At 40.7% G+C, this 143,302-nt stretch overlaps 4 protein-coding genes across 5 annotated transcripts in view; 3 read left to right on the forward strand and 1 right to left on the reverse strand.

Annotated features, from left to right (window-relative positions):
- Positions 1-2,637: 2,637 nt before the first annotated feature.
- Positions 2,638-10,695, reverse strand: HAUS1 (HAUS augmin like complex subunit 1). Of its 2 annotated transcripts, XM_090285102.1 has the most exons (10): positions 10,480-10,695; positions 9,604-9,756; positions 9,446-9,518; positions 8,092-8,227; positions 6,832-6,966; positions 5,616-5,739; positions 5,140-5,205; positions 4,196-4,267; positions 3,924-3,971; positions 2,638-2,975 (listed from the first exon to the last, which is right to left on the reverse strand). In XM_090285102.1, the coding sequence occupies exons 1-10, from the start codon at positions 10,507-10,509 to the stop codon at positions 2,925-2,927; spliced, it is 888 nt and encodes a 295-aa protein (XP_090141228.1). In that variant the 5' UTR covers positions 10,510-10,695; the 3' UTR covers positions 2,638-2,924. The 2 variants fall into 2 exon arrangements, with proteins under 2 accessions (XP_090141228.1, XP_090141229.1); XM_090285103.1 differs by lacking the exon at positions 9,446-9,518 and having other exon boundaries at positions 9,582-9,756; positions 10,480-10,690.
- Positions 10,696-13,133: 2,438 nt separating this feature from the next.
- On the forward strand, positions 13,134-21,176 carry ATP5F1A (ATP synthase F1 subunit alpha). The gene is made up of 12 exons (XM_090285568.1): positions 13,134-13,263; positions 14,817-14,895; positions 15,605-15,774; positions 17,389-17,562; positions 17,650-17,816; positions 18,017-18,165; positions 18,711-18,862; positions 18,971-19,195; positions 19,712-19,819; positions 19,940-20,084; positions 20,662-20,812; positions 20,952-21,176. The coding sequence occupies exons 1-12, from the start codon at positions 13,204-13,206 to the stop codon at positions 21,031-21,033; spliced, it is 1,662 nt and encodes a 553-aa protein (XP_090141694.1). The 5' UTR covers positions 13,134-13,203; the 3' UTR covers positions 21,034-21,176.
- An 8,061-nt stretch (positions 21,177-29,237) lies between these two features.
- Positions 29,238-93,822, forward strand: PSTPIP2 (proline-serine-threonine phosphatase interacting protein 2). Its single transcript, XM_090285569.1, has 15 exons — positions 29,238-29,333; positions 59,188-59,288; positions 66,707-66,784; positions 71,161-71,195; positions 74,314-74,420; positions 79,015-79,077; positions 80,484-80,582; positions 81,159-81,204; positions 82,022-82,101; positions 84,629-84,727; positions 85,473-85,569; positions 85,689-85,770; positions 86,817-86,851; positions 87,913-87,970; positions 91,539-93,822. The coding sequence occupies exons 1-14, from the start codon at positions 29,301-29,303 to the stop codon at positions 87,960-87,962; spliced, it is 1,005 nt and encodes a 334-aa protein (XP_090141695.1). The 5' UTR covers positions 29,238-29,300; the 3' UTR covers positions 87,963-87,970; positions 91,539-93,822.
- Positions 93,823-101,612: 7,790 nt separating this feature from the next.
- Positions 101,613-143,302, forward strand: part of EPG5 (ectopic P-granules 5 autophagy tethering factor) — a 94,110-nt gene continuing 52,420 nt past the window's right edge. Inside the window, exons 1-16 of the mRNA XM_090285570.1 lie at positions 101,613-101,704; positions 113,624-114,568; positions 115,446-115,689; positions 116,557-116,693; positions 117,516-117,623; positions 118,749-118,822; positions 120,938-121,043; positions 121,859-121,973; positions 122,408-122,558; positions 125,731-125,886; positions 127,259-127,416; positions 128,513-128,667; positions 134,164-134,304; positions 135,035-135,199; positions 137,019-137,138; positions 137,740-137,999. Of these exons, the coding sequence (XP_090141696.1) occupies positions 101,642-101,704; positions 113,624-114,568; positions 115,446-115,689; positions 116,557-116,693; positions 117,516-117,623; positions 118,749-118,822; positions 120,938-121,043; positions 121,859-121,973; positions 122,408-122,558; positions 125,731-125,886; positions 127,259-127,416; positions 128,513-128,667; positions 134,164-134,304; positions 135,035-135,199; positions 137,019-137,138; positions 137,740-137,999 (3,098 nt within the window). The 5' untranslated portion in view covers positions 101,613-101,641. The remainder of the gene's footprint in view (positions 101,705-113,623; positions 114,569-115,445; positions 115,690-116,556; positions 116,694-117,515; positions 117,624-118,748; positions 118,823-120,937; positions 121,044-121,858; positions 121,974-122,407; positions 122,559-125,730; positions 125,887-127,258; positions 127,417-128,512; positions 128,668-134,163; positions 134,305-135,034; positions 135,200-137,018; positions 137,139-137,739; positions 138,000-143,302) is intronic.

Below are 143,302 nucleotides of genomic sequence, written 5' to 3' on the forward strand. Positions count from 1 at the left end.
ACTGGCAATTATAGGGCTTAAATAATCACAGTAAAATGATCAAATTCAGGAAGTCTAACATTGATAAAATATTATCTACTCTCTTATGGATTAATTTCCTGTGCTTCTTTGTTAGTCAATGTCTGAAAAATGTGGTTACCTATTTTTTGTTTGTTTTTGTTTAGAGCAAGACAGTCAATCTGATCACTGACTCCACCATGGCCAAAGCAAAAATCCACAAGTTGGATATATGGAATTTTTTAAATTATTGTTCAGTTTTCTAATGTATACTATTATTTCTTTGATTCATAATTACTTAGAATATAGTTCTCAAATTCCAAACAACAATTTTTCAGTTATTTCTTTCTTTCTAATTGTACAATGGTGAGAGAACACACTACGCATGATTTTAGTCCTTATGTAGTAGTTGAGATTTTTTTTCTTTCCTATTTTTTTATTGATTTTCTATTATAGTTGTCCCATCTGTCCCCCATTGCTCTCCCCTACCCCGCCCACCTCCCCCCTTGAGATTTCTTTTACTACCCGCTTTTGGGACAATTTTTGTAAAAGTTCTGAATGTATCTGAAAAGAACTGCATCCTGTGGTTTGGTATAGGATTCTTTTTTTTTTTTTTTAAATCCTCATCTGAGGACATGTTTATTGATTTTGGAGAGAGGGGGTAGGAGAGAGAGAGGGAGAGGGAGAGGGAGAGGGCGAGTAAGTGAGGGAGCCCACTGATGTGAGAGAAAAACATCAGTTGGCTGCCTCCTGTACACTGGAGATCAACCCTTTTTGGTGTATGGGATGATGCTCCAGCAAACAGAGCCACCCGGCCAGGGTGGTATAGGATTTTTTACATGTCCATCAGACCAAGTTTGTTGTGTTGTTTAAATATTCTGTATCCTTGCTGATTTTTTTCCTGCCTGTTCTATCAATTACGGAGAGAAGTATGTATTCTATCCACGACTGTGGGTCCACCTATCCTTACTTTTAAAACATTTCTTCTATGGACAGCATATACTTGGAAGTTTTCTAAAAACTCCAATTGTTGCCTTTTAACTAAAACACCTTCTCACACTTAATATAACTACTGTTGTATGAAATTATGCTGGTCCCAGGTTTATGATTTTTTCATGTTTTTTACTTTTTTTCTTTGCATATTAATTTTAAAAGCTACTTTTATCAATTAGCTACTGCAGATAACAACCAGCCCAAAACTTAAACTAAGCTTCAAAGAAGAATTATTTATTACTTTTCATAATCCTACTGTTGACCCTGTGGGCTTCTAGCCTGAGCTTAATTCTCTTTGAAGTCTGCTTGACGACTCTAAGAAGGCCTCGTTCACATATCTGGCATTAGGCAGCCTGTTTGTTCTTAGGGTGGGGGCAGTACTTGTCTCTGTTCCACTTAGTTTTTCATCCTCCAATAGATCTGCCTAGGGTTCTTCACATGAAAGTCTCAGAATTCCAGAGCAGTAAGACCAGGCAAGTTCTATTGCATAATAAGGTTTTCATTCTCTGCTTTTGTCACATTCACTATTTTATTGACCAAAATAGATCATAGGGCGAAGCCAGATACAAGAGATGGAGACAGAGACTCCACCTCTTGACGGCAGAAGTGGAACAGTCAAGACACAAAGGGTGAGTGCACAGGGGGAGGGGGTGTTGGATTATTATGATTATTACCACAATCAGTCTGAGGCTGCTTGCCAAAAGGCCTGCAATTAAGTCAAGAGACAAGTGACAAACTTGGGAAATATTCATAAGTCAAATCACAAAAAGTCATTTAGCTAATATATAAGGAACTCCTGTAAATTAAGAAAAAGACCAAACTTCAGTACAGAAATGGCTAAAGAATATGAATAGTTTCAAAAAAGGAAGTACAATTTTTTCCTAATTTATTTTTGTATTTTGTATTATATTTAGCTCCACATTTGTGGAAAAGGAGAGGAAGAATAATTTTAAGGTCATTTAAATCTTTAAAAAACTGATTGCTTCCTAATCACATGGTACAAAGTTTTCCAAAGTACAAAAAGGTACACAGTGAAAAAATTTTCTTCTTTCCTGCACCACATTTGTCATATCCATGAAAGATTCTGCCATGTAGAAATTTTTAATATTTCAAAATTTTCAAATATTTCAGTAATGTCATTTACGGTTCCTGGATTTTTGTCATGTATTTCTGACTATGATTATTTAAAAATAGAAACATTAAAACTCCTCTATGCTTTCTTGTACTTTTTAATATTTAAATCTCTGATCTCTTGAAATTATCCTGACATAAGGTCTGAATATGGATTTAGCACCAAGTGTTGAATTATCCATCTCTCTACCACTGATTTTAAAGGCCATCTTTCTCATAAACTAAACTCCTGCATATATTAACATTTGGAGGTAGGCAGGTGAGCTGATCAAAAGCAAACCCCTGGAGAGGAGAGAGTGGGAGAAACACAACTGGAGTTGGAGAACCTTTCCTTTTCACTTACTGACCTAATGAATGACTACATACAACTGTCATAACGTTCACCTACCAACAATATAGAAAACCAACAATTTTAATATGAAAACTATGTATTTGGGCACAAAAATGCAATACATAACAGAAACCACTATCCTATCAATAGCGACATTATCTCATCTAAGAAACACAGAAACTAAGTTATTAAGGAATGCCAAGAGGAAGCAACACTTTTATTTTTTTTGAGAGAGAGAGAAGGGAAGGGAGGGAGGGAGAAAGAGAGAGAAACATCCATCAGTTGCTTTCCATACACACCCTGACTGGGGACTGAACCCGCAACCCAGGCATGTGTCCTGACTGGGTATCGAACAGGAGGCCTTTCAGTTGGTGGGAAAATGCCCAGCCGAGCCACACCAGCCATGGTGAGGAAACAGTTCTTTAAAGTCCTATTTAGTTTACTTTGTAGGAGAAGACATACTTGGCTCTGGTCACAGTTCCATCATTTCTACTTTCTTTGTAAGCTCAGCTTCAATGGTGTCCTAAAGGAAGAAAGAAACACCTGAAATGCTATAAAGGACATAAAACAGGTGCTCTAACTTCTAATGTTATTTAAAATAAGGAAAACAAACAAAAGAAAAATATTAAAACAGAAATATAAAAAAAACATTATAAATATTAAATGTGTTTTTAGACCCTCAAAGATTTTCAGACTCTTGATTCTAACAAACACCTAAAGGGGGGGAAACCCTTTAGGGAGATGAATTAGTTCAATGATACATGAGTAACTTTTTTCTGATCCTTATTCCTTAAACAATGTACTTCCGTAATGCCTCTCAGGTCACCTCTTTTCTATTCTCATTGCCACTGTTCTCATACATGTCATCTGGCCTGAAACAAGCCAACGGGTTCCTGCAATTTTCTTTCTCTCTCCTCCAATCCACCCTATACACCGATTCCAGAATCATTTTTCTGAATTACTGGCCTGATCAAAAAGCATAGCTTTGATCACATTTCTCTTTTGCTTAGAACAAGGAAATACAAAGCCACTTACAGTAGCCCCCTACAGACCTCATCCTCTTGATATTAAAGGCCCTTTACATTATAAAACCAATTGATCTTCAGTCCTGACTATCTTCCACTGAATACTCCTAGGCGGCTGCACCTCATCATTTGCCAAAGTTTGGAAAAATTCTGCATTTTCGGCTCTTGTGCATTGGCCGATTCCTTTTGCCTAGAATATTATGTCTCACACTGCCACCCTTCAATCAAGAAAATGTAAGCAAAAATTTAAAAGACATAAAAGACTGCTATTTATTTTTTTTTATGGAAAAACATGCCAGAAGTATTAAAAGCTGCATGGGAATGATGAGACACAGAGACTTTGGGACGGTGGTTTAGCTTTGAGGAGGAAGAAAGAAGGATGAAGGGAGCTTTAGCTATATCAGCATTCATTTTATTTCTTTTTTAAAGAAAAAAATGGAACTTACTAATTCTCTCTTTGCTTCTTCAATTTTCACCCGAGCAAGAGATGGATTCTTTTAAAGAAAAACAAAACAAGGAAAGGTTATATTGGTTATATTACCTCAATTAGGACTCAAGGGGAAAAAATGTAATGATCCTTTTCAAAAATCAAAAACCTTACAGAGAGGTTGGACTTTAAATCCTTAAGTATGTGCTCACTATATTCATGATCATTTAGTGCCTTTGGGGAAGGCACTAGAAAAGCTATCTTCATTTTTCCATTCATAAAAATAATTACCGGCATTAAATCTAAATAGGACTCCAATTTTTTCTTCAAAGGTATAGTCTGTTGTTTTAGTTCTGCCAGTTTCTGGGGATGAAAAAACACGGAGTCACAGAATAATAGAGATATTCACAATACAACTAAATACTGCCCATTTCTGAAATGAAACACAGGAAAGTAGTAACATTAGAATATTTTAAATAATGTATCAAATAAAGAGCTTCAAAGATAAACAAACTCATTTCTAATATAAATAGTCCTTATAAGATGTTTAAAATAGAAAAGTTATACTCCTATTTATTAAAAATAGGATTTAAGTTTGCTGTCTAAGTACCCTAAATGTGACTAAGAGGAATTGAAATGTAAGGGAAGAATCAGAATCTCAAATACTTATCTATAAATAGTCAACTTTTGATTCTAAAAATCAAAGTACAAAAAAAATAGAGGAAAAAAAAATAAATAAAGCGCCTATTACTCCCTCTTCCCACCAAAACAGATAAAATCCTTTACAACCTAAAAACCCAGAATTGCATTCTACAGGAGTTATGGGGCCTGCATTTTTACTGTACTCTGGAAGAAAAGAAGGAGAAAGATCTAGATGGTTAGCACTTAGTCCCCTCAATAAATTTATTTAATACATAAATCAATAATGTATAACTGACTCCAGCAAAGAGTTTCTAGCATATAGTAATAAAGAAAACCTACTTAAGTCATTCATTAAAGTCATTAATTAAGTTGCTATTTTGCCCCCTCCCCAAAAAAGAAAAACCAAGCAAATGTGAGGATACATACAGCTAAACAAGGAGTAAAGATATAAATACTGGTGAACACAAAGTACAGAGGTAAAGGAACAGAAATCAGGTCAATAGTGACTAAAGCTCTATAAAAAGGAACAAGTGAAAAAGGAGACTGTGCACTAACATTTTAAAGAAAGTTAAATTGGGTTAAAATAAGCTCACCTCGGAAAGTGCTACTAGTGACTGATGAGACAAAGAAGCATCCATGCCTCTGGCTAAAAGTTTCTCCTACAATTACAAAAAGAGGGGGTTTGCAGAAAAAAATTATTTTCAAAGTGATCACCATGAAATATTTTCAACATCTACCCTGTGAAGAGAAGCTACAAATCACAGATAAAAAAACTATACATGCTCTGAAACACTTTTATATTGCATGTCAATCACTTCCAGAGCCACAGCTTGGCCGTAAGATGGGTGCACTGCTTCTTAAGACCCTGAGCTTCGGGCCTAGCTGCCTGAGTTTCAATCTGATCCACTGCTACATACAATAGCTATTTCACACTGGGCAAGTTACCTATCTTCTCTGTAGTTAGTTCCATTGTCTGTAAAAAAGGGAATGGTAATAATGCCTGGTTGTGAAGAGGAAGGTCAAAAAGAAGCATAAAGAGATCTAACTATATTCAATCCTTTATACCTACCTCTGCAGCTCTGATTCCAGATCTGAACTCCTCTGACTTTGCTTTTAGGAAGTCCATGTTCTGAAGACGATGGTCAACTTTGGCCCTTTCTGTAGATAGATGCAATTCTGCCTTCCTGAAATCCCTTCAAATAGTAAAATTGAAAACATTTTCTTCTCCTCAGTGAAATTATTATTAAAAAATTTCTATTACTTTTTGGATTCAACTTTGGATTAGGCAAGAGTAGCTAAAACACTTGCTGGGTTTACTACCAGAAATTTTCTATCCCAGACTAGGTAAAAGGCATTCTTCCAGGTCATCCCCTACTCCACATTGCCATCTGGGATTTTTCTCAAGAAATATGAAATAATTTTAAAATTAATTTATGCCAATTATTCTTGAAGGAAATAAATCTGCTGCTCAAAAAAGTGACTTAATATACCCTAAAGTTAGTCTGAATTATGGAGGTCTCAAAAGGCCTCTCTCCTAAATGTGAGGATATAGTGCCTTCATACAGAGTCAATATTTATTAAATAAATGTACATACTGCTAAATTACTTGTGCATATACATAATTCTGATCCACACCATCTAATTGCAGGAGCAATAGGAACCTAAGAAAGGTCCAGAATATCAAGAGGGATAGCAGAGCACTAGTTAAAAAAAAAAAAAAAAAGGTAACCAAATATAATGTACTTTAAGTTGTATTGTAGTTTATAAGTAAAAAAAAAAGTTGCATACATTTTGAAAATGATAAAACCCAGATTATTTATAAAAAAGACAAAAAAAGTAAGAAATTGTATAAAGTCAAAATTGTATAAAGTCAAAGTTTGTATTCAACCACCGCTTCACCTCCGCCCAAGTCGTGTTCTACTTAAAAAAACATTTTATGGACCGCATTTCTTAGTGTGTTGTTTTAAATCATATCTCTTGATTTAAAAACTAAATATAGCCCTGGCTGGTAAGGCTCAGTGGATTGAGTGCTGGCCTGCGAACCAAAGGGTCGCGGATTTGTATCCCAGTCAGGGCACATGCCTGGGTTGCGGGCCAGGTCCTCAGTTGGAGGTGCACAAGAAGCAACCACACATTGATGTTTCTCTCCGTTTCTTTCTCCTTCCCTTCCCTTCTCTCTAAAATTAAATAAATAAAACCTTTAAAAAATTAATAAAAACTAAATATAATAAAGTCCTATTACTGCCTTTTCATAAAAACTGTCCACTTCCAACTCAATTACTTACTCTTGTAGACGTTTTTCTAATACTAAACTTGCAGTTAAATTTTTTTCAAGTTTTTCCAATTCAAGCTTGATTTCTTCATTTTTGGATTTGGTACGAAAAAGATCAGAGGTCAAATCATTCACTGCAGGGATAAAACTAAAAAAAAGAAAAATCTTGTCACATAAATGGACACCAAGGACAATAATTACAATTATTCCTCATTTCTAACAATGATTTTATCTCTTTATAGATATTTTCATAACCATGCTGTTTCATACCTCTGTGCATTTTGTACATGCTGTTCCCATTGCCTGAAAAGCCCTTCTTCAGCTGACAAATTTCCATTTCTCCTTCAAAATGCAACTGCCCTTTTCTTTGTGCCCTAGCTATAGCTTGCACATTGTTATAGCTGTCACACACTGTGTTTTAGTTTTACATGTCCACCTCCTTATCTGACCATGAGCAGAGACTGTCCTTCATTGCAATTACTATCCTATTCATCTCTGCTTCCTCAGTGCTATGTATATTTGTATACATAGCATATAACCAGTATTTAGTGTTTGCTGAGTTGATTTAAGTCTAGATGTCTGCTGCCATACAACATACATGTTCTTATACCTGAAACACTCCTCTTCAGCATATATGTATAAATTCCAAGCCCTTATATTGGCAATGAAGCAGAAGAGCCATATAGTTCTCTGTAAGTTGTAGCAGTTGTCCTAGCTAAGCTTTGGTCACCAGTGATATACTCATATAGACTTTGGAGTTTTGGTCTGATTCTCAACTCTGTCATTTACAAGCTTGAGGTTGTTTTATGCCCCTCCTGAATTTCAGTTTCCTCTTAAGAGTTGTTGGAAGAATGTCATTGTAAAGGTGAAATGCCTATAACAAAGAATAAAGGTCCTTAACCTACTCTACCCAATAGTGTAGGAATATAACCAAAATTCACTATGCTTGATCAGATGATTTAGCTTACAGCTTTTCTTATTGTATATTTAAGGAAATAATGTAAGTTATACCCAATACTTTTCCAAATATATTTAAGAATCAAGCTTCACAAACCAAATCCTCGAAGAGGAAAACACTAAAATTTAACCAATACCAAGTTTATCTGAATTAATTATACATACTCACTAGCAATAAGGAGTTAAGCATTAAGTTCAGTGTTCTGACAATTATTGTTAACGTCCTAAAAGGAATTACATTGAGAAACAAAAAGTCTTTAGCTCAAGACCTTACAGCATATATGACTATAGAAATTGAAACTGTAAAAAGAATTACCTAGCTAGTGAAGTATTCTTTGTTTCAAGGGCCATTGCACTTTCAACCAAAGCATTCAGATACCTAGACGCAGTGCTAGAGAGATTGGCTGGGGAAATATTCACACTCTCCATGAGAAGGTCTTGAAGATACTTAGCTGAAAAGATATGAGTTCTGTGGTGACTAAGATGTTTGTTTTGTTTCATTTTAATTTTTTAACAACTTAACTGAAATCTTTTACATACCATACAATTCACCCACCTAAAGTGTGTGTGTGTGTATATATATATATATATATATATATATATATATATATGTCCCTGGCTGGTTTGGCTCAGTGGATTGAGCGTCGGCCTGCGAGCTAAGTGTCGCTGGTTCGATCTTCCAGTCAGGGCACATCAGAGAAGGAAAACTCTGACTCCAAAAAACCTCCGCTGCCTTGCGGCATACCTCTTCAGGGGAAAAGCTAAGGGAGTAAACCCCGACAGAAAATCCAGAGCCGGAGTCCCTAAGGCGGTTTGACGTTGTAGTCAACACCGGCAACTCCTGCGGCGCACCTGAAGCCAAGCTGTATTGACTCCGTCTTTCCCTTGGACCCTTCAGCTGCGAAGAGAGGGGGAGTCTGCTGCATGGGCAACAGCAGACCCTCCATATCACCCTGCCCAGGCTCTGTAGCTTCAGCTTCACTGGAGAGGATACTCCAGCGTCATCACAAGATGTCGATTCAACACGGGAGGAGACAGATACCGTGTCACTCCCGAGTCGGACTGCACAGTCATTCTCGGCGGTGCAGATAGACTCTTAAGAAGCTACACCATCGTCTCTCGAGACGGACGGCTGCCTACGACGATATATATAAAACTCAATGGCTTTTAGTATATTCAGAGTGGTACACCCAACAATATAATCAATTTTAGAATATTTTCATCAGCTCAAAAGGAAACCCCACATTCCTCGGTAATCAATAAAATATACTTAAAAAATTATACTGCAGTGAAAAAAAAAAGAATGAAAAGCTTAGAAAAGAGAAGTAATGATTAAATTGCATGACATGGCAATGCAACAAATATCAATGGCAACAGGGCTCTTCTAGATATTTAACTATGAAATTTAATGTATCAAAATTTTGTATGTATTAATAGAAACATTTGCTATTTACAATATCACCTTTAATGTACTAAAGGACAGTCATAAATAACCGTATTTTGAAAAATCCTTAGGTTTTTTTGTTGTTATAGGATAAAAAAGGTCTTAGAAAATAAGATTTTTCTGGACTTAATGCCTCTTTCTGCATACTGTATTTTAGTTAACTATAAAAATAAGTTCATTTTAAAATAAAACGACTTTAAAAGAACTATAAAGAAGCACTCCAAACCGATTGTAGGGGTGGATTCCAGAATCCACACATCGATGTTTTTCTCCCTCTTTCTCTCTCCCTTCCCTGCTCTCTAAAAATAAATAATAAAAATCTTTTTTTTAAAGAAAACCAAAAACTCTGGAATTAATGTCACCTTCTGATTCATATTCACTTGCTTTCTGTTTCAAGTCCTCTGTCACCAGGTGGACATCTCTGTCCCGGATCCTGTTGCGTTCTGAAAGATGATGTAAAATCTCTGTGGTCCGAGGATTCACCTCATATTGTGGAATGGGATGATCTCCAAAAATCTTTTTCAACCACGCAGCAACCTAACGATTAAAAAGCCAAAATTATGTCTTGTTTACTGTAATGGCATAAAGCAAATATTACAAAGATGTGATCAGAAGCAAACGAAATGCTTTCTATGCGTATTCTGACGTCCTACGTCACATTCTAACTTGTCTTAAAGGAGACAGATACCAGATGTCAGGAAATAAGAAATGAGAAAGCACAAGGAACAAAATGACCAGAAAACAACCCATCCTATCCCAAAGCTACAAAAGCAGCATATAAGCTAATAATTTGCAGTACTCGAATAACTTTAAAGATCAATATGCAGGTGCTACAGCATAATTATACGTGCAAACTCTGAAAAGTTGTCCTCAACCCACAAGCCCCAGAGGCTCCTTGAGTTGGGATGTGGAACGTGGAAGCAGGTCAGGTGTGAAAATTCTAGTAGCCAGCAGCAGTGAAACGGCGAGGCTTGGCTGGAAAACAGTTTTGGGTTCAGAAATCTCAGTTCAGTTTCCTGCGAGGGATTTTGTACCACGGGGCTATTCAACTGCTCTTCAAGCCATAGACTCATTAAGGAAGGCCGGGGACCGAAGGGTAAGGCCCTTTACAGGGCAGTCCAAGCATAGGGTGGGTATCGCAGAACATGAACGCGGGACTAAAAGACCAGGGGAGAAGGTAAGTAAACGTGGTACGCGGAGGCGATCCGCCGGCTGCGTGGGTGTCTAGGACACTGCAAATGCCCGCTCGCGTCCCATTACCTGCGCCTCTTTCGCCTCCTGCTCTTCCATAGCGGCGACTCCCGCCACTTTTCCGAGAACCTCCGCGCGGGAGAATTGTCTGGCTTGCTCTGAAGGCCCCGCCCACACGCCGTTGTTCCAGCCCTCCTTGCGTCCCGGGACTTCTGGGAGTTGTAGTTTCTACTAGGACGCCAGGCTTCTGACAGCTCTTAGCCAAGGGCTGCTCCAAGGCTCCAGCATTGCAACCCTCTCCGCGCTCCGTTGTATAATCTACAGGAGAAGAATCGCCTAGAATCAGGCTGTGTTTTCTTTCTTATATTTTTATTTCGCACTTGAATTGCTTGTCTTAAAAAGAAATATCTGAAGCTTGTTTTTTGGATAGCAGATGCTTGTGTTTATTCCACACTGAGTGCATTAGATTAAATTTTTTATTTTACCCTGGCAACGTAAATTGCAGCAACCTTAATCTTATCCATTAGTTTCCACTACCAAAGAGCTAAATGTGTTGGGGACTGTTATAAAATGGTTGACAGCATCCAACTGTTGACACTTGTCACTGTCACTCAGCCATTTTTCCATTATTCCTTGTCTTCCCTAAAATTCTCTCCTTCCTCCATCAGTGTACTTAACACTGTGAGTGGTTCTTTATATTGCTACGGCAGTACAGCATAGTTTTCTGTGTGTTTTCCTATTTTTGTTCATTGTTACAGGAGCCCTGTAAAATAGATGGACATATATTTTACATATTTTCACATGAAAACCACACACACAGATTAAATGACTCGACCCTGTTTAGGTGGTAGAGCTGGACTCTGATGACAGTGTTTTGGGTCCAATTTTGTGTTTCAGTTTTTTCAGGTTATACATTACACACTGCTGTTGCAACCTCCTGTAATGTACTGTCACATTAGGAAAGGTAGACCATGAATTCAACTTTCTGTGATATGTGATTTAATATCAAATTGTGGATCATACTTAGCACCAAATATCTTTCTCTTAAGTCACATGTATTTTTTTTCCATCATAAGGAATCTTTTTATTTAAAAGTGTTGAAGTATTCAAAAAGGTTGCAATTCAGCATCTAGGAAATAAAGGTAATAAATTTGCATCTTGATTTTACAACTGCTCTTAAGGTCGCCTAAATGTATTCTGAAAATCAGACACATTTCTATTGTGTTTACATATTCTGGTTTCTAAATTGACACAGTTGAAGGCCATACTGTGGACTGTGGTACTTTGATTGGGACAATGGTATTCTGTACAGACCCGTCTTGCTGGCCAGCCCATCTTGAGTGCATGATATGTGTGTCTGGTCTTTTGTCCACATCATCTGGTCAGTCAAATGCATACTTAAAATGATTAAACCTTGCCTTTCAAAGGAATTTTATTAACTAGCCAATACCATATTGTATAGCTTTCTGATTATTTTTGTTTAAATTAAGTGTATCTCTGCTTATTAACCAAATTTCAGATAAGTTTGTACAGCTCGTGAGTATGGGGGAGAGGACTTTCTTTTATGCGTTTGTCCACTTTCATTACTACATATTTGACAAAATACCCCTGCACATTTATTTGTACAACCACATTTTTTCTTATCCTATCTACCTATTCCTACCAGATTCCCAGGAAAAGGACTGTCATATTTACTCACTCATGGTTTGCCTTGTACAGGAAGTAGAATATAGAGAAAGGGATTGCTGACCATGCATTTGCAAGCTGTTTTAGCAGATGACCTTTATAAGCTCATATCCTTGCCCCATTAAGATTATGATGTACTGTAAACTAGGATTTGTTGTGAAGCTGAGACACACCTCAGAAACAAGTGAAGTCAACGTTGATAATCTCCACTCTCACAAAATACCAAACATTCCCTCTAAATTCTCTACATATCACAAAAATCTTAGTATCACAAAAATTCTGTGTGTGTGGGAGGGCGTCCCATTGCAATCTTACAATCATCATTTCCGTTTTATGCCAAATGAAAAGCCAAGTTCTTACTGTCATGAAACTAGTTAACTGGTAGAGGAAAACTTGAGCCCTAGTCCAGTCTGGAGTGAGACTACTGACCCTGTATCATTCTTTTCAGTAGGATTGGCATCCACTCTACTCGAACTCCTTGTGCATGTTACAATGTTAAAACAACTTCCTCTAATTCGCAGACAGGATTTTTTTAAAAAGCGATTCTCCAACTTCAGTGCATATTGGTGTGGCTGCTTGTCAAATTCAGATAGACTTAAGAGGGTCTAGCGTGGGGCTGCGACACTTTAACAGCGGTAGCCTCGGACCACACACGACCAGCCCGCCTCACCGCCAAGCCTGCTGTTTGCCCTCAACCGGGGTGTCAACATCACCTGGCACTAGAACAGGGTAACGCCGGCATCACCTCGCATCCGGAATACCGCCAGGAAACTGCTTCATAGCTGGTTCCGCTATCTACTTGGTCGCCCCGGGCGGACACAAGGTCGATTCGAAAGACCAACGTAAATGTGTAACCAATGCCTGGGCGGAAGCTGGCAAGGGTTTAATCACTCATTTTTAAGATTAATTCTAAAAATAAGACTTTAAAAAAAAACAGTAACGACCCCCACCTCCCGCAGAAAACAATTTGCGTCCGGAGGTGAAAGCGGGGGGCGGTACTTCCGGGTCAAATGGGCTGGCTCCCTTGACCTTCCTCGTCGCTCAGCCATTTTGTCCCAGTCAGTCCGGAGGCTGCGGCTGCAGAGGAATCACTAAGGAGCTGCGAAAATGCTGTCTGTGCGCGTCGCCGCGGCCGTGGCCCGGGCCCTCCCTCGGCGAGCCGGGCTGGTGAGCGCGGGGCATCAGCGGGAGGAAGGTGGCCCGGTGGGGACGGCAGTGAGTGAGCATTGCTGCGGCAGCTCGGGAGCTTTTTCTGCAAGGAGGGTGAGGGGCTATGGCGGGTGCCGCCATCTTGCTCTGCTGGCTGCTCCGGCCTGGCCGCACAGGGCAGGCCAGGGCAGGCGGCGGAAGGGCCCGTGTGTTCGCCATCCGTGCGGGATGGTATAGAGTGGTGCAGGAGAGACGGTGACCTTGATGCTGTCCAGAAATGGGGCTTCAAGAGGATTTTCGTCTTCAGTTGAGAGCGGCCCTCGAGGGGCCTTGGGAGAAGGTCAGGGCTTGGGGCGCTGTCCGAAGCCTGTTCCGAAACGGCGAGACCCGGCCCGGCTGATTGTTCGGGACTCCCTCGCTGAAGGTCAGAGCGAGCTGGGGAAGCCTGACATTGTATGAAGGTCAGCGGGTCCCGGCATTCCATCTCTGCCTGGAGGTCGGTTCCGAGGAGAGCAATAAAGGATATTTTCTTAATACTTATGTAGGTAATCTCTTAGTGCTGAATACCGAAACGATTTTGAAAACACCGCACAGGCACAAGTATGCATTTCATGTAGCTGCTACCGTGACAACTGAAGTTGGCTTCTGAGTTGTCTCAGTCTAGCAGAAGACTTTGCTCTGTGGTACTTTGACATATTTTAAGATTTCGTTCTTGAGGAATTGTTAGTGAATTAGAACTCAAGGAGAAGAGATTTGAACGATTTTCATCCAGGTCCGATAGAAGCTTCGAATGGACCACGAACAATCACAGTATTAAAATCTGGAGGAGAAGGAGGAGTCCAGATTGATGCAGGTTTTGTTGAAGGCAGTTAAAAAGAAAGGTTGCACATGCCATGCCTCAGATTCCAGCACTTAACCGTTTTTTGTTTGCTTGATTTTTTAATTCGTCTTTTTACTAGGTAATCTATTGAGATTTGCCTCTTTTAGAAAGCAGTTTCTCTTATTGACAATTTTCACAAACCAAATGAACTATATCTTTAAAGTCGAAATAATAGTACCCGATGCCTGTAAAGGGAAAGAGACTGTTAACCGAAATCGAAATAGTAGTACCTGATGTCTATTAAAGGGAAAGAGACTTTGTTAATTGTTGCATATACTTACAGTGTACCAGAACTTGCATAATAGATTTTCACATATCGAAAGGTGTTTTCTTATCTGCTTAATTGTCTTCCAATTTTAAGCATATTTTGAGTGTAATTAATACTTTAACTGATAACTTGATCAAACTTAAGTGTTCATTCAAGCTTGCCAGTTTTATGAAGGCCTTTTTAAAATTCATATTTAGCCCTGACTGGTGTGGCTCATTGGGTTGGCGTTGTCCCGCAAACTGAGAGAGGTCACCCGTTTGATTCTGGTCAGGGCACATGTCTGGGTTGCAGGCCAGGTCCCCGGTTGGGGGCATGCAAGAGACAACTGATTGATGTTTCTCTCCGTCTTTCTCCCTCCCTTCCCCTCTAAAAATAAAGTAAAAATTTTTTTAAAAAAATCACACAAAAAAATTCTTGCCCTAGGTCTCCAAGAATGCTTTGGGATCATCTTTTGTTGCTGCAAGGAATCTCCATGCCTCTAACACTCATCTTCAGAAGACTGGTAAGTCATTTCTAAGTCTGCGGCACTCTAGCTACCTTATTAAGTGAAAAATAAGTTAAATAGTTGTTAGAAATTTTCCCATTTGTTAATTTTTTTATCACTTTTAGTTACTACAGAATCTCAGATTCTTAAATCATAATGTGCTATTTAGTTCTGTCTTGGTAGGTTTGCTTGTTCTAGTGAAATTAATTAGTTACGTACTTTTCTTTTGATGTTAGTACAGCTTTGTTCTGATCATGTCCCCTTGTGTGGAAACAGAATGTACATGTATAAAGTGGTGGGCACATTTTCTGATCTATGAAAGTTTTCCTCTCCTAAAAATCATTACACAAAGTATGCAGTTTTTACCTTTATGTTCTTCAAAGGCAATAGCTGCTAATCTATGGATTTGCACATTGCGAATTTTATAGGGAAATAGGGAAGTAATCATAGGAACAAAAAGAGTACAAGATAAAATATTTATTTTAAGGATATTGCTTAATTTTACTAGCTGCTTATCTGTTTTACATTTGTAAAGTTTTCTCTTAAATCACTTGGGTTCATTTTCATAGTAATAGGTGTTAAGCTCTTTTGAATAGAACTGTATCGCGTTTTTAAATATTTTTTGATTATTGTGATCACAAAACTATAGTATTTATATTACTGGGGAAATAGGTTTTGAAAACATACTGAGACTAGATTATTTTTGTAATGAAACTGTTCTCAATAGGCACTGCTGAGATGTCCTCTATCCTTGAAGAGCGTATTCTTGGAGCTGATACCTCTGTTGACCTTGAAGAGACTGGGCGTGTTTTAAGTATTGGCGATGGTATTGCCCGTGTACATGGGCTAAGGAATGTTCAAGCAGAAGAAATGGTAGAGTTTTCTTCAGGCTTAAAGGTAAATTATAAAATGGGGTTTGGATGTTTTAGGATTAGTGTCATCATTTATTTAGTAAATCAGAGATTATGTCAGATTTTTTTAAACTTTAAATCTCAATCTGCTTCAGGGTTTTTGTGGTCATTGTCATAGATTGTGAAAATAAATTTAAGTGCTTTTACTCTAGGCACTGCTTTACACATAAATTGTAGTCATTAATTCCTAAATATATAGTTTAGTAAATCTTCACCCAAATTTTAAGTTCAGGTCTGTCCTTTGTAGCTGTTAAGATCATTTTATACAAAAGCATTTGGTAACTTCAACTAAATTCATCTCTGGTGGAAAGTTCAAAGTCATTGACTTTGTATTTCTAGCAAGAGTACACCTATTGATGAGAGGTGAGTTAGGGATGTAGCTATCAGAAGCTCTCTGATGATCCAAGTCCACTTGGCCAGCGGAATGAGAAATACAAGTTGTGGGAGTCACAGGTTCTCTGAGGAAAGCAGAGCCTGATATGTAGATGGACCAACGGCAATAGGATTATTTGCTAAAAGTACACTGGAGAAAAGATGGTCTTGGTCTTCTTGCTAGTATATGGTTATGGAAAAAGCCACTTAATATGAAGACTAATTATAAAGCCAAAAGTTTTATCAATGTTTGTAAAACCTTGGCTAAAAATTTAACTTCAGTGTATGTATCTTATGTGTTTCTGGAAGGTTAGGCTAAAATTGATGAACTTTTGAGCTGCTTTTTTAGCTTTTAAGAATCTTGACCTATATACTGTCCAATAGAACTTTTCTGCGTGCTGTTTAATACAGTAACTGGTATATGTATGAGACTGTTGAGCATGTAAAACATGGCTGGTGGGACTGAGTTTTTAAAATTTTAATTAGTTTAAATTAAAGAAACCACCTGTGGTTAGTGACTATTACATTGAAATCAGATTTAGAATAAAAGATTCGATATCTCCAATGATTCTCTATGATATTCCTCTGTATTTATTCTAAGTACTTCTTCAGATCTTTGATTACTGAACAGACTCAGTTCCTGGAATAGCCCTTTTGTTTTAGTCATGATTTACGGACCTTAAATCTTACCATTTTGAAATACAGTTGTAATGACAACAGGTGACCCAGTACTATTATATCATGAAAGTTTGGTTTTGATTGGGTGGCTTTTAATTTCACTTTCTATTAACAAGTGGAGGTTTTCATTTGATAATTAAACTGTTTATGGAGCTTCTTACAGATGAAAAGATATAAATCAAATATGTCTTAAAATTTCCAGTTGACCTTGATCACTTTATTTCATACTAATCACCTAGCCCAAAAGCCATAGTTAGAGGAAATGCAGTGGCAAAAGCTTAATGTGTTCAGTTTCTTTGCTTCTCTGTTTTTTGAGGATGTGATAAAGAACTTGTTAGGTTTATAATGTTATTCTAAGATTACTTAAGGGATCATATTGCTATTTTAAAAGTCTTAAAGAAGATTGTTTATTGGAAAAATACTTGAGTAAATTAGATGTAAAGGACAATGCTACCTTTTACCCCCTTGCTGTTTCCATATCATGTAGTGTTGGTCTGTGGGGAGAAGAGCCGCTCAAGCTTCCTGGTGTTCAATTGTGTCTTCTGTGTAGGGTATGTCTCTGAACTTGGAACCCGACAATGTTGGTGTTGTCGTGTTTGGAAATGATAAGCTAATTAAAGAAGGAGATATTGTGAAACGAACAGGAGCCATTGTGGATGTCCCTGTTGGCGAGGAGCTGCTGGGTCGTGTAGTAGATGCCCTTGGTAATGCCATTGATGGAAAGGTAGGTTTATTGTTAATTAGACATAGTTGTACTTTCTAACAAGTATCAAAACTGATTGTTCTGAGGTTCCTTTTTATTGTTTAACAGGGTCCAATTGGTTCCAAGACCCGTAGGCGAGTTGGCCTGAAAGCCCCTGGGATCATTCCTCGAATCTCTGTGCGGGAACCAATGCAGACTGGCATTAAGGCTGTGGATAGCTTGGTGCCCATTGGTCGTGGTCAGCGTGAGCTGATCATTGGTGACCGACAGACTGGGTAAAGATCAGTAGTTTGTTAAAAGTTCAAACTAGAATTGGCTGTCAGAAGATTACTTTTTAATGTTGAGATGGTAAATGCTTTGGATACAATGGGGAGAGAAGAATGTGATGTGTGGATTAGTTGTGGTAGTGACATTTTATTGGGAAATTCTTTGAAATATTTATTTAGTAAGATTTATATTTACTCTTTTTTTAAAGTAAAACATCAATTGCTATTGACACAATCATTAACCAGAAGCGTTTCAATGATGGAACTGATGAAAAGAAGAAGCTGTACTGTATCTATGTTGCTATTGGTCAGAAGAGATCCACTGTTGCCCAGTTGGTGAAGAGACTTACAGATGCAGGTATTAAAGAACTTTAGTCCCATTGCTGTTAACCTGCGAGTCCTGTAGCTGCCAGTCTTAGGATGGTGTCTACTTAATGGAGTCTGATTTTAATTATTCCCTAGTTAACTTTCTAAAATAATTGATAAATAAAAGCAATAGGTAAAAATAGCATAAAACAACCATAAATTTTAAGGTTTTATCAATTTCTTAAAATACAAGCAGTTTGATTACTTTTTTTATAATATGCTTACTGATTTTAGGGAGGAAAGAAGGGAGAGAGGGAAAGAAACATTGATGTGAGAGAGAAACATTGATCAATTCCCTCTTAGGTGCCCTGACCAGGGACCAAACCCACAACTCAGGCATGTGCCCTGACTGGGAATAGAACCCGTGATCTTGAGGTTTATGGGATGATGCTCCAGCCAACTGAGCCACGTGGGCCAGGGCTGATTAATCTTAATAGTAAATCACTTAGTAAAAGCATTTAGATCATTTTTATTACAGCAACTTCTAATTTTAAAATCACAGTATTGACAACCTTATAAAATTTATTTTCTTTTCAGATGCCATGAAGTACACTATTGTGGTTTCAGCTACTGCTTCTGACGCTGCCCCACTGCAGTACCTGGCTCCTTATTCTGGCTGTTCTATGGGAGAATATTTTAGGGATAATGGCAAACATGCTTTGATCATCTATGACGACTTATCCAAACAGGTCAAAAGAAATATATTTTTAGTCTCTGTTTGTATGTTTGCACCACAGTGAAAGTTAACAAATATAGATTCTAACAGGTGAATTTCACAACCCTTTTCTGTACTGTAGGCTGTTGCTTATCGTCAGATGTCTTTGCTGCTGCGCCGACCTCCTGGTCGCGAGGCCTATCCTGGTGATGTGTTCTACCTACACTCCCGTCTGCTAGAAAGAGCAGCTAAAATGAATGATTCTTTTGGCGGTGGCTCCTTGACTGCTTTACCAGTCATAGAAACACAAGCTGGTGATGTGTCTGCTTACATTCCAACGAATGTCATTTCCATCACTGATGGACAGGTATTATTTTTATGCTTAATATAAATGGAAAAGCTTAGGATGATTTCAAGGCATTGGTTGAAACTAATGGTTACGAACTGATTTGTTAAAAGCCTTTTATTTTATTATGGAAAATTTCAAATGTACGCAAAAGTAAGGATATTTTAGCAAAATCCCATTTATCTCTCACCCATTTATCAATTCATGGGATAGAGTACTTCATTCATGCTTCATTTATACCCACTATTCTTCTTCCCCTTAGATAATTTGGAACAAATCCCAGAGGTTGTATCACTTCACCTATATATATTTTAATAAGATAGGTTACTTTTTTCCTTGTCATGCACATCTAGTCTTAGCAATGAAATAATGTAGGTTGATTTGGGTTGTGAAAGAGTTGAGGGGCTCTTACATAAGAAATCATTTAGCATTCCTCAGTGTTTTTGGGCTTTAGTTTTTTGGCACAGCGTCTTAATTTTGAAATGTTGATTTGTTTTTTTAAAGTTTGCTAGCCTGTGTATTTTCCTTAAATTATAGATCTTCTTGGAAACAGAATTGTTCTACAAAGGTATTCGCCCTGCCATTAATGTTGGTTTGTCTGTGTCCCGTGTTGGATCTGCTGCCCAAACCAGGGCCATGAAGCAGGTAATTTGCATCACTTTGTTGGGGATGAATATCATTAGGTTAAAATCAAAGTGTATAGTGCTCTGTGTCATTGAATTACGCATTTTTGTATCGTATGAGTTAACCAATTCTGTATTTCAGGTGGCAGGTACCATGAAGCTGGAATTGGCTCAGTATCGTGAGGTTGCTGCTTTTGCTCAGTTTGGTTCTGATCTTGATGCTGCCACTCAGCAACTGTTGAGTCGTGGTGTGCGTCTGACTGAGTTGCTGAAGCAAGGACAGTATTGTGAGTTCTTTTTATTTGGTCAAGTTCCTACTGTGGAAATATCACATAGCTTCCTATACGCTGTAATCTTTCATCAGTGGTACTCCCTTTTGAATGTAAATGATGCCTATTTTATTTAATTAAAGTACAGATCTTATTTAAATGTAAATGCTACAGGCAGTAATGAGCAAAACTTACTAAATATATTCAATACTTTTCTTTGGGGAATTAGGACTTAATAGGTGTTCTTATCCCCCTCCCTCAGCCCGCTATGTGAATGTAGAGTTCGGCAGATTTAAAGGAATGTTAATATGCATTTATGTTACAAGATTTCAGCAATTATACCCAAAACAATGTAAACATTGTTAGATAGTAAACAGTCTTATGGACTACGCCCATGTATCACATTTTGGGGCTTGCAAATATAAGAAAAATACTGTTTCTTAGGGAGGGAAGTGGAATAGAGTTTCTCACTGAGAACATGAGGATAGGTGATATGTAGAGATACGTTAATGGAAGAAAAAGTAAGTTTCTCTGACTTGGGTAACATGGCATTTATTTCAACAACTAATTGGCATTCTTTTGGGTATTTTTTCAGCTCCCATGGCTATTGAAGAACAAGTGGCTGTTATTTATGCTGGTGTACGCGGTTATCTTGATAAACTGGAGCCCAGTAAGATCACAAAGTTTGAGAATGCTTTCTTGTCTCATGTTATCAGCCAACACCAAGCCCTGTTGGGCAATATCAGGTATGAACACAATTGATGGCCTCTTTTTTGTGAGTTTTAAGCTGTAGTCTTGCTAAAATTTTTTTGAATTTTGTAGTTAGCCACATCATTGAATTTTTGTCCATGTCAGAACTGATGATCTGCTTTTATTTCCAAATAGGGCTGATGGAAAGATTTCAGAACAGTCAGATGCAAAGCTGAAAGAGATTGTAACAAACTTCTTGGCTGGATTTGAAGCCTAAACTCCTGTGGATTCACGTGAAGTCCAGTTTGGCTTTGTCATTGTTCCTTCTAGTAATCAGTTCCATTTGTAAAAGGATTCCTCTCATGCTCCAGATGTACAGAATTCACCTTAAAAATAAAGGTTCCATATTGCTTGGTGGTTTTCTGTAGTTTTGAGTGATTATTTAAAAAGAATTGAAGTTACTTGGAGGAACTGGTAAACATGCTTTGCAGTTTATCTTACTTGATTTACAATCTAAGTGGGCTTACTTAGGTAAATCACAGGTAAGTTCTTCGCAAGATTTTAGAGTGCTTTACAATTTATTAAAGAGAAATTCACTAACTGGATAAATATGGTAAAGTCACATTTAATGTTGAAGAGCCTCACCGGTTTCTCTGCATAAAAAAGGATACTGTAAAGAGGAAAAAAATAAGACATTGAAAATTCTCAAGGAAATTTTAAAAATGCTTAAGTGAAGTATGAAAGATTAGGACTAAAACTGAGAAAGCGGATATCAGAATGAGTAGAATTATGAATGCTTGTCACTGTTAACTGTGTCACTTGTTAATGTACTTTTTATAAGCAGCTCTTAATTATGTAATCAGGTTAGTTTTTATGGTTAGTATTTTTGGTCTGTCTTACTGTATTTTCTACTAAGAGTTTTAAAGGTTTGCTTTTGTAATTAAAGAGATTGATCCACGTCATAATTCCAGAGAAATACAACAAAGAAGATGTATGTAGAGGAATTGTGGAGGCTGGCAAGTCCGAATGGACAGGTTGGTAGGTTGGAGACCCAGGGAACAGTTGTGGCTGGAGGCAGAATTCCTTTCTCTTTGGACCTCAGGTTTTTCTATTTAAGATTTCGAGACCCACCCATATTATGGAAAGTAATGTTATACTAAAAGTTTACTGATAATTTTAAGTGTTACCCATGTCTTCAAAATCTGCAGAGCAATATCTAGACTGGTATTTGACAAAAAACCGGGCATCATAGCCTAGCTAAGTTGACGTACAAGATTGACCATCACAATCCAACTGGACTTAGATTTTTGGGTAGAGGTCAGGAATCCTTTTTTTCTTTTCCATATGCATATCCACCTTTTTAGTTCCATTTATTAATGGTTCCCCTCACTCCTACTTAACCTGTTTATTATGACACCTGTGTCCCATTTCATCCTTCCCCTTGTAGTATTGCTAAGCCAGAGCCCAGCCTATCCTATTGCAGCAAGGAATCTAGGGAAACAAATTTTGAGATTTGAATGTAATTTTGTAAATTAATCACTCACAGACTAGTGAAATAGACCTCACAGGTACCAAGGCTGTTCTCACCAAGCATACCTAAATACTCTGACTAGTGGCCTCCTGTGTGCCAGCCAGGTGGCTATCATAAAATGTTTTTTGTATAGTCTATCATTGGGGAATGGTAAATGTCTGAGAAAATTAATATTGATTCAGTAATATGCAGTCCATATTGAAATTTCCTCAGATATTTCAAGTATCTTCTACATTTTTTTAAAACTAGAACTTTGTCTATTTTAAAATTCTTTAGAACATTTGATCTTTTCACTATTTGCCATGACTTAATTTTTTGAGGAGTCAACTAGTCCTTTCGAACATTTTACATTTCGAATTTGATTGGGATCTCAAATCATATCCAGTATTTTGTTACTCAGATTGTTCCAGTTATGTCCGTTGTGGGCTCTTTCAGTTGGCTCCTGTGTTCTTTTGATGCACCCCAGTTCTCTGTGTGTGGGTGTGTTTTCTGAAACTACGAGATGCTCCAGGCTTAACTTATGTGTTTTCCTGATCCAGTCCTAGAAACAGTCCTGGTTAAGAGAGAGAAACATTAATTATTTGTTTTACTTACTTACGTATTCATTGGTTGATTCTTGTACGTGCCCTGACTGGGGATTGAACCTACAGCCTTGGTGTAACATGATGATGCTTTAATCAACTGACCTACCTGGCCAGGGCAATTTCTGTTTTTTTTTACCCCCACAAGTTCTCTATATACTGGATATGTCCTTTGTAAGACAAATCTATCATAAAGTTCCTTTTCTGTGACTTGCCCATTTGCTCTCGTTTGCCTCGTTTTTTAAGTTGAACTGTTGGTAGATTAGTATTTTTTGCCATTTTATCATTCATAGTTTTGATCTTTTTCTTAAGTCCCTTTAATATTTTCACATAATGAGGGTTTAGTGATAATGAGCTCCTTTAGGTTTTTCTTTTTGTCTGGGAAGCTCTGTGCCTTTCAAATTTATATGGTAGCTTTACTGAGTAGAATAGTCTTGGCTGTAGGTCCCTGCTTTTCATGACTTTGAATATTTCTTGCCAATCTCTTCTAGCCTGCAAAGTTTATTTTGAGAAAGATGACAGTCCTATGGGAAATCCCCTATAGGTAGCTTCTTTTCTCGCTGCTTTTAAGATTCTTTATCTTTAACCTTTGGCATTTTAATTATGCTGTGTCTTGGTGTGTTCCTCTTTGCTTCTGTCTTGTTTGGGACTGTTTTCTTCATTGAATTAGGTGAGTTTTCTACCGTTACTTTTTCAAATAGATTTCCAGTTTCTTGCTCTTTCTCTTCTGGCACCCCTATAATGCGAATGTTGAATCACTTGAAGTTGTCCCAGAGGTTGCTTATACTATCCTCATTTTGGGGGGATTCTTTCTTTCATCTTGTTCTGATTGGTTGTTTTTTGCTTCCTTGTTCCATACGATTGATTTGATTCTCAGCTTCGTTCACTCTGCTCTCATTCCCCTGTATATTATTTATTTTGATTAGTGTATCCTTCATTTCTGACTGGATCTTTTTTATGCTGCTTAAGTCCTAAGTTCCTTGAGCATCCTTATAGTTTATCTCCATTTAGTTTAGCTCTTTTTCTGTAGTGTTGATCTGTTCTTTCATTTGGGCCATGTTTCTTTGTCTCCTTATTTTGGCAGCCTCCCGGTGTTTGTTTCTATGTATCAGGCAGAGCTGCTTTGACTCCGTAACTTGGTAGTGTGGCCTAATGTAGGTGTCCTATAGAGTCCAGTGGCAGAACCTCTCCTATCACCCAAGCTGGGTACTTGAGGTGCGCCCTTGTGTGGGCTGAGTATACTTTTCTCTTGTGGTCGAGAACTGGTTGCTGTTGACAGATCAATGGGAGGGATTTACCCAGGCTAGTCAGCTGTAAGGATTGGCTATCACCACTGATCACCAACCTCTGCCCTATGTGGAGGATCAGGTGTGCAGGGGCAGCATGGTGGTGCTCTGATTACATCATCTAGCTGTCCACTGGGTGTTCTGGCCCTGGCGTGGTGCAGGGTGGTGCAGTCCAAGGTCAACCCCCACCTGTGTTCTGCCCGGGGCCACCCTGCCTAAGCGGTAAAGCATTCTGAGATGCCTACTACTCGTGCTGGGCATGAAGGTTCCTACGCAAAGCCAAGCTGTGAATCTAGGCTGGTGCTGCTAGTGCAGGGCCTGGGGCTCACTGAGAGGAGCTGTTGCTTGTTTGAGAGGATTTAGGAAGTTGTGAGGCATGAGCCAAGACCAGTCATTCATATGGAAAAGCAGCTTGGGTGGGCCTGTAAGTTGGGTGGGGCAGAGTCTGGGGATCTCCAAGGTGGGTCAAACAATATTAGCCAGGTTGATGGAGTCTCACATATGGCACCAGCTTGCCAGCTTTTGGGGGGAAGGTTTAGAAAAGGGACACTGGCTTCTCCTGGCCTTGATGCCAGACGTCTTTCAAGCTGCTACCCGGTGCTGGAGCTCAGAGGGAGTGAGTTATGTGTGGGTTCTTTGAGAGGAACTGCTTGGGGCTCCAGCAAGTTCTTCACCAACTCAATCCCTGCTGGTTTTTGCAGCCAGAAATTGTGAGGACTCACCTTCTTCCTGGTTACTGGTACCTTGGCTGGGGGGCTTGGTGGACTGGGACTCCTTGCTACCGAGATCCCTCCCAAATGTTTATCCACCACACGTTGGTGAGGAGCCAGCCTGTTCCACATCTGCGTCCCTCCTACCAGTCTGGATGTGGTTTCTTTCGTTGTCAGACTTCCATTCAACTCGATTACTAATGGTTCTCAGTGATGGTGGTTCTACATTTTAGTTGTAATTTTAATAATGGTTGTGTGAAGAGGCCAGCCATGAATGCTTATTCCGCCATTTGACGGGAGGTTGCCAATCTCTTAATGCCTTTTGATTAAAAAAAATAAAGCCCCCATATATAGTAGGCTGCCTTCTGTGATAGTAGATATACAAACTTTTCCATTTTAAACTATTTTGATCAGAGTTGGTTCTTACCTCGTTTTCACTTTGAATATCCAGATTTTGATGGTACCCACTCAATTCTTGCTTTGATCTATGACAGACCTCTTCACCCACCACACAGCTAATCTTTGGGCAATGAAGTCTCCTCAGTGTTTTTCTTGTATATTCTATTCCTGTCCTGTGCTGACCCTCTGCTCCATTCCTCAGTCTACTCAGCTTCTAACCTTAGTGACAAAATCCAGCCTCTCCACTTTCTGACATTGATTGCCACATTTATTTCTTAAATATTTTCAAAGTTTGGAGAGGGGGAGGGAGGGAGCAAAAGAGGGAGAGAAACATCCATTGGTTGCCTTCTGTCATTTGCACGCACCCCAGTGTGGGTAGAGCACAGTCTGCAGCCCAGGTTTGTGCCGTGACTGGGAATGAACCGGCGACCTTTAGGTTGCAGGACCACATCCAACCCACTGAGCCATGCCGGCCAGGACTGACTGGCATATTTAATAACAGCTTATTCCTGCCCTCTGGTGTTTTCAGACCAAGCCTCTGCTTGGCTAGGTCCTGGTCCTGGGGTCCCATCTGGCTTTAGCTAGTTGGTCAGTACCCCTGCCAGGTTTACCCCTGCTTCCTGGAAGGGACGGATCAGACTATGGGAACTAAAATAATTGGTATTGCTCTTAGGGATCAGAGTTCATTGAATTCTCTGGTTGGCTCCATCATCTAATCTATGAGAGTACATGAGAAAATACCCGTCTTGAGGTGCTTTGCAATCTTCTTGGGGAAGTAAGATATCCAAGAAGACTAGAAATTAGAGAAGAACATAAGGATATGTTATAGTAAGGGCTAGTTTATGTAATGAAGTTGAGAAGTTCTAGAATTATAAGAACTGGGGAGACATAGGGCTGTAGAAGGTGGGGAATGGCGATGAGGTGGGATTTGAGCAGGAGGAAGAATGAATGCATGAGCTAGGATGGGGTGGCAGGACAGGGAAGAGCCAGACTGGCATAGGGTGGGGGTGGAGCAGGAGGCTGGGGAATGAGATGGGAAAGGTCAGGGTAAGGCCAGGCTTAGGAAGGTCTTTTGAAGGACAGAGGCTTTGGGGGCTTAATTCTGATGGGCAATAGGGAAACTTGTTGGCTTTGTGAGGAAAGGAGAAACATGAAGAAAGCCATGTTTTAAGGGTGAAAGATTGTATGAGGTTTGATTGGGAGAGGGCAGGAGGAGGAGGAGGGCTGTAGAGACCAGGTTTTGGAAAGCATAAATGGAAATATCACTTCAGTGGGCATTTGTTATTTTTACTACCCACCACCCATTTATTCTATTTCAGTGATCAGGTGCCCAAATGCCTCTGGGGAAACCACCTCCATCCTCCATTGCTGAGAGTTCAGATGGATACAACTTTTCCGGACAGCAATTTGGCAATATATTTCAAGAACCTGAAAAATGTTTATATTTGACCTGTAATTCCACCATGACAAATTCTAACAAAAACTTATATAAAAGATATTTATCATAGTAATATTTCTAAAAGCATTAGGGAAATCCAAGGAAGTACATCCATTTGATGGGACATTATGCAGAAATTAAAATGATATTGGAAAGTTTGTTTTTAATTATTTGGGGTTTTTAATAAACTCACATGGTACAAATTCAGAGGCTTAAAAGGTCATGAAGTGAAAAGTTGGTCTCCCTTCTACGTCCCTAAGCCCCATCCCCTTCTCGGAGGGGATTTAAATTGTGTGTGTGTCCTTTTCCCTCCTCACCTTCCTCACCCAAATATATTTGATGATTGTTCCATATCAACACACAGGTAGCTTTCTCATTTTTTATGCTTTAGTATGATTTCATTGTCAAGATAGATCACAACATTCTGTGGTAATTATGGATGGACTTTTTAGTTGCTTCAAATCTAGAATAATGATGCTGCTATGGATAACTGCATGTATATTTCACTTTGTATGTGGGAATATATTTGGAGGGTAAATTCTTCAACGTGGAAATGTTGGGTCAAAAGATAGGTGCATGTGAAATTTTGATGACATGGTCAAATTTAACAAGATAATCAATTTTACATGCAAGAGTTGTCAGTTTTGGTCTGCACTGTGCTATCAAACTTTGTTAGAAAAATTCATTTAAGGACTTATGAAATATTTTTAAGTTAAAAAAGCAAAACTCCAAATGTTATGTACAGTGAGAACTTAACCATACAAATGTTTATTGGAAGAGATTATGCCAAAATATTAACAGGATATCTTAAATGTGCAGACTATTAAATTTCATTCCATAATTGCTGTAATATTGTTAATTTAACTTAGTAAAATGCCCCAAATTTGTCATAGACCCTTGAATACAGTGCACATTTTACTTGTCTTTTTACTTAAAACACCTGTCCAGGTGAAGAGCTTAATAAAATGAGAAATGAATATTTTCCAGCAGCTTCGACGAAATTTGCAATTTTCAGTCTTGCCACCAGGGAGCAGAAGAGTGTTAAAATGAGGCCTGAGCCTCGAAAATCAAGCACAATGTACCATGAAAGGTTGTTGAGACTGTCTAAGACTTAAAAATATATATTAAAACTTAGACTCTTGGATTCGCATCAAAAATATTTGTTCCAAAATCTCCAAAACTTCCAGGAGAAGCCTTGGTCCTGTCTTTGGCCCTTCAGCTTCTTTCCTCTCTCCCAGTTTGTACTATTTCTCACCCTTCCCGCTGAGGGTTAGCCTGTCTTCTGGTGCCCTCCATGTCTGCTGCCTCATGACGGCTTCCCCTCCTTCTGACTCAGCTGCTTTCCAAAGAGATGAATGACCAGATTGATGGATGCATGCCTTGAAGTCACCCAGGGCAGAGGCTACCTCTCCATCCTTGTAGTTGTGGGACTGGGGGTGGCATTACCAAGCAGAACATTTTAGCCATCCTCCAAATCATTTAGGCCATTGCTCTTTCACTGTCTGGACTGAGCTAGAATCTGTTCAAGAGGCAAACGCTTGCCTCTCCAGCTTTGGGGTTGTGTGCTCAGTCTTGGTACCCCTGACCTCCAGCCATCCTCTCCTTGATGAGTAGATGCGCCCCAGGAGTGATGTGTATCTTTGGCTCTTCAGAAGGGCAGCGCTTTAACCGAGTTCTCCCTTTAATCCGCTGTGATCTCCGGCTACTCTCATTCAGCCTCTCTGGGCTTCAGTTTTGACTCAGTACTTGGTCCCAGAGCGCCGTGTTACTGCAAAGCAGGGCTGGGTCCGATCTACCCTGGGACTTTTTATGAAGATGTTAACGAGAGCAGAGGAAGAGGAAGGAAGCTTTGGGCTCCTACTGCTGGAGTACGATGGGTGGGGGGGAGGGTCTTGAGAATGAGAAAAGGTTGGGGAGGAGCTGGGCTCCTGGATACCCTGTAAGGACCCCAGAAGGAGCCTAGAATCGGTCGTGGGGTGGGGGGGAGAGTATAAATGACCTTTCCGTGACTTTTAGACTAAAATTTGTCCCAGGGGTTGGCTCATCTTCAGCGGGGCACCTGTGGTCATGAACACGACTCCCCGCGGCGTCCGCACGTCACGCGACCGCTGACACTGCCCCTCTTAATACTTTTCGGGGCTGCCCCTGGGTCCACGCAGCCACCCTCTGATGAAGCGGGTCTCCTCCACTCACCGCACTGCCGAGTCTCGATTTCTCTATCTCGATTGGGTCGAGGGAGGACAGGGCTCGTCGGCAAGAACGGAGCCGAATTCGGACAGGCGACTGGACCAGTTCCTTCCAATCATCGGAGGCTTCCTGAAGAAGAGGCGGCATTTAGCGCTCGCTCGTTGACAGTTGCGCGACGCCGCGGGGCTTTAAATCGGTCTGGGTCAGGGCTTCAGGTGCCTGCCGGGCGGGAGGCGGCACCGAGACGCGGCTGTTGTTACGGGCGTGGTTTAGGACCGTGGGCGGACCTCGCCGTGGGCAGTGAGACTCGGGAGTTGAGCTGCGGGACCGCGGACAGTGACCGCCAGGCCTCCCTGCGCGCACTGGCACTGACGCTGCTCCGCTCTCCTCCGCACCCGCTGAAGCTCCGGCCATGACGGGCACCCTGTTCAAGGGGAACTTCTGGGTAAGTCTGCGGGGCAGGCGGGCTGCCGATCGCCGGGCTCTGGACTAGTCCGGGACGTCGCGCAGGCAGGCGCCCCAGCCCGGCGCCACTCCGGGACTTAGCGCTGGGCCGCGCTCGGGTCCGGCGGCTCAGGGGCAGAATGGGAGGCGGACGCCCGGTTGAGGTTCCCACCCTGCCCCCGCGTCCGCCAAGTCCCCAGGTCAGGTTCCCCGGTCCTCCCCACCCCTCTTTGCCGCCCATGCCCCCTGCAGCGCGTACTACCGCGGAAGGGTGTAGCTGCGTTGGGGTCCCACAGAGTTGGGACATCCACCCCTCGTCTCACAGACGAAACCGATACCCTAAAGGGAGGAGCGACCTGGCTGGGAGAATCGCCGATGGTTCCGGAGACTGCGAGCGGATTTGGGGGAACCTGGGGTCGGGGACCTGGGGTGAGCTTCGCCAGGCTGACAGTAGCAGTCACCCCCAGGGTATGGCCTTTCCAGGTTCACTGAAACGTACAGCCTGTCAGAGCCACGTTAGCTGAGACTTCCCCCTGCAGACTCTAGAGGGGTTCTCTTGCAGAAGCTTTATTCCATCCTGTAGCCCTGTTTCCTGAGCCCCCGCACAGAGGGAGGCCAACTCATGTGAGACTCTATGAGCTGATGGGGGCATCCAAACCCAGTAAGACCAGAAGTAGGAAGCAGCAGGTCTGCCTGCCTCTGCCCTCTGTCCAGTCTTCTCACTCCCCACGTGCCCCTGAAGGGTGTGTACCCCTTCGCTTAGAGGAAATACCCTCATCCCTTTAAGGCAGGAGCAGGAAGTCAGCACACCTCAAACTGACCTTTGGCTGCCAAGTGGCCCCAGCTCCTTAGTTGGGACCCTGCTTGCCCTCCATTTAGCTTCACAGCCCCCTGTCCCCTATCATGGGCTGCTGGGAGGAGAAACCTGGCTCTGTAGCCTCAGGGACAGTTTATTCTCTGTCTTGTGAAGTCCCTTTTCCTAGGGTTTTTGAGGTTCCCTTGGGACACTGCCTACCTGTTGGGGGCAGGGCTACGGCCCCTCATTCACAGAGAGGGTGAATGACCTTGCAGCTGACACTGCCAGGAGGCCTATTCAGGTAGAATATAGGACTTTTGGGTCCCCTGATAAGCATTATGGAAAAAAACAGGGCAGAGAGACCTGCCTCCCTGCCTCCCACCCCCAAAGTGAGACACCCACTTTTCAGATCTTCACCTAGATGTTACCTCTTCAGGAAAACCTTGATAGCACCCAATAGGTTCTGTCTGCTTTTCACCTGGCACACATTCTGGTCCTTCTTAGCATTCATTAGTTTATGGTTTTGAATTTGGGGCCCGCAAACATGTGAGCACCTGTGGACAGGTACTGTGCTGGCTTTCAATGCCGCTGCCCCTGACACAGGCTGACATACCAGGGGTGCTCTGCAAATAGTTGCTGAATGAGCAAAGTGTGTCTGTAAGGCTGACACGGCACGTGAGGGGTAAGAGCTGCAGCCTCCTCCTCAGAGGGCTCCCAGGCCACAGTAAGGCAGCCCCCCAGCTGTTCCTGATACATACTTGCAGGAGTCATTAAGGGAGGGAACAGAAATAAGGTCTGATTGGGACTTTGGCTAGGTAATGGTCTGGGGGAGAGAGTTTCTAGGTTTATACTTTCAGAAGGTATCTGAGATCCTGAGAGGTAGTTTGTAAAGGTTATCTTCCCATCTCTAATTTCCTGTGATGCTTTATGTCAAATAATAAAGACAATAATAGCTAATATTGCTGTACACAGAGTCTGTGGAAAACCTGTTCTAAATGCTTTACCCACGGTACTCATTTAAGCCTCACAACTACCCTGTGGTGGTAGCTAACTTACTATCCCATTTTACAGATGAGGAAACTGAGTGGCAGAGAGGTTAAGCAACATTCTGAAGGTCCTTGGGCTGTTAAATAGTAGAGCAGGACTCCATGGACCAAATGCTTAATGAGTACCTCAAGGAGGGTGGCATGCAGCAAAGTGTCTGTCCCAGCATAGCTGTCCACACATCTGTCTTCCATGGCAGTGCCTGAGGAAGTTGGTGGGTCACCATTGGGCCTTCATGTGAATACAGTATTCCCTCACTTATCGTGGGTATTATGTTTTAGACACACCCCCCCCCCCCCGCGACAGGTGAAAATCCGCGAAGTAGGAACCTTATATTTATTTTAGTATTTATATGTGTTTTAAAGCTTTATAATCCCTTCCCACACACTTATAAACCATTCCCAGTCCCTTATTAACCTTTCCCAGTCCCTTATTAACCTTTTCCACACTTTTATAAACACTACTTATGTTCTTAAACACATTCTACACTCTTAAACCTACGTAACTTTAACAACATACGTATACAGTACTGCAAAATCCAGCGGTATAGCGAAAAATCCACGATACATAATTAAATACAATACTTTTAAAAATCCCGCAATACAGTGAGGCCACGATAAGTGAACCATGGTACAGAGAGGGATTGCTGTATAGCTTTCTCCTCCAGCTCCAACCATGAGCTCCTGGAGGGGTGTCACCATCAGCTGGGCCCTCAGCACCTGCCATACTGCCTCGCACTGGATGCTCATGGGTCAGGCAGATGGGAGAGTCAGCCAGGACTTGGGAAGAGATGGGCAGAAGGGAAACTGTTGGGGACCTCAGGGGCTGCCTCTGAGGCTTTCACACTCTCAGCGGGTACAGAGGCAAGGCTGTTGAGAGTACCGAGGGGCTGGCAATAACCTTCACGAGAGGGCTGTGATTGGGTAAGGTGGGAAAATTTGAACACGTAAGTCAGTATCAGCTGACTGAATTTAATTCATATTCATTAAATGCCTTCTCTGTATAAGGCACTCTAATGGAGAGGGCACTGGCAGGATAAGACCACCACCTTGGTTAGAAGGTAACTTCTCATGAGGAAACGAGGCTTTGTCCTTGAATCCCTGGCCTCCAGATGTGGAGGAGGAAGGGGTAGGGAGTAGGGAGAGGCCAAGAGGGGCCAAGGAAGCTGGGCCTGGAGTGGAAGGGGTCTGTCTGTTCCAGGGTGGAGGCCATAGGGAGGGGGAGAGACGAGACGGGTGGGATGAGCCGCAGAGGGTGGAAGAAGTCAAAGCCACAGGACAGGGCTGCCAGTTGCACGTGAGCAGTAGGGAACAGGAAAGGAGGGCTCGTGTAAGATGAATTTGAGAATGAGTTGCGGGCCCCAGAAATAAGGAAGTTAGGAGGAGGAACTGGTTTGTGGAGAGAGGAGAAGGAGGTGGAGGAGGAGGAGGCAGATGCGATATGAACAGTACCTAACCACAGGGCCAGGGCCAAAGCCCACAGCATCCTGAAGCCCCCACTCCCCAAGCCCTCGGCCCCCAGCACCGTGCCAGGGTTGCTGGGTTTGGGGAAGTCTTGGAGAGGATGAGCTGGGGAGGGGACAGCGTGCCAGGTGGCAGGGTTTGGAAGTAGTTCGGTGTTCAAACAACCAGCTCAAACATGTCAGTGAGTACTTTCTGCTGACTGGTAGTCAACATTTTAGGTTTGAGGGGTTTGTGACGACAGCTCCAGCCCCTTGGAAATGGGGTCCAGGCGAGTGAGTGCACGGAATTGCATGGAGTACAGCAGTGTCATCAGTTACGGCTGAGTCTCTCGGGTGGACTGGCCAGGTTCAAGTCCCAGATCTGCCCTTTACTAGCTGGGCACCTTAGGCAGTCACTTCAAACCACCCTCCTACCGCGAGCCTTAGTTTTCCCGTGTATGAAAAATGGGGATAATAATAGTGTCTACCGTTGCGAGGACGGAATTAGAGATTAGTACAGAGGCTGGCGCATAATGAGCACTTGTGGTTGTCAGCTATTCTCAGAACTGAGGTGACAATTCAAGGAAGTGGAAGACAGTCCCTCAACTGAGGAGAAAGAATGAAGATGTAAGAAATCCCCAAAGAAGGATTCTTTGTGAATGCCGGTGTTTAGGCCGGAGAGGCGCAAAGGAAGAGAGGCAGAGACATAGGGCTACACCAGGAAAGAGCCATCACAGGCCCAGGAGAGGGACATTCCCCTGGCAGTTGAGAGGCCAATGGTCAAATTAAGTAGATGTTCTCAAAAAGGTATGAGTCAGCACATACTTCATAAACAATTTTATTCAAATATTCCATGGAAATGTTTTATGTAAAGGAAGCTTTTGGTGGACCTGTCTGAGAAGGAGAATATTGTGTTCTTTCAAACGGGAATTGTCCCCATCTGAGTTTGCGTGACAGGAAGCACTGCCGTGTGTTGTTTCTCTCCCTACGCGTATACCTTCTTCGTGGCAGTGTGGTTCTGCGGTGCTTATAATTTGTCCCGGTTAATAAGGAAGGTATCTTGTTAGAATAAGACAGACAGTGACCATGGCTTTGCTTTGCAGAGCTCCAGGGAAGTGGAAGTAGAGGAAAAATTACTGTCTTTGGCACGATCAGACACAAGTGTCTTTCAGATGTGGACATGCACAGGGCCCTGGAGAGCCTGCTCCTGAACAGTTAGATGTCCTCCCATCCCAGGAGAGTCCTGCGCTACTCACTTGTGTTTGAGGTCCAGCCTGTCCCTGTATGTCTCTAGATTTTATTTTGACCCAGCCTTACTCATCATGTTCAAGGCTCTCAGTTCAGACCAGCCTCCTAGCCCCGGTGCCAGCACTCTCCCCGCACCCCTGCAGCGGCAGAGAGCTTTGGGGGGATGTGGGGCTAGCTGAGCTTGCTCCACGCTCCAGGGCTGTTCCTCTGCTCCAAACCTTTGACCAGTTTGGAATCTTGTCATTCTGGGGCCTTACCAGAGCTTAAGCTGGTTCTGAATCTGGCTTTGCTCCTTAACTTTCCTCTATACAGAGTGGGAGCCTCCATTAAAATAAATAAATAAACAAAGAAGAAAACAGGTTATCATATAGACCCCTCAGGCTGACCGTATGTGCTATTTTATACAATGTTTAGGGTGTTGCTTTAATTTTTTAAAAATGTTCTTTCTTGGAAACTGGTTCTCTAGAAACACACCACGAAAGCTATTTTCTATTATCTGGCCTAGTGACAAAATGAAAGGTAAAGTCATTGATCATTGCCCTTCTCCAATTTATGCTTCTTAGGACAGCCAGTAGGATATATCTTTAAAATAATTACCAAAATCTTTTTTTCTTGTTTTATCTTCTTAAAAATTTAATAAGAAAGGCATAGGCACTATCTTTTAAGGAAAATAAATTCTTATTGAGATACATGAAATAAAATCTGAACAAGTACATAGACATAAAGGGTTTTGGCTGGGAAGAATTAACAAACTTATTAAAAATTAGATAATGCAAGCATGGGCTCTAAAAATCCAAACAGTTCCAAAAGGTTTACCATGAAGAACAATGCAGTCACTATTTATGTTTCCACAGCATGTAAAGATTATTAATTTCAAAACTAAGTAGCATACAGGGTGGGGGTAAAAGTAGGCTTACAGTTATGAGTACGCAAAACCGAGCTGGTTCTTTTATTATTATTTATTTTTTATTGTATTGTTTTCCATAGAAACAACCGTAAACCTACTTTTGTTCCATCTGTATTATGATTAGATACTCATTCTCCTTTTTCCTGTACTTTCTAATTGCTCTTGGGGTGAGGGTATTATTCACCTTTATCAGAGAGTTTGTTAATTTTTTTCCTTGGGGAAGAGAGTTTATTCACAGATTGGACTTACATAGTGAATGCAGAGCTCAGAGTTTGGTGTCTTAGATACCCATTATGGAAAGGCCTGAAAGTATATGTAATACATGCATAGATAAACACATATAGTTAAAATACATTCTAAAGTAAAAAAGGTTTAATGTGTGCAAAACTTGGTGTTTATAGATGCATGTTGCTATGTGGATTTTTCTGGTAAAAGCATCAATAGATTTCATCAGACAGTCAAAGCAAAATATTGGTTATATCCAAGTACATACACTATCCAAAGCATCTCTATGTGTACCTAATGGATAAATTTGCAATTATTATCTTTTAAAGATTTTATTTATATATTTTTAGAGAGAGGGGAATGGGGGGAGACAGAGAGGGAGAGAAACATTTATAGGTTGCCTCTCACACGCCCCCAACTGGGGACCTGGCCAGCAACCCAAGCATGTGCCCCGACCCAAGCATGTGTCCCGACTAGGAATCGAACTGGCAACCTTTCAGTTCTCAGGCCAGCGCTCCATCCACTGAGCCACACAGAGCTGCAGTTAATTTTTAATATTCTTTTATAAAAAAGAATTTATTTATAGATAAGGGAAAGGAGGGAGAAAGAGAGGGAGAAAACCACTGGTGTTCAAGAGAAATATTGATTGGTTGCCTCCCGCACACCCCCAACCTGGGACCTGGCCTGAAACCCAGGCATGTGCTCTGACTGGAAATTGAACCTGTGACCTTTCAATTTGCGAGATGATGCCCAACCAACTGAGCCACACCAGCCAGGGCTAAATGTAACCAGAACATCCATTTGTGTACATATTTTGTTATAACATTTAAATTTCAGTATTAATGAAAAACTCATCTTGAGTAGGAAATGGCTGACATTTTTCTTTCCTTACCTGTACTAGAAATCTCCAGCTTTAACAAAAAAGGAGCTTTAAATAAGAGGAGCTGTTGGTTAACTTCATAGAATGCCACTGTAATTTTAAAAAATACCAAGCTATTAAAAATTTCCAACTAAATAAATGAGGGTGCTTTAAGTTAAGATATTGTGGTCATGAATTTAAAAACTTAACGTATTATGAAAATCCATGAAGACTGCAGAACCTTGTGAGCTTGCTCCAGAAGTTAGGCAAGCAGGTATTTCAGACTCCCGCGCTCAGCTAGCTGCTGTGAGTCTTACAAACCTCCCGCGAAGCTTTGTAACCTGCCTCAGAGTCATGGGCTTTTGTCTGTGTGAAAAAGTAAGAAAATCAGATTTCCCAAAGACACAGTAGACTGCTGGCTGGTTTGCTTAAACCCACTTTTTGGGTTTTGCTTTATCTTACTTTGGTGCATTTGTGCCTGAAGGTTAGATAAGAGTCAAGTAGGAGATTTCCAAGAAGGAGGTTTGTTCTTCGTGAGAACAGGAAAGCTTTTCTCCAGTTGGGTTCAATGATCCTGTTCTAAATTCTTTGCATCATTTGTACATGTAAGGACAGCACAGGGCAATTATAAACCTCTTTGAACAGATTCCTAACATTTATCACTGTCTATCTTTGGGAAGAATCAGAAAGCCTCAGAGCTCACTGTTCAGATATGGCATTGCTATCAGTAATGTTTACTTAAGTGTTCATTTTAAGTACAGTATTCCCTCAATTATCGTGGGTATTAAGGAATAGACCACCCCTGTGACAGGTGAAAATCCACGAAGTAGGAACCTTACATTTATTTTAGTATTTATATATATTTTAAGGCTTTATAAACCCTTCCCACACACTTATAAAGCATTCCCAGTCCCTTATTAACCTTTCCCATTCCCTTATTAACCTTTTCCACACTTTTATAAACACTACTTATGCTCTTAAACATATTCTACAGTCTTAAACCTATGTAACTTTAACAACATGCATATACAGTACCACAAAATCCCATTATATAGCAAAAAATCCGTAATAATTAAATATAATATTTTTAAAAATCCCGTGATACAGTGAGGCCACGATAAGTGAACCGCGATATAGAGGATATAGAGAGGGACTACTGTAAAGCACTCACTGTGTGTGGGAATCTGTATTTTGGAGGTGCTTGATCTAGCTACAAAGAAAAATTAGAAGTTTATTATAAAATGCTCCTAGAAGTCTTAATTGCGGTTATTATTTTAAAAAACTGTAATGTTAGACAAATATGCATGGAAGTAATTAAGGCACATCATTATTGTAGTTTAATTGTTGTATATCATAAAATACATTTTGTTTTTACTGTGTTTTTACCGAATGATCTATTCCTCATCCCAAGGCCAGTGTGAATAAAATTAGGTTAAATGTGACATGTGGGATTGTAGTCTCTTAGAATTTGTTTTGTCCATTTTATTTTATTGAACAGTGTCTATTTCTTTGGTTGTCCTGTTTGAAGCAAAAGGACAAATAAACCATGGCCAGCAAAAAACTAAACAAATAAACAAAATACCCCCAAATAACAACACCCCCTTCCATATGACCACTGCATTAGCATTGACCAAGTCACACTGGATTGCTTTAGTGGGTTAGAAACCAACTGAAGATTTTGTTTTTCAACAGAAATTATGGCAGCTAGATATTTGTGAAGGTAAAATGAAAGAGTATTCCTCGATATTTAAATGCTATATTTATTTGCTATTCTTTTTTTTAAGGCTGCAATGATATTAAATATTTTTTTTCCAGATAGACTGTTCATTTTTGAAACATATTATCATTTGTTTATGGGGGTAAATTCCAGTTTCAAGTGTTTTCTATAAATTTCCAAGAATGGCACTAAAAATTCTACCTATCCCAATGACATCACTGTTTTTACAACCATTATTTTATTTTTGTCACCTGTCTCTTTGTTGTTATATCCAAGATATCATTTACCAAATACAATGTCGTAAAGTTTTTTTGCCATGTTTTCTTCTGAAGTTTTATTGGTTTAGGTCTTACATTTAGGTTCTGATCCACTTTCAGTTAGTTTTTATATATGATATTAGATAAGGTACCAGTGCGTGAATGCTGCCCGGTATGGGAAATACATGGTTGACCAGGTCAGGACATCAGCCAGCTGTTCCAGGAACCAGCATGTAGCAGGCGACAAGGGAAGAGTGCTGATTTAGGTTAGAATGAACATCAGTTACGATCAGACAGGTACAGATGTTTGCAGAAAGCCCAAGTTTAGCTTGCAAGACAGGCAGCGGTCACATCACGGAACAGTCTCTCCTCCACAGCACCCTTGTCAAAAATCATGTGAGGCTTTATTTCTGGGCTTTCTACTCTGTTCCATTGTTCTGTATGTCTGTCTTTATGCCAGTGCCACACTGTTTTGATTGCTATAGCTTTGCAAGCTTTGGAATCAGGTAGTGTGAGTCCTCTAGTTTGGTTCTTCTTTTGCGAGATTGTTTGGCTCTTCAGGATCCTTTGAGATTCCATATGAATTTTAGGACGAATTTTCTATTTCTGCAAATTATTCACTTTTATCAGAGACATTTTTTTAAAAAAACACTCCAGTATACCAGGTAGTTTTAAAAATCCTCCCCACCCTTGTCCCCCTTTGGACACCCCTTTGTGGAGCCCTCTGCCCCCATCCCAGTCTCCACAGGTTACCTTCCAGGCCTGCCACCCAGCTGTCATCCTGCACTGCCCTTCAGTGCTCTCTTCAGTCGGAGCCACTGTTGTCCAGATCCCATGTCATCTAAAGAGCTTTAAAACCATAAATCAATGATAAAAATATCGCTCACCTGTGTGAATTCCTCCAATGGCCTCCCTTGGAGCCTGAACATCTGACCGTGGCTTACCAGGCTGTGCCTGACCTAGTCTAGCTGGCCTCTCTGCTCTTGCCACTCACCATCTCCTGCTCCCTTACTCAGCTGCAGCACTCCGAAGTCAGTTTCCAAATAATGAATTATAATTATTGTTTCCAACTACCCAATTGGCTTGCCTTTGCTGCCTGTTCCCATGGCATCCTGTGCCCATACGACAGTCTACAGTACTGTAAGTACCTCTCTACCTCCCTCCCATCAGACTGTAAGCTGCATGAGGTGTGCCTGGCCTGACCAGCACTGTGCCTCTTGCAGCTAGCATGGTGCCCGGCATGTAGTCGACACTCAACAAATGGCAAAGTGAACAAATGAAGACGCAGTGAGACCTATATGCAGCAGTGAACGGAGGCTACTCATTCAAGTGAACACAGTCCTTGCCCTCCCTTTAGACTGAAGTGTCATTCCACGGTTGTAAAGAACCTGTTCCCCTATGACTTCATGGCTGGTCATCTTGTAGGTGGGAAAATGACATCATCAAGGTTGGGTTCCAGCTCCACCAGAAGAAGCCCCATACCCAACGGAGGGGCAGGAGGGGCACAGCACCCATGTAAAGAGCAAAACCCATTTACTTTGTGCTCACCATCTGGTGAGAGATCCTGTGTCCAACAGAGAAAATACCACAACTGGTTGAAGAGGGAAATGTTCTTCCCCAGGCGTGGTGGGATCTCAGGCAGTTCAGCGCAGGTATCTGTGAGGTAGAGAGCGCCAGCGCTGTGGTAGCTGCTCTGGGTCATGGAGAGAAGCACACACAACTCACAGTTTAGAGATAATTACCTACTAAAAGAGGTGAATCACATATGCTATTTTAAAATAATAGTTTTTAGTCCTGGCTGGTGTGGTTCAGTGGATAGAGCACCAGCCTGTGAACTGAAAAGTCACTGGTTCAATTCCCAGTCAGGGCACATGCCTGGGTTGCAGGCCAGGTCCCCAGCTGGGGGTGCATGAGAGGCAACTGCTCTGTGTGTCTCTCACACATGGATGTTTTTCTCCTTCTCTTTCTCCCTCCCTTCCCCGCTCTTTAAAAGTAAATAAATAAAATATTTTAAAAAATAATAGTTTTTGATATTAATACAATAAAATTGAGGAAATTTATAATCTATTATTAGTAATTTGGTACTTTCTCCAATTTTTTCCTCTATGCATAGTTGTAATTTAGTGTATTATTTTATATTCCATTGTTTCAATATAATAAATATAAGCATAATATTAATACCATAAGTTTATTTCCTCTGTTGCTGTTTACTTTTCCTAACAATTTTTTAAAAAATAGGGTATGACGTTACTATTCTTTTGCTATGGCATTTATGTAATTTCCAGATTTTTTAAATAATAAATAATGTTGTGATACACATCTTTGTTCATACAGGGTATTTAAAAATTGAGTATCTATTTCTGGAAACTTGTGAAAGTTGTCACTGCCTAGCCGTTTTACGATGTTTCTCCAATAAAATCACACTCTCTTTCCACAATGATAATTTCATCCCTTTTCCACTCTACGCAGCCCTCCCCTGCCCTCCCACATTTTCACTCTGTTTTGATGATCTTGCCTAATACTCTGTTATGAAACCAGTTATCCGCTGGTGAAAACTCATTTACATTCTACATAAATAGAGTTAAGTTTGGCCCCAAGTAACAGAAAAACCCAAAACAACAATGGCCTAGACAAGGACAATGTTTATTCCTCTCTCATGTACACGAAGTCCCCAGCAGATCAGTCCAGGGCTGGCATGACCATCCTTGGTGTCAAGACCCACGCTGCTGTCTGGTTACTCTAACAGTCCCTGGTCCAATGCTTGGCACACAATCAAGTCAAAGTAATAGCAGTTGAATAACTAAAAGTAGCATTCATTAACAGTAGAACATTTAAAAATTTCTAATATATAGAACCAAACTGATTTCCTAAGGGGGAGATATATTCTCTGGGTCCCTAATAATATCTGATACCAATTTCACAGCATTAGCCATTCTAGTTTTTTCCCCTTCTCATTCAATCAGCAAAAATGGGTGCCGTACTGAACTTTCCTTTGTGCTTTTAATGAGGAGGGAGAGTGAACATGTTTATCTTTTTCCCCCCTTTTTATTGAATTTATTGGGGTGACACTGGTTAACAAAATATACATGTTTCAGGTGCACAGTTCTACAAGACATCATCTGTACACTGTATCGTGCGTTCACCACCCCAAGTCAACTCTCCATCCATCGCCATTTATCCGCCCATACACTCCTTACCTCCTCTACCCCTCCAACCACACCCCCTGACAGTCACCATACTGTTGTCCGTGCCCATGAGTTTCTTTCTCCTTTTTTATTTTTTGCTCAATTTCCCCTTCCCACCCCCAACCGCTCAGTCTGCACTGAACACTCAGTTACTATTTTTAGTTTTTTGCACTTGAGTATGGTTTGAGTGTTATTCTATTTTTCATTGTTCTTGTGTCTGAGCCCTTGGGTGTTCTGACATTTGTGGAGCCAGCGATCGGTGTGGACCTCTGGTCAGGAGAAGATTAACCCCTGTCTCAGGGAGCCTACACTCTGGTTACGGGGCAAACACACGGATGACAGTAGCTGGGAATAGGCTGACCTGCTCTCCTCACACTAACAGGTGTGGGTTCACTGGGTGAGTTCTATGTGGGAAAAGTCCCTAAGAAGCACTAAGAAAGCACTGGGCATATGATAAGATGGGGACATCTGTTTCTAGAACACCTTGAGGGGGAGAGTATGGCATGGCAAGGGACTGGCATGAATACTTGAGTAAGCTGCTTAGGGGAGGGGCACCAAGACCCCACCCCACCTGAAGGTCTTGCTTGCGTGGAAATAGCTGATAGCTTGGCTGCTCTCTGAGGGGTGGGTTTAGGTTGACTTTTGAACTTAGTTTTGCTGAGCAGTGGATGCAAGGTGACCTGCCAAGAAAATGGTCACCATGCTCTTTCCTCTCCACTCTTGCCCTGCAGTGCTGTGTGTCTACTCCCATTGGAAGACTACATTTTCTATTTAAAGGACAGCTGCTTGAAGTGACAGGTTCACAAGTGGCCACAAATGTCTGAAAACCCTAAAAATACCAATATCTAAATTCCTTCACTGCTTCAGGCTGAGGTCGCCCAGCCTCCTGGAATCTGCTCTGAGGATATATCCTTTGTTATCAAATGCAGACACTAAGCTTCTTTCATTCCTAGAGATCCAGGTTCTGAACTAGGGGTCCAAAAAGACCTAAGTTCTCCAGAATAAAAAGTATTTACTTCAGCCCTTGGTTAGCACTTCTGCTGAATGGCCATATCTGGACAGCTGACCAGTCCTATGGGCTGTCTGTCCCCATCTCAGGCTTCCTCATCTCCCTGTCCTATGTTAGCACCTACCTGTTTAATCAGGGTTTCCACAAATTCCCTGATCTTAAGAGTGGTTGGCCTTGATTCTGACTAGGCATGGCCCAGGGCCATTGTCTTAGCCAGCAGGTCTTTCCTTGGCTAACCATCTCCCTGGGCAGCATGGGCAGGAGTCTAAGAGGGACCCTGGTCCTCCTCCCAGGTGTCTTCAGCTCTGACTGAAAGGGAGCAGATGTGCTGCCAGTGTGGGCACCTGCCTGTGAGTCACACTGTCCCTTGTGCAGAAACTGAATTGACAGGCGCCAGGGCCAAAGGGCTCAGCCAGGTGCAAGCCCAGGGCCAAAGTCCTGTGGGAAGGGTTTCAGATGGGGAAACTGGAAGCCTGAAAAGACCAGAGGGCCCCAGAGAGGCTGAGTGTACAAGAGGGCAGCCATTCAGACTGAATTGAGATGATCAGGAGAGAACAGGAAGAGGGGAGGGAGAGGCCACCAGCCAAGGGCAGTCGCAGCCCTCCTGGCTCTGGCTGTGTGTCACTTGGAGTCTGCATGCCACTCCACCTCAGACAACATTCAGTGACTTGCCCAAAGCCACACAACTAACTACTCTGGGCTTGAGCTTCCTGTCGTGCAGTGAGGATGATAATGTCTGGGCAGCCCAATTTTAGGCTGTGCCCCAGATGATAAAATTGATTACAGGGTTACAGTTGTGTTAAGGAGGTAGCATTGGCAGTAATGCACTAGTACGTCAGAATCGTAGGTTTCATTGCAGTTAAGTTAATTTAAAAAATGAAGATAATGAACGGAAATGGTGAGGGGAAACCATTGTAAAAATGTTAAGGAATTTTTAGAATGAGAGAAGTAACATATGTGTAACTTTAAAAGTAAAGAATTAAAAGTTTAAAAAAATTAATTGTTAAAGGAAAGTACACATGTTCAGACAGTAGAATAAAAGTAACAGGCCCGGAGGGACATGGACCAACCTGCAGGAAAGGGACCTTGCTACCTGCCTATGCCAAGGCCAAGGTTTTTCTTTAGAGTGCTGCACCAGGCTAGGGGATGAAGATTCAGGTCCAGGAAATACCTCACCCTCTCCTCCAGCTTCCACGTATGCTGGTGACAAGACCATCTTACTCACGGCAACCTCGCCTTACCACCTGGCCTGTAAACAGGGAGAACCACCTGCAGATACAATGGGTTCTTTGTTTTTAATTTTTATTGGTACTTTAAAAAAGCAGAAATATAACACATATGCATTGTAAAATAGAAAAATGATTCAGATGCATATATAGCAAAATATATATATATATATATATATATATATATATATATATACACAAAATATATATACAAAAATATACAAAAGGTCTTCCCTGAACATCTCAAATCCCAACCTCCCCAGGTAAATTATAGAGGAATTTTCTAGAGGATTTTCCATGTGTACCTCATTCTATACACACATACTTGTATAGCTAGCTGGTCCAAATAAGCTGTTGAAGAAGCATTTTATGATCCTGGTAAGGAATAGCAGGTTAGAAAGCCCTCCCTCTTCATAAGTCAGCACTTTTATATTTTTAAAAACATTTATTTATTTTTTAAAAGGCTTTATTTATTTACTTTAGGGAGAGGGGATGGGAGGGAGACAGAGAGGGACAGAAACATTGTTGTGTGAGAGAAACATTGCCCAACTGTGGACCTGGCCTGCAACCCAGGCATGTGCCCTGATTGGGTGACCTTTTGGTTCATAGTCTGGCACTCAATCCACTGAGCCACACCTGCCAGGGCAGCACTTTTGTATTTTTTAAAAAGCATGTAAATGGCAGTTATCTCTGGTTTTCTAGGTCCTAGATGATTTTGATGTTCTTTTGTGCTGAAGCTTTCATTGTAGAAGAATCAGATATTCTGTAAATTAAAAAAAAAATTGTAAGTGCTTCCCTATTATTAATATCTTGCATTAGTATGGTACATTTGTTACAATTGCTGCATCAATATGTATACATTATTATTAGCTGAAGTCTGTACTTTACATTAAAGTTCATTCTTTGCTTTCTGTGCATTTTGACAAATGCATAATGTCATGCACCCATCATTACGGTATCACACAGAACAGTTTCACTGACCTGAAAAATCCCCTATTCATCATTCCTTCCCAGCACCTGACCACTCAGCAGCCACTGACCTCATTTTTTACCACTGAATAATATTCCATAGTATGGATTTACCACAGTTTGTTTATCCATTCACCTATTGAAGGACATTTTGGTTGTTTTCAATTTGTGGCAGTTATGACAAACTGCTACACACAATCATGTGTCAGTTAGTGTGAACATAAATTTTCAACTTAATTTAGTTGAGATTTTGTTTTGATGACTGATATTTACTGATCTAGCTCAGTTGAAATGTCATTTTAACACATTTTACATCCAAGATGCCTGAATATCCTTTGTGCTAAAAATTCATGCAAGATGTTTATTGGCTCAAACTGGGTAAGAAATTAGCAAGTTAGAGAAAGAAACAAGGCAGTGGACTCAGATGAACTTGTACTGGAGAAAAACATCCTATTTCTAAAACTTGCGACATGCGTAAGTCTGAAATTTGAATATGAAAACATTCTCATTCTCAAAAGTTGTGTATAGGAAATACAGAAAATCCAAAATATACTGAACTTGTGGCTGGCTTCAGTGCAATTACAGCGGTGAAACTAAAAATAAACTAAATCTAAAGCTTAACTCAATTTAAATTGAACTTTGAAAAAAACCCATCAAGGACAACAAAAATTGTTAGTTTTATAGAGAGTCAGTAGGAACAAGTAGAAATCAGAGTCCCTGGCCTGGGCTGGTAACTCAGTGGGTTGGAGTGTCATCCCCATACCCCAAGGTTGCGGGATTGATTTGCCCATCAGGGCACACCCAAGAAGCAACCAATGAATGCATAAGTAAGTGGAGTAACACACCAATGTTTTTTTTTTCTCTCTCTCTCTCCCCCTTCCACCTCTGTCTAAAAATCAATAAATAAAAATTAAAAAAAGAAAAAAGAAACAGGAGTCACATATTGCAGAGATCAGAGAAGGCTGAATCACTGAGCCATGGAGAATGAGTAATTTCTGGAATAAAGAAATGGGTTACTTGCTTTTATTCCTCAGAACCAAAGTTAATCAGCCTGATGTGCAAATTTGGAGATTATTGCATTTATTTGAATGTTAGCAGTTAAGTAACACATTTTGCATTTATGTATTTCTATTCATGTTAAGAATATAGTGTGTGTGTGTGTGTGTAAGAGAGAGAGAGAGAGAGAGAGAGAGAGAGAGAGAGAGAAAGAGGGAGAGGGAAAGGGATAGAGACTTGATCATGCTGCAGGTGGATGGGTAAGGTTGAACATTAGCCAACTCTCAGAACAGTGACATCTTCTAAATCTTATCAGGGATAATCATCTTTCATAAAGCCACAATCTCACCATATACAATATAAGTTAATTTCTATTTAGTAAAATGTGAAGATGTTTATAGTTTTATGTACAGTTATGTTATAGGAATCCAAGCAGTTGAAATAGAAGTTGGCACTCGCAAATGTTCTGTGTGCTTCTTTCTAGACTTCTGTCTTTGCAGTTATACACAATGTAGCTATACATTTTCCTTAACAAATATGGGCTCAGTTATTATGGGCTCATCTATGCAATTTTCCTTTTTCTTGTAGGAATATATTGTGAGTATCTTTTTGTGTTACTATGTATAATTCTACTTTATTATAATCTTCAGTTTTCCACTGTATGGTTATCATAATTTATTTAAACAATACTTATTGCTAGATATTTAGGTTGTTTCCAGTTCTTGGTTATTGTTACACTTGTGTGTGTGTCTTCCCAGATTTATGAAGTTATTTATATAGGATAAATTGCTATTATTCAAAGGCTACATATTCAAAATTTTAATGGATATTGACAATTTGCCCTCCAAAAAGTTTGCACCAATATACAGTCCTGTAGTAGAATAATTCTTTGTACTATTTTGCCACATTTCTGTTAAACTAAAATTATTTTTAAGTTAAAAATATTAAAATTCACCATAACAGAAGGCACTCTATAAACAGAGAAAAAAGAAAAATGTCAAATTGAGTAGAAAGAGCAATAATATCTAATCAAGGATTAATGAGCACCTAAAATCAATCGTGTAAAGATGAACAACCAATTTTTTTCAAATAAGTAAGAGATATAAACAAAAAGTACTCTTAAAAAGAAAAACAAGCCCTGACTGGAGTGGCTCAGTTGGTTGGGCATCATCCTGCAAAGTGGAAGTTTGCTGGTTTGATTCCCGGTGAGAGCACCTGTCTGGGTTGCAGGCTTGGTTCCAGTAGGGGTGCAAAAGAGAGGCAACCAACCAATGTTTCTCTCTCACATTGGTGTTTCTCTCCCACTCTCCCTCCCGTCCCCTCGCTCTAAAAATAAATAAAATATTTAAATATATACTCATATATATCTACATATATACACATTCTATACTTCTTACATGTTTATGATTTCCATGTTTAGACATTTAATTACTCAGAGATATTTTAGAGTATGATGTTAGAAAGAGCTCTATATTTAACTTTTGGCAAAATGGAGTCATTGTCGCAATAACAATTATTGAATAAGCCATCTTTTGGTTTCTGATTTCAGATGCTTCCTTTATTATATATTAAATCTCCATATGTACATAAGGTCATCTCTGGAAAGCTGTTTGTATTTTATTTACTTGATTATCAATTATACATGGCAGTGGCATACTTTGCAAAGTTTTTGTTACTTTACACTTTTTTATATGGTAGGTAAGCCCTCACTCATTTATTTTTTAACATGTTATGGGCTATTTTCATTTATCTACTTTTCTAGGTGGGCTTTAGAATGAACTTAAATTTTAAAAAACTTTATTAGGATTTTGACTTTGATTGAAATTATTTTAGCTTCAGAGATTTATTTGGAGACAGTGAGATCTTTCCAACATTGGATTTTTCCATCTTGGACTAGAATGTATCTTTGTATTTTTGGTAATGTTTTATAGTTTTCTTTTAAAGAGGGTTATTAAGAGATTTTTATAGATTTTGTAGACACAGTGAATATAATTTTAAATTCCAAATTACATTTTTTAATGGTTATTGTTGACATTTAAGAAAACATTTGCTTTTAAAATATATTTAATTTTGTTCCCAGGTTTTCACTTGATATCTCTTGTTTCCTAAGTAGATACTTGTATCTTCTAGAAATACTGACAGTTTCTGATATTTTTGCTTCTGTCTGGAGTGAGAAGGTGGGAAAGCTGTTACTACCCTGGAAGTAACAGCTTTACTGGGAAGGGCATTTACAGGGCTTGACAAGTGTTCAGATCTCTTCTTCTTCTCTTTTCTTTCTTTCTTTCTTTCTTTTTCACTGTGGAAGCTTTGCTGGTGCTTAGGGACAGTTCTGGTTCGTGTCCTTGCTAGGAGCCTGCTGCAGGGTGAATCCTTACCAGATGCGGCTTTGGCACAAATGTCACGATCAGCAGCACTGTTTCCACCCTGAGTGGGGCAGGGCACTGGCCAGGTTCCCAGAGTCCTACAGACACCCTCCTGATGACCCCTGCGTGATTGCTTCAGTTTCAGCCCCTGCTGATTTGAGCTTGGGTTTTCTAGGGCTTTGTTGGGAAAGTCTGTGGATTTCTTCTCTGATTTGTGTGAGCTGGAATACTGGCTTCCAACCTCCCTTCATCTAGTCATCTGCTTTTTCTGTTACAGAAATTCCTTTAAATCTCCAGCTTCCTCATTGGGCCCTTCCCTATTTTCTGTTGTTCCTATGGATCATTTGTGATTTTAGTGGGGCCTGGGAACGGATGAGAGAGTGTTTGCATTGCACAGTTACTTTCTCAGGTTTTACTTGCCCTTCACGTATTTTCCGCTGAGTGGAGTTGCTTTGTTAGTTGGCCTGCTGACTGACTTGACAGGAGAGATGTTAGACGTGTGAAAATGTCAAATGTGGATCCTGGTTAGACAGAGCTGCGGTGTCCAAGTGAGGGCTCTAGGCAGTAAGGGGGGTCCTGTGGACTTGTAGAACAAGGCTGGAGTGGGACCTGGGGGACGGGTTTCATTCTTCGTTCCCAATCCACAGCCATTGTAGTGAGTTTGATTTTAGGTTTAAGTGAACATGGCTGAAAACACTGCTGGCAGTTTCCATATCCCTTATGTGGTATCTCTGACACATATCCAGCTGCTTTCTCAGATGACAACATACTTATTTTTGAATAGCTAACAGGCCACATTTATTTCACTGCCTCCAATGAAGAAATTTACATGGTCCAAATGCATACTTTTTTTGCTTTTTTCTTTATGTGGCCTGGTCTTGAAAAATTCAGTTGTGTCTTCCTTAATTCCTTTAGTTTGTGAAGCATTTGACCACCTCAAAGCACATTATCTCATTTGATCTTTCCAGTAATCCCTATTTTACAGTCTGATAATTTAACACTAAGAGAGACTGAGCTCTTATCCTGGGGGTGGCAGAATTGGGACTCAAACCGAAGTCTGGGTTTAAAGCCTGGATGTATCCTATCTTCAGTGGCAGGGAAATGGATTGACAAAAAGCTAGACGTGGTCCTTGTCCTCCAATCAGAGAGGCTGTGTGGTTGAGTGATTTAAGAATACAGATTTTAGTCTGTCTCAGAATACAGATTTTGATTCTCAGTTTTCTGTCCTATAAAATAAAGGTAATAGGTTTGTTATAAGAATTAAACAAGATATTCCTTGTAAAATACTTGGTATGCTGTTTGGAATACAGCAAGTATTCCATGTGTATTAGACCTATTTGTTAGGATCAATTAAGAATAATTAATCCATATTTGCTGATAAGGGGAGATGGATCCATTTGGTTTTACCTCTTTGGATGAAAGAGGTAGGAAAGCAAGTAGGAAAGAAAGATCAAGGGTAAGAGCATAGGGACATAAAATGAAGTCCTTGGTCTTCATCTCAAGTCTATTGTTGCCATATAGCTTTCAATAGATAACAGATATTTGGATATATTGTTAGTTGGGGGTTAAGTTCTTTCACTGTGGTTGGAGGCAGTTATAAGGAGAACTTCTCTTCCTAGTGTCTTATTTTCTCCAGCTGTAAAACATGGAAATCACTCCTGTCTCACTGTGTTTGGGGGAACATGCTGTGGCCCTCTAATGACAAATGCAACGCACTTCTGCATCAGATGCTCAGGGGTCAAACAATTTAGACTTCGTCTAAAATGCAAAATCAGCAGCCTCCTCTCTATTCCAGGGGGGCTCCCTGCTTCCAAAAGGCATCGATGACAATTTGCTTTTTTTTTTTTTTTACTCAGAATTGGAGGCTTTAAGATGAAAAGCAAACCATGCAGAGTCTTTCTTCTCTGCTCTCTTTTCCCTTGCCCTTTCCTAAGTTATTCTGTCACAGCTCCATTCTGCTGTTCTGTAGCTCCATGTGCATGTACCCTGCTTTCTTTTTGTAGCCAGCTACTCCTCTAGGCAGGGACCATGATTGCTCTTTGTCTCTTGTAATTTCTGTGGCAGCATTTCTCAAATGGCATTATAGTCACTTGGGGGGGGGGGCAGTGTGTGCGTGTAAGGTGGACATTTCCCCAGCCCAGCTTCAGACTCAGCTGGTCTGGGGTGAGGTCCAGAGGGTCTCATGTTTATGAATCTGGCACAGGTAGTCCTTGGAGCCCACTCCTGGAGAAATTGTGTGTAGCAGAGATCATGTGGTGTGGCCCTGAGACGCGGCCCAGAACCAGATGTGGGAATGCTCTGCGGCAGCACCTGGAATTCTGATGGAGGCTTTGGAGGCTGTGGGTACACGTTGCTTCCCCTTTGCCTCTCCACCTTCTGCCCAGAGGCCACGTGGTGGAAAAGGGGCCTGGAAACAAGTTCTCAGAGGCCTGGGCAGTAGGGCCTCAAGGGCCCATGTGATTTGACTGAATGAGTGAAACTGGCCTCGGGCATTAGAGTTGGTGGGCAGCTCAGGTAGACTTCTTCCTGCTGTGAACCGATACCCCACCTGCTCTGGACTGCCTGCTGGCGTGCTCATGACAAGACTTTTTATTATTCTTTGGCTCACACATCTGCTAGATGTGGCACAGATGTGCTCACTGCTGGATCTGCCAAGATTTTTGTCTTAAAAAAACTTAAGTGGCTTTATGGCTAGAGTACAAATCCCCTGATTAAAACTTGAATGCTCTTTACCTCTTTATAACTTGAGCATTATTAAGCTTTGCATTCTGGGTCTTTGGCAGGATTGCTGAGTGCCTGGATCTGCTTACCCCTTCTTTTTCATCTGGTGCCTCACCCAGGACTCCAAGACCAGGTCCATTTCCAAGGCTTAGCTTCTCTTATTCCTTCCAGGAACAGCCTCCCTTCCTCTGAATCCTAATCAGCTTTTTTTGTCCTTTAATGTTTTGAGGTCTAATTTATATAGGATGAAATATACAGATCAATGACTTCTAAAACTGCATACACCTGGACAATCCACACCTCTATAGAAAGATCTTGACAGGAATGTGGGTCACAGGAGTGTATGCATTTCCATATTCCAGGAAGTTCCCAAATGTCCACCCTTCCTGACTCAGGCAATCAGTGTCTTTATTTCTTTCACCATAGAAATAAATCCTATAGCTGCTTGCCTGTCCTACAATTTCATATAAATGGGATCATAGAGTAAATACCTTTTGCGGTTAACATCTTTCACTAGCATAATGTTTTTGCAATTTATTCATGTTATTTCATGTTAGTAGTTCTTTCCTTTTTATTGTTGTGTAGTATTCCATTGTATAAATAAACCACAAATTGTTTATCATTCACCAATTGTTAAGCATTTGGATTGTTTCCACTTTTTGGCTATCGTGAATAAAACTCCTATGAGCATTCTTGTACGAGTTATTTTTTTTTGTGTGTGTGTGGACATATATTTTCATTTCACGGGGTAAATGCTTATAAGTAGAACTTTAGGTCATAGAGTATGTGTATATGTAGCTTTTTGAGAAGTCACCATTTTCCAAAATGATTGTACCATTCTTACACTCCCATCAGCAATGCATGAGATTTCTGCTCATTCAACCTCCTTGCCTATGTTCAATATTGACTTTTTAATTTTAGCTGTTCTAGTGGGCATGAAGAAGATATCATTAATTTGAATTTCCCTGTGATGCTGAGCAACATTTCATGAACTTTGTGGCCAAAGGGATATCTTTTAGGAAGTATCTTTTTATGAAGTGTTTATGAAGTTCGAGTATTAAGCCCAGTTTTTATCGGGTTGCTTATACTTTTATTATATTGTTGGATTCTGGGTATAAGTCTTTTGACTGATATATGTATTGTGAATATTTTCTGCCGGCCTGGGGCTTACCATTTAATTTTCTTGTCAATTTCTCTGATGAGCAGAGGTTTTTAATATTGATGAAGTCCAATTTTTCAGTTTCTTTTTCTGTCAGAGTTCATGTTTTTGTGTCCTCTCTAAGAAATACCTCAAGTCTCAAAGGTATTTGTCTATGGATTTCTTTTGAAAACTTTATATTTTAGTTTTATATATATATATATATATATATATATATATATATATATATATATATATTTGAATCTATGATCCATCTCAAATTAACTTTATGTATGGAGTGAGGAATGAATGGAGGCTGTCTTCTTCTAAAGGTTTGTATAGTTGTTCCAGGACCATTTGCTAAAAAGACTGTCATTTCCACATTGAATGGTTTTGACATCTTTGTTGAAAGGCAGTTGATAAGTGAGTTTGTTTTTGGATTCCATTCTGTTCCATTGATCTACTGGTCTATCCTGAGATCAGTACCGTACTATTTTGATTAGTGTAACTTCATAGAACATTTTGAAGTCAGATGGTGTGAATTCTCCAGATTTTTCTTTTTTTAATTTGTTTTGTCTATTCTAGGTTCTTTGTAATTCTACATAAATTTTAGGCTAACTTGAAGTTTTCTATAGACAAGGCTTTTGGGATTTTAATGGGATCATGTTGAATTTATCGATTTGGAGAAAATTGGCATTTTAATATTTACTCCTTTGGTCCACAATCATGGTATAATCTACCTTTATTGAGGTCTTCTTTCATTTCTTTCAACAATGCTTTGTAATTTTCATGAAGAAATCTTGTATAACCTCCTAAGTATTTATTTCTTAATATTTTATATCTTTTATGCTATTGTAAAAGATGTTTCATTTTCTTCCCTCTGGTATGTAGAAATACAATTGATTTTTTTTTTAAATGTGGACTTTGTATCCTGAAACATTGTTAAATTTATTTATTAGTTCTAGTAATTTCTTTTTGTAAATTCCTAGGATTTCCTGTGTACACAATCATGCTCAACGCAAATGAAAGCAGTTTTACTCTTTCCCTTACAAGAAATATATGTGCCCTTTATTTCTGTTCCTTGCCTTATAGCCTTCTTATTAGGAAATAAGTGTTCAGTCTTTCATCATTAAGTAGGTTGTTAATTGTAGGTTTCTTGTAAATACCCTTTGTCAGAGTGAAGACATTGGTAATTTGTGGTTTTTTTCTTTTGTTTTTTGATCAAACTAGATATGGATTTATCAGTTGTATTAAACTTTTCAGAGGACTAACTTTTGGTTTCATGTATATTCTCTATTGTGTGTCCATTTCTATTTCACTGTTTTTCTCTCTTTTATTTCCTTCTGTCTACTTACTATAGATTTAATTTGTTCTTTTTCCAGCTCTGTCAAGTGAAAGCTTAGGTCATTATTTTCTTGTGTGAATCTTAGTCATCTCTTTTTCTCTTTTCTGATGGCCCCGGCTCATTCTCTTTTCTACTTCATTTATTGTGTTTTTTCTCTATACGGTCTTATATACTCTTTTAGTCTATAGTTTTCCTTGTGCATACACATTAGTCTTATGTCCGTGTCTTTTACTGAATCCCTAAATGAATGATAGGGTTCCTGACTGTCTACATTATGCTGGCTTTATAACCTCTTTAGTTCCTTATCTGTAGTTGATATACAATTAACAGATATTTCTCAAACAACATTGAGGTGGAAGCGACTGTGGGTGATGAAAGTTAGGTATAATTCAGATACTCTTTAAGAAGTTAAATAATTAAGAAAAAGATGTTACTAATAACAAAATAATGTATAATAAGAGCCAAATGAGATAACTAGGCATTAAACACTTGAGACGTTCAGAAGGAGAGGAGACTATCAGGTGAATTATTTGAGGAAGACTTCAGAGAGGAAATGGAATTTGAAATGGCTCTGAGACAGGGGTTGGATTTAAGTGAAGAGTAGGAGACTCCATTCCTACTGTTTGGAAAACATGGAAAAGCATGTGCAAAGGTCCTGGGGTAAAAATGTACACTGTTTGGAAGACAGGGAAGAGACCAGTGTGGGAAAGTTGGAGAAGAGACATAAGATATGTGCAGCCCTAGCCACTGTGGCTCAGTTGGTTGGAGCATCATCCCATAGACCAAAAGGTCATGCGTTCAACTCCCAGTCAGTGGACATGCCCAGGTTGTGGGATTGATCCCTGGTCCATGTGCCAGAGTGCATATGACAAGGCAACCAATCGATGTCTCTCTCTCTCTCTCCCCTCCCACCCCCACCTTTCTTTCTCACTCCTTTTCTTCCTCTCTAAAACCAATGAAAAAATGTCCTTGGGAGAGGATTAAAAAAATAAAATAAGTAAATAAAGAAAGAAAGATATAATGCGTGGAGGGCTCTGATTACCTAGTCAAGGGAAATGGGTTTGGCACCCTCACTCCTTTTTACTTTTTATTTTTTATATTTTATTGATTATGCTATTACAGTTGTCCTGATATTCTCCCCTTTGCCCTGCTTCCACCCAGCATCCCCCACTCCCTCAAGCTATCTTCCTACCATTGTTCATGTCCATGGGTCACCTGTATAAGTTCTCTGGGTACTCCATTTCCTATACTCTACTTAACATCCCATGGCTATCCTGTAACTCCTATTTGTACTTCTTAATCCCCTCACTTCTTCACCCATTCCCTCACACCCCCTCCCATCTGGCAGCGATCAGAACTCTCTCCATATCCATGATTCTGTCTCTGTTCTTGTTTGCTTAGTTTGCTTTTTAGATTCAATTGTTGATAGGTATGTGTTTATTGCCATTTTACTGTTCATAGTTTTGTTCTTTTTCTTAACATCTCATATAGTAATGGTTTGGTGATGATGAACTCCTTTAGTTTTTTCTTGTCTGGGAAGCTCTTTATCTTCCCTTTGATTCTAAATTATAGCTTTGCTAGGTAGGGCAATCTTGGCTGTAGTTCCCTTCTTTTCATGATTTTGAATATTTTTTGCCAGTCCCTTCTACCCTGAAAAGTTTCTTTTGAAAAATAAACTGACAGTCTTATTAGAACTCCCATTTAGGTAACTAACTTATTTTCTTTTGCTGCTTTTAAGATTCTCTCTTTATCTTTAAACTTTGGTATTTTAATTATGATGTGTCTTGGAGTGGGCCTCTTTGCATCCATGTTGTTTGGGACTCTCTGTGTTTCCTGGATTTGCATGACTATTTCCTTCACCAAATTAGGGAAGTTTTCTTTCATTATTTTTTCAAATAGATTTCTAATTTCTTGCTTTTTCTCTTCTCCTTCTGACACCCTTATGATGCAAATGTTGGATGTCTTAAAGTTGTTCCAGAGGCTGTTTATACTTTTCTCACTTTTTTGGGTTCTTTTTTCTTGTCCTGATTGGTTGTTGTTTGCTTCCTTCTTTTTCATGTCATTGAGTTGATTCTTGGCTTCATCCACTCTACTGTAATTTCCCTGCAAATTGTTCCTTATTTCAATTTGTGTATCCTTCGTTTCTGACTGGGTCTTTTTTATGCCATTGAGATCCTCACTAAGTTCCCTGAGCATCCTTATAACCAGTGTTTTGAACTCTGCATCTGATAAATTGCTTATCTCCATTTAGTGTAGCTCTTTTTCTGGAGTCTTGATCTGTTCTTTCATTTGGGCCATGTTTCTTTGTCTCTTTGTTTTGGCAGCCTCCCTGTGTTTGTTTCTATGTGTTAGGTAGAGCTGATGTGACACCATGTCTTGGTAGTGTGGCCTAGTGTAGTAGGTGCCCTGTAGGGTTCAGTAGCACAGCCTCCACTATAACCCAAGCTGGGTACTCAGAATGCACCCTTCGTGTGGGAAGAGTACACCCTCCTCTTGTAGTTGAGCCTTGGTTGCTGTTGGCAGATCAATGGGAGGGATTTACCCAGGCTAGTCAGCTGTAAGGATTGGCTGTGACCACTGATCACCAACCTTCGCCCTCCATGGAGGATCAGCTAAGCAGGGCAGCATGGTGGTGCTCCAATGTGGTCTGTAGCTGTCCACTGGGTGTTCTGGCCCTGGGGTTTCCAGGGTGGTTCATGCCAAGGTCAGCCTGCCCCTGTGTTTTGCCCAGGACCACCCGGCTTGAGCTATAACGCAATCTGAGATGACTGCTACTTGTGCTGGGTTTGGAGATTCCCAGGCAAAGCCAAGCTGTGAATCAAGGCTGACTGTTGCTAGTGGCGAGCCTGGGGCTCACTAAGGTCAGCTGTTGCTTGTTTGAGAGGATTTAGGAAGTTGGGAAGCATGATGCAAGACCAGGTATTCATATGGAAAAGCAGCTTGGGTGAACCCATAAGCTGGGTGAGGCAGAGTCTCTGGGGATCTTCAAGGCAGGTCAAACAATTTTACCCAGGATGATTTAGTCTCAAATATGCCACCAGCTTGCCAGCGCTATGGGGAGAGGGTTTAGAAAAAGGACAATGGTTGGTAATGATTTGTCTAACCTCCTGGTTGTCTAGTATTACTGATCTTAGAGAGGTATTTGTTGTTTTGATTTTTTTTCTTTTTTTTTTCAGTATCATAGCTTGTTGCTGCTTATAGTGTGCCTCTTAAGTAGATCTGCAATTAAGTGTATTCCTAAGCCCCCTACGATATGGTCTAATGCTAAAATACATGCTCAACAGCAAAATGAGCACTTCCGTATGAAACTGATCTCATAGAAATAAGATAGTTTAAACTAGCAGTGGGTAAACGATGAGGAACTCAAATGTTGGAAAAAGTTTAATGTCGGGTAATAGCTAATAAGCTTAGTAATCAATGTATATAAAAAGCTGTTGTTTCAGGAACTGAAGGAATGACCCACCCTGACTCCAGGAGACCATAAGCAGTTCTACTTTTGTGCCTCAGGAGGCCTGCAAGCCATCAAGATGGTATCTGAGCCACTGTACTCCAGGGTGAGAGACCACCGCCCAGGGCACAGATGAGAGAATGCTGCAGCTTTTATCTGATTAACATTTTCCCTGAATTCCAACCCTGTTACCTACACTTCTTTTCACCTTTAAAAAGGGTCCGTTTAAAATAGAATTTAGGATGGCCTGTTAGGGTACAAACCCGCTGTCTTTTCAGATCACCAACCATCTGAATAAAGCACCCATAAAGATTCAAAAAGAAAAAGAAGAAAAAAAAAAAAGAAAAAGGACAATGGCTTCTGCTTGCCTTGATACTAGACACTTCGGTTCTTCCCTGTATGCCCCTGGTGCCTTTAAAGATGCTACCTCAGTGCTGGATCTCAGAGGGAGTGAGTCTGAGTAGGTGATTCCATGTGTGGGTTCTTTAAGAGGAACTGCTTGGGGCTCCAGCAGTTCTTCCACCAACTCAATCCCACTGGTTTTTGCAGCCAGAAGTTGTGGGTACTTACCTTCTTCCTGGTACTCGTACCTTCATCTGGGGGCCTGGTGTGCGGCTGGGACTTCTTGCTCCCAAGATATCTCTCCCAAATTTTTACCTACCACATGTGGGTGAGGGACCAGCCCATTCCATCTTGTGCCCCTCCTACCAGTCAGGATGAATGTTGTTTCTTTAATTTCATAGTTGTCAGACTTCTATTCAACTCAATTTCTGTTCCAGCTGACGGTTACTCTATATTTTGGTTGTAATTTTGATATGGTTGTGCGAAGAGGTGAGCCATGCCTGCCTATGCCTCCATTTTGACTGGCAGTGGCACACCCACTTCTGATGGCAGATCTGTGATGCTATCTTGGAGCTCACATAGTATTCTTTTATACTTGGCCTGTGTTCTCTGAGTAATATAGACAGGGATTTCCAAGCCAGGTCCTCCACAGCTTTGAACTTGGACTTGGGAACTCTTTGTTTTCTCTTGGGGATTTCCTTTCTTGATTGCCTCTGTAAGCCAGTCAGTTCTCTGAAGCCACAATTCTGGCTTTTCTTAAGGTTGGTGGCTAGTTCGTTTGCAGAATACCCTGGTCTAGTTCTACTCCCCCTGTCTAACTTAAAGAGTCCACACACCCTTCAGTTAAAAAAAAAAGAAACCAACTTTTCCAAATGAATAAAACCCAAGTGTCATTCTCTGGGAAGATTAAAGCACTTCTGTCTACAAATCAACATTGATATTGACTCTTTGTACCTATTCATTCACTCAGGAGTCTGTCTTCATTGTTCTCTTCAAGTGCATGGGAACACAATAGGCATTCTCATCCTATAGAATTTTATTGTAGTTAAGCTGGATTTTTGGGGGTAGGATGTGCATGTGCAGGAGTGGTCCAAGATGCCGAAGAAGCCACAGGCACTTTGTAGTAACGCCGGGACAGCAGGCTACTTGGATGGGGGACCCCAAACAGCAAATTCAGAAGCTGGGCACTCTGAGAGCCCAGAGGAGAGAGAACTGGGGCTACTCAGAAGGTTTCCAGGCAACGTGGAAATGGAGGGGCTGGATTTGGATTCAGGAGGGGATAATGTGAGCATCATCTTAGAGTTACTACTGTGCACTGCATTTCAGGGGGCAGCAAGAAGCCTACCGGGCCAAGATGGAAGAGTGGGTGTATGAAGGGGGTGGATGGAGAAATGAAGCTTTGGTGCACGTCATATTTTAGGCCTCCAAGGCCTAAATCTATGCTCAAACAACAGCCAGGACCCATGGAATTAAATGTCTTTCTACCTTAGGTTTATCTATATGTCCACGTGTAAAATTTGTTATAACATTCTGTTTGTTAAAATGTAGTGTGAGTTACGGCCAGTTTTATTTCCAAACACCAAGTTGAAATCAACCTCAGACCTTGGTCCTGCTGGGTCTCTTTGGGACCCATGTGCTCAGCCAGGCCATGCCAAGGGGCAGCAAATGGAAGAGAGGAATTCTGCTTCTGCCTATCCAGGGCTGGGTAGAGAGGCATCTTCACATGTCCCTCATCCACACCTCAAGGCAGAGTTGCACGTCTCTCAGCTAACTGGGTACTGGGAAGGGATGGTCTGCCTTGGCTAGGCTTGGGGGTGGGGGAGCTCAAGGTCTCTGGACTCACCAGAGGCAGCCTAATCAACCTCCCCGAGTGACTGAAGTCTGAATCAAGCAACCTGTTGTAAGCATTTGGGGGTAGAAACCAGGAGGCCAGTTTACTTCATAGGGGACACTTAGGTGGATATCCTTTACAGTTCCCGATTCGTTGGTTTGGGGAGCTGAGGGGACTTTGAGTTTTAAAATGTACTGCATCTAGGCCTGGGCAGCTTCCTCCAACCTCAGAGCACTAGTAGAATAAAATAGGAATAAACTGCTCATTTTACATTAAAAAACAAACACACAAAAAACCCCTCCTTTCCCCTAAATTGGGGCCGGTGACCATGTGGAGCATGCTGGCTGCTGGGCTCCTCTCCATGCTTCCCAGTGGGAGGCCAGACTCTGTCTCTCCCTCCTGGGCCTGGCTCCTGGCTCAGAGCTGCTGGCCCTTTGCAGCAATGCCCGTGAGACTCACACAGGGCTTACTGACTAGGAGAAGAGAAGTTCGGGTCAGGCTCTCCTGCACCCTGTCCTGACCCTGAGCTGTCAGCTTTTGCATCCATGTCCCTCTCAGTCCTCTTTCACTTCCTTCCTGTTTTGTGGCCCTTCGGTTTCATAATTTTAGAAACTCTTCCAGAGTTACATGCATTCTTACTTCTTCTATTTTGTTCATTTTGATCGCCTATGTCGTGGAGGCAGCGTGTTTCAGGAACTTCCAACTGTGGGAGTCCCCGTCTCTTCAGGCCTCCGGGCTTCCTTCTGCACTGTCCCTGGTCTGACATAGTGCTGTTTCTTTTTCGTCAGAGTCCAGACATCCTCAGCACCATTGGCTACGACAACATCATCCAACATCTGAATAATGGCCGCAAGAACTGCAAGGAGTTCGAAGACTTTTTAAAGGAAAGGTACAAGCTGTCTCATCTCTGAAGACAGAGGGGAGGATAAAATGCTTCCACAGAAACAAGGAACAATTCACTACTTGTTTTTAGTGGTTCACAAGACCCTCAGCTGTAGGTTACAGAATGTTCCCCAAGACGCAGATATCTCTGTCCTAAAGTTCTTAGAGACCAGTTGGAGAGATAAGATTTATGAAAGAAACAGCAAGCAAAATATAATAGAACATTCAGTTGTGTGACATGGATGACACTGAGAGACCTCCTGGAGAGAGGGATTGTGGAGGACTGGCAAAAAAAAAAAAAAGAGAGAGAGAGAGAGAGAGAGAGAGTGTGTGTGTGTGTGTGTGAGAGAGAGAGAGAGTGAGCTTCATGGAGGAGGAGATCCTTGAGCATTTGATAGCTGGAGAGGACTCAGATATCTTGGGGGGGTGGAGGGAAAGCTTGGAAATAAGAATGGGCGTGACCCATGTGAGTGGGAGGCAGAGCATGATTCAGGGAGCACTGGGGGTCAGGGAGCAGTGACAAAGATGTGGGGACAGGTCAGGGCCCTCCAGATGGCAGTGGGGTTTTGTGGTGGTGGGGGGACTGGCATGCTTTAGAGGATTTTCTTTCCTTCTTTTTTTCTTTTTAATGGATAAGATTTTCTTTTTAAATTTCAGTTTTAAATGGAGTGGTTTAATTTTACAGAAATCTCACTCATCTGGAACACTCCTTTGTGATTCTGGATGAGGGAGTGCCTTAGGGGAAATTTTGGCCTAAGATCCAGGTTGTTGCCAGGCTCCAAACTAATTAACTGCTTGTGTTTGTCAGGCAGTGAGTCAGAGAGTCATAACCTGGAGGTGCAGACATCAAAGTGTCTTCGATCAAGTCTCTTTATTTTCTACTCAAGAGACCATTAGGCAACATTGAGCTCACACTGATCCCATCCTCGGATGGTGAGGCCTCTCTCTGTGAACTGATTCAAAGGTCCCAGGGCAGCTGGACCACTGCCCCACTGTGCATCTCAGGAGGGGCGGACGGAGAGGAGTCTGTCCACTGGCAGAATCCATTAATTTGTTCACTGTGCCTCCTTTGAGGGAACAACCTCCCTCTTCTACCCAAGCTGGTTGTCTGTGGGGGCACCAAATTACAGTTTTCCTTTCTCATGACAGACCCTGGAGGTGGGTTTTCTTCCTTCTTCAACAGAGCTGACAAAGGAGCAAGCAATCGAGTCCCACAACTGTGCGGGAGATAGAGACTACAGAACTCTCCTTGCTTTTATGTTCCTGCTCCAGTTAGGGCTTTTATCCATTTCCCCCCGGGAAGGAAGTAGCCTTGCCATACATCCATAAAGGAGGTTTTGGCTAATGTCTAAAGCTCCTGCTGCCCAGGCTGGCCTGTCCCAGAGTCCCCTGGGATGGTGGTGTAAATCAGTGGTGTCCACATTTTAAGAAATGTAACCCTCAGTAAGAAATACATGTTACACTGCCACCCAGTATACACATACAGAAGACAAAAGTTTAAGAAAACATTACTACCCTATGACTTTAGTCAATTCTATTTAATTAAAAATTGCTGGTCCTAAGCTATTGACTTCCCTAATAGGTCATGACCCCCGCATTGAAAAACACAAGTCAACATAGAACCCAAAAGATCTCACTTTTAAAATGTTTCACAAAAATATATGGGAAAGGCCCTGGATGGTGTGGCTTAGTTGGTTGGAGCATTATCCCATAGTTCAAAAGATCATGGGTTTGATTACTGGTCAGGGCACAAGCCTCGGTTGTGGGTTTGGTCCTCGGTTAGGGTGCATATGAGAAGCAACTGATTGGTGTTTCTCTCCCTCTCTTCCTCCCTCCCTTTCCTCTCTCTAAAATCAATAAGCATGTCCTCAGTTGAAGATAAAAATATATATGTATATATGTACGAGAAAGAGGGAGAAATATATGCAAATTAAAAATGACTAAATATTTATACTGTATTTCTAGTATATGGTCATTTTTCTCCAGGAGTTTCATAGCAAAAGAAACCAGTCCCGTGTGCTCTGATTTTGAGGAAGAATCTGCTCGCATCAGGTCTGCGGGTCAGATATGTATGTATGCCCTGAGTGTGGGGATTTGAGATCCCTGAGCAAGTGGCCTGCCTGGTCTTTGGCTTCCTTTCCTGGTGGTGCACTTACTAGAAGGCAGCTGCTGTCACTGGGAAGAGAGCATGTGCTCCTCCCGCTACGTCCTGTTCAGGGATTGTTTGTGTGAAGAAGTGCAGTCCTTTCAGGTCCTGGGGTCTGCTGAGTCTGGGCCAAGGTCTGATGTTGCTGAAATGTGCTCCTTGGCTCTTTGATCATTATTTTACTGAGCTGCCATAAATTTCATGTGGAGCCCTGGCATATTCATATGGACTAGAGGCAAAACAGACACAAACACAGGGGTAAAGGTAACAGCAGTCTGTCACATGTATTATCTATTATTTTGAGTTCATAAAGTGTGAAACATGTTTATAAGCATGTTTTTATGATATCTGGCTAAACACGTCCTATATCCTGGTCTTGCGACACCCTCACCCCTCTTGCTAAAGTGTCCAAGTCCTGCCCTGGCCTCTCTGGAATTCCTGGCAGTTCAACCTTGGCTATACTCAGATGGATGGCAGTCAGTCCACTTACACTCGTTTGGGGGCAGACAGGATGATCACCTAACTGCAAGGTGTAGTGTCAGATGCTGCTCCCAAATGGGAAAGAATGCTGCCCTTCTTGCATCTGCATGGCTGATCCCTGAACCATGTAAGAGTATGTGCTCTGTACCTGATCTGTCCCCAGTGAGTCCTAGATGACTTATTGTAACACAACAAGTAACAAAACAGAATTACCAACAATCCATCAGTAAGCTGTAAATTTGCAGCTGGAAAGGCATAATGGTGACATAGATGATGAGAAGCAGGCCAACATCTGAGTGGCTCCATAATAACAGCCACACATGGAGCATTCACTTTGTGCTGCGCTGGCAGATTGGTCTCAGCATCTCTGTGACCGTAACCTTGAAGTTTACACATCTCTTTGAAATATTCTCCTTTGACATACATCAACTGCAAGAGGCATTTTTATTTCCATTGTCTTTGCATGGAAGTGTACTTTTAAAAATGAGGTTGATAAGTAACTTACTGTGGAAACGTAGAAAGTGACAGAATCCAGAACAGCTCCAGAGGCATCAAAGACCCCATGTTTAGGACTCATCAACTCTGGGCAGAAGAGCAGGTGACTTTCTGGGAAGGTGGGCTTATTCTTTGCACAGAGACCTTCTCCAGCTACTTTCTTTTTGTTCCATACACTCTCACTCATTACACCGCTCTCCTTTCCAGCCAGACAGGTTTATTAGTGAGCACACTTTAGATGTCTCTGCCTCTATGTCTTCCCTCCATTACTTCCCACCTGGGATGTCCTCCTTTGTCCTCTATGCTTAAGTAAATTCTCCCCTACCTTCAAAGTCCAGGTCAAATTTTCTCCTTTTTTTTTTCTTTAAAGGAAGTATTCTGCATAGCACTCCAGTCTGAGGTCTTTCACTGGTTAACAATTACAAAGAACCTGTCTTATCAGTGGTCGCCCAAACCTACTGAGCTCCTGATATGAATAGGAAATAAGAAATAGAAAACCGAGGATAATTACACTGCAGAGAGTAATTAGGGGTGACTAAGTGAGATTACATTAATAGCTGCCATTTATTGAAGATGTACTAGATACAAGCAAGCTATCATGTATTTTGCATATATCAGGTCGTTTAATCCTCATAATAACCCTGTATGGCAAGTTTTATCATCCTTATTTTACAGCTGAAAAAACTGAGGTTCAGAGAGGTTATGTAACTTACCTCAGGTCAGACACATAATAAGGAATAGATCTGGTTTCAAACTTAGGAAAGTTGGCCCCTGGTGACCACTTCAGCATGCCTAGTACAGTACCTGACACACAGTAAGTGGTGGGTAAACGGTACTCATTACTAATATTGTTATATTAATGCTAGAAGGTAGGTAGGGCATACATCATGAGCTCCATTTTACAGAGGAGAAATCTGAGGTTTAATGGGGGTTTAAATGAATTGCCCAAGATTACAAAAGAAGTTAAGTAGTGGAGCCAAGACTTCTATTAAAGCCAGATCTGATGGTTTTTTCACTTTACTTAATGGTCTCTGAAGGTGGCTGGGTATATTTTCTGAAAGGGGGTTTCTCCAGTAACTTGGTGGCCAGGTGAGCACTCTTAATTGTGTATTGCAACACAGTCCTGAGTAGAGACGAGGAAACGTGTTTCGGGAACCCCGTGATGCATGGACTTCTGCACCACTGGTAGGGTTAGCAGCTGCACCTATGGACTGGGGGACTCCCCAGCCACAGTGCCTTAGGACTCTGCTCTTCCTATGAACTCCTGTACATCCCATGGTTCCTTTCTAGGGAGAGGTCAACCTGCCCTGGTTACAGCTCTTGTTCTGGGATGCTCACTATTTCTCAGGTTGAGCTTAAGAAGGACAGATAGCCAGTGTGGGAATGACAGAGTCCCTTAGATAATAGTACCCTGGGGTCAAGTTACAGTCAAGCCATAATTTACTGTATGAGTTTCTAGGGCTGCCATAACAAATTGCCATGAACTGAAAATGAACTCTCTCATAGTTCTGGAGGCCCGAAGTCCCAAATCAGGATGTCTGTAGGACCGTGCTCTCTGGAAGAAGGCTCAAGGAGAGAATCTGTCCCATGTCTTTTTCTCAGTTTCTAGTGTTGCTGGCAATCCTTGGCATTCTGTGGTTTGCAGCTGTTCACTCCCATCCCTTCTTCTGTCCTCATATGGCATTCTTCTCCTGTGTCTTCATATCTTCTTATATGGACACCAGTCAAACTGGTTTAAGCATCTATAATACTCAAGTGTAAACTCAACTAATTACATCTGCAGTGACCCAATTTTTAAATAAAGTCATATTCTGAGATACTGGGGGTCAGGACTTCCACTTTCTTTTTTTTTTTTTTTTTGCAGGGGAAGGGGGATACAATTCAATTCATAACATGTACCCAGTGGAAGGGACTGGAAGCTGAGACCTACAAGGAAAGTAGAGTACTAGGAGGAGAGCCCAGATGCTGGGTCTTCTAATCCTGGCTTCCCAGTGGCCAGTGGTGCTATTCATTGAGAGCTTAGACCTTGCTTGGTGTCAGGTTCCTCCTCTGTAAAATGAAGGGGTTGAATTAGATGTTGTGTAAGGTCCCCTCTGGATCTAACAATGTGGTTCCTCTCAAGGAATTTGTAATTTGATCAAGGTGCTGTGATTGGCATGCACAGTAAAAATGAGCACAAATATCTAAGTGTCAGGTTTTATAACAACAGGATTTCATCTTACTCACTGTCCGTGACTTTGGGGCCTGGAGCACTGGGTTGAGGATCATCCTGAGGCTACTTTCAGGCTTGATGGAAAAGGCCAGATCTGATAACATTTGCTGTAGGTCATTGAAGGGGAAATGACACATGGATTTTTCCTGGTCTAGGAATCTGAATAGGGCAGGGATAAAAATGAACCAGAGTTTTCGCAGAGGGCTTTGTGAGAAAGAGTAAGCAGTTAAGTGCTCAGAGGAGGAGTATTATTCCCTCCTCTGTTTCTTCTACTATTTTGTATATTTTTATTATGACCCTCGTTACATGGTAGTAAACTAAAGTATTGGTTTATATCTTTCTCTCTGCTACATGGAGCTCCTCGCAACAGGTCTCATGTTCAGTCCTCTCTGTTGCCTGGCACATAGTAGATGTTTAATAAATGACAGACTGATGAACAGATAACAGGAAACCTTTGGATAGATGGTAGAAAGAATGATGTAGCTAAAGGCTTACCTATTTCAGAGTGATTTTTGCAAAGTACTAGTGATTTCCTTCATTGGCTACAGGCCCCTGGGACTCTACTGCTTCCTATTTGCTAGAGTAACAGCCTCCCAATCTCACTGTTGTTCCACTGACATAATGAGGATGAGGCTGTAGTTTCACCTCCATAAATTTTTTCTTTCTCCAAAGAGCACACCATTGTTCTTGCTGGAAATCATTTCTTGTCAGATTTTAGGACTTTCCGTAGGGATCAGATGCTGCCTGTGGTGTGTTCATGTTCTGGATGCCTTAATGTTAGAAGAAAGCAATTTAATACCTTCTTTTCCTAGAAACCACAAAAGATTATGGAGGATTCTTAATGGATATAATTCTGAAAGGATAAAATACACGCATATTTTAAATATACACATATATACTTTTAAAATGAAAATGGCCCTATCTTTTCACATGTAAAAGTATTAAACGTTCTTTGTAGAGTGTTATACATTTTTATATAGTTGCAGTAGTCTCCCCTTATCAGCAGTTTGACTTTCTGCGGTTTCAGTTATCCATGGTCAACCACAGTCTGAAAATATTAAATGGATAATTCCAGAAATAAACAATTTATAAGTTTTAAATTCACACTGTTCTGAACAGAGAGATGAAATCTCACACCATCCTGCTCTGTCCCACCCGGGATGTGAATCCTTCCTTTGTCCAGCTATCCACACTGTACATACTCCCTGCCTGTTAGTCACTTAGTAGCCATCTTGGCTATCAGATTGACTGTCAGGTTATCACAACGCTTGTGTTCAAGTCACCCTTATTTTACGTCATAATGGCCCCAAAGCACAAGAATAGTGAAGCTGGCAATTCAGACATGCCAAAGAGAGGCTGTAAAGTGCTTCCTTTAAGCGAAAAGGTGCACATGTATAGAAGAAAAACAGTATATATGTATAGGGTTTGGTACTCTCTGTGGTTTCAGGCATCCACTGGGGGTCTTGGACACAACATGGAGATGGTGACAAAGGACAATGGGGAGAGGGAGAAGAGAGGACCAGAGGGTATGTTTAGGACTTTACCAGACTCATGCCACACGAAATAACAATCAGTTGTTTTTGTAGACATGCTGACTGCAGAGTTTATATTCCAAAATTCCCATCATCAGTACAATTAGTTGTATATCTGAGTTGACTGTAAATAAGGAACTCTACAGGATGGTGAAATGGTACTCTCAGAGGAGATGGGATGAGGAAGAGTGGGTCTCAGGAGTGCATTTGATGGGAGTATCTCTTACTCCACTAAAAAGCCATATAAATAATTTGGACCATAGTTTTGAAATTTTAATCTGTAATGTACTAGCCTGCACTGGTCAAGGGGGCCATGCCTGGTTTTGCTGTAATGTTTATACTAGGGACCACTAGCTAGAGAAGACCACCTTAGAGATAAAGGCTACTGGACTTTTTACAATTCTTCCGTGTTATATAGAGGGAGTTTTGTATTTTAGGGGGTGGTATTATATCTGAGCTACTCTTAAAGGTGCAGTTTTGCCTTTAAAGGGAGTGCCATGTGTCTTAATGAAGAGTCAGCCCTCAGAAGGACTTATAAGCCTCTCTTCTGTTCCTCTTAGGGCATCAATTGAAGAGAAATATGGCAAAGATCTGCTCACCCTCACAAGGAAGAAACCATGTGGACAGTCTGAGATCAAGTAGGTACCACATTTATTTTTGGTTTCCAGGTCAGCTTATACTGCTAGGGACCCTTGTCACTTCAGCAGACAAAGCTGGCCAGGAGGGTAGAGTATCTTGGAACAGAAACAATTTTTAATGGTTTTGTTTTTCTCATTTCCAGTTGTGAAAAATATGGAAAAATCGAAAGAAGGTTAAAATGATGAACTATGAAGCTAACAACCCATTATTAATATTTTCTAAGTTTTCCTTGAAGTCCTTTTCTATGTATATACTTTGTCAGAGGTGGGATTACATTATATATAATTTTATACTAGAAATTAAATCGAGAGGCTTATACTCACATACGCCCATATACACCTACGTAGTTAGTGACAGCTACAAGGGACTGTCTTTGCACCATTTTATAGTTCTCATCGCCAGTGTGAGATTCTGTGCCACAATTGTTTATTCTCCCATCATTCCTGGCTTCATGGGCAGGCAGTCATGCAGGAACCCATACTTAGAAAGGCTTCATAGTTGGCTTAATGCTCTTTGCTGTCACCATTTTGAAATTCTTCATAATTTATAAACAAGGGGTCCCATGTTTTCATTTTGCAGTGGACCTCCCAAATTATGTAGCTGGTCCTACACATATGGAAATTTCTAGATTTCTCCTCCAAAACCAGCATGTTGGGTAGCAGGGGAGGGGGGCAAATGGAGGGTAGTGTGTGTGGGTTGATCAGGAGAACTAGCTCAGACAGAACTTTGCAGCCCTCTGCAGAACCAGTCACATTACATACTGACCTGCTTCTTGCTTTCGCTCTGCTATGGGCAGCTGCACAGAGGTCTGTGTCCTCTCAGAGGTCTGCATGGGGTAGACAAGATAGTGTCCTTCCTCTTCTTTTTTCTTCTAAAACACATGCATGCATCCACTCCCAACTTCAAAGTGCTAGATTATTGAAAAGGATGAAAACATTGGGAGACAGTTAAAATATTAATAGTTATATAAGCCTAAAGATGTGTTACCCTCAGACATAGGACATTAGTACAAGGAGAATTTGGTTTTTGACCTATTGATTACATTTTATTTTTGATGTTGTAAATGAAACATTTAAAAACCCCAAAGAGTAAAAGGACAAACATAAGGAACCCATCACCTAGATTTCATAATTATCCACATTCGCCATGTTTTCTTAATATAACTTTGTGACTTTAAATTTAAACCTGGAATCAGCTATTTCTCAAAGTATTTTGAGTTCCTTTTAAGTGATTAATCAATTGTGTTTAGAGATGAAACTTCAAATTCTAGCATTGGTCGTTGTCACAGAGGTGTCCCTGTTTCTAGGTTCTTTTAGGGGACAGACTTTAAAAACATGAGTGTATATTGCTATTTCTAAGTCTAATTTCACTTTACAGGGTTTTACTTAACTTCCTTAATTTTATATTTATTTCCTCTTAAACAGAAATATCTTGGTTCTGAGCATATTAGCATAATTATTTGCTTTATATGACAATATATATCAAAAAATTTCAAAATAATATCAATATTGCTACTAACAATAAAACTTGAGAATAAAGTTTAACATTTCTTTACAGTTTCTTTTGCTCTTAGGTTATATTTCATTAAGAATACTGTGTCCTAAAGTTAAAGTATTTTCTCTGTGTGACTATATAATCAATTTTGTATTTGTTAAGTTCATTTGTTTTAAATTTTAGAGATTCTTTTCTTTTTCCTGTCTGATTCAGTTTTATTTTTGAATATGTAAAACATTCACATGTTCATGGGTCAAAGGTGCATAGACTTAGACAAGTCGCACTATTATTCCATCAGGGTTTAGAGTCCTTCAAGGGAGATTAGTGGGTCAGCTGAACCTCCCACACCCCAAAAAACCACGTTTATTTATAAAATAAATATGCTGTTTAGAAAAATACCCAAAAACTTTGAGGTGATGTGATAGGTAATAGCCACATTCTCTCGTATAATACTTCTTGGAAAAGATCTTTAGCAGAAAGAGTCTGATCCAAAATGGTATTTCTTATATTCTTACACATTTGACTTGTAACCGAGTAAATTCATAGAGAGACTCTGGCATCGTTCTCTTCTGCTCCATGATAAAAGCCAGTTAGTTTCCTTTCTAAGAGCATACACCTCAGAGCGGAACACATAACAGGATATGAGACTTGGAGACTGTGTTGCCAAGGTTGAAGTGAAAGGCCACTTAGGTGACTTTTGATGTTTTTGTCACCTGCAGGATGGTCTTTAGGAAGGTGCCCTACACAAGTGAGTGACTCTGCTTCTCCATGGGCTAGGTAGGGTTTGTTGCCTAATTGGTCACCCTGAGGGACTCTGGCCTCTGATGGGCCTTGTTAGGGTTTAAGGCCAAAGTGCTTATTAAGAGGGTGGCAGACTAATTTCTTTTTGCACAGTAATGAAGAACACCAGGGAGACAAGGAGATGACGTTGCCAGGCCACCACCCGCAAAGTTAGGATTCCATCCCCTGATTGTCATCATGTCCCAAACATGAAATAGCAAGTGATGACATGAGACAGTAAAGCTAATGACAAAGTAAAGGGACACTGGGACTGCCCTTTTAGTCAATTAGTTACTTAGAATGGAAGAAAAGCTCTGGCTGGTGTGGCTCAGTGGATTGAGTGCCAGCCTGTGAACCAAAGTGTCACTGGTTCAATTCCCAGTCTGGGCAGATGCCTGGGTTGCAGGCCAGGTCCCAGTTGGGGGCACGCAAGAGGCAACCCCACATTGATGTTTCTCTCCTCTTTCTCCCTCCCTTCCCCTCCCTCTAAAAATAAATAAATAAAATCTTAAAAAAAAAAAAAAAAAGAATGGAAGAAGAATTTTAGACCCTGAATGGACTATCTGTAAGAGTAGATTTCAGGACCATAACTTTTTTTAAAAAAGACTTAATTTATTTATTCTTAGAGAGAGGGGGAAGGGAGGGAGAAAGAGAGGGAGAGAAACATCGATGTTTGAGAGATACATTGATTGGTTGCCTCTCACAGCCCCCCCAACTGGGGACGTGGCCTGCAACCCAGGCATGTGCCCTGACTGGGAATCGAACCAGTGACCTTTTGGTTCACAGGCTGGTACTCAAGCCACTGAGCCACACCTGGCAAGGTAAGGCAAGACTTGCAGTTGCATTCGCTGCCATACTCATCTTTGTTTCTCACTAATTCCAGTATTAAGTCTGCTCTTCAGTGACACTCATTCGTCCTTCTGGACTATTGGTGCGTTTGTTTAGATATGATCAATTTTCTAGTTCACTGTGTTCCTTGAAAAGTTGTATCATAAGATGGGTAAAGTGTATGGAGAATGTGCAGCAATATTTTCCTGCTGGGTGTGTTTATAACAATTGGAAATGTTTGTGTGAAGAAAGGAAGGGAGGAATGAGAACACTTTGTTTTGGGATAAAATAAACAGAGCGGAAAAAGTGAAGTAGCTAAAAGAAGGGACCAGCTGGAAAATACAAGGTTTACAAAATAATAGAACTAGCCACATACATATACACATATAGAAAATGACCCATGATCCTATGCTGTTGTGGCTAGGGGACCATGAATTCGCAGTCCCATTTCTACTCCAGTGCCTGGAGTGAGTCTAGAGAGATCTACTTCCATGAAGGCAGTAATGAGCAAGAAAATTCCTGGGACCTCAGAAGGAGCTTTTGTTAAGGCAGGATGGGTGAGAACTTAAACCATGGCCAAGGGGACATATAGGGAGGAAGATCCCTGGTCTATAAGAGAGAGGAATGGGGAAACTGAAAGAATGTATGAGTCATGGCCATTTCCACAGAAACTGTGAGATAGATGTGTACTGTTTTAGGCTGCGAAATTTGTGGTAGTTTGTTATTCAGCAGTAAAGACACAATTACAGTGTGTTTCATGCCCGTCTCCTCCATTAGACTCTGAGTCTTGTACCACTGAATCACCAACATCTCACACAATACCTGACCCATAGTTTATGCTTAACAAGGATGTGGTGATTGATGAATGGGTGGAAAAGGAGGTGATCAGGAGTCCAAGATTGAACCCTTCCTTTTTTGGCTTATAACCATATATCTAATTATTATACTTTAAAGAGAGACTCATATTCTTATGAAAAAGGGACCATAACTCCTATATGAACTTTGGGGAAAATAAAGCATAAAACATTTTGGCATCTTGCTCTACCCAAGTGGACAGAGAAGAATTTGTGATGCTTGAGCCTGGGATTCAGAGTGTATAAAAGAGGAAACTGGATTGAAGAAGTCTAGATCTTTTGCTCTCTTCTCAAGCTTGGGTGCAAAGATGAGTCTATAGGCTCTAAGTTATGGGCTGAGAGAAGCATTCAGTGGCATTATAATAAGATTGTACAGCCAATTTCCAGAACTTGAAATTATATATGTACTTGTTTTTTAGCACCCTGAAGCGGGCCCTTGAAGTCTTCAAGCAGCGTAAGTGATTTGTGATTCTTGAAAAATGTATTTACCAACCTTGGAAAGCTCTGTGTCTGTCATCAAAGGTGGGTTTTCATTTGAATGGCAATCCCATATTGGGTGAAAAAAAAAAAAAAAGAAAGCAACTTCTAAGGTGAGAACTAGCCCTGCAGAGCAGAAGTGAGCTGGAGAGCCCTCCACACCTGCTTATCAGGACCTGCGTTTGGCTTCCTAACAGCGGTGCTTCTCGTACTTGACGTCCAGGGTGAGGCTCTGGTACTTTTGGTCTTCAGGGGGTTCTGTCTGGTTCTAAAATTCCTCAGGCCAGTTACTCAGAAACTCCCTTTAAGACTTTCTGTTCTTCAGAATACTTGGTGCTTCCAAACTAAGGATTTTACCAACACATAGTATGTACATGCTCTTGAAGTGTTTCTCTAGGCAATTGAGTGGTTCTAGACCTCTGTACAGGTTAGCTAAATAAATATTCATCTTAACTTTTCCATAGAATGTGTCCTCTTTCCTCTTTTACTCATTGATGAACACATTTCTCAAGATATGGACAGAATCTTTTCATTTTCTTATATGCATCACAAGGCCAACTATGGTGTAGCCCAAGGGGCCTTTAGCAGAGGCTGGGTCTCCTAAGTATATATATCTGGTGTACTTTACTTGCCCAGAGAAGGAAAACTCTGATTCCAAAAAACCTCCGCTGCCTTGCGGCATACCTCTTCAGGGGAAAGGCTAAGGGAGTAAACCCCAACAGAAAATCCGGAGCCGGAGTCCCTAAGGCGGTTTGACGTTGTAGTCAACACCGGCAACCCCTGCGGCGCACCTGAAGCCAAGCTGTATTGACTCGTCTTTCCCTTGGATCCTTTAGCTGCGAAGAGAGGGGGGGTCTGCTGCATGGGCAACAGCAGACCCTCCATATCACCCTGCCCAGGCTCTGTAGCTTCAGCTCCACTGGAGAGGACACTCCAGCGTCATCGCAAGATGTCGATTCAACACGGGAGGAGACAGATACCATGTCACTCCCGAGTCGGACTGCACAACCATTCTCGGCGGTGCAGATAGACTCTTAAGAAGCTACACCATCGTCTCTCGAGACGGACGGCTGCCGACGACTTTACTTGCCTTTTTTTTTCTAACAAGTAGTTTTATTTTCTCATTAAAAATATATTTATATTAAAATGCAAACAAGACAACAAGCTGTGAAGAGGATAGTAAACACCCAAGATTTTACTTCTTAGTGCCAAGCAGTTAGTTATTGGGGAATATGGCCCCAGTATTTTTATGAAACACACAAACTTAGATATGTATCTATTCATATAAATAAATAGGATCATACTGTGGCAATGCATCAGAATCTATGAGGTGGGGCATATGTTTTTGAATTGTTTTTTAAATAAAAAATATTAATTTTTAATTGTGCTAGCAATTAGATATATATCTTCCCAGACCCTTTTCTATGCATTTACAACTCTCAGTCTCTCTCTTCCCCTAACCGCAGATATACACACATGTACAGACGTACATGAGATTATGCTATACGTATCTCTCAGTTATTTAGTTTTTAGTTAACAATATATTACAGCCGTCTTCCCATTTTGTCTCATATGGATTTGCCTCATTCTTTTACATTATGAATTTGTCATCCTACAAAAATGGCAGATTTCTCCCAGAAAGGTTGGGTTGCTCCCCTCTGCAGCAACTGTGTTATCTGTCCCCATGCTTGCCAACACCACAGATTTTCATGCTTAAAAAATTTTGCCAAACTGAGGTAGAAAAGTGATCTGTTTCTGTGTTTTAAAATTTTGAATTTTTTCAATAGTGTTAAGGCTGAATACATTTTCAAATGTTGATGGGCCATTAAGCTGATCTTTTTTACATTTCATGTTCTTTAACCAACTTTTTAAAAAATATCCTCTCCCAAGGATATGTTTATTGATTTGAGAGAGAGAGGAGAAAGTAGAGAGAGTGAGAAACATCAGTGTGAGGGAGACTCATCGATCGGTTGCCCCATACGCGCCCCAACTGGGGATCAAAACGGCAACCTAAGTATGTGCCCTCACCGGAAATCAAACTCACAGCCTCCTGGTGTACAGGACAATGCTCCAGTCAACTGAGCTAGCTGGCCAGGGCTAGCCAACTTTTTGTACTGGTATATATATATTTCTTTTGATTTGTGAAAACTTTTAATATAGTTATTTACTCTTTGTTATATAAATTGCAGATATTTTCCTAGTCTTTCATGTATCTTCTAAACTTATTCAAGTTATTTTGACACACACAAGTTTAAAACACTTTTTAAGATTAGATCTGTTTGCCTTTCTAGCTTACATGGCATGCTTCAATTTGTTTTTGTAGAACAAATAAAATTATAATTTTAGTTTGTCCATTATAGAGGTAAGGCATGCTCATTGCAAAGGTTTTAGAAAGTAAGGGGAAGCCCTGGCTAGTGTGGCTCAGTGGATTGAGTGCTGGCCTGTGAACTGGGGGGGTCACTGGTTTGATTCCCAGTCAGGGCACATGCCTGCATTGTGGGCCGGGTCCCCAGTTGAGGGCATATGAGAGGAAACTACACAGTGATGTTTCTCTCCCTCTCTTTCTCCCTCTCTCCCCCTCTTTCTAAAAATAAATAAATAAAATATAATATAAAAAAAGAGAAAAGAAAAGAAACTAAGGGGAAAAAAATCAACAATAGTCTTTCTGTCCAGAGATAACTCTTAGTAGCCAAAATTTTGGTGTATGACTTACTTAAAAATGCTCAGGCACATGAGATGTTAGTGATCCTTAGAGGTCATCTAATGAGAAATAGGGATTGAATTTGAAATTTTAGTGGGTTTAGTAATGTCTGTTAGCATGTAAGCTCCATGAACTTCTCCCTGGCCGTGGACATACAGCAGGTTAGTAATGGTTAGTGGTAGGAGCCTGAGCTGAGGGTTTGCTGGCCTTGGTCTTGGTGGCCAGGGCAATGCTGGGCACATGGATGGACTCAGGGAATGTTGGTGGCCAAGTGCAGTTGGTTAATTTAAACACTTGCTCCAGTATTTTGTATATAATTTTAAGTTTTGTATATTTGAATTGAGATGTATGTAGGTCTTATTTGTTGTTGCTTTTATTTTCATTCTTTTTGCAGAAGTGGAAAATGTTGCACAGTGTCACATTCAGCTTGCACAGACCCTAAGAGATGAGGCCAGAAAGGTAGAAGAATTCAGGGAAAAGCAAAAGCTACAACGGAAAAAGGTTGGGTTTGCATACATGTTAAGATGTTGCCTTTCTTATGACACCATACCCCAGGATTGCTTGTGTGTTAAACTCCTTGGCTTGGCTCCCATGCTCATGCACCCACGCTCTTTTAACCTAGGAGATTATTCATTGGAGAACCATGTGGAGACTCATGGTTCTGTGCCCACTTACACCTCAGGTCAGTTCTTTTAAAATTTTTGATGGATTCAGGGGTTCAGCCTGCTTTCCTCCTCTTTTCATATCTGCTACCACTATTTAAATTCTGACTGGGAAGGGAACCCCTCTTTCTTTATTATAATCTAGTATATCCAAGCTGGTGGGTGGGCTCCCAGACCATATTCCTCCTCCTCCTGGGCAAGGCAGTAAGAGGAGAGTAGGCAGTGGAGGAGACTCACATTCTCCTTGGAGACCACAGTGTAGCCCAACCTTCCTGTATTATAAACAGGGAAACCGAGGCCCTGGGAAATCCAAGTTCTTTTTGTCTTCAAAGCAGATGTGTATAAGCTCTTTTTCATTGATGTGATTTACTCTGTCCAACTACATGGAAGGAGATGGGAGTAAGTTAATAAAACTGGCAAACACTTGGGAAGTTATAAAGATCAAGTGTTACTTCGACTAGACCAGCCGCTATTTTGACTCCCTTCTTTTTGTTTCTAAAAGACTTGTATATTCAGGGCAGCCTGGCAACCAAGTAGGGCCCTTCCAGAATTTCTTTTTTTAATATGTGATCTCCAAGGCTGGAACCTAACTTCCCATGGGGACAAGCTCTTCCCTATCTGGCACCCAAAGATTTCCATTCAGGTCTCCCCAGACAGCTCTGCATGGACTTTTTGGAAACCTTTCTTTCTCCTGACCCAACCAAAGACACTTTCTGCAATGTGTGTATTCCACAGACAGCCAGATGTGAAGGCTGATGTTACCCGTACCTCAATTGCAGCAACTTTGCCTGTGGTTCTGAGTTGGGCTATCCCCGCTTCCTTGGTGGCCTCTTGGCATTTGGCATGGGTGGCAGCATCTTAAGAGCCTGACTGCCTTACCTCTATTGTCATTTCATGAGAAGCTCTTAACAGCTGTGCCCCTTACTAGGGAGGAAGACTGGAAACTAACATTTAAGGAACAATGTATCAAGCTCTTTCATGCAAATTCAAGCTTCATGTCCGGGATCTGAGGGCTCCATTTGGCCCAAAGTAGTTTCCAGAGCAGAAGTAATACGTATATTACACCCACCTATTGGATGGTCAGACTTTTTGGGCTGACATTGCCAGCCCTGCCCACCTCTCCAGAGGAATTACAAATTTTGAGAAGCAAAATGCCTTAGATGTTAGCAAGGTCTCTGCACACATGATTTCGACTAAGAGGAGAGGCGGGTCATTTCCACACATCTTTAAATGCCCTGGGTCACCCTAGTCATTTCAGAGAGTTATGTTAATTTTGCAAGGCTTCTGAAACTCCCCCTCCTAACTAGTTACAAAGAGCAGATTTTCGTAGGTGGAGGACCGTGTTCTGAATTCTGTTAGGCAATAGAGCAGCCTGTGCTCGACTCACTGCTGTCACCCGAGTTCCCTGTATGCCCTACGTAGTAGGCTGCTCTCCACAACAGGAAAACGCGTTCCCAGCTTTCTGGGAGAAGTCCAAGTTTATTAATACATTTGCAACTACTTGCATCACAGTAAACTCTGGGTTCTACCACTTCCGTGTATAGGTCCTTTTTAAAAAGAATTCATACTTAAGAGGAAAATGTGCCAGTGCTAACTTCTCATTTCCATTGGTCTAACGTTGGATACTTTGGTCTTTCACTTCTTGGAAAACAAGCCATTTCCACTTACCAGGAAAAGCCATCAGTTTTCTTTTGTTCATCTGGCGCAGGCAAGTGCATGTAGAATGGCTGGTTAGAAGTTTTTGCTGTACTTACTTATACAGTAGATGGTCTCTGAGGATGGCGAACAAGATGGAAGTGGTCATCTTTCCCTCACTGAGGGTAGAGCATGGCTGGAGAGACTGATGTGAGAGGAATCATGATAAAGTGTGATGAGCCTCTAATGCGAAGGGAGATCATGTTGCCACCTGAACTCACAGCAGGGACACCTAACCTAATCTGTGGGGCTGGGGAGAGCTACTTAGAGGAAGTGACCTTGGAGCTAAAACCAACAGAGCGAAAGGCATTATAGGTGAGGGTGGTAAGAGACGAGGCTCTAACTCCTGGTGGTTGGCAGGTAAGGTAAGGGTCCTTGGAGCTGTTCTCAGGAGTCTTGATGTTTTAAGGTCCTGAGGTTCCTTTCGCAGCCCGGAATGTCCAAAGCCTGACAGAGACAGCACACGGTCAGCTACTCTCTCCTCTGGTAGCCACATAGGTTTTCCATGCCAGCTAAGATTGGCGTGATCATGGCAGAATTTTGTTCTGTCTGGGATGAGAGCAATCTCCAAAGAAAGGGACCTCCTCAGTTACAGAGTGACACTTCAGTTTTCAGAATACAGTCTGAGTAGACACACAAATGGATCACTAAGCAGCTATTTACATGATTAGGGGAGGGTCATTTGGGTCCTTTATAAATCTCTTCTTCCTTTTACCCTCCCTCTTACTTTTCCTTACCCTAGAAGAGGGATGATTGTATGTTTGCACTACTTTGTGTTATTAGTAATAAAATAATCAAATTTCCATTGGATTTGGTCTGAGCAGAAAGCCCGAGTCCTAAATGAAGTACTTCCCCAAGGAGACCTGAAGGAGAATCCTTTACTTACTGAGGGCACCATGTGGCGGGTCACCCTATCAGTGAACCATGGACATGAAGAGACTTAAATCAAGGTGGTGTAGCAGGCAGAGCAGGTCTTGGTGTTACTGAGTGGCCTTGAGTGTGACCTCTTGGGCTCCAGGGGTCACATCTGTCAAGTGAGAGAGTAGGATTGCTGCTCTCTAGGATCCTGCTGATGTACAATGCCAGGGATCCTTGAAGGCAGACAGAGGAATTTCAAGTGAAAAGGTTTGGCTCATAGAACTTTGTAGCCATCTGAGAGGTGCTTGAAGCAAGTGTTATGTAGAACTCAGGGATAAAGAGGCCTGGCTTGGGCCATAAACTATAAAATAGCTGTAGCTCCCAAACTGGAAGAATAGCAGTGTGTATATTTGGACTAGAAAGGTCAATGAAATAGATGAACGTTGCTAATTGATCTGCCCCATGGAGCCTGGGAAAATCAGGAACCATTACTAAATAAATAAACCTAGCTCCTCCTCTTGGCAGAGGCACATAGGGGCTCATGTGAACCACGCTGCTCCTTGCCTGCAATGGCAAGGATCTGCCTATGAGTCCTTCAATGTGGGGGTCATGTTGGGGCCCTGTCTGTTCCCTATGTCTATTGTGTCTTCACTATTAGCAGGCACATGACTACTCCTGCCCCCCCCCGCCCCCCCTTTCAGCTGGGCTGGAAGATGATGCCTCAGTTTTCTGAGGGTCTCTTGTGTCTCCCCCAAGAGAAGTTCATGTATTCCACAAAGCTCATATTCGAAGTGAGATCATCTCAAATACCCTATCCAGATATCTTGAAAACATTTATTTGTGTGTTATGGTAACAGATAGGAACTTAATTTTCTAGAAGAGAAACCACATTTGAGTTTCATTTTCAATATTATTTTGCATTATACTATTTTGTATAAGAGCAAGGTCATAGCTCATTTTGAATGATTGCATCTCTTGGTCTTCTGTGTACCCACTTGCTTTTATAGAGCTATCATAAGGATAATGGTAGTTTAGGGTCATAATTAGCAACAAAAGTCCACGAGTCAGATTCCTGGATTCAAATCTCAACTCTACTACTTGCTGAGTGTTACCTTAATCTACTTCAGTTTATTGTCAAGAAAATGGGAATAAGAGGACTAGGTTGTTGAGACGCGTGAAAACTGCTTAGAACATAATAATGCTTGAAAAATGGAAGCTATTATTATGTCTGAGGTACATTTTTATTATTAGGTGCATTACTTTGACTAATAAATGCATTAATGTCACAGCTACAAAAAACAAATTGCTCCCAAGTGAGCTCAACAGAGTAGCTTACCATTCCTGGGTTAGATGGAGTGAAGAGCTGGAGAACAGCTTCTCCTAGCTGTCCTACCATCATTTCCCCCCTCCAACCTGCCCAGGCTTCTTGCTGGTTAAGCATGGATGCCATGGAAGTGAATGTTTATAAGTCTCTAATTTAACTGTGCTGACAGAAGCTTCTAGTAAAAAGACCCCTTTTAAAATATAAACAACACTTTAACAAAAGTTTAAATAGCCCTTTTTGACACTTAAGTTCTTTGATTCTAGATTCGCCGAAGAGACTGACTGTTCTATGGTGATCAATGATTCTCAGTGGTGGCTACCAAAGTTCAAGGATGGACATACCATGAACCAGCCATAGGTCTTTGGGCAGATTGTTCAGCGTCTTTGCTACAGTTTCCTCATTTTTGAAATGGGAATAATCAATAGTACATCTACTTTCTGGGCTCTCTGAGGACTCAGTGAGACAATCCATCTTGAACACTTAGCCCTCAAAATAAGGTGGTATTTACAATGATTTCTATTTTTTATTATTAATAGTGCTTGTGTTCTCTTCACAGACAGAGGTTATAATGGATGCTGTCCATAAACAAAAGAGCTTACAATTCAAAAAAACCATGGATGTGAGTTTCACTTCATTGTCCTTTTCTGAAATCCTTTGTGGTGTATGAGCATATTCCTACTCAAATAACATTTCAACAAATTATTTATTAGTGCGGTGATTTTTTAAAAGTGATTTGACTTTCCTTCTTTTTAAGGCCTTGGAGGTATTGAGGATAAAACTAGGTAGTGGGAACACAATAATGTTATCTTTCTGGTAACCTGGTAAAGTATAGCAGGTTAATTTAAATATTTCAGGCCAAGATACAAAATTACATATACTGTATGATGCTGTTTATCTTGCTGGAGTTGAGCTTTCTCCCTGTGATTATTTTGAATCTTGATTTAACTCATTTTATTGAGTGACCCCTTTGTATTTTAAGATATCTGCTAATTGTAAAAGCCTTTTTTTTTACTTTAAGTAATTTATTTTTTAAAATATTAAGACAGAGCTAAGACAATTTGTTAGAGACCTCTCTCTAGCTTTTCATGGATCTGTTAACTTTGGATACAATGAATTCTGTTACTGCAGTATCTATGGCTTCATCTTTGTACAGAAGTATCATGACATTCTATGGCTATGGTGTGATATTTGGTAACCTGGTCAGAAAAGAAAATGTCACCAATGTTAATGGCAATATGCAGTCTGCTCTGTGCCATTTTTTCCTTTGGTGCAAATCACCTCAAAAACAATTGATAAATAGGGAATGATGTCAGTTTAATGCAGAAATAGTGTTGACTGATATGTGATTGTTCCCTGACCTTTTATGTTTTGAACAACCTGGGGCAAGCTTTCTCTCAATTAAAGAGAAAACATTATTGAGATATAAGTTTTTAACTATTTACTTGCTATACCTTTAGAGCTACGTAAGTGTTATAATTTTGCTTCAGCTGTCAAAAATAATTTCGAAAACTCAAGAGGAGAATAAAAAGACTATTATATTTACCCATTTTTTTGCTTATTATGTTCTTTTTTTCTTCTGATGTTCTAAAGTTTCTAAGGCACATTAGAATATTGAAGCATAATGATAATTACCACGACCAAGTGATTGCACCTAAGTTCTGAGGATTATGAGTGTTGGGTTGCATATTTCATAGTTACATAGTCTTTTTGTTTTTTTTTTATCTGAAATGCCATCTTTTGTTCTGATCAGTTTTTAAAGCTCATGTAATACTTTGCTGAATAGGAGTTATTATTTCCTTGATCGGTCTGGCACTATATACACAACTTGGAAAAGGTCTAGAGAGATCTTCCAGAGATAGATAAGAAAGAGTTAGCTGTTTTCTGAGTGGCCACACTCTAGTGGGGATCGCAGCACTGTTCAGGGTGCCCTGTTTTTTTGCTGGACTTGGCAGGCTAGGATGGCTGCTTTTCAGGGTTGTGCTCTGATCACCTATTTTGATCCTCTTTTGGCTTGTAACAACAAAGGCAAAGAAGAACTATGAGCAGAAATGCCGAGACAAAGATGATGCAGAGCAGGCTGTCAACAGAAGTGCCAACGCGGTAAACCCGAAGCAACAAGAAAAGGTACTGGGGAGGGCTGATCACCTGAAAATTCTGAGATTTACTATATCAAGCTAAAACCAATTGATTAAAATGGACCTGCACCCTAAGCTCCTGGAAATATCTTCCTTTAGGCTATTGGGATCCTCTGAACCAGAAAAACCCTTGTCACATTTCTGAGGTTGTGGAAGAGCTAGAGAAACGAGGCCATTGGGGAGGAAGTGGGGTAGTAAGTAGGGCAGGGGTCTGGATATTTTTGTTGTTGTTGTTCATCTTTCTTCAAAACTCAACTTACGGATTCTTTGGAGCCAGGCTGCCTGCTTGGGTGTCTTATAAATTTAATTTTATAAAATCTGGATATAAGATTGCCAGCACCAGAAGGCAGAGGTATGCCTTTATGAAGACATAGGACAAGATGCTTGGTGGGTAATTTTCAATGGCGATAAGATGAGAAGGCAAGTTGAATGATTTACTCATGAGAGAAACATAATAAGACTTGTACTAGCACTGGTCTCTTCACAGTCACTGTTTTTAGATCTGTTTTGCGCATAGAATCCTGGCTCAGCATTACTGATCCTTTGTTCTTTTTGGTCTTCACAGCTTTTTATGAAACTGGCATCAGCGAAGACAGCAGTCGAGGACTCCGGTGAGGGGGCTCCCAGGGCTGGAGGAGGATTGTGGTGGGGTTTACATTATCCTAAATCTGTCCGAGAAAGGTAGCTCAATATACCTTACAATGTAGAATATATAGATATGCAACAGGCTTTTTCGGGGGAGAAACAGGGAGGAAGTGAGGAAGCCAAGAAACAAATGAGGCAGCGGTTTCCGGCCCCTGCCTGCTTAGTCTGGCTGCTCTTCATGTAATAGAATGGTGATGGTAGGGTCATGTGGCAGCAGCTTTGTGATCAGGAGTTCACTCTGATTTTTTTTTTTTTTAACATCTATTTTAAAAGCCCATTTCAGCCCCGATGAACTCTTACCTGCTATGGAAGAAACAGCCAAGTTGTGAAGCCTTGTCTTCATTGAAATCTAAGATCCAAACCAGGTGTTTGCAAAGGCTTTTAATTCCCAGAGTATCCTGCAAGAATTCTCACAACCATGGTCACTTAAGTCTCTAAACCCAGAACTAAAGTAACTCAAATAGTTCTCTGCATCTCTCATTGGATAATTTTCCTGAGAAGGCGTGGAAGCTATTGAGGCGGAATTAGACAAAGAAAACCCTGGCCAGGGTTCCTCGCCTGCTTTCACTTCTTCCTTGGATCATTTCTTAATAATTGCTTGGTTCGGTGGTTATTTCACAAAGGAATGAGGGTTAGAGATGCAATTATGGCCTTGCAGCGTTCAGAGCTCCATGGAGCCTTGTGAACTCACTGCGAGTTTCATTTGCCATCTGGGATGAGCCTGTGGGGTGGGTCTGCGATCTGTCCTCCTGCCCCATTTCTGAACCCACCCCACCATTGCAGACAAGACATATATGATGCACATCAATACACTGGATAAGATCCGAGAAGAGTGGCAGAGCGAACACGTCAAGGCCTGCGAGGTAACCGGAACCAGAAGCTGCTCAGGAGGGGGCGGTCTTCCTCCTACAACGTGTAGAGTTTGCTTTTCTAGAAATGCATCACCCTCTTTCCATACCTCCAAATTCTGATAGGATGGCTTGAGGACAGATTAGAAATCAGAAATTTAAGTGGAGGATGGGAGGAACTGGAATGTTTTCCCCTGAACCTCATTTTCTGTCTCCTCCCTTTTCTGACTGACCATGCCGTCCGACTCTGTTCAAGGCTCTCCTCTAATGCTCGCTTAGCACAGGCGTGAAACGGTTGAATCCATTAATGGTTAATTAAGTAATTACCTTTAGAGAGCTCACATGCACTTGGAATGCGATAAGGAAAATGCAGACACCAGGTGAGCAGGCTTTAGACTATTTTACCCTCATACCTTTGATTTCATGATTGATCCCCTTCATTTTCAACGCATTAGGTCACTTACAATTTCCTGGAAACTTCCTCAATTTTCTGTCACCCTCTCTACACATTTTCTTACTAGTGGTTCTCAAAGTGAGGTCCCAAGACCTATAGCATTAGCATTGCCTGGGAACTTGTTAGATTCATGTTCTCAGACCGACTTCAGACCTACTGAATCAGAAACTCTGAGAATAGGCCCAGTAACCCCTGTATGCTTCTGATGCAAACTCAGACTTGAGAAACTGATCTACTCACCTTCCTTCTCCCCTTTTCACCCGATACAGTACAAAAGGGGCTGCCCCCATTCCATCAAGATCTCTCACCATCTGACCTCAGGGTCACATGCAGCTGCATTTCCCCATTGCCTTGTGCACAGCTCCCCTTAATGGGAAGTTCTTTCATTATTGTTTATACAAACCTAGCTCATTTGTGGCATTAAAACCTAGAGGCTATTGCTTCGCATCTGCTACCCTTGCCTCTCTTTATAGCCAGGCTTCTTGAAGGAGCTGTCTCCACCTCCTCCTTACCCCTGCCTGCCTCAGCCTGCTATGTCTGGGGTTTGCTCCCCCACCCCTGCTCTCTCAGAGGAACCAATGAGCCCCTTGGTGCGAGGTCCAGTGGACCTTTGCAGTTTCTAATCTCATTTGACTTGTCCTTACCATCTGATAATGTGGGCCACTATCCCCCTCCTAAAACTCCCTTTTTGCTTTACTTCCTCAACTCCATACTCTTATGGAAATGCCTGGAGTAAAAACCATTTTTATAAGGTTTAAGAACATGCAAAAGAATATGATATACATCATATGGATACATACATATTATAGAAACTTGCATAAGAATGATAAAATTTAGGATAATGGTTATCTCTGGGAAAAGAAAAAAGTGACAGAGATTGGGAAAAGTACACAGGAGCTTTTGGTTTGATTCCCAGTCAGGGCACATGACTAGGTTGCACGTCAGATCCCCAGTTTGGGGCGCAAGTGAGAGGCAACCACACAGTGATGTTTCTCTCCCTCTCTTTCTCCTTTCCCCTCTCTCTAAAAATAAAATAAACAAATAAATTGTAAAAAAAAAAGAAAAAAAGAAAAGTACACAGGAGCTTTAAAAGAATCTGAAGCAAATATGGGCAAAATTTTTGACAAAACTAGATGGTTGGTAGATGGGAATTCATTACACTATTCTCGCTACTCTTGTATATGCTTGAAATTTTACATTATAAGAAGTTTTAAAATGTAATACTGTTGTATTTAATATTAAAAATTACATTAATATAATAACACTCATTGTTGAATAGAATGGCACCCACTTAATAGATTGATTTTCCAAAAGTTAATATTTGTTTATACTCAAAAAACTATTATTTAGGCAATAACTTAATTAGAACTTTTTATTAAGAAAAATTTAGCCCTGGCTGGTGTGGCTCAGTGGATTGAGTGCCAGCCTGTGAACCAGAAGGTTGCTGGTTCAATTCCCAGTCAGGGCATGTGCCTGGGTTGCAGGCCAGGTCCCCAGTTCAGGCATGTGAGAGACAGCCAATCAATGTATCTCTTGCACATTGATATTACTCTCCCTCTCTTTCTCCCTCCCTTCCCCTCTCTCTAAATATAAATAGATAAATGGAAAGGGAAGAAAAATTTCAAACATACACAAAGATTAGAAGGCAAGCACAAGGATTCCCATGTACTGATCAACTAGCATCCAGTTATAACCATTTTCCCAATTGAATTCATTCACTGCTGTGTGTTGAGGGGTGGGAGGCAAAGTTTTGAATCTGAGGCTCTGGTCAATTGCCTAGGTGGGGATGCCCCTAAGGCAGTTGGAAATGTGAGCTGAAATTCAGGTTAGAACCTGGGTGTCTGGCTTCATCATAATCTCTTACCTTCAGAATTACATCCCATTCTGTTTGTGGCAATACAATATTTGAATCCATTTGCATTCTTTGCCTGCAAGAGTTTATGAGCTTCCTTGACAGTGAGGGAAGTACTCTAAATGGACAATAAGCTTGCATAATTGAAGGGTGACACTGTTTCTTAAATCGTAGTCAGTCTAGACAAATGGCTTCTTCCTCTGCATATGTATTTACATATGGTTATGTTTCTATAGGTGCTTGAAGCTCAAGAATATGAACGAATAAACTTCTTTCGGAATGCATTGTGGTCACATATGAATCAGCTGTCGAAACAATGTGTTACCAGCGATGATGTAAGTCAGAGGCACCCATGGAGGATTCATTAGAGTGGAAGGAACTATAGATATTTATTAGTTCACGCCTCTCATTTGAGGCCCAGAGAGGTACAGTGACTTGTCCAGGGCCGCACAGTTGATAGAAGGACCCAGATAAGCACCTAACCATTTTACCACCATCACATTCCCTCTAAGAAATTCAGAGCAGAAGGGCAGAGAAGGGAGACCCAAATACAATTTAATTTATGGAATAGAGAGTTGTTATAGCATGAGTGTGAGTTCCAGAGGGTCAGTCACTCCAGGACAACACTAAGTTCTAGTAAACTGACCCATGCCCAGGCGAATGGTCGCTCCAGGGTTCAAGATTTACTTCAGCGGCATTCCTAGGACCATTATCCAAGTTTAATTTGTGCACAGCAATCCTTGTGTGGTTGGTTCCTGGATTTCAGAGGGACCAGAGTCGAGTTATCACAGCCTCCTTTGCTAAGAAATAGCCACCCTCACTTAGATGAGACATTCACTTTGGAAAACAATAGAACACAGAGAAAACCTGTAGGATTGAATGGAAGAACTTGTCTCCAAGTGATTGTCTCTGTGTTTGTGTGTGGCATTGGTCTTACTTTGCCCCATCAGCATTAGTTTTAAATCTTAAAAAAATAAAATTTGGCTACAAGTCAGCCATATATCAAACCTCCTGTTTTAATGAGCCATCTCACAAGACTTACGGCCATCCCTCTACCTGAATGTATCTTCTTTTTGTTAGATGTATGAAGAAGTTCGTAAGAGTTTAGAAATGTGCAGCATTGAGAAGGACATTGAGTACTTTGTGACTCAACGAAAAACTGGACAGATGCCACCAGGTGAATCAAGTGGCGGGAGTGGCTTTATTTAAGCAATTCTCTTAGTCTTTCTTGTCATATGTTGTTGACAGTGGAAGATGCCTGCCAATTCATGTTTTATTTCTTGATGATTCCTCTAGCACCCATCATGTATGAGAATTTCTACTGCCCCCAGAGGAATGCAGCCCCACAAGGAAAGGCTGTGGTGCCGAACTTGGCAAGGTAATGACCAGCTTTCTTTAACATGAACAGAAATACTTTGAATAAATATTATTTATCATTAGTGTTCTGAAGCACTAGAATTGAAACATAGCTACCACTGCATTTGCTTAGGGAGGTTGCTAGATTTTTGGAAATAGCAATTTTAGGACAGATGCAAAATACATTGTACTAGTCATAGTTCAAGGAGGATGTTATCATGCCTGCATATGAATTTTATTAAACATGCATGAGCCCAATACCTCTGTTATTGCCTGTAGAGAGCAGGAGTCAGCAAACTCTGATCTACCTGTTTTGGTAGGGCCTGTGAGTATTTTAATGGTTGAAAAAAGATTGAAACAATACCACCTTGTGACATGAAAATGATATGAAATTCAAATTTTGGTGTTTGCATATAAAGTTTTATTATACCATGACCACACTCGTTTCTTTACATTCTGTCTATAGCTGCTTTCATATTAGAGTTGACTAGAGTTACAATGGAAGTGATATGTAGCCAGCAAAGCCTAAATCATTTACCATGTGGCTCTTCACAGAAAAGTTTGCTGCCCCTGACATAAAAGATCCTGAGAGAAGAGAAACTTTTGTTTTATATACAGTCACCTTGAAGTCTAAGCTGTTGAATTTTCAGTCCAGTTTTTAAAAAGACAAGGGGGTGTTTGGGGGATGGCATGATCATCACCAGTATTTAAGAATGCCAGGCACTGTTCAAAAACAGTTCATATGAATTAGCTCTTTTAACCCTCATAGTGAGGTAGGAGCTGTTTGTATTTCCCATTTTATGTGTGAAGATGCCAGTGTACAAGGAGAGCGGGAACTCTTGCCCGCACAGCTGAGCCACTGGTCTGGGTTGCGGAGGCAGGGCTCTGTGCTCCTGGGCACTCCTCAAAGGCATAACAAAATGCCTGCAGGCCTTTGGCTTCATCTGAACTTTTTGTGACCCTCTGAAACAGAAACCAGAGCTGATGGGAGTGCAATATGCTTGTGTGATGTGGAAAATGAGGAAAACAAGAACGTCTCTGAAAGACTGTGTTTTTCGTTTCTTACAGGAGAGGACCCCTCCCGATTCCTAAAAGCTTACCAGGTATGCCACCAAGAAAGACCTTTGGAAATGCTTGCATCAGGCTTTCTTTAAGATTGAGTAGCTAGAATTTTGAAATAGAGGGAAAGAAAGGAATAAATAGAATCAAATTCCCGAAAGAATAGGTCTCTATTAGAGCCTTACTATAGTATTATGTGTCAGAGTGGAAATTGGTAATTTGTATCTATTTTATAGCTATCCAGGAGAATTTGGCTCCTGGAGTACCAAAGAAACTTCTTATAAGGCAGTCTTACCTAAGAGATTATTTTATCTTGGATCATGAGAATAGAAGAACTGAGATTTAGTTTTCTTTGGATTATACAGAAATATAATTTATGGAAGGCATAGCTGTCTAGAACCAATAACTTAATACTGTATATCTTGTGCATTGCCCATAATTGGATCTTTCACTACTCACTAGTCTCTTTTTTTTCTCTGAACTGTTACCATACCTCTGGGATAACCATACAATTTTAGCATTTTTTGTTAGTTATGTTCTTTGAGTAATAATAAAACCCTCGAGGGCAGGCATTTTGTTTTTTCCTGTATGATTCACCATACCAGTGCTGGGCACATAATAGTACTCAACAAATATCTAATAATTTGAATAAAAGGAAGATATATATACCTTTTATTCAAGGGAATGAGGGAAGAGACAGCTATTGCTGCATTCAGCAGCTTAGCAAAAATTTAGTGACTAAAAAAAAGAACTAGTGGCTGAAACTACATCTTTCAATGGTATAAGGATTTACATTATTTTACTTCTTGTTGCCTTGTGATTACTTGATATGTGGGACTTACTTTTTGTCTATATTCAAAGATGACTTTACCATTGGTGCTGCTATCTGGGCATGAATGAAAAAGAAAAAGAAATCATAACAGGGATTTCCAGAATATTCTCTGGGTTGTAGTCATGACTACCATTTGTAGGTTTTGTTGCCAGATACATTTTCGTCTTACCAAATGGGAGTCACTAGACTCTTTGAGTAAAGTACCTTGATTTGAAAGGGCTAAGATCTTATGAAAAAATGTTGGCTTCATGTTGCTCTGTGTTCCCTGTGCAGATGACCCAGATTATTCTTTGATTGATGGCTACAGTTTGATCTACCAGTAACAACAGTGGTAAGAGCCTTTAATTTTGCATTTAGACTGTTTGAAGCCTCTGAGTCTTCTTTTTTGTTTTTAAAGATTTTATTCATTTATTTTTAGAGAGAGGGGAGGGAAGGGAGGAAGAAAGAAAGAAACATCAGTGTGTGGTTGCCCCTCACCCACCCCCAACTGGGGACCTGGCCTACAACCCAGGCTCATGCCCTGACTGGGAATCAAACTGGTGACCCTTTGGTTCACAGAACAGCACTCAATCCACTGAGCCACACCAACTAGGGCTGATGCTTCTTTATAACACCACTGCAAGCAAGCAAAGCCTTGTATCAGGCTGGCATGCTGGTGGGTATGGTGTTCCTGCAGGATGACGTCTCTGGATCCCACCACTGAAAGGGGACTGGAGGCCACTCCATACCTATTTGAATGAGGGTATTTTTCCTTCATTAGTTATTCTACAACTCTTTATATTACTCTCTTTAGGCTTTTTTTGTGGCTGTTACCCACCTACATTAAAGGTAACGCTCTCAAAAAAAAAAAAAAAAAAAAAAAAGGTAATGCTCAGAATCATGTCTGAATGCATGAAAAAAAATTTTTTTTAATTATTTATTTATTTGTTTGTTTGTCTATTTTATTTTTAGAGAGAGGGGTAAGGAGAAAGAGATGGAGAGAAACATCACTGTGTGGTTGCCTCTCACTCACACCCCCAACTGGGGACCTGACGTGCAACCTAGTTATGTGCCCTGACTGGGAATCGAACCAGCGACACTTGGCTCGCAGGCCGACGCTCAATCCACTGAGCCAGAGCAGCCAGAGCTATGAAAAAAAATTTTGATTAATAATAAATCTAGCTAATTCTAGAAAAAAGAAAAAGGCAATGCTGAAAAACAAAACATACTCGATCCTCACTTCTTCATCCGTCAGAGGGGAAAAGTCAAGTAAAAAGAAGTCAACAGAAATAAGGCAAATGATATCACACTCACCAAACACACAAAGGCATCATAGGGCTCATCCTGCACCAGATCACTACTGCTCTGAGCTAGCAGACCACACGGGTTCCTAGAGTGGAACTACTAAGTCAACCATGGCTGCAAACATGACTCTTACTGTTTGGCATTTGAGTGCTTACAACATGCTCCAAGTCACTATCAGCTTTCACAAATGTTTAGGAATGCCTCTGAAGCCAAAATAGCAATACTAAAAGAAACTCTCCCTAAAGTATAATTCTTTTAACCCAATCAGGCATATATCTTGGGGCATGACAATATATAGGGTCTGAAAGATATACTCCCAGGCATATAATAATGTTCTAACTTGTCTGCAATGAAAATTTATTACTTCTTTAATTAAAAACTGTTCAAGAGTTGATCCTCTTGCATACTTCTGGTCTTAGTGTGTTCCTGGGAGTGATAGGAGAGGCGGGTAGGATGCAGGAAGTCATAATGGAAGCAGAACAGCCTCTCTGCCACCCCTCCTGGTTTTGTGTTGGTTATGTTTATTGTCACTTATGAAACAGAACAGGTTTTTAACAGTGCTACATGATGTTTTTTATTCAGTGTTCTATACACCAGCAAGTACTTGGAAGTAAGTACATCAGATATTGCTCATCTTCAGCCCTCTAAATGCACCTACTTTGTGATTTATAAGCTATTTAGCTAGATAGGACAAAAGCCATGCTATCCTGATTAGATGGAAATAATCAGCCAGTATTATTTATATTTAAATGTAAGTCTTTAAATTGCTTAAGAAGTGTGTTTAATAGTTAAGGGACTTTGCTGTAAAGACATTGGAAATTGAAGACTTAATGAAACACCCCATCCTCTAACTATATATAACTTTCTGACCTACAAAGTATAATCTTTACAATCAGTCTTCACGTCTTCATTTCATAAGCCTCCATCTTCCTCATGGAAAGAGGCAGGGCCTGTATTAGAGGTTGAGCAGCAACATGGAAAAATCAGTGACTTGGGATTCAAAGGTGAAACTGGCTCTGGACAACAAGTATTGGGAGCTCCAGAATTTCTTTTTATTTTTAACTTTGTTCTTTCCTGCCCTCACCAGTTTGCATAAAGCATATATTCTACTTGCTTAATAATAGCATCTGATCCAAACACTCCAGTTACTCTGAAACCAAGAATCTGCTGGAACCAGCACACTTACTCAAGTTATATCATTTCACTGGGGTTCATTAGCTGTCCGCACCAGCTCAATGAGTACGAATTCAATATAGAGATGTATAACTGACTGAATGTAAGAGAATTTTAAAGAAGGGAGTCTACCTTAGTTAGTAATTTCAGAAGCAAATTATCACAACATTTAAAATAGTTTGAAAGAACTTTTGGAATGGAAATTTAACTAGGAAGTTTTAGGAATTTGCAATTTGTTCTGCAGTTGTTGATTTTAGCTGCTATTCCTGTTTTTAATTCTAACATGTCTAGATAAACAGAGATTATAACTTCTTTTGCATTCTTTTAAAAATAATTTCTTTTCTTGCTTTCTTTTAAAAAATTTTTTAAAATTATAATTGTACAATATTAAATTAGTTTTAGGTGCACAACCTGTGATTAGACATTTATATAATTTAGGAAGTGATCACCTTGATAAGTCTAGTACCCATCTAGTGCCATATGTAGTTATTACAATATCATTGACTATATTCCTATGCTGTAACTACCAATTTGTACTTCTAAACCCCCTTACCTTTTTAACCCATCTTTTAATTCTAAATTTTCTTTTCTTTTCTTTTGTATTGAATTTATCAGGGTGTTATAGGTTAATAAAATTATATGGGTTTCGGGTGTACAACTCTATAATACATCATCTGTATATTTTATTGTGTATTCATTACCCCAAGTCAAGTCTCCTCTAAATTTTCTTTTTCAATTGCAGTTTATATTCTGTATTATTTTTGTATTAGTTTCAGGTGTGCAGCATAGTAGTTAGTCAATCAAACACTTTACAAAGTGTTCTCCCTGCTATTTCAAGTACCCACCTGGCACCATATCTAGTTGTTATATTATTATTGACTATATCTTCTGTGCTGTACTTTATATCCCCAAGACAGGTTACAACTTTTGAATTTAAAAATATGTATATCAAAACATATAAATATATGGTCCTGGCTGATGTGGCTCAGTAGATTGAGTGATGGCCTGTGAACCAAAGGGTCGCCGGTTCAATTCCCAGTCAGGGCACATGCCTGGGTTGTGGGATGGGCCCCCAGTTGGGGGCATGCAAGAGGCAACTGAAGATGTATCTCACACACATCGGTGTTTTTCTCGCTCTCTTTCTCCCTCCCTTCCCCTCTCTCTAAATAAATAAATAAATAAATAAATAAATAAATAAATAAATAAATAAAATCTTTAAAAAAACAAGACAAAAAATAATATAAATATATGTGTTATTTACTGTAAAGTGATAGATGCTATTATCATATTCCATTTTTTGTCATCACTTGGAATACCCATTTCTCACCATGTGCTTTCTTTGTCCAAACACAGATATTCATGTTGAATAAAATCTTAGTGTGGGAGCAGGGTATTGATATGAATGGTTAATTCAAATGAAATTTCTTTGTTATTTTTTTCAGAAAACAGAGCCTTTTCTGGCTGGTGCTTCTGTGGCATGGAGGGAGGCCCTCAGAGCAGCTGAAATCTCTAGAAATTGTGTCAATCATCAAGACTTTGAAGCAAATCCTTGCTGTAATTTTTTGATATTTTAAGTTTATGGTAAACATTTAGTTTAACTTAAGCTAGTAGAGTTCTACCATTTCTAAAAGAAGTTTACAAATTGGCCCAGACTCAAGAATGATCCTTTCCTGATCAGTTACTAAAGTTGTGAATGAATTGTGTTTTCTACTTAACTCAGAACAGTCTCTGGATTTTGAGCCTTGTTGACTCTTGGGGGATGGGGAACAGGGATGGCTGGAGAGGATTCTGAGCTAGCAACCTGCACGAGAAGCTCCTTTGGCTTTGGGGAAGCGTGTGACAGCATTTCCACAGTGACACATACTCTCAATGGTGCATGATTTAAAATTACCTTCCTTTTTGGCTGGAAGACTTAGAGGCCATGTGATCATACTTTCTCATTTTATGGCTGAGGAAATGAGACCCAGGAGTGTGAAAACAATTTCCTTACAGTTGTCCCATCTGGTTCTGGACAGAACCAGAACTAGAGCGGGAGCTCATCCCACATCACCAGTCTTCTAACCCTTCCCGAGGCTGTGATGCTCATGATGAAATATAAGACACCAAATGTTTTTGCTGGCATCTTTTTAACTGGGAAAATTACCAGCGTTTAAATGTCAGATTTATTTTTATATGGTTCACTGTGTGTACTGAACTACACAGCACCATATTTAATTTAATGAAGAAGCATTGATTGTAAAATATACCATTATTTTACATACCACCGAGAAAGTCTGGTCAGGGAGACTTAATAGGTAACTTGTGACAGTTAATGGCCAAGCCCATTTGAATTTCAGATGCTAAAGTGTGTCAAAGGAAAAGAGAGGAGGGAAGGAAGGAAAGAAGGAAGGAAGGAAGGAAGGTCAAGAACATCCTAGAATCAATGAAATATGGTATTTTTACTCTATTCCTGATGAAAAATTTAGACTTAAAAGCTGTAGGGAACCGCTCCTCATGGTTTAGGGAATTGTAGCCCTGACCTGAGCATGACCTGCCGCCGGCATTCCAGCTGTGCTTGTCTTTAAGTCTCAACATAAGGCTGTGTGGGAGACATAACCAAAAGCCACTCAAAGGGTTTCTGTGGGAATTGGATTTAAAGAATGCTTATTATGCTTTAGAACTTTCTCTGCTTATCTTTTAATATAACATAAACCACCTCTAGCAAGAAATGTATGAAACCTTGCACCTAATGCCATTGTGGTGTCAAGGTGTTTGATAGACCCTGACACAGACTGGTCACTGTACACTCTGTACTAGTACATGTAATCTGTTACTGTCAACTGTAATCCTAACGCCTTCAAGCTATTGATGATTCATGAATTTTGACCTTGTATCTCCCATGTGTATCGTCCTCAATAGAAGGCATGAGGGAAGAAGGTCTAATGGCTGTTCTCCACTAGAGAGGCAGCCACCTTCCATCCCCCAGACATAATGAAATGTCCTGGGTAAAAGTTTGTTCCACAGTGGTCACGAAGACTCTGCTGGACAGAGCAACTTCCAACCGAGCCTAGGGTGTGTGAGGCACCTATGCCATAAAAAGCCAGACCTCAGTCCTGGGTCTTCATAGAGAACCTTGCTCTTGCTAGATCCTGGAATCTTTAAAGTGTCAGCCTTACCCTTTCACAAAAATTGGGGTCTTCCCTTTGTCACCCACAAACAGCAGGGAGATTATGTACCTTTTGTACAACATTCACGCACTGAGAAAGCACTTCATTTTTGTTAATGACAAGTTAAAATAGCACTGGTACTGAATCAGCATGTAGTAAAATTCTGTTACCACAAAGCAAATATTCTCCTCTCCTGCAATACCTTTCCCAGAATTATGGACACATTGATTGAAGGAAGACTGATTATTTTCCCTCTCCTAATATAAGGCACTAATGAAAGTGGCAGCTTCTTGTCATGACAGGAAACTTGCAACAGTTGGGTATCCTTTTGAGAAACTGAAGTTCGCAAAGGGCCATTGACTTCCTCAAACTGAATGGTCTCAGGAAATTTTCCTTTGAACTCAGAACATTCTATTTCTAAGTGCATTATATATTGTTGGCAGTTCTTCAGGGATTTCACCTTTCTCTCTATTAATCAGTGTGATTGATGTAAACGTGTTTTATGATTTGAAAATATTGGTATTTTAATTGCTCTTTCAGTTTGATATGAAGTAAAATAAAGGTTCTTGGTGATTTGGGATTTATTTGGCATTTTTGTGTTAACCATATCACTCTCCCAAGTGCTAATGAACCCTTTGTCACATTTGCTATTGTTAGACTACAGAAGGACAAACTGCTATGGAGGGAGCCCAAGTGGAGATGGTGCCATGCTGATTCCTACTAATCCTTCACTTCCTCAGGGACTCCCACTGCTGTATCCTTCCCCCTTCCCACATTTTTCTTGTTATTACATAGTTCACTTCTGTTAAGGTTGGGCTTCCCTCATAGACTTTAACCTCCGTGAGAGCAGGGCCCCTCTCTGTGCATTTTCCAGCTGTATCCTGAGCACCTGACACATGGTAGTAAATATGAAAGAATTAGTGACATAGAATAAGACATAGAGAAGCAACCAGCTGAGAGAGAAATAATGAGTGTAAAGGGAATGAAACCAGTCAAATAAGTATACATGTTAAATTTAGTAAATGTGAACTACTCTGCCCACTGTTGGTATCTTAATTTCGGTTCCATCTGGAGCAGACCTTGAGCTAAGGATTTGAGTGCAGGTACTTTTTTGGGGGAGGGGGCAGGGGTTGGTCCCTGAAAGCACCAGTATAGAAGTAGGGAAGTGAGACAGGGAAGGAAAGCAAAAAAAAACAAAAAAAAGACATGCATTATCAAGGTAGTTACCACACACTTAGCGTGTCTTTGGCTTGTCTAGGGTGCTTGACTGGTGCGGTAACCTAGACCCTCATCCCTAACGAGCCTTAACCCCTGGTTATCAGACTCTTTTCAGACCCTGTTCACTGAAATTGCCAATTTATATTTATCACCAGGTATGGCAACACCAATAGGCATCCCAGTGAAATTCCTGAGTCCCAGCCATCTTCTTCCCTGCCCTCTTTCTTCGTAGTAATCACCTACTCCTACTGGGATAGTTACTGCTTTCTTTGCTTGCTGGTCTACTGGCATGAAGACCCCCAAATGACCACGCATCAGTCATAGTTTTAATGGAACTCTTTCTATGTCCCCTGGTCATTGTATCCCCTGCCAACCACCTAAAGTCAGGTGCTTGAGTGCAGCAGAGCCTAATGCTGAAAGGATGGGAACACGAATTCCCCAAGTGAATCAGTGTGAGCTATGGTGATAGAGGCCATTCCTACCTCTTGGCTTCCAGACCTGTGTTTTCTGCCTATTGGAGTCAGAACATACAGTATTATATTGTGACCATATGTACACCATATACCTCATCTTTAAGACCAGCGTCTCAACCCTGCAAAGGTGTTCTCATGTTGCTGCACCTTTAAGAGGCCATTCCAATATTCTATCAGGGCCAGTTTCTATGTATTGTGGTGTAAAGCAGACAAAGAGGAGCCCATGGACATTTGTTAAACCACCTTCATTGTAAAGTGAAACTCTTGGTGTGAGACATGCATTCTCAACAAGGGCAATATTGCTTTCAAGGGGTTGAAGATAGATTTTTGGTGGACAAAACAAATCTTACTCTTCTTATGCACAAAGCACAGGTAACAGAGAGTGTGTAAACAGATACAGTATACCTGTGGTATTAAAATGTTGTGGGAGTGGCAATTAGGAAAAAATGTCTAAAAAGGCTCCTTAGGGGAGTGGTAATGAAAATTCGATAAACACTGGTCTAAGGTGCTGGTATGTGAAATTTCATAATGATATAGATACAGTAGTAGCCCTTGGATAGTGTTGCTAGCCAAGCCACTACAGGGGGAAAAGGAGAATCCATTCTTGGGATCAATCCCAAGGAGATGAATCTCTGTCCCTTCCAGAGTGGGAAGAGTTTGATGAAATCAATTTGCCACCAAATGGCTGGTTGGTTTCCTTGAAGGATGGTTACATATTTAGGGCTCAGCCTCTGGGGCTAATTGTTCAGATGTCCAGCGGTAGCCACTTGATCAGGCCTGGTGAGGGGGAGCCCCTCTAGAGTTTTCATCCCTGCCACCACAGCTACTCTGTGAGTCCAATGAGGAAGTCCTGGGGTGGTCAAGGACAGAGGCTGGCTGCACTCCACAGGATGAGTCATCTGATGGTTCTGTACCTTCTTTGCTGGATACTTTCTTGTGGGCACTAATGTAAGACACAAAGGTTTGCACCTTTTATGCCTTTTTTTTTGTCTTCAGTCTACTAATCTTGTTTCATGATCCATCAGTCAAGTCATGTGTCACCGCCCAGGAGTCTTTGTATATACTTACCTTGGGCTATACTCTTTCCTTCACACCAGGTTGATGACCAGCTGTGTTACCTGACTACCTGACGCATGGCCCACTGGGAATACTTCTTTTCACCACTGTTTTTCACAGTCTCTTCTGAATGGGGCTGTAGTGTGGCAGCAGTCCACACACAGACTAATGACAATTGACATATAGAGCTGACCTATCTTTGAATGAGGCCTGAGTGTGTTTGTTCTTCTCCATTAGTGGGGTTGAAGGAAGCTCCCCATGAGGCCACAGGTACGAGCTGAAGGAGAGGTGTAAGTGCAACAGGGGAAGGTGATAGAGGTGACTGCATTGCCTGATTGTGTGATGTAGTTGGCTTTCTGATTTTCAGGGTTTGCCCCTCTCGATCCAGAATGTCCCATTTCCATTGTATAGTGGATTGCTGATATGTTGGCTTGACTTGGCTGTCTGAAGAAAGCTAAAACATTTTAGTAGCAACATTATTTCAAACATTTCATGTTCATATTTCCTTTATACTGTACTTTTATAAAATGTACCTCTTTAAATGAAACCATAGAGGTTTTCTGCCTTTTTTTATTAGTCCGCAGTGACATGAACTTGTAATTTTCTTCAGTGCACCAACAGCAGTTGATAACAATCAATCATGACTTCATATCTTTCAAATGCTAGCAATGTTGAAAAGCCCTTCCCCCTGAATCTTACTTTAATTCACCACAGATGAGACCTCTAATAATTGTAATGCTTTAAGCTCAGTTTCTCACTATTCCAGTTCCATAAACAGCGAGACCTTTGTTACCATCTAACTGGGAAAGGATCTAATCCCAGAATCCCATCCTCACATCTGAGTACTATTTCTTGTACTGTGTTAGTGTGGGTGATCCCAGAAGGAGGCCCAGAGACAAGAATTTGAGGTCAAGTTGTTTTTTTGGAAGGTGAATCCAGTCAACACCAGTATTAAAATGGGATGTGAACAAGGAAAGAGAAGAAAGTGAATAAACCTGTGTTATCAACTAGGTTTCCACTGTGAGAAACAAGCTGACTCCCCCTGGGGACTCTGGGAAATAGCACAGAACACATGTCAGAGTACTTCCACCCAGCAGGTGAGGGAGTTAGGTATTTGTATTAGTTAGCTAAAGCTGCTCTAATAACATATTACACAGTGGCTGGCTTAAATAATAGAAGTTTATTGCCTCGCAGTTGTGAGTTCCAAAGTCAATGTGTCAGCAGGGTTGGTTCCTTTGGAGGATTGTGAAGGAGGGACCTGTTCTAGGCCTCTCTTCTTGCCTTGTGTGTGTCTGTGTTAAAATCCTCCCTTATCCTAAGTACACCAGCTGTATTGGACGAGGGCCTACCCTTATGACCTCGTTTTGACTTGATTACCCCTGTAAAGACCCTGTTTCCGAATAGTCACATTCTGAAGTACTGGGGGTTAGGACTTCAGCATATAAACTTGGGGGGGTACAGTTCAATTTATAACTGTTCTATGCCAACTCCCACATGTCACTGGTTGGGGGCTGCTATCAGTTCAGGGCAGTGCATTATTTGCCTGGCACTTTCAGCCTGTCACACACGTGGTCAAAAAGAACTCTGAGGCTCAGAGGTGCTAGCTGTTGTAATTTGGGTTTGCATAATCAGAAATAAGTGCCCAGAGGATACAAGTGGGACACCAGCAGTGTCTGATGCTTTGTGTGTGGGGGGGGGTGAGGGGTAGGGAGGAGGCAAGTAACTGCTTCTATGACCCATTTAAACTTTTTTTCCTCAGTACATAAGATTATGACAGGGAAAATAATAGGAAAAAGACAAGTTTTACATGTTTTTATTCCTGTGGAATCATAAATTCTATTAAACAGAAGAGATCTCATCTATATAGGAGCCTTAAGAAAAAGTAGGTTTTTTTTTTTTTTTGTAATTACTTGCACTGTCAGCTAATTGTCTCAAGAAACTGAAAATAATTTAGAAGTAACATGATTTTTTTTTATAATTTAAAAATTTATTTAGGAATCATGAATGATGACATAATGCCTCATACAGAATGATGTGGAGGAAGTAATTAACTATAGAATGAATGACTTCTTGAAAATCCTGTCACAGGAGGTTTCATCATCCTGGAGTTGCCACCAGATGGCAACAGAGGTTCTGGAAGCCAACGCTGTGAGCAAGTGTAAGAAAGGTTCACCAGGACTCCTTCCAGAGTTTAGCAGCTTTCACTGAGCCCCTTATGACAAGTGCTGTTACAGATGTTGGCTGACTTAGGAATCCTGATCATGTTACATTTGGGGTCCCATAATATAATGTGTGAATTATACTCCTTCTATGAATGTCTTGTTTTTAATTGATTAGGATTTTTCTGAGATTAAAATTATTTTAAATTCTGAAAGTTGCAGTATAAATCAATATAACCCAATTGAAGGGAAATTTGGTAAATATTTATTAACATTAAAAGTGAGAGCTTTCCAACTTGGGCCTGGCATAATTCTCAAAAAGAAGGGTGGCGAGAAGGCCCTTCTGCCATCAACGAGGTAGTGGCTACAGAATATACCATCAACTGTAACAAGTGCATCCATGGAGTGAGTTTCAGGAAGCATGCTCCTCCGGCACTCAAGGAGATCCAAAAATTTGCTGTGAAGAAGTTGGGAACTCCAGACACATGATTGGCACCAGGCTCAACAAAGCTGTCTGGGCCAAAGGAATACGGAATGTCCCATATATACCAGGCCCTGGTGCAGTTGTCCAGAAAATGCAATGAGAATGGAGATTCACCAAACAAGCTCTATATGTTGGTCATCTATGTACCTGTCACCACTTTCAAAAATCTACAAATAGTTAGTGGATGAGAAGTAACTGCTGATTGTCAAGTAAAGTTATAAAACTTCCAAAAGTAAAAAAATAAAAATGAGGATGTCTCTCTGAACAGCAATTTCACACCTAGGCATCTATCTTGCAGAATTACACATGCACAAAAATATATAAGTATAGTCACTTGTAAGTATTGTTTTTATTAGTGTAAAGTTGGAAATAACGGCCATCAGTAGTCAGTTTACATGAAGTTACGTAACATTTAATTAAAGGAAAAATGAAGTAGAGCTATCTGTCCTTACAAGGAAATATCTCCAAGATTTATAAATTAAAAGGTCACAGGTAATACAGACATGGAATATTTCAGAGTGTGATATTTGTACCTGGGTAGAAAAATCCTGAAAAGATGTACACTGTACTGTTAACAGTTAACTCTAGGGCAAGGAGTGTTAACTTTTTATTATATGCACTTCTACATTATTTGCAGACACAATTAAGAATATTACAATTTAAAACTATTATAAAAATAAGATAAAACTATTATAGACATTTTGAAGGGAAAAAATAAACCCAATACCCAATAGTCAATGTTGTGACTATTATGAATAATCCATTTTATTTAAATATTTTAAATAAAATATTTCTGATATTCATCTTGGCTTCAGTGTATAAGTATAGAGTATTGTAAACATGTAGAGACTAAGGCTGGCTTCCTATCATAAAATTCCATTTATATAAAAAAAAAGTCCTTTTATACTGTGCAACTTCATTGGTTCAAATCCTAGCTCCACCATTTATTAGCCGTGTGACCTTAGACCAATAATTCAATCTCTCTGAGTCTCAGTCCTTACCTATAAAATGAGAACAATCAAATTTTTGACTCTGTAGGGTTGTTATGGGAATCAAATGAGTTACTATGTGAAAAGTACTCAGACCAGTGTCTGAGAAAATGGTGATTATTACCACCCAGGAATCGATAGTAGCAAAGCCCTCACTGCTAATTAGGCCGGTAATTAACACTGCTTGCTATCAAAGTGATTTTTTAAAAACATTTTTTATTTATATATTTAAATATTTTACTTATTTATTTTTATAGAGAGAGGAAGGGAGGGAGAAAGCGAAGGAGAGAAACATTAATGTGTAGTTGCCTCTCATGCAGCCCCAGCTAGGGACCTGGCCCACAACACAGTCATGTGCCCTGACTGGGAATCGAATTCACAGGCCAGCACTCAATCCAGTGAGCCACACCCGCCAGGGCTATTCATTTACTTTTAGAGAGAGCGGAAGGGAGGGAGAAAGAGAGGGAAATGAAACATTGATGTTTCAGAGAAACATCAGTCAGTTTCCTCTTGCACATCCCCAAGTGGGGACCTAGCCTGAAACCCAAGCATGTACCTTGAACGGGAATTGAACTGGTGACCTTCCGTTTGCAGGCCGGTGCTCAATCCACTGAGTCGCACCAGCAAGGGCTCAAGGTGATTTTTTAAAAGACTAACTGCAGAAAGCATTTACATATAGAAAAGACGCATCATTATTTTGTTTTTTGAAATGTATCTTTTAATTATTAAAAAATTAATCTTCAGTGTATTCAAGTCATACAGTTTAACTTATAGTTTCTCCTAAGTCTTCAAGGTATCTGTATAATTCCCTTACACTCCACCAACTATCTTACCTCACCATCAGACAAAACAACTCACTCATTCATACGATTCATCAACTATTAATTGAGCATCTACTATGTGCTGGCCAGTGTTCTAGCAGCCCTTGGGATGCCTCAAGAAACAAAAAGAAAGAACACTGCTCTTGAGGACTTTATTTTATATTCTAGCCAGAATGACAGAGACAAACATGTAAGCAAATTATTTTAACAACGAAACAAAAATTAAAACGTCAAAAAGACAAATTATTTAGTATTTTAAGAGTTACAAAGGGCTTTGGAAAAAGGAAATTGTAGAGCTGGGAAAGGAAAGCGGTGCCAAGTTTTTCGCATCTGGAATTTGTAAATGAAGACGCTGTGTAAATCTATACTGAGAATATTTTGATGGGTCTTGTCTTATTGCTTTTTTCTCTTTTTCGGGACAAATGTCTCTTTCTTGCCTGAGAATTTGTACAGTAATGAAAATAAGTACTATTTGCGGAAATGCCAGCTACTACCAAGCACCTTTCGCGTTTGGCCCATTTTATCTCATTACACCCGAAAAGGCAAGTTCTCTTCAGCGCAAACCAGAGGTTTAGGTTAACTTGATCTGGTTATCAAAACAAGATTGATAAGCACCTATCCTCGAACTCCGGTGAGCCAATGTGGATGAGACGCGGCAGTGCACCCGGGGTCTAAACTGACGCGATCTGACAGCCGGATGATTCCCGACGCAGGCCCCCCTCCCCAGTACAACCCGGTGCTACTGGCGCCCTGGGCGGAGCCTAGAGGCCGAGAGAACACGGGCAAGGGGGCGGGGCCTAGACGGAAGGAGGCAAAGCCACTCCCCTGTAGGGCAGCGGTCCCCAGCATTTTGGCACCAGGGGCTGATTTCAGCGAAGACGGGAGGGGGAGGGGCAGACAAGAGGAGGAGCTCAGGTGATCTTTGCTCCCTCGCCCGCTGTGAAGTGAGGTAGAGAGAGGACGCGGAGCTGAGGCGAGCTTTGCGTCTGGCCCGGGGATTGGCGACCCCGTGCTCCTAGAAAAAGAACTCTCAGAGTGGTTTGTCCTACGCTGCAGCCCGTAGAGGCTCCGAGTTGCCGCCCCTTCTCCGGGAGCGGTGGAGATTTGATCATGTGACAGCCTGGGGGCGGAACTGGGCAGGCTGTGGGAAGCGCAGGAGTTTGACAAAAACAAACGGCGACGCTGACGCCGTAGGGTCTATGGCTGAGGCCGTGAGACCCACTCGCCGGGGCAAGGCCAAGGCCAGCCGGACTAAAAGCAAGGTGAGGATACCCCTCCTCCCTCCGCCCCCCACCCTCCAAGGCCCTGGCCGGTGCTCTCTATCTCCCCTTTCCTTCTTGGGCCTCTCCGGCCAAATCTACCCATCTCCTAAGCCCTCCGCATCCTCTACCCGCACCTATCCATTTTTGATTCCACCACCTATTGACTTCGTCCTGTTCCTGTATTCCTCCCCCACTGTCCCCTGCCAGACTTTGTCAGGGGCCCATTTTTCTTTTTTTTCTCTCTGATCTCTTTGCGTTCGTCCCTTCTTGACTTTCCTCACCTGGGTCTGGATTCCTGCCGTGAAGCAGCTTTTCTCGTCCCGGCCTCATCTTTGTCTTCTTTTCTCCTTTATAACCTGGGAACATTTTCAGTCCCGCTCGTGCATGTAGAGGCAAGGGACCTCTCCTCCACTCGGAGACCGTGTCCTTTGGCAGAGCTTTATGGATAGCGACAGACAGAAGTGGACTGTAGTGATGGGCCTATTCACTTTTCAAATTAAAGGAGACGGTGTTGGTGCTAGTTATTTCTCGTTATCTTGGTTGTTTTAAGATAGGGGCACGAATGTCCAGAAGTTAAACCAGGACAAGACTCACACATTCGGGATTTGAACTTTCTAGGTTTCTTGGATTAGACTGGCATATGATATTGGTGTGTTTTTGGTTGATTTGTTTTGTTTTTAGGTGCAGCCTGGGTTTTCATTTTGTTCCTATATATTTTTCTGAAGTGACATGTATTGTACAGTGAACAGATAAGTGCTGCCTCTGGATGGCTGAACCTAGATAGTTTTGGCTTAGCTGAAACTGAATTGACATTAAGGAAGTTATGAGGATGGTATTATAAGTATAGAAAATTTCCATTTCTACAAATGGGTCACGTTCCAGCGCAGGTATTACTTAAAAATGAGACCAAAATCTGATTTTCTTATGGGGACAAGGCTTGAACAGGAGACTAGGGTTAAAAGGTACTATATTTAATAAGTTGTAAATGACTTAGGAGAATCCCTTTCACTATGATGCTTTTTGAAAAGGCTTTAGTGGAGTTCAACACATCAGTGTACCCAAGTCTGTGAGGAGTTACTCTTTGGAGAGAAAGCTCTTTTGCTACCTAATTTCAGAAGCATTAAAAATAACATATTATTTATTTATTGCTGTGGCTGGTGTGGCTCAGTGGATTGAGCGCTGGCCTGCGAACCAAAGAGTTACCCGTCAGGGCACATGCCTGGGTTGCAGGTCAGGTCCCAGTTCGGGGCTCATGAGAGGCAACCACACACTGAGGTTTTCCTCTTCCTTCCTTCCCCTCGCTCTAAAAAAATAAATAAGTAAAATCTTTAAAAAGTATTTATTTTTAGAGAGAGAAGGGAGGGAGACAGGGAGAAAAACATCAATGTGTGAGAGATACATTGGTTGCCTCTCATATGCCCTCAACTGGGGACCTAGCCCACACCAGGCAAGTGCCCTGACTGGGAATTGAACTCGTGACCTTTCGGTTCCCAGGTCGGCACTCAATCCAGTGAGCTACACCAGCCAGGGCATAGAAACATTTTTAAGAGAAATACTTTTGCATTTAATTTGGCAAGAACTATCAAAACAGGAGGAAGAAAACCATTGGTCAGTCATCTGTAAGGTCCCTGAACTTAGAATACAGTAGTGTTTAACATGTAAACATGAGTCTGTAGAGAACAGAATCTTAATCAATTTTTAATCTTTTTCTTAAAATGAATGATGAAACTAAAACCCAGAGAAATTAAATCATAAGCTGAAAAATATGCAGTTAGTGAGAAAAGTTAAAGCTAAAAATCTGAATTCTCAATCCAGTTGCCTAATGGTTTGATATATCTATATGTATCCACCTATAGGTAGAATGTTATAAATATCTAAAAATAGTTAAGAGGATTCTCTATCAAGTTATTTTGTTGGGACCAGTTTCTAAAATAAATTTAAAATGTTAAAACTTTAAATCCATCATGAAAAATCAATTGCTCATTTTATTGACCACTTTCAGGCAACTTTCCTACACAATCATGCTGACTTATTTTTTGTCTGTTAAAATTTATGAAGCAGTGACCCATCTGGTGTGGCTCAGCTGGTTGGGCATTGTCCTGCAAACCTGAAAGGTCGGTTGAATACCCGGTTGGGACATATGCTTAGGTTGTGGGTTTGTTCTCCTGTTGTACAGAATGCAACCAATTGATGTTTCTCTCTTGCATCAACGTTTCTCTCCCTCTCTTTCTCCCTTCCCCTCTCTCTAAAATCAAAAATTTAAAAAAAATTTATGAAGAGCCCTTCATTCTAGAGGAATTTAATTAAACCAGAAATCCTTAACATATATTTTTTTCTCACCCTCCAAATATAGTCAACCATTAAGTCTTACCAATTGTATTTTAAAAATATTCTCTCAATTCTGCCCATTTCTCTCCACATTAACTACCACCATCCTCCAAGGATGGTATTTGCTAAACTGGCCTCTCAAATACAATTTTGCTGCCCATTCTCTAAACTAAAGCTGGATTGATACGGATTGGTATTTTAAAAACAAAATACTGATTACTCCCCTTAAAACCTTTCACAGGTTTCCCATAGCCCAGAGGCTAGAGTCCATAAAAGTCCCTAGCTTGGACTCAGGGCTCTCAGTGATTGCCTTTTCCACTTCAGCCTTAGCTTTATTCCGCTACCCCCTCCCCCCGCCCCCCCAAATCCATCAGTGCCACCCTGCATCTTTGTGTCACTCATTTCACTTGTAGTACTTTGTCAAAATCTTTCTGCTCCCTTAAAACTGTGAACTCAGGGAGGGACCTGTCTTGTTTGTCTTGTTCCTAATACTTTTCACAGCCATTGTAGACCCTTGATAATATTTGTTGGATGAAGGAATAAGTATCAGTATTGAAGAATATTTCCAATCTTTGTCACTCAGAAGGATTTCCTCCTATAAATTTCCTGAGTAGTATGAGAAAAGTGAAAAAAAGTCCACGATACCAGCAAGGCACTCATACTTGTCAATCTAGACAATTAATTCTCTTAGTGCTATCTGTGGTTTGGCATTGATTATAAAGTCCTACATCAATGAAACCTTTACCATCTGTGGTATAATTTGGCAGCTATTTACAGAGCCATAAAGTAGTTCCAAGGCTCAGTTTAGGAAGCGAGTAGGGTCATGTGCTGTTGTCTTTGAATAGTTGGAGCAGCTTCTGGATTTTACCCAGCTGCTGACCTACATTTTTCAATGTTAGTCATCTGGTAGATGACCTCACGTGTTAGGTTGTGGTTATCTTCTGATACCTAATAAACAGTCCTAAATAACATCTTTATTAAAAAATAAATAATCTTCTGCTAACTATATTCCCCACTTCACAGGACCCTGACTTTATTGATCTTGTTAGATTATGGGTTAAGAACAATAGATTGGACTTACTTTGTAGAAGCAGTATATTTTATAGTCATGGAAAGTATTTTATAGTTAATTTTAAATTCTGAATGCCAACAACTAATTAATAGTGAGAGCATATGGTAATTGCTAAGGCTAGACTGAGGGGTAGCCCAGAAAGCTTATAACGTATTTTAAATCCCTATCCCCTGTTGCTCTTTTGGTCTAGGTGATTTGTACCTTCTTGTCCCTCCCTGCCATTAGGGGCTGTAGGAGTAAGGTTGCGGGATGCTGTATATTATGTAGCTCCTTTTGTGCCTCCTAAGATTCAGTCATTTGTTGAAGAAACACTCATTAATCACTTACTATGTCCCAGAAACTGTTCTAGGCATTTGGGAAATAATAGAGGGGAAAACCCCCAAAGAACCCAGCCTTAGTGGAGCTTACATTCTAGAGGGAGAACACAAACAAACAGTAAACCCTATACAAATAAATAGAATATATCATGTTAGAAGATAATTAGTGCTATGAAAGAAAGCAAAAGAACAGGTTGTAAGGAGTTGGGGAATACTGGTAAGAAAGTAGGATGGGTTGCAATTTTAAATAGTTCATCAAGGTAATCCTTGGTGAAGATAACATTTACATAAAGACATGAAAGAGATGAGGGAGTTACCTCTGGATATTGGGGGGATGTTTCAGGCAACAACTGGGGCAGATGCCTTAAGGCAGTGGCATGTCTGTCCTAGGAACTGCTAGGAGGCCTTGCGGTTAGGGTCGGGTGAGTGAGGGAGAGTAGTGTGGATGAAATCAGAATGGCAACACAGACCCAGGTCAGTGGCCTTGGAGGCCATTGTAAGGACATCTCTGAGTGAAATATGGAATCACCTCAGGGTTCTGAGACAAGGAATAATGTGATTGGAGTTACGTTTTAAAGGATCACTGTGTGTGCTTTGTTGAAAATAAGCTGTAAGTGGGCAAGAGCAGAAGCAGAAAGACCATCTAAGACAGTGGTTCTCAACCTTCCTAATGCCGCGACCCTTTAATACAGTTCTTCATGTTGTGGTGACCCCCAACCATAAAATTATTTTTGTTGCTACTTCATCACTGTAATTTTGCTACTGCTATGAATCATAATGTAAATATCTGATATGCAGGATGTATTTTCATTGTTACAAAGTGAACATAATTAAAGCATAGTGATTAATCACAAAAACAGTATGTAATTACATATGTGTTTTCCAATGGTCTTAGACAATCCCTGTGAAAGGGTCGTTCGACCCCCAAAGGGGTCGCGACCCACAGGTTGAGAACTGCTGATCTAAGAGATGATTGCATTAATCCAGGCAAGAAGAGGTGATGGTGGCTTGGACCAGAGGTGTAGGCGCAAAGGTGATGAGAAGTGTTTCAAGTCTGGGGAGTTTCTGTTTTATTTATTTATTTAGAGAATTTTAGTAAGTTTATTTGAGCAAAACTGACCACATGTGCCAGGGAGCAAGATCTTATGTGCTCTCTAGTCTGGGGTGTTTCAGAAGATAGAGCCAATAATTGCTGGTGACTTGGATGTGGGCTATTGGAAAAAACATTCAAGGATGACTCTGAGGTGGAGAAAGCTGTGGATGGGGCAGGTTTCAGGGGACAGATCAGAAGTTCAGTTTTGGATATGCTAATTTTGTAATAAATGTCTACTAGACATTTGAAGGGGAGCAGAGTTTGCCACCCCAAAAATATGCCTGTTTGAGCTACTGATTATTTTAGGCTGGTTAATTTTAAAAAACAGCAGACATGGGACAAACTCTGAAAACCAAGTAGAAGCTACGCTTTGTAAAAGGACATTTATATTTGTAAGGGAAATCTCCATTTGTAAGGGTATTTCCCTTACTGTATCTGGAAAAGGAGGATACCGGAGTCTCTAGAAAGTATTAAAATAATTTCTTAAAAGTATTCTATGCAACGTTTAAAACTGGACCTTCATCCTTTGTAAAGAAACAGCTCACAATTTTTAAGGAAGGAAAAGAGTTGTAATTTTTTTTTTTAATATATATTTTTAAATTATTTATTTATTTGTTTGTTTATTTATTTTATTTTTAGAGAGAGGGGAAAGGAGAAAGAGAGGGAGAGAAACATCACTGTATGGTTGCCTCTCACTCACGCCCCCAACTGGGGACCTGACGTGCAACCTAGTCATGTGCCCTGACTGGGAATCAAACCAGGGACTTGGCTCGCAGGCCGATGCTCAATCCACTGAACCACAGCAGCCAGGGCTTTGTAATTTTTTTCTTAACTGCAGTTCCAAGAGGAAGAACTGTGATTAATGAATGGAAACTTCCCACTTGTTTTGTTTTTCAGAACTTAAAAAATAAAACCTTATTTTTTTAAATTACAAAAGTGCTGATTGCTTTAAAAACCTATGTATGTATGAGTGTAAACACCTACAGAGAAACAAATACTCAAAAATGAAATGCTTTAAATTCCATCTCCTGAAGATAACTGTTGGTAACAGTTTGTTCTGTCTTCTTTAGGTTTTTCCCAGGCAGGCTGCAACACCTCAGAGCATATTAAATGTAACAAATAGTTAAATGTTTTTCTATGTTTATTAACAACTCTTCCATTCCTGTATAATTTCTTGATTATTTTTTCTCTCATGAGATTATATATTTTAAAATTGGTTCTTTACCTGTATGTAACTTATGTGGAGATAAAAAATGAAGACATACAGATTTTTCTTAATCTTCTGACCATTTTTGGTTGTAAGAAACATGTTTTTTTCTTAATTTGAAATATTAATTTTTGCACATGACTTGCTATGCCTAGCATTATGTTTGAATTTCATTTTGTGACTTGTAATGGTTATTATAAATATAATATGTTGTATGTCTTTATCTGTGTTTAACGCAAATAGGCAAGTAATTGTAAGCTGGCATTCTTTTTTATTTTTATTTTTATTTTTATTTTTATTTTTTTCAGATTTAATGTGTTTTATTGATTAAAATATTACATTTGTGCCAATTTCCCTTCCCTCTGCTCCCCTCCACCCGGTGGCCCCCCTCCCTCCAGTTGTCCCCCCCTTTTAGATTATGTCCATTAGTTGTGCATACAGTTCCTCCCAACCTCTCTCCGTCTATTCCATTCCCTCCTACCATGATCCCCAATTCCTATATCATCTCCCTCCCTCTCCCCACTCCCCCTCCCTGTTGACCTCCCCCCAATATGCTTCCCGTACCCACAGTTCCTTTTCCACTCTCGTTGCCTGTTTAGTTTGCCTTTGTTTCATCTCCCTAGCTTCTGTTTTTTAAACCAGTCCCTTTAACATCTCATATAACAGTGGTTTGGATCTAATGAACTCTTTCAGTTTTATTTTGTCCTGGAAACACTTTCTCTGTCCTTCTATTCTGAATGACAATTTCGCTGGATAGAGTATTCGTGGTTGTAGGTTTTGGATTTTCATTACTTTGAATATTTCTTGCCAGTCCCTTCTTGCTTGTAGGGTCTCCCTTGAGAAGTCAGCTGATAGTCTAATTGGGACCCCTTTGTACATAATTCTTTTCTTCTCTCTTGCTGCTTTTAAGATTCTCTCTTTATCTTTAATTTTTGACATTTTGATTATAATGTGTCTTGGAGTGGTTCTCCCTGGGTCCAGTCTCTTGGGAACTCTCCTTGCTTCCTGGACCTGCAAGTCTATTCCCTTCCCCAAGTCTGGGAAGTTCTCCTTTATTATATTTTCACTCAATTTTTCAAGTTCTAGTTCATCTTCCTCACTCTCTGGCAAACCAATGATTCTTATGTTGGGCCTTTTATAGCTGTCCCAGAGGTTTCTGATCCTCTCATTGTTGCTTCCCATTTCCTCTCGCTGCATTGGTTGACTACTTGTTCCTTCTCCATATTCCAGTTTGTTGAAGTGAACTCTGGATTTTTTTTCCTCACCATCTGTCTCGTATGTGGTTTTGTTCCTTTCGTTATGAATGTTTTTCGCTTCTTTCTTATCTTTTTTCTGCTCTTTTGTGAATTCTGTAAGCCACCTGATAACAATGGCCCAGAACTGAGCCTCTGACAGGTTTCTTATCTGTTCATCTGTCAGGTTCTCTATCTGTTGCCTGGTGAGTTGTGTCACCGGGATTTCTATAGTTGTCTGCCTCATTTTGACAGATGCGTTTTGTTTTCTTGGGCCGGCTATAGGGGGCAGTGCCTGCGTACGCGTCACAAATCAGCGACCAGCGCCTGTCTGCGACCTATTTTGCAGCCCTGTGGTGCTTTCTTTGGGGGCGGGGGTCCGAGATGGATTCACACAGTTATTCAGCTAGGAGACCGGGATCCGTCCTCCCGCCCCCCTGGGCCTCACTGTTCAAGGCGATGCAGCGGCCGCTCTCCCCAGCGCTGGGGTCGCGCACTGCCAGGGGCTTGACTGCCGCGGGATTTTTCGCCGCCCGCCCGCTGTCTCAGGTGCGACCGCAAACAGCACTGCCCTCTTTAACTCTTACCTGCCCAAATGGCACCGCTGGTTTATAACTTCATATGTTGGGCTTCCGTGTAGTTTTATTTTCTGGAATTTCTAGTTATCCTTTGTTTTGAAGTAGTTGTATTCCTCTCTAGTTGTAGAGGGAGACCTAGCGTGTCCGTCTAAGCCTCCATCTTGGCTGGAAGTCGGTCTTTTTTATTTTTAAATGAAATCTTGTATTTTAAGTATAATAACAGATTCAGATATTGGCATAAAAGTTCACTTTTCTCTTACTTCATTGGATAGTCCCTCTGTTTTCTGATAAGCATATTAAAAAAAATTTCTAAATGTTCCAGGCACATGGTAAGTATAAATAATTGTTGGATAATTTAAGAATTTATTTTGTGATTCCTGTACCTAGGACAGAGCTCAGCATGTAGTTGGTACTCAAGAAACATTTATTGAACGCAGTGTGAAAAATCAAAGGCAGATCAGATCCAAGGAAGCATAAGATACCTACCTGGCCTCAAGATGGTGCTGGACAGCATCTGGGGAGGCCAAGGGAAGCCCGGGGACGCCTAGGGAGGCCTCAGCCGGATCCAGGTCCTTGTCATGGAACAAGAAGGAATTTGACAGTGTGACAGAAAGATAGAGCAAAGCACAGTCAGTTCATTAATGTGATAGTGTTACCAATGAGTTTGGGTTTTTGTCTCTTGATATAAAATAATTTAGACCAGGGACACTGATAAAAGCAAAGGCAGATTTATTGAGGCTCTGCAGAGGGCGAGAACATTGAGATAGGGTCCTGGGTTCTGCACCTGAAATGTAGGGCATAGGGGTTTCTGTAACTTGGGAACACGGAAATTGCTGGGAGTAGGTTAGGTTTTTCTCTCCTGGAACACTGATGTCTGGATACATGTCAGCAAAGCGAAGCATTCTGAGATTGTCCAGCACTTGTTATGGATGTAGGAAGGGACATTCCCAACCAGAGTTTGTCTATGGAGTTTGTGGCTTGGCTTTAGGTTTGAAAAACTAACTTAAAAGAAATCAGGATAGTCCCTGGACCATTGTTTGATAACTACCTATGGATAACTGCTGTAATTACGCCAGAGCTTAACTTGATGGAGTAATTTTGGGGAACACTTTATTCTACTCGTTTCAATAGCACACACTTGAGAAGTGAGAGCTGGTGACCTGATGGGGTCTGGGTGGAAGGTTTTTATTAAATGTGGGTGAGGGAGGGGCATAGGATGGTCCTCTGTTTCTGATGCTGGTGGTGGGCTTGGCCTTGGCTCTCCTCTCCAGATAGCAGTTTCTTCTTCATCCTCCCAATTACAGGAAATTGGGGAGGGGGAACAGGTGGTCAGTGAAGGTCTGTTCTGTGATGTTACAGCAAAGATGGAGAAGGGGTGGGGTAGAGCTTGAGGGCTTTGTTCCCTATTTTAACTTTCCTGCCTTAAAGATCCTTGTGGTCTATTTTGGGGGGGACAGAATGTAAAGATAAGTAATCATATGTGGTGGTACGTGACAAGGACCGGATGACAAGTACAGACTGCTGTTGTTCAGGGGTTGGTGTGGTTGTTGAAAATTTTGTCTTGGAACTGGATCATAACTATGTTAACAAAGGCACCAAGTGCCAGAGTTAAGAGTCAGTCTTTATTAGTGGAGAGCCATGACTGTTTTTATGTTGTTCTGAGTAGTGTTTTATGGAGACCAATCTTGTAATGATGTTTGCGATGAATTGGTGGTGGGGCAGAGGCTGGAGGCGTGGAGTCATTCAAGACCTGCTCCCCTATTCTGTGCTTGAGAGAAGTAAATGAGCCATGGGGAGGTTACCACGGCTCATGAGACAATGACATTGGTGGTGATTGCATAAAATCTCCTCTCCTCCATATACATATGTCCCTGAGAAGTTCTGTCCCTGTCCAAGGATCTGTGTGGGGACTGGGGCAGGGTCAGGCCTTTGGCACCTGCTCGAAGGTTGTGCAACCTGCCATTGTTCATCTTTCCCTCTCTGGCCTCCTCTGATGGGCTAGTCCATTCTTCCAATCAAATGTTCAGCTTCTCTCTCCGTTTCCCTCACTTTCTTCCCTGGGGCAACTCTATGTTAATTCCTCTTTGGACCTAACTTTCCTATCTGCCCTGGTAGAGAGTTTTCTTTGATTCCACTTTTGAAACCAGGTGAAGCATTGAGTTCTTCCCTCAGGGGAAATAAAAGTTTAAAAGGCTTCTGTGTTTTTCCCTAGAGGGCCTAGAAGTTTTTAAAAATTCTTGAATTGATTATCTAACCACATTATCTGTTGCTGTTATTATGATTATTCCCTGAAAGGCAGATCTGATGGATTTCAGCAGACTAGTTTGGGAGTAGCAGCTAGAGACTTCATTTTGTTTAGAGAGGGGGAGAATTTGAAATTGCAAGGGCAATCCTGTAATGGGGAGAGAGGAAGGGTGAGGGGTTGGAGTGGGGCAAGAGGGGACACAGGGAAGTTAAAAAATGCATGAGGGACAGGCTGGAGAGGAAGCATGGGGTGGCTTGGAGGAGGTGCGGTTGTTTGCTGTGCCCTTGATCATGTGGCCCATCATATGCCTGCTTCATCAGCTTCCTGTCTTATAGTTAGCATTTAATATCCCCAGCGATCTCTTAGAGTTTAAGAGAAGAGAACTAAAAAAAAAATTTCCCTCTTTTTCCCCAGTCTTGTCTCTGCATGCTTGCTTTATTTCTCAACTCAGTAGGATTTTACAATCTCATTTGTTTTAAACATGATAGCAATAACACTGAGGGAATTTGTGGTTTCAGCTCTGATGTGTGGTTGTGTCCAAGGGGTTTGGAAAAGGGGAGGGGCCTTGACATTCCTGAGGTATATTATCACAGATGCAAAAGGACAATAGACAGGCTCAGTTAAGGTAAAGACTGACCTTTGTTAGAGAACAATACCAGCCTAGGATGTTACAACCCACCATGACCTGCTTTTTGTTAGAAAGATTTTAATATCAGTCCATCCTTTGTGGTTACTTTAGGTCTCTGATGAGTTTGTAAGGTTGCCACGCCAGCCTCCTCTGAGCTTGTCAGGTTAATATGTGGCCCCTTTTCTTCCACACAGGTAAGAGCACATGACTGGGTTGCTGGCCAGGTCCTCAGTTGGGGGCATGCAAGAGGCAACCGATGGATGTATCTCTCACACAGCGATAAACCAAAAACATGCCAAGAAGTTCCCCATTCCTTATCCGTCAGTTCTCTCCTTCAGGATATTGGGCACATTGTCTTCAGCCTCCATATAGTGGTCCAAGAAAGCATGTGTTGTGTTACACTGGATCATGGTGAAGCCCAGGAAAGGCACAAATCTTAAGAGAGGGTCCTCTCCATATGTCCTGAGTTCCAAGAGTTCAGATAGAGTCTGGGTCTGCAAGGCAGAGTCTGTGGTGGCTTCGGAGTCAGGTAGAGCAGGCATGATCAAAGCAGCAGTGTGCCTGCTTTCTTATTAGCCTAGGCTGCATGGCTGAATCATCCCTACAAACTGCATAGCTGCTTGCTGCTTCTTCCTTCTCACCATGGACCAGCTTCCCATATGAAATTCTGGGAAGGCCTACTACCTCTTCAGTATCCTTTCCAAGAATTATAACCTCAATCTAATTATGAGAAAACACCACAACTGGGTAGCTCAGTTGGTTAGAGTGTCATCCAAAATACCAAGTCTGTAGGTTCAGTCCCGCCAGTCAAGGGACATAAAAGAATAAATCAATGGCCCTGACTGGTGTGGCTCAGTAGATTGAATGCCGGCCTGTGAACAGGAACGTTACCAGTTTGATTCCCAGTTTGATTGTTCTTTTTCACTTCACCTCTAGCGCAATGGAGAATGACCTAATTAAGACTTTTCTTTCCTATTTTTGAATCATAACTTGCTGTTTATTATGATGTCTTTCTCTGTTGAGATTATACTAGTGAATATCCAAATTCAACACACTCAAAATTGAATAATACAAAATATGAAACACTGTTTATGGAGTGAATATAGACTCCATTTGTTAAATGAGAAAATGTAGATTTTACATACAATTAAAAAATTCCTCGTATTGAAAGCATGGTTATTTGTTATAAGTTATTTCACAGTATAAATCTTGTTTTTAGGAAAAGAAGAAATATGAAAACCTTCAGAGGGAAGAGTCCGATGAAGTCTCCCTTCCAAAACCCTCCAGAGAACTGGAAATGCCTACTCTAGCATTTGAATTCAGAGGAGAACATCTGAAGGTGTTAGCTGATTCCGAGCTCCAGAATGATGCCCGTGGACAAAATGAGAGTGAAATGTTTGACAAACAACTCACCTCCTTAACTATAAGTAATGAAGGGTCCCTGCCATGTAGTACAGAGACCCTAAAAGAAGGGAAGGAGGTCAGAGCCTGTGTTGGGGATGAAGAAGTCAAGCTGAAGGCTGACCCTGGAGACAATGTTGGAACCAAAGTAGAAACTCCCAAGAACTTTACAGAAGTAGAGGAAAGTAAAGTGGTACAATGTGGACCTTCTGAAAGTACACTGCAATCTAGTTTTTCTTATACCCAGCAGGGAATGGAAAACTTACAGTCCAGAGAAACTCAGCATAGCAAAGAAGACAGACAAGCCTTAGGTCTTTCTTCAGAGGTGCTACAAAATGTTGCCATGCAGAGTTCTTGTGAAGCCACGGACTTTTTTCAGCCACCTAGAGTGAAAAGATTGTATCCCCAGTTGCCAGCTGAAATTGCTGGAGAAGTGCCCCCTTTGGTAGCAGCAAAACCCTTGCTTCGCAATGAGCGACTCTACCCGGAGCTCCCAGCTCAGCCAGAAGTAGTACCATTTACTAAAGAACAGCTAAAAATTTTTGAGCCTGGTTCATGGCTCGAAAATGTTGACTCATATTTAGAAGAATTTGACAGCATGGCTCATCAGGACAGGCATGAATTTTATGAGTTGCTTTTGAACTATTCACGATGTAGGAAGCAGCTGCTTCTGGCTGAAGCGGAGCTATGTGCTCTGACATCTGATTGCCAAAATGCTAAGAGTCGACTGTGGCACTTTAAGGAGGAACAATTGTCTGTACAGGTATTTTAACTAGTATTCTGTGAAGCTTTAGGAGCCTGGGGTAGTGCTAACCCTGTGATGCCATCTGGGCCTGGAGTCTGCTCCTATACCCACACTGACCCTGTCTGAGCTCAGAGTAGCACATTGCAGGACTCATAGAGTCTGGCGCCTGCAGAGACCATGCAGGTAACCAAAGAAATGCAGCAGACTGAGTAGGACAGTGGTCACTGAGCAAACTCATGTCTAGTCCACCAGGGGCAGCTGCCGTTGAGTCCTGGCTGATTATTGCTCTGAGGCTGTGTTGATCCAGCATTGCCACATCTTATGATTTGCCAAATGTGAGGAATCTTGATTTGAAAATGTTGGCAACTAATTACACACATACTCACACAGTATAGGCCAAGCAAGTCATGTCTCCAAGTCAGATTTAGCCCGTGGACCTTTTAGTTTGTGACCTTGGGCATAATGGCAAGAACATCCAATGGGTAGAGAGTTATCAAGGAGTGGATGATTCATGGAATAAGGTTAAGAGGAGATGAGGAAACAGGGAAGGCAATTAGATGTGTCCCAGTAGAGACCAAGGTCACTATCAGGAAAGCCATCTCATAGTGGCTTGGAAGAGATGGGAAGAGAAGGCCACTCGACAAGCTTGACGTTGGAGAGAAGCTGAAGGGGATATCAGAGGGAAACTTGTGATTTTCCCCCATCCCTAACCCTCATTCATTGGGGTACTTGTGTTCTCTCTCTTTGTAGATAGGAAGGAGTGTGGAGAGAGAAACACTGGTTTATAAGCGTATTGAAGATGGTACTAAAGACTATGCATCATACATCTGCTGCCTGATGGTTTTAAGTGCAAAGAGTAACTGGTTTCTTTTTTTACTCTTTTTTCCACTGCTAGGGTATCTGTGCAGATCAAGTGAAAGTTTCAGGCTATCATCGCTACCAAAGAGTAGAAATGAATGAAAATGCTCTGGAGGAGCTAAAGAAGCTATTTGATGCCAAATCTGAGCACCTGCACCAGACCCTGGCTCTGCACGCCTACACTTCTGTGCTCTCTAGGTTGCAAGTGGAGTCTTATATCTATGCCTTGCTCAATAGTCCAGCTGTTGTGAGATCTTTAGCTATTCATCAGCAAGGCCAAGGTGTGTAAGTAATGGAAGTCTCATTCTTTCTTGTAGTCTGAAATGCAAAAAAAAATTGAGGGGTATGATCTGGTTAAATGATTGTGCACTAATTGGTATTAAAAGGTTCCATTTGTGCTTGTGGTTTTACCTTGCCTCCCAAGGATGGGATTGCTATCTGCCTTACCAACACCTGGAGGGAGCGAGGTGAGATCTACCTTCCCCGCCATCCTTTGCTTTTCTAGGAAGCCAGAAAGCTGCTATTTATCCTTCATGTCTTTTATTGTCCTCATTTATGTGGTTGTTACCAAATCAGGTCCAAATAGATTTTTTGGTTGTAAAACTGATAATCAGTACTTTTTCATCCTCTGCCTCTTGCACATTATTTTCGCCTGTCCCATTTGCTGGGCTGTTCTAATTGTATTTAATTTTCAGATTTCATATTCTGAAATTTTCATCTTATTTGGGGTTTTAAGAAATTAGGTTTTACTGTATTGTGTGTAAAGTATTAATTACGCTAATTGAATCATGTACTTTTTATTTCTGGGAGAGATATTAGGATCGTTTAAAGTAAGAAGTCCTTTCCCCCTTATTGTTTTCATTACTAATCAAAGAACCTCAGCTTGGCCAGAGATCCGCTGATTTTTAAATAAAAAATAATTTTTAATGAAGTTAATTTTCCCTTGCTTTGAAATACTGCACAAAGTTAAATACTGTTTTTTGGTTTACATATTTAGTAGAATTTAAATTATTTTTGATGCAGCTTTTCTTCCTCAATTTTTATTTAAAGTAAATATTTTGAAGAGTTCTTTTTCAAAGTGAAGATAATAAATATTCCCCCCTTAAAAAAACGTTAATATGGGATTTATTTAATTCTCTAATTTATAGCTTCTAAACAGGCGGAAAGCATTCCCTCTGATCTGTGTCAACTGAAGGAGTGTATTAGTGTCTTATTCATGTTCACCAGGAGAGTTAATGAAGATACTCAGTTCCAGGATGATCTTCTTCTCTGGCTACAAAAATTGGTAAAGGAATAGAAATAGATACAGTAGTCTATCTTTTATTTCCCTGATAATTTAAGATTTTTTTTCATCACAGTGATCATGACACATGGAAATAAGTTGTACTTATCTAGTGCATTATTAAACACAAAGTGCTTTTCTCTCTGATAAACTTTATGTTAAATTATTTTTGGTTTCAAATTAAGAAGAAATGGAAATGTGTGAAGCCTGCTAAATTTAAGACTAGATTCATATTTAAAATATAGGTATCTGATCTAAAAAGTTTCCATATTTCTTTTTACCATCTTATATTGTTGCACTTAGTCATACTTTAAAAATGTTTTTTAAAGGAAAAAAGAAAGATCTTAGAAAAACGTAGGAAAGGTGTTGGGTGTGTTACAGAGAAGGTTATTTGTTTATTGGTTATGTTTTTTAATGGGGCTCCTTTTTTATTAGGTTCATACTAGAGTTTTTAAATATGGCGTGAGGTTCCAGGCATATTCACTTAATATAGATTTGACAAACTATTACAAACTGAGAATAGATTAAAATACTTGATTCCCGTCTATTCACAAATGGCCAGGAATGTTAGTGATTTGTTATTTGCCAGATATAAAAATTTTACTGAGAAACGACTTAAGATATTTTTATCGTAGTACTGAGATTCATCAGCCTATGTGTGTCTGTGCGGTAGAAACTCAATCTGTCAATAGTTTATCTTATGTCTGGTTACTCTTTGGAAGATTACATGTATTTAAACATGGGATAAGTGATTTCACTAGTCCCCGCGATACATTATTCTTCTTTTTAAATAGTGATACTATGTGTATGTCCTTTGTTGTTTAGGTATCAGTGTTACAAAGAGTTGGCTGTACTGGAGACCACCTCTTCCTTCTAAACCACGTTCTTCGATGTCCGGCCGGTGTTAGTAAATGGGCTGTTCCTTTTGTGCAGGTATGATGAACATCCCTCTGGTTTTGGGGGATATGGGAAGGAGATTTTGTTAAACATTTTTCCTGAAGAAATTGCTTTAAAAAAAAAGGCTAGCTAAAAAATATTTATATTTAAAATAAAATTCTTAAAATATATCTAGAATATATTTATAGGAGTTTTATATGCCAGAAGTTCTTGGGTCACCTATAATTGATTAAATTAGAACTGCAAAAGTTTCGTAGTGGTCTGGCTTGGTAGTTCAGTAGTATTTAATTTTGTAAAATTTCTGTGCGGGAAGGCTCTCTAGGACTTTTTTCTGTAATGCTCAACTCCTTAAATTTCTCTCTTTTTTTTTTTTGATTCTCACCTGAGGACATGCTTATTAATTTTAGAGAGAGGGAAAGGGAGGGAGAGAGAGAGGGAGAGAAACATCAATGTGAGACATCAATCAGTTGCCTTTCTTACGTGCCCTGACCAGGGACTGAACAACAGCCTAGGCAGTGCTCTGACCAGGAATTGAACCTGTGGCCTTTCAGTTTATGGGACAACACTCGAACCAACTGAGCCACACTGGCCAGGGCTACATAGCACAGTTGTTATAGGTAAAGCAAACTACCAGCAACTCAGTTGATTAATATTGGCATATATCCAGGTCTGTTTGATCAGCTCTCATATAATCAACTTAAGTGTTGATTATATGGTTTATAGATTTTCTTCTCTGCTTCTTGCCTTTGGGTTGTTTCGTTACTAATAGTAACTACTCAGATGAGTAGGAGCCAAGTGTATGCCAAATTCAACTTCACATTATTTGTTCTTTAGTATTTCTGGTGGCAAGAAGTTTGGATTTTTTAGGTAGAAGATTTTTTTTTTTTATGGTTTATCTTTGGATTAAAATAGCACATTGTTCTTTGACCCATATTGTTACAGGTAATTGATATAAACTGCTTAGCTACTTCTGCTCTATGAGTAGTGCTGAGTCATTACTGCCAGGTAACCCATGAGCTGTATTCTCACTCTTGTGGGTTAGGTGCCAATTCCATCTTTGTTTTCTTAACAGCTCCCTTTCTCAGAATTCTTGTGCACTAAGATTATGGATACTTGGGTTGTTGGTTTTCTACAGTATGCTTTTTCCTTTTCTGATTTCAGATCAAAGTGTTGAATAACCCATCAGGGGTCTTTCATTTTATGCAGTCCCTTGCCCTACTAATGTCTCCTGTCAAGTAAGTGTGGAAGATCTTCTTGATGTAGAAATTAAAATGTGTCTTTATCAAAGAATTGGCTTCCTAAATTGTCCATATCCGAAGAACTGTCAAGGGCTGCATCAGCATTCCAGAATTTTACATTGCAGATTTTCTTTGGGTTTGCTGCCCTTTTTCCCAAAGTGACCTTATTGACTGCTTATATATAAATTACTAATCTTTTTGGGTCCCCCTTTTAATGGGTTTGCTTCTCCTGTCGTATGTGTTATTGTGAAAGGTATTGTGGGGAGAGTCAAAGAAGATAATCTGTTTCTTAGAAGAAGAGATTTAGTGTCAGAGGAAGAAAAAACACAGATTTAAGTGCTGAGTGTGAAGCGATGTAACGAGGAGAATAAAGAGTAGAGTGGAGTAGTCAGAGGGTTCCATGTGGATGAGCTGGGTTTGAAGGGTGGAATGGATTTCAGTGGGAGAGGAGGAGTAGCGGGCACTGCAGTGGGGAGAACAGTGAGCAACGGCTCTAAGCACAGGGAAGGGCAGCTGTACAGGCGACAGGTAAGAGGGCAGCTTGGCTGGGTGTGTGAGAGGTGGTAATAGAGATGAATAGAGTGAGTCGGATTATAAAAGGCCCTGCATTAAGACAGCGGGATCTAGATTTGATATGGCCTGGCCTTTGTGGTAGTTGCGGGCTTTTGAACACCCGTGAAAGCTGTATTTAGGCAAGATGAGGCTCAACTGGAGGCAGAAGGTATACTTCTGCTTAATTCAATCACAGTTATGGATGTCTTGCTCTCCTGGCCCTGGAATCCAACCCAGCATCAAGAGGGCCACTTCCATAACTGGAGGAGAAGGCTGAGTCTGTGTCTAGGTGACCTTGAACAGTGTTACTACCACTGGCTTTCAGTCTTGGAAAGCCTGTCTGCCTCCAGACCTGAGTTGGGGGAATAGTAGTGGGACAGAGAAGGAGGGGAAGCCAGAGGTCATCTTCCCAGCAAAGGGTTAGGTAGCTTGCTCAGTAACAAAATGTGGGAAAGGAGTGGTTCAGATACAACTCCACAGACTCCCAAGTCCCGGTGACAGAGAGGGTATCGGCAGCCCAGCAGACAGGAAACACAGAAGGGGGAGCTGTTTCGTAAGGAGGAAAATTTGAGGTCATTGAGGCGGGTGTACGATTGATACAAAAATGACAGATATCAGTAGACATGGGGAGCTTCAGGATTGGAGCTCCTTGGCAGTAGAGCTACAGAGCTGGAAGTCATGGAAGAAAGATCCTGGTTAAAGGAAGGAATGGATGAGTTTTCAGGGGCAGGCCAGAGAGGAAGGAATGGCAGACTGAGAACTGGGCTACGGTCTCAGAGGAGAAACATCTCTGGTTACACCTTACCAGATCTGGCCAATGCTGAAAATTGGGCAGGCAGGAATTTTTCCTGATTCCTGTTTCATTTCCTGGATACATGGTAGATAAGATTTGACTTAAAAATGTTTTTTGTACTTAGATGTATTTTTGTGCCCCAAACAAGCTTCTGCATTACCTGTGGATTATCCTTTTTTATTCAAGAAAGCATGATTTTTAAGATATTTTATTTATTTATTTTTAGAGAGAGGGGAAGGGAGGGAGAAAGAGAGGGAGAGAAACATCAATGTGTGGTTGCCTCTCGCGTGCCCCCAACTGGGGACCCGACCCGCAGCCCAGGTGTGTGCCCTGACTGGGAACCGAACCTGTGACCCTCTGATTTGCAGGCCAATGCTCAATTCACTGAGCCACACCAGCCAGGGCAAGAAAGCATGATTTTTAAAGTTCTCTCCCTGGCAACACTCTGTAAGCCTGCTCAGAGTTAAGGTGCTGCAGCAGTCCACGTGTATTGGGGTCCCACTGTGTGCAGGAGAGGTGCTAGTTTGACCACTTTTCTGCATTTTCTCTCATCATTACTATGTCCAAACAGTTGTGGTCTCTGTACTGAAATAAGTGAGATTTTGGTGTCCTTGAGTTATAGTCAGTTCTTATTTCTTATTTACTAATTTAAACCATTTGAAGATTGAGTCGATGTCTGACTCTTCTTCAGGGTGAGTAGGTGATCAGAATTCACACATGTGGGCTTTCTGTGTTTGTGATTGGAGTGATGTCACTTGTCCTTCCAGAAATCGAGCAGAGCTCCTGTGCCACATGAAGCCCAGCGAGGGGAAGCCGTCTTCCTCGGGGCCTGCGTCTGGGTCATGGACACTCGTAGATGAAGGAGGAGAAGAGGTAACTCATCATGTCCGCATTATTCTGATAATCACTTGAGTTTTAAGCACTTTCCACAAGTTATCTCATTTAATTCTCCCAACAACCCCACGAAGCAAGTACTGTTGTGATCTCATTTTTACAGATGAGGTGCACGGGGCTGAAGGAATTTGTTCTAAATCACTCAAGTCATTAAATGGCAGAGCCTCTGGAGCCTCTGCTCTGATCCAGTGTGCTGTGCTGGCACCCTTTTCTAGAATATCTCTGTTGAGCTGGGAGAATTTAGAACATGGAAATATTTACAGATAATGTAAACTTTATATTAGGATTGTATTTTTTGTAGTAATAATTTTCTGGATGTGAACTCTCACCTACAGATTATCTTGAGTCTGTGTAATAAAGAGCTGAGCATACCAGGATTCTGCCTTACCTCTTATAAACTTCTTATCCAGATCTTATTTGAAAGGTAGAAGATGGTTCTCTGTTTTTGGTGACAGTTGAATGATCAAAATCCAATTTCTCAAGATAACATTTGTTGGTTTTTTTTCTACTGTAGTGGTCAGTATATCTGTAAGGAATTTTTTTCTCCAATTGTTATTACTGAAAAATGGACATGACCCAGATACACATAAAATTGTACTTGCAATTTCAGGGGCTATAGCCCATCTTTGAAACTGATACTATAAATCTATGTCCAGGAAGAGTAGTCCATGAATACTCATGAGAATACCACACATGTGTCTTTGAGACCTTTGATAATTTAGCTTCTGTAACTCTGTAGACTGTGGTGTGATCTGATCAAATCAGTGGACATGGTTTTGCATCTTTTCCTTTAGGATGAAGACCCTGAGACCAGTTGGAGTCTCCTTAATGAAGATGACTTGGTTATCCTTTTATCACAGTTCCCATTTCATGAACTCTTTCAGCATCTTCTTGGGTTTAAGGCAAAAGGTAGACTAATTTCTTTGGTCATATATGTAAAATGCAGTAATAGCAGGATCAAACACAGGAGCTCAGCATCAAGTGTTACACCTCATGCAGGCTCCTGGTTCAGCCTCCCTGTTCCTAGCAATGCTCTACTGAGGCGATTGCATCACACCTTGATAAGGCCTCCTTTCCTTCTCCCGTGCTTGTAATTTTCTACTTAGTGTTTAAATGCAAAAAGGGTGACTAGCGAGCACATTGCCCAGCTTAAATAAATTGTTTTAATTTTGTACTTTGTTTTGAGTTTCCCATTTCCCATTGACACAGGAGCCAGAGCAATTGGGATTGTTAATTCTTCTCCATCTTGGCTTTGTTTTCTTGTTGAGGTACATATACCTGTATCTTTCAGTGTTTTCTATAGTAATTATAATTGTTTTCTTTTCTCTGATTTGAACTTCTAGGTGATTATTTACCTGAAACAACAAGACCTCAAGAGATGATGAAAATTTTTGCCTTTGCTAACTCATTAGTGGAACTTCTTGCTGTGGGCTTAGAAACCTTTAACAGAGCACGCTATAGGCAGTTTGTCAAACGAATTGGTTATATGATCAGGTAATAACTGCCGTTGGTACATCGTTTCTCTTCGCTTTCACCCTGGTCAGACACAGATACTGCATAATTGGGGTCATGGACACTGTTGTGTATGTTTCAGGTCTTATCATAAAATTAATAATTGCTGTTTTTACCATCTACTAGGTGGAAATTATATAAACGCTTCCAATCAGAATATTTGGTTAATTATCTCAAATTTAACTGGTTTGCTCAAGGTCCTCAAAGCAACTGCTGGATTGAACTTGGCCAGAGAAACTGAACTTGGTCAAGGAAAATGCCGGCTCTTTCCCCTTCCCTTGCTCTCTATTTTCTTCTGCCTCCTCGCTTTTGCCTGGCGCTTGTCACTTAGCTATGGGAAATCAGCAATAGCTTTTTGGTGTCATTGTTTTCATTTTTCTTTTATTTATTCTTTTTCTAATTTCTGTTAAATATCATTTAAAGAAAACTGTACAGATTTCGTCAGTGGCTACTCTTTTGATCTGGAAAAGCATCTGATTTATTTGAGTGAAAAGTAGGCTAATGTTTTTATTATCAAGTATGAATAAATTTTGAGACTAAGTACTACTTTTTATTGAATTAATTTTATGTCCTGTTTTCTGCATTGTTAATATTTATCTCTGGGCCACTTCCTACAGCATAAGCTGTTATTTCTTCCAACATCCTTTTCCTCTGTAAAACCTCCAAAAATCTGCAAAACTTTTTCTTCCTACATTTATTTGTAAAACAGCATTGATTTTAATTAATTTATTTTAGATGTGTATGTATCCATCAGCTTTATAACGTCAGGTAAATGATTGTAGGATGTCCTGAGAAGGTCAAGGGTTACTCTTAAGATCTAGAGAAAACCTTCAGTAGATGGTAATTAAAATGGAAATGGTGGGTGGAGGGAGGGTTGGTGACTTGTAGAGTTACTTTCTTAAAAGCTAAAAGCTTATTTACTTACTATCAGAAGTCGTAGTATTCATTTTCTGATTCTGCTTGGTAAATAAGGTAAATTTCATCCTTGCTCACATACATGCTGTAGGATTGATTGCTTACCATGTGCCAGGACTATGCCTTCTCATTTTCTTCTTGTAATAACTACAGGAAAGACATTGTTATTATTGTTTTAAGAACAGCATTCTCTATGTTATTTCCTTGTAAATATTTATAGCTGGTTATTTTAGTTATTTTTTTGTTTTCTGTCTGCTTGCTTTGCTTTATCACAGATTCTTCTCATACCTTCCATTGTAGAACAATTTTCCACAAGGCCCGCCTCCTCAGGTCATCTGTTGGGTCTTAGTTTGTTCCTTCTGTTCTCGCTGGCACTCGCCGCTATCAGGCTTCTCCTGCAACACTATCCAAACAGCTCTGAAGAGTGAAGGTCACTAATGAACTTTGTGCAACTTACCCAGTGGCCAATTCTAAGTCTTCATCCTGGTTTACGTCGCTCACATAGTCCATGTAGCGGCCTTTCTCATAGTTGATCACTTTCTCCTTAAAATATTTTCTTTGCTTGGTTTCCACTTTCTCCTGGTGTCTCCTCCATTTCAAGGGCTATTCATTTTCTTCCTCCTTGGTTTTCCATTCTCACCTCCAAAAGTTCTTATTATTGGAGGGCCTCAGGGCTCAGTCCTGGGACCTCTTCTCTTTATCTGACCTTGCTGGTTGGATTCTCATCCATTCTCATGTCTTTAAATGTCATCTAAATACTGTTACAATTCTCAATTATATTCCCAGTCTGTATCTCTTTCATAAGCTTGTTTACCTAGCTGCCAGCTCAGCACCTCCACTTGGATGACTCATGAACATTGTAATTTAATATTCCCAAAGCAAACTCCCGCTTCCCACCCCCAGACTGCTCCTCCCACAGTCGTCTCAATTTCAGTCTGTGGCAACTTTATTCTTCTGGCTGTTTGGGCTGAAACACATGGTGTCATTCCTGACTTTTCTCTTTTACACCCCACATCCCATCTCATAGCCAGCTCTGTCATCTGCCTTAAAACACCATCTTTTATCAAGTCCAAGGTGCCACCAATTCTGATGATATATTTTGTGTGCCACTCAGGAAGGAAAAATGCTGCCAAATTATGGCTTGCCATCAGTTTTTAACACACAGTAGTCCCTCTCTATATCGTGGTTCACTTATTGCAGCCTCACTGTATCGCAGGATTTTTAAAAATATTATAATTATTTATTGCGGATTTTTCACAATATCGCAGGATTTTGCGGTACTGTACAGTAAATACTAAAATAAATGTAAGATTCCTACTTCATGGATTTTCACCTATCGCGGGGGAGGAGGGTCTAGAACATAATAGCCGCGATAAGTGAGGGATCACTCTATGTTCCAGTTGCAGAGACTAACGTGGAATAGATATGCATCCTTCTGAATCAATAGAACAGGCTGTTTCCAGAATCCAGCTTCTGACCACCTTCATGGCCACCACTTTGGCTCATTCTTAGTGGCCTCCTTGCTTATCTTCCTGCTTTTGCCCTTGCGCCCCCTTCACCCTGCCTCCAGCTTATTCTCACAAGTCAGTACTCCCTGAAAATGGTGAGTCAGCTCATGCCACTCCTCTGCTCAAGACCCTACTGCTTTCAATCTCATTCAGAGTAAGAGCCAAAGTCTTCCCAGTGGCCTACAGGACCTTTCACGGTCTGGTTTTTGTCACTTTTCTGATTTCCTCTCTAGCCAGGCCCCTTCTCACTCTGCTTTAGCACACTGGCTGCCTTGCTGTGTCTCCAACATACTGAGCACACTTTGCAGCCTTCACACTGGTTGTTTCTTCTACCTGGTGCTCTTCCCTTAGCTATCCCTGCGACTTCCTCCTGTCCTTATGCACGTGTCCGTCTTCAGTTAGACCTTTCCTGCTCCCAACCAACTCTCCTGTCAACTTCAGAGAAACTTTATTCTCCTCTCCAATTTATTTTTCTCAATGTCTCTTACAACCATGTGACAGACTATATATTTTACTTTATTTTGTTATTGTCTGTTTGCCATAACTAAATGTAAGCCCCATGAAGATAGGATGCCCCCCCCCAACCCTATAATTGAATTCCCTGCAGAACCTAGAAGGTAGTAGGTGTTCAGTAACCATGTGTGTAGTAGATTAATGCTTCAAATATAATTAAAGCTGCCAACACTGAGCCCATTAATGAAGAGTGCTATGTTGTCTTTCCTCATGCTCAGGATGACCCTTGGTTATGTGAGTGACCATTGGGCACAGTATGTGGCTTACAACCGAGGCGGGGGATTGGCTCTGGAGCCCTACTCCATGGAGAAGCTACAGGTTGAATTTGATGAGCTGTTTTTGAGAACTGTCCTACATGTGCTGAAAGCCAAAAGGTAAGGAGTATGATGATGAGTGTTGAGGAGTGGCTCCCTGGCTAGTGAGAAAGATTGACATGAAAGTATTGACTTAAGTCGATTTTTTGTGGTATCTTAGTGTATTTCAGCTGTTTCTTATCTTAGGAAAGTTCATGGGTTTAGTTTCCTTAACTAGTGCCGACTGAAATGATCTCTCTTTGAGGTTTCTGTTAGTCTTAAAATAACTGGATTCTGAGATCTAGTTTTGGCACCCCTGAACTTTTGAGCAGGGGATGAATTCTTTTTCACACCCATCTCTGGTTCCTGCAGTGAGGCAGAGTAGGTGCTCAGTGCATGGCACAAATGATTTTCTGACTATTCAAATTGCCTTACTGCAAGGGTTTTAATGTCCAGGACAGTCATGGGTCCTGGTCCTCTGTCTTGGCTGTTTAAATGTTGTCTTCTGATCACGCTGTCTTTGCTGCCGCTTACGGCCTAGTTTGCATTTCGTGCAGAGGCAGGGGCATAGCAGTGTACCTTGTACCCTGAGTTTCTGGCCAAGTGTAGGAGTGGATTCTACCTGCCTCATTGTACCCCCTGCTGGGAGATGAGGGCCACCCTCCAGCCCCACCCACCTCCACTTGTGAACTGCCAGCTCTTCCTCACCTTTGTCTTCTTCTGAGCTGTCTATGCTTCTCTTACTCTGGGCCTCTTAGCCTCAGCCTCTTATTTATTTTCTGTTGTGTAGTGGCTTTGAGTCTTGGTCTGCCATTTGCTGTTACTCTGGGCAAGCCACTTAATAGTTATGGCCCCACCTTCTCCATTTATAAAGTGGAGATGATGATAAAATACTACCTCTCCCATCAGCCTCATGAATATGTTACAGGGATGAGCTACAGTAATATGAGGTGTTTGAACTTCATTTGGAGATGAGTGAGGAGTCACTGGAGGGTTTTTGATTGATTTCTCTCTCACTACATGTGTACCTGTATGCTTGCTCAGGCACACACATCCACATCCATGCAGCCTCTCTGTCACGCAGGTCTGAAAAGAATCTTTGGTTCAAAACTCAGCTCTACCTCTTACTACCACCCTGTCTGTGTCTTAGTAGCCTCATGTGTGAACTGGGATAATATCGGTAATAGTAGTTGCCTTGGTTTTAGTGAGGACGGAATGAGGGGATATAAGCATGATGCAGCGATTAGAACAGTGCCTGGCACAAGCTAAGTGCTTGGTATTTCCTGTTACTGTTACCTATCCTCAAGGTTTATGACTGAGACATACTAGAAAAATCGCTGTAGTGAGATTTAAGAATTTTTTTCCCATCAGAACTGAAGGTTTGTTTATTATCTCAGTATGGTGAGAGTGACTGATAATATTAAATGCTTTATGCTCTTTTTAAAACACACAGACTTGGCATTTGGCTGTTTATGTCGGAAATGCCTTTTGGAACACTGTCAGTCCAGATGCTCTGGAAGCTCTTCTACCTCATGCACCAGGTGGAGAGCGGGAATCTGGAGACTGTCTGCACCGCCCTCCCGCCCGCTGAGTGCAAGAAGCAGCTCCAAGGTATGGCCTCGCTGCAGTGGGCACCTTCTGTGCCCGCCCTCTTCGTTGCTTTCTTCGCTTTGCTCTTAGAAGGACCGAGAGAATGTTTTACTTTGTGTATTTGTGTGATTATTTTGGAATTCGAAAGACTGCTTTGTGATTTTTGACGTATTAGAATATAATTCCAGTTTTCATTATCTTAGAATGTCTCTGGGTAGTTATTTCTATGGTAAACCCAATTTGGGGATGGGAAATGAAAATTGGGTTGATAAATGCTTCATCGAGTTGCTTTGAAGATGAATAGGAAATTAGATGTACGTTCTGCCTTTTTCTCAGATGTGTAAACATATGAAAAGCATTGTTGGCTTGTTGCTTCCTAACTGAAAAATTCTATCAAGGGAATATATTTTCTAAACAGATTTTTGTATTCCTCTATAACTTGCCTTTGAAATATTTAGTTTTCTGTGGTGTGTTGCAAAGCTGTTGATCAATACTGCCCCCTAGTGACAAAATGTAGTATTGCTTATATGACATCCTCTGAGAGATAGGCAACTGTGTCACATTTCATTAGTATTTCAGCTATTGTTATAATTAATTTCTTGTCCCAAATTTTCATTTGTAATCAAATCTATTTTATTTGGAATGCCATGCTTGTGCTGAGTAGTTTGCCAGTCGTAGTGGTTTTCATTAGCATTTGCCTGGCAAATATCAGGTAGACCCAAGTTTGCCTTTGAAGATTTCTCACCTAGTAACAGTACTAGTGCTTTGCAGTTGACAGAGCACTATACTAGGGGAATGTCATTTAATCTTAAATAACCTTTGGAGATAGATGAGGAAACTGAGGCTTGGAGATATTAAATGTCACCCCTGAGGCTACATTATATTTAAAGTTGGAATTCTATCTGTAGAAATACATATTAAAGGTTAACAACATGTATATCTCCTGTGTACACAGAAGAAACCCAGGAACACTGAGTAACTTCAGGAAAGAACTTTTGTATCTTTAAATATTTCTGAATGTCTTTTAATTTTATATATCTTTTCTCTCTGGAAGAATGATTAAAGTGATATATTTTTATTCATTCCCCATTTTAATTTTCTTGATGTGAACCTGCAGACCCAGAACATTTTGTGAACTTTGAGAAGTGTCTTTCTTCCATGAATAGCTCGGAAGAGATTTGCCTTCTGACTACATTTGCTCAGATGGCTCAGGCCAGAAGAACCGATGTGGATGAAGACTTCATAAAAATTATTGTTCTGGAGATATATGAGGTTAGAATATTAAGTTTTAGAAGTCTGCTAAGAAATATTTTCTTTCGGATTGTCCACTTACTGATTCTTTTGGGATTGTTTTAAAAAAAGGAAAGTGACTATTGTGTACTGTCTGCACCAATGGGAGCAGATAATCAATGGAACATCATTTTGCTATAAGGAATATTGAAAATACGGATCATACCCATTACATTTCCCCTGACTATTTCTTGACATTCGGTACATGAGTTCTGGTAAGAAACAGACAATCTGACACAGCCTGACACTCGGAGTTTTTACACTGTCTGTTGTCTCCGCCCTCCCTGCCCTGACCCTGCCCATAATATGGAACGCTGGCTCATAAGTCAGTTTAAAGGAGGTGATGGACAGAATACTGAACCTGGAGTTAGAAGGCCTGGGTTTATTTTAAATCTGCTATTAATTTTCCATCTCACATCAGAAAAGCTATCTTATCACTCTGGGCTTCAGTTTCCTCATCTATAAAATGTGAGGCTGGGATGAGATTCTTGTTTTCTTCACTTTTTCACTGAGCCATCCTTAACGGTGGAGGAGAGTGAACTTTGGACCCTGAGTGTCTAGGGACATAACCCAAAATCATTACTAAAACTTTCATTGGAGTTTTGTGTATGTAAAATAAAATTTAAAAAAAAAAATGTACTTTTTCAATTTAGATTGTCACAAATCTGCTTATCTTCAAAAAAAAATATTTTCTCCAAACTGTACAAGTAAACTCAAGTAAAATTATGTTCCAAGAAGATTCTCTGAGTTTATTAACCTCTTCCAATTTGAGAATGGCAGGCTGGATCAGTTCTTTTCTAGGATCTCATACTCTATTGAACTCTTCTTGCACCTGTATGTTGTAACCATGCATGAGGTTAAGACCTGGATGGGTCAGCAATTCCAGACTATCTCCATGTTGTGAAAAAATTTCTTTACATTACTATTCCTTTATCAGTGGATCTCAGCATTCTCCAGATCCTAAAGCAATATTTATAATCTTGAGTAATGTTTCAAGTGTTCTGACCAGTACTCAGGTAAAATTACCTTCTTTATTACATTCTGATGCTGTGTGTGCATGTGTGTAAGTTCTTGCGTGAAGTTAAGACAATATTTAATTTTAAGCGGATACACTCTCACATTTTTCTATCTTATTCTGCTATTATGTTTCTGTTCTATTCCATTGTATTTAAAAAATAATGCTGGACATTGACATCAATGGATTGTAACCTATAGTTTAGAAGACATTGTTCAAGAGGAATTGATAAACATGGATATTTTAGGAGCTCTTGTAGTTGGGGATCTTATTTTGTAGGAGAGAATGCATATTCCCATGAAATGCATTCTGAATGTTACCATTTTAGTGATTTCCTCAAATTTTGAGACGTTTTAACACTGAAGGTACTATTTTATTGCTATTTCAGGATATATAGTGATTCCTCACTTATCACAGGTATTACATTCTAGACGCCCCCCCCCCCCCCCGGGATAAGTGAAAATCCGTGAAGTAGGAGCCTTACATTTATTTTATTTTATTTATTTTTTTTAAAGTATATTTTATTGATTATGTTGTTACAGTAGTTCCAATTTTTTCCCCTTTACTCCCCTCCACCCAGTATCTCCCTCCCCCAGCATCCCCCCCCAAGTCCGTACCCATGGTTCGTAAAAAATAACTATCCCTCCCTCTCAGATATTAAGACCCTTTGTAATCTTGTAAAGGACAATGGGCGAAGGTCTCAAGCTCCTCTAGCTGCTTCAAGCTGGACATGGTCGTCGTCCTACCTACCCTTGGGTCCAGAAATCCCTAATAATAGTGGGGGTGTGGAGGGGAGGGTGGCCTTCCCACATGGGGAAGGATTGTGCAGACTCCAGGTCAGTTGGCTGTCTCCGGACAACGGCGTGCTTGGTTTAGCAGGTTGGCATCCTTGTTGTGTTCTGGGGGGAACAGATTTGGCAAAAAGGGTTAAAAAGCATCATTCAATCCATAACTACTAGGTGACAAAAGGCAGGGATTAATTTTTCAATGTTCCACATTAGGAGAAAAAAAAAAGGGGGGGGGAGCTTCTTTGGAGGAAGGTGTGCTAGGCACATCTCGCCTGTCCAAAACCCTTTTGCCCATTATATTTAGTTTGGGCTGAGGGAAATAGTTTATGTTTCCCCCTTCTCAGACCTCTGGGCCCTTTCTGTCCAAGCCATTAGGATAGAAAAGAGAATTCAGTTTTAAAGTGAAGCCCACAGACCACCCTATTCTTCATCAACCCAGCCATTTAGTTCAGCCAAACCGTTGAGTCTCAGGAGGCAGCGCTGCAGAGAGGATTAAGTGAGCCTTTTGCGTACAGACAATCACTGAGGTAATGCGGTCATAGGCTTATGCCCTTTGAAAACAGAAAACACATGTTAATTTATGTAACATAGCCAACAAACAAGTCTCTAAATCTGTAAGACTGTCTTATTGGGAAGACATCCAGTTGCAAGGCACTTGACATTCTACTTGCCTGCAACTTGAATCTCTTTGGTGATATCACAGATATGGTTTAATTTTCAAGTGAAACCATTTTTTAAGTGAGAAGAAACTTTTAAGACGGTTAGCTGCCCTACTTTACAGTCTGCCACTGATCATTGTGATTTTCCTTGAATAATGATTTTTCTCCCTAAGATTACTCTCCTTGTCTTTAAAGGGGCTACATTAAGTCCATTTTTAATTTATCCTGTTCGTTTGCATAAACATAACAAGAGCAGCAAATGATCACTTATGATCTTTAGTTCTGTTTTGCTGGAACTTACCCAAGGAACATTTAGGGTGGCCCTCAGTCTGCTCTTCAGGGCACAGAAGCTGGGCCACATACCTGGCATTCATCCTTGCCTGTACACACCTGTCCTTTCCAAGTCTTTCTGGTTTTCCATTGTGCCTTAAGGTCCCTTCTAGCCATCTTTCAGGAAAACAACCTTCATTCTTTCCCTGGAGAGATTGCTGTGGACCGCACAACCAACCATGGCAGCAGGCCTTTTATTTCGCGGGCTTTTATTACCTTTGAAAGTCATTCCCAGTCATTCCCATGCCCATTTGCTTGAAATACTTTTTTCCATCCCTTTACTTTCAGTCTGTGTAGATCTTTTGTTCTAAGGTGGGTCTCTTGTAGACAGCATATATGTGGGTCATTCTTTCTAATCCATTCAGCTACCCTATGTCTTTTAATTGGAGCATTTAATGCATTTACATTTAAGGTTATTACCGATAAGTACTTATTCACTGTCATTTTTCCCCTTTGTACTTGTGTTCTTCTCTGTCTCTCTCTGTTTCTTTATCTTCTTAGAGCAGACCCTTTAGCATCTCTTGCATTGCTGGTTTGGTGGAGATGTATTCTTTTAGCCTTCTTTTGTCTTGGAAGCTCCTTATTTCACCCTCCATTTTGAATGAGAGTTTTGCTGGGTATAGTATTCTAGGTTGTAGACCTTTGTTTTTCATTGCTTGGAATATTTTTTGCCATTCCCTTCTGGCTTGTAGTGTTTCTGCTGAGAAATCTGATGATAGCCTTATTGGAGTACCCTTGTATGTTATTAGTTGTTTTTCTCTTGCTGCTTTTAGGATCCTCTCTTTGTCTTTGAATGTTGCCATTTTAATTATGATGTGTCTTGAGGTGGGCCTGTTGGGGTTCATCTTCATTGGGACCCTCTGTGCTTCCTGGACTTGCGTGACTCTTTCTCTCGTCATGTTAGGGAAGTTTTCTGTCATTAGTTTTTCAAAGAGGTTTTCTATCCCTTGCTCTTCTTCTTCTCCTTCTGGAATTCCTATGATACGGATATTATTACGTTTCATGTTGTCCTGCAGCTGTCTTAGAACCTCTTCAGTCTTGTTCAGTCTTTTTTCATTTTGTTGCATTGTCTGGGAGTTTTTGTGTAGGTTGTCCTCCAGCTCGCTGATCCGATCTTCTGCTTCCTCTAGCCTGCTTTTAATTCCTTCTACTGTGTTCTTCAATTCAGAGATCGTATTCTTCATTTCCTCCTGGCTCTTATTGATAGCTTCTATGTCCTTTTTCATGCTCACGTAATTTTCTGTGAGTTCCTTGTAGTTTTTCTGGAGTTCTTTGAAGTTTCCGCTGAGCTCATTCAGCTTCTCCATAATCCATGTTTTGAATTCCATATCTGATAGTTCGCTCCCCTCTATTTCATTTAGCACTCTTTCTGGGGATTCTACCTTTCCTTTTGATGGGAGGTTGTTTCTCTGTCTCCCCATTTTTTTGACTCCTATTGTTTGTTGGTGCTTCCTAGAATGATCTGCACTTCCTGGATCTGCCTCTGGTGGCGTCAGATCATGTACCAGTCTGGCCCTAGGCAGCCTGTTGGAGACTTCCAGGGATCTACTGCTGTTGTCTGTCTTCTTTGATTGTTAATCTGCTCAATCTGTGATTAGCTGTCAGGCTTAAGGACTGTGGGTGTGGCAGCTTAATTCCCGTCGACAGGGCTTTTGCTTCCCCTCAGGCTGACGCCACTTGGAGGGGAATGGTCTACCCGCAGTACTGGGGATGAGTCAGCACTGGGACCCAGTCGGCTGCTCCTCCAGTTCTTCCCTCAAAGCCACCGTGCCAAACTCTCCCCAAGTGTCTCCAGTCCTCTCTGCCTTCCCTCTGCTTGAGCCCAGGGTAAGTGGTGGCCAAAATATTTTCGTATGTGATCCACTTAAGAGCTCTTTTTCTCCTGCTGTTTCTCTCCGGCTAGCAAGAAACCCTGTGGCTTTTCGCTTTTCACAGCTGATACTGTTTTACTTTCCACTCTGTTGCTGTAGGCTGGGAAGCCCAGCTGGGGGTTTAGACCCTGCCCTTCTCAGGGGGAATCCCCGGCTGCTGAGCTGTTTCTCAGTCCCTTCAGCTGCCACCCATGTGAGCCCAGCCAGCCCTTCCGCGTCTCCGCACTCCCTACCGGTCACGTTGTGATGTAGCGGCCTTTTCTGTCTCTCCGTGGTTATAAGACTTCTTTCCAGCTAGTGTTCGTTGGTTGTTCCAGATGATTTCTCCAAAATTAAGTTGTAAACCCAGACTGGTCCTGGGAGGAGGTTAGTGTAGCTTCCATTTACTCCTCCGCCATCTTGGATCATCACTTATCCGCCTTACATTTATTTTAGTATTTACTGTACAAATTGCAAAGTCCCGCGTTACAGCGAAAAATCTGCGATAAATAATTGAATATAATATTTTTTAAAATCCTGCGATACAGTGAGGCTGCGATAAGTGAACGGTGATATAGAGAGGAACTGCTATACTTCCTGAATCCAGCACTTAAGTCATTGTTACATAGTTACCTTTCCCCTCCATTCCCTCTCCTCCCACCTTTCAACCTCAGGGTAGACACTTCGTTCTTTGAAGTTCTGACATCTTTTTGAGCATTGTGTGAACTAAGGATGTCTTTCTACTTTACTGGAAGACATCCTAAGTAAATTATGGAAATGTGTTTTGACTGATAATTGTTATTAAAGGTGCTGTTTCCACTCCCTCCCACATTTAGGTATCGTATGTTACCCTGTCCACCAGAGAGACTTTTTCAAAGGTTGGTCGAGAGCTCTTAGGAGCTATCACAGCTGTTCACCCTGAGATAATTTCCATCCTTTTGGCTAGAGTTCAAGACACCATTGACCAGGTTGGAATGGTAAGAGCACTGCTTTTGTTTATTTGTTTACTTGTTTTACCTTTTCCCCCTTTAAATCCTGGAGTAATGGAGAAATGGGAAAAATAGTAAGGTAGTTATTTTATCCTTGGAAGAAACAACTCTGATTAAGAAACAAGGCACTATTTAAATTAGTCAAAAGCAATAGTTTAAGTTGAGCAAGACACATATAGCTTATTTCTGTCATTTGTTACATTTTTGTAGCTCGATGTAGTTTTTAGTAATAGCTCTATTGAGATAATTCATATACCATACAGTTTATCTGTTTAGAATGTACAAGTCATTGTTTTTTAGTATTTTCACAGAAAGGTACAACCATCACCACCGTCAATTTTAGAACATTTTTATCATCTCCAAAGCAACCACATACCGTTTAATCCTCCAACCCTAAGCAACCACAGATCTACTTTATAGATTTAACTACTCTGCACATTTCATATAAATGGAATTGTTTAATATGTGATCTTTTGTGACTGGTATATTATTATCTTACTTTTCAGTTACAGTTGACATTCAATATTATTTCATATTAGATGTATCCATTTTAATATTCATTTTATTTGGTTGTCCATTTCACATGTCTAAAAATCAAACAAAACCCTTCTTGCTTTTGGAGAAAATTTGCAAGCAGTTTAATGATGTAGTATTGTAGTAATATAGGATTGTTTCTTAAGTTTTTTATTTTAATTATTATCATTTTCTTTTTAATAAGGTGTCTTTATACTTGTTTAAAGAACTGCCTTTGTTTCTTTGGCGACCTTCTGCCTCTGAGATAGCTGTGATTCGGAATTGGTTATTGAATTATAACCTGACAATGGTGAAGAACAAATTGGCCTGTATTATTCTAGAAGGACTGAATTGGGGAGTTGATGAACAGGTATGTGTTAAAACCATTCTCTAGAACAGCGATTTTCAACCTTTTTTTTAAATCTCCTGGCACACAAACAAATTACTAAAATTCTGTGGCACACTAAAAATATATTTTTTTGCCAAACTGACCAAAAAAATAGGTATAATTTTTATTTGTTCACACGTGATGGCCATTGTTGTGTTGGCCATTTCATTTTTTTATTCGACAATCTAAGGGTGAAGAGGTCAGTGCCCCTGACTAAGCATGTTTTAAAAATTCTTGTGGCTCTAGAAACCGGAGATTCTATATGTATCTTTTTATTTGCAAGGCTTGCAGATGCTTTTAGCTGTCTGAATTTAGGATCTTCTCTTTAATTCTGTTCTGCAGAGGGAACATCCTCTGAAAGAAGATAAAACATTGCACATTGAAAATTCTTCCCTTTTTCTTTAGACCATTTGTATCTGTTGTATTATCTCTGGCTATTTACTGCAGTCCCTCCTCATTGCCTCTCCTGCCTCTGGTCCGTCTTTCTCCTGCATTTTGTCTTGCATGTTATTTCAGATTTGTCTTCTGAAACACTGCATTGGTTAAGAGTCCAAGCCAGCCCGCCTGGGTTCTGATCCCAGCTCTGCCACCTCCTGGCTCTGCGACCCTGGCTGAGCAAGCTTCCTGTACTCTCTGGGCCTCAGTTGCTCAGCTCTGAGCAACAGGATTAACAAGCTGACCTCATAGGGTGGTTGTAAGGGTTCTGTAGCTTAGGACATGGTAAAACTCTTAAGACAGGTTTTGGACACATTCAATACTCAGTGGTGGTAGTTTTCATAAAAAATAATTTATTATTTTTAAGGACTTGCTACTTATCATATGTCTCCAAAGATGTCAGGTCAAGTGATTTTAACTGTTAAGCTCTTCCTGTCTCTTTACCCTAGGCCTTAGTAGTTGCCCTTCTTGATCAATATATTTAAACATTTCAAAGGGAAAATAGGAGAGAACTCAGTCCTCTTCAGCTGTCAGCCAGCTTTTGTTCTGAGCAAGTCACTTAGTCCTCACAGCCATTGTCAGTGACTTGCATGAACGTGACTTCTGTTGTACAGATGAGGACACTGAAGCTAGGGAGCTTTTCCCCAGGGTGACCCTGACCACATGGGACCACCCAGGGGTTCATCTGGATCTTCTTTCTCTCAGGTGCTGGTGGGTGAGCACTGCAGGGGGTCTCTTTTCCACCTTCACATTCCCAGGCCCCTCTCTTCTCCAAGAGCTGCATGAAGGTTCCCCTGCGAGAGTCTCCGTGCTCCTTGTTAGAGTTAGAAAAGTCATCTTCTATGAGAGAGCTAATGACTGTATTTCTTCAGGCTGCAGAGGAAGACTGGGTAGAAAATTTGATAGACAACTTGAAGCTCCTGAATATTTTACTTGTGTTGTTGAGTACTTTTTATATTTTCAATGCTGATAGAACACAGAAAGGGAATATAGACTTAATTTATTAAATATCTTCCCATTTAAAAATAATTAAACATATTCCTGGTTCGTGGCAATGCTCTTAAACTTATAACTTTATAGAGATTCTAGGGAAGGGGAAGAGGATTACATTCAAAGATAACTTATGGCTGGAGTCTAGGATGACTTAGGTCTAAATCTACCTAGGTACAGTCATTCTTTAAAACAAGATTTTAATTTGTTTCCTATTGTCACTTTATAACTTAATAGTTAGGGTAGGTGATTTTTAGAAAATTTAGCTTCTGCATCCAAGATTCTTCTTCATTATTCTGCCTAGTCTTTTGGTTCAAAGGTATGTATATAAAAAAGTCAAATCAAGATTGCATATTTGTGATTTTCTCTTTAATAGGGTACTCTTCATCTGGATCAAGCAGTCCATGCTGAAGTGGCTTTAATGATTCTGGAAGCGTACCAGATAAACCTCGCACAGAAGCCATATGCTGGGCTTCTTTCTGAAAGTATGAAGCAGGTATTCCCATCTCTATGTATTAAGAGCATGGATCTTTATTATAAATAGCCTGGGTGGATAAAGGTACAGTGTTTACCCTGTGGTAGGATAAAAATTTTTCTTTAAGAAGTAGCCTACATACAACCATTTTAATACCGTGGAATTTGAGTTGTGCTACAGTGGTGTGCTGGAGCCGGCTTGTACGGGCTCAGGAGAACTGATTGTGACATTTTCAGGAACTCTCCAAGCCAGGGTATAAGTAGTTTGAAATTGACTGTGGTAGGAATTTTTTTTAAACCACCAAAATTGGCGAATGGTGTGAATGAGCTTCTCCCACTCCAACTGGTTAAATTTATTTACTAGCACAACATTTTTTGCATAATAACTTTTATATTATTACTTCATTGCTTGAGCTGACTCAGATCAAATTCATAAAATGACTAGCAAGTAAGCAGAAGTGGTCACTTTGAGAAATTGTTTTGATTTAGTATCACAAACACGGAATACCAGGATATGTCCTCTCTTTCTAGGGCATTGTTGATCACAAAAGGAGATGGGTGAGTGAACTTACTGATTTAATGTGTATGTGACTAATGTGGTTTAAAATAAATAATTGTTTTAGGTTTCATATTTGGCCAGTATTGTTCGATATGGAGAGACACCTGAGACCTCATTTAACCAATGGGCCTGGAACTTGATCTTGAGGTTAAAACTGCATAAAAATGATTATGGAATACAGCAGAATTGTCCAACTGTTTGCTTCTCCAGCACTGTGCCTGACATGACAGAGTCACCTGCGTTTCATCCTCTTCTGAAGGCTGTTAAAGCAGGCATGCCCATTGGCTGTTATCTGGCCTTAGCTATGACGACGGTGGGCCACAGGTACTGTGTTTGGGCTGAAACTCTTAGGTTGTTACATGTTATAGTCAGTGATTCTAGAATCTCATCTTTTACATCCCGAGGTGTGAGGCTTCTATCAAACCTACCTACGAGTAATCAGGGCCAAATCATTAGCCTTGATTAATAGCTTATCAAGGGGAAATGCTTCCCAAATTCATATGATACATTTATATCAGCATTATAAAGAGAGTTGAACATGTCATCTGGAGGGGAATGTTTATGTCAGCAGTAGATGTGTTCTCTTTCTCAGAATAATGATCAAATAAAAATAATTGGTCACCTGTACATAATTTTAAAGAGGATGTGCCCCAACTCTGGTTCCTTAGCTGAAGGGCTAAACATGCCATGGGAATAAAATGCTTGATGAGGTCACATGCTTCGCTGGTCTGAGCTCATAGCTGTCTGTACTTCTTCCACTGGAGCATTTATCATACTATATTTGTAGTTGCTTAATTTTATCAAGGGTCTTCTCTGAGGTTAGGATTCAGGGACCATGTTTGTCTTGTATTACCAGTAAGTAAGTAGCTGTGAATGAATGACTTCTTAGTTGGTTAAAAATTCTTTTTTTTAAAGATCATTTTCCTATGACGTATTATTTTTTTTTAGCCTTCCCATTTTTCTAAAAACTCTTCACTTTTGCTTTCTGGTTTTTGCATTTCATAGTCATTGTAGCACCTTTTTAGTATTTTGAGTTCTTTTTTAGAAAATATATTTTAATGATTTTCCTATTACAGTTGTCCCATTTTCCCCCTTACCCCCCGCTGCCTGGTATCCTGATTCTCTCCAGCAATCCCCCTCCTTAGTTCATGTCCATGGTCATTCATATAAGTTCTTTGTCTACTACATTTCCTATACTGTTCTTAACATTCCCCTGTTTATTCTGTACCTACCAATTTGTACCTCTTAATCACTTCGAGTCTTTGCCCATTCTCCTCCTTCCCCCTTCCAGCTGATAACCCTCCAAATGATCCCCATATCTGTGATTCTGTAACTTTTCTGCTTGTTCACATACTTTGTTTTTTAGAATCAGTTGTTGGTAGTTGTGAATTTGTGGCCATTTTAATGTTCATAGTTTTGATCTTTTTCTTATATAGTTCCTTTTAACATTTCATATAATAATAGCTTGGTGATGATGAACTCCTTTAGTTTTGCTTTGTCTGGGAAGCACTTTATCTGCCCTTCAATTCTAAATAATAGCTTTGCTAGATAGAGTAATCTAGGTTGTAGGTCCTTGCTTTTCATCTCTTTGAATACTTCTTGCCAGTTCTTTCTAGCCTGCAAAATCTCTTTTGAGAAATCAGTTGACAGTCTTATGGGAACTCCTTTGTAGGTAAGTCTCTGCTTTTCTCTTGCTGCTTTTAAGATTTTCTCTTTGTCTTGAACCTTTGGCATTTTAATTATGATATGTCTTGGTGTGATCCTCTTTGTGTCCATCTTGTTTAGGATTCTGTACCTCCTGGACTTGTATATCTATTTCCTTCACCAAATTAGGGAAGTTTTCTTTCATTATTTTTTCAAATAAGTTTTCAGTTTCTTGCTCTATCTCTTTTCCTTCTGGCAATCCTGTGATTTAAATCTTGGTACGTTTGAAGTTGTCCCAGAGGCTCCTTAGCCCATCCTTGTATTTTTAGATTTTTTTTTTCTTCTTGCTGTTCTGATTGAATGTTTTTTTTCTTTCTTATATTTCAAATCATTGATCTGATTCTTGGCTTCATCCATTCCACTGTTGGTTCTCTGTAAATTAAAAGAAGTTTTTGCTTAGTATAAACTTTCATTTCTGCCTGGGTGTTTTTACGAATACTCTTGAAGTACCTAATGAGTTTCTTGAGCATCCTAGTAACCAATGTTTTGAACTCTGCATCTGAGAGATTGCTTATTTCCATTTTGTTTAGTCTTTTTTATGTAATTTTGTTTTCACCATATTTTTTTGTCTCCTTATTTTGGCAGCCTCCCTGTGTATGTCCTATGTATTAGGTAGAGCTGCTTTGACTTCCTGTCTTAGTAGCATGGCCTATTGTAGAAAAGCGCGCCTGTAAGATGGATGGGGCAAAGCCTCAAGTAATTGGCAGGGCAACACGTGCGAACCAGGTTGATGGAATCTCTGATATGGTGTCCCTGCTCTGTGGCTCTGTGTAGGGGAGGGCTTAGAAAGGGGATACTGCTCCTATCTGGCCTCTGGAGTTTGTCCAGGAGAAAACTGTCCCCCATCTCTCGCCCTGATGCCAGACACTTCAATTTCACCCTGTAGGCCACTGGTGCCCTTCCAGGGGCTGCCCTAGTGCTGGAGCCCAGAGGGAGTGAGTCTGCTTAAGTCTTAAGTCCCTTGTGGACTCTTTCAGAGGAGACTCTTGAGAATCCAAGTTTCTCTTATGGACTCAATCCCCACTGGTTCTTATAGCCAGAAGTTGTGGGGATTTATTTTCCTGGAACTGGAACCTGGGCTAGGTGGTCTGGGGTGGGGCTGGGGTCCCTTGCTCCCGAGGTATCCCTCCTGATTTTTACCTGCCACATGTGAGTATGGGACCACGCCTCTCCACGCTTTTCCGTATCTCTGCTCCTCCTGCCTATCTGGATGAATGTGGCTTCTTTTATTTCTTGGTAGTCTGCTATCCATATAGCTCGATTTTCCTGACGATTCTGGGTTTTGTAGTTTAGTTGTGATTTTTGCTGTGGTTGTGCAAGGAGGCGGGCCGTGTTTACCTATGTCTCCATCTTGACTGGAAGTTGGTAACTGCCTTGAATAGCCAAGATCCCTAATAATATCAGTACTGTGTCCAATAAGCTGAAAGAAGCAGGCAGAAAACATCTCCAGGTCTCAAAGGAATCAGAATCATTGGTGTTCCTACCAGCGATCACTCCAGTCATCTCTTCTTGGGGCTGGGTTGATCTGAAGTGAAATAGGAAGCTAGCCTTGAGATTTGAAACTTGTCCTCTTCACTCAGACCCACCTCCTCCCCCGCTTTCCTGCATTCTGCTCTATATCACAGACCACAGAGGGATCAGTTCTGCAAACTACAGTTCCTAGATCCCAGCTATGTTCGTTCTTTTGGGGTCCCGCCAACGAGAGGCACTGGCTGGAGACTGGAGGTGAGAAGCCGAATGATGTCTTCCTTTCTCTTGATCAGTGTCTGCAGTGACCCTATGGTTGTAGCTTCCATGGGCAGTGCTTTCCTCTGCTGGTCTTCAGATTGTTCTAACCTACAGTATAGATTGAGAACCATACTGAGCAGGAATTTATTTATTTATATTTTTTAATTCTTACCTGAGGATATGTTGATTTAAGAGAGAGAGAGAGGAAAGAGAGAGAGAAATGAATGTGAGAGAGAAACATCAATTGGTTGCCTCTGGTACATCCCCAGCCAGGAATTGAACCCTCACCCTTTTGGTGTATGGGACAATGCTCCAACCAATTGAGCCACCCATCCAAGGCAGGAGTAATTTGAAGGAAGGAGAAACATGAGAGCAGATTACCTTCATGGAGGAGCTAAGCTTTGGAGAGAAGCCTTAATCAGAGAAGACTGCTATGGAGCAGAGTGGTGGCTCTCACCTTCTCCGGGTGGTCAGTGCCCACAGTGTCGAAGAGTCAACCCAAGGCCCCCTCACCCAGAGCACCTGTGTGTTCTGAGCAGCACACTTACTGTGTATAGTGTAGAAGTTTCTCTCCCCTCCTCCTTCAAGTTAGGGGCGTTGTCTCCTTCATCTTTATATCTCTAGAGCTTGAACTTCGTAGGTATTTGATTGAATGCATGTGGGAAGGAGCCCCAGGTGTCTAAGGGTTAGGAGGAGAAATGGGGAAGGGATGAAGAAACACTCCTGACTGAAACCTGTGATTCATGTTGGTGAATGAAGGTGATCAGTAGGCTAGTAGGGCCAACGTAGGGCCAAGTTTGAAGGCCAGATAAAAGGGTAGAATTGCTATACTAGGAAGAGAGAGGTATTATATGGGCCTTTTGGAAGGCACTCTACACTGTTTCCCAGTAGCTCTGGTGTCTTTCACAGTTTCCTGTATCTCAGGTTCCTCGTCTTTCAAATTGAAATAATAGTAGTTTTAGATTTTATGAGGCTTTTGTGAGTCATAATAATTTAACTGTGCTTAGAACAGTGTCTGGTATGTGAATTCTTTGAAGGTAGTTTTCTCAACTGTTTCATGATTCTTTAATTTATTTTTTTGTATCCATTTTGGGAACATCACCCTTTATTCATTGATACTGCTATAGGTCCTCTCTAAAGATAAGTACTTGTTTAGTGCTAATTACTGAATTCTCAGCGGGAGTGAGGGTAAGGGTAAGGGTTTTTCTTTGGGGCTGAACTCTAGTGTAAAAGTCCACCATGATCATCTGGGATGTAGACAGTATTCCCTCACCTATCCGGGGGTATTATGTTCTAGACCCCGCCCACCCGTGTCCCCCCCCCCCCACCCCCGCGGTAGGTGAAAATACTCGAAGTAGGAACCTTACATTTATTTTAGTATTTATATATATTTTAAGGCTCTATAAACCCTTTCCACACACTTATAAACCATTCCCAGTCTCTTATTAACCTTTCCCACTCCCTTATTAACCTTTTCCACGCTTTTATAAACACTACTTACATTCTTAAAGATATTCTACACTCTTAAACCTATGTAATTTTAACAACATACATATACAGTACTACAAAATCCCATGATATAGCGAAAAATCTGCAATTAATAATTAAATATAATATTTTAAAAAATCCCGTGATACAGTGAGGCCGCAATAAGTGAACCGCGATATAGAGAGGGACGACTGTATATGCTAGAACTAACTTAAGGCAATTTTATAAATGGGCTTGAGGTTTGGGGTAGAGTATGCAGGGATATAAGTTGTACATCAATATATAACATCATAGACAGTTCAGAGGCCAACAGTCAAAAAATTACCCAGAATTTTCCTCACCCTAAAACATTTTGTTGTTGTTGTTGTTTTTGTTATTTTTGTGCAATATTTTTCCTTTGATCTTTTTTAAAGCTATATTATATTCCACTGTAATAATAATGAGCCTTTTGGTGCAATGTCATTCCTATGTTTTTTACCTCTGTATAATTCTTATCTACTAGTAGTTGTAGTCAAAAGTGTACAATTTTATGTTTTGTTTCCACTATTGTTGCAGAAGTATTTTTTCATGTTACTCTTGGCCATGATATGCATTGTTTTAAAATCGTGCAATAACTTTTCCATTGAGTGGATTTTCCCAATATTTCCATGTCATTTTGGCCTCTGAGTTTACAATTATAATAATTCTGAAAAGTACATTTTTATGTG

This window comes from Furipterus horrens, unplaced genomic scaffold, assembly GCF_987537825.1.
Source record: "Furipterus horrens unplaced genomic scaffold, mFurHor1.1.pri manual_scaffold_8, whole genome shotgun sequence".
NCBI classification, from domain to species: domain Eukaryota; kingdom Metazoa; phylum Chordata; class Mammalia; order Chiroptera; family Furipteridae; genus Furipterus; species Furipterus horrens.

Bases quoted from the DNA above. Each gene is read 5' to 3' on its own strand.
- ATP5F1A (XM_090285568.1), top strand. From the start codon at position 13,204: ATGCTGTCTGTGCGCGTCGCCGCGGCCGTGGCCCGGGCCCTCCCTCGG. The intron at 15,775-17,388 runs GTAAATTATAAA...TCTTCTGTGTAG, and splicing joins AGTTTTCTTCAGGCTTAAAG to GGTATGTCTCTGAACTTGGA. The intron at 19,820-19,939 runs GTAATTTGCATC...TCTGTATTTCAG, and splicing joins AAACCAGGGCCATGAAGCAG to GTGGCAGGTACCATGAAGCT.
- PSTPIP2 (XM_090285569.1), top strand. From the start codon at position 29,301: ATGACGGGCACCCTGTTCAAGGGGAACTTCTGG. The intron at 66,785-71,160 runs GTAGGTACCACA...CTTGTTTTTTAG, and splicing joins TGTGGACAGTCTGAGATCAA to CACCCTGAAGCGGGCCCTTG. The intron at 85,771-86,816 runs GTAATGACCAGC...CGTTTCTTACAG, and splicing joins GTGGTGCCGAACTTGGCAAG to GAGAGGACCCCTCCCGATTC.
- HAUS1 (XM_090285102.1), bottom strand. From the start codon at position 10,509: ATGGAAGAGCAGGAGGCGAAAGAGGCGCAG. The intron at 9,757-10,479 runs GTAATGGGACGC...TTTAATCGTTAG, and splicing joins AGGAGGCGAAAGAGGCGCAG to GTTGCTGCGTGGTTGAAAAA. The intron at 5,206-5,615 runs GTAGGTATAAAG...TTGTAATTGTAG, and splicing joins CTGGAATCAGAGCTGCAGAG to GAGAAACTTTTAGCCAGAGG.